General features: G+C 41.7%; 2 protein-coding genes and 1 long non-coding RNA gene across 3 annotated transcripts; 1 reads left to right on the top strand and 2 right to left on the bottom strand.

Annotated features, from left to right (window-relative positions):
• Positions 1–48,282: 48,282 nt before the first annotated feature.
• Positions 48,283–51,149, top strand: TMEM252 (transmembrane protein 252). Its single transcript, XM_082497755.1, has 2 exons — positions 48,283–49,273; positions 50,365–51,149. The coding sequence occupies exons 1-2, from the start codon at positions 48,918–48,920 to the stop codon at positions 50,717–50,719; spliced, it is 711 nt and encodes a 236-aa protein (XP_082353881.1). The 5' UTR covers positions 48,283–48,917; the 3' UTR covers positions 50,720–51,149.
• Positions 49,314–55,795, bottom strand: LOC309683467. Its single transcript, XR_014270207.1, has 3 exons — positions 55,677–55,795; positions 53,631–53,712; positions 49,314–49,334 (listed from the first exon to the last, which is right to left on the bottom strand). It is a non-coding gene; the product is annotated as an uncharacterized lncRNA (long non-coding RNA).
• Positions 55,796–58,751: 2,956 nt separating this feature from the next.
• On the bottom strand, positions 58,752–138,556 carry PGM5 (phosphoglucomutase 5). The gene is made up of 11 exons (XM_082497127.1): positions 138,203–138,556; positions 129,471–129,633; positions 126,815–126,961; positions 123,841–123,966; positions 120,758–120,948; positions 119,696–119,850; positions 89,941–90,056; positions 79,425–79,560; positions 78,246–78,429; positions 70,443–70,577; positions 58,752–60,338 (listed from the first exon to the last, which is right to left on the bottom strand). The coding sequence occupies exons 1-11, from the start codon at positions 138,461–138,463 to the stop codon at positions 60,249–60,251; spliced, it is 1,704 nt and encodes a 567-aa protein (XP_082353253.1). The 5' UTR covers positions 138,464–138,556; the 3' UTR covers positions 58,752–60,248.
• Between the last annotated feature and the right edge of the window lie 5,623 nt (positions 138,557–144,179).

Below are 144,179 nucleotides of genomic sequence, written 5' to 3'. Positions count from 1 at the left end.
CCAGCGTGGGCAATTCAAGATATCTCCTCTCCTGCTGCTCACGGCTGGAGCCCCACCACAGGTCTGTGCATGCAGTGACCAGCAGCAGCGCCTGCAGCCCACATCCCACAGCCTGGCACAGCCGAGCTCATCCAGCAGGTTCAAAGTGGGGCATACATTTAAGCACTTCACTGAACCAAGACGCACACACCTATTGTAAATGTGGTCCCTCTACAGCTTACGTCTCGTCACAGCAGTCCACCTGTTCCCATGTACTGCAAACCATTTCACTTACAGATTTACTTTAAAATGTAAGGTGAGAACTTATACTTTCCCTGAGGGCAAGCAGGATACTGAAAAACTAAATGTACAGCTCAGTAACACAGAAGAGTTAAGAAATATGAAGCCATGTTACAATGGAATATATAATTTTTTGACACCTGTCACCAAAGTTTTATCATACCAGGAAAACAGGAGGAAGAACAACATATCAGGGAACACCTTCAGGCTGGAAATACATAAATCATAGAGCTAAGTGGTTCACAAATACCATCTTTCTTCAATGCTGTCAACAAGAAGTCCAGGACTCACCTAAAATATGTGTTATTCAGAAATAACTCATGAAGTAATTTCTGCAAATGATCTTTGTTCTCACAAGGAGTTTGTGACAACTGTTTGGCATCCGAAATGGGTTTGCTCTGTTTCATAGGATCATAGAATCATAGAATTGCTGAGGTTGGAAGAGACCTTTAAAATCATCAAGTCCAACCATTAACCTACCCTGACAAAAACCACTTCTAAACCATGTCCCCAAGTACCACATCTACCCTTTTTTTAAACACCTCCAGGGATGGAGAATCCACCACCTCCCTGGGCAGCCTATTCCAACGTTTAACAACCCTTTCAGTGAAAAAGTGTTTCCTAAGATTCAATCTAAACCTCCCCTGACATAACTTAAACCTATCTGGCTAATGAGCCTAAACCATAGCTTTGGTCATGGCAAGGTTTAGACTCAGATTGCCAGACACATGCCAGAGCCACGGTTTGCAGCCATGGGGTGTCTCGGGGCCACGCTGAGAAGGAGCAAGACACTGTTTGGATCTACCTGGCTTCAGATTATCAGAGGGCCAAATACAGGGCAGGATCATCCACAGGAGAGACCTGAACATATCGGTAACACACGGAGTCTAATACTTCTGCAGGTGCCTTCGGCAGTAATTTCATTCTCTGTGTTTTATATAACATCATGATGAAAAGCTCAGGAAGAACAACGAAAACAAGTAGTGGGTCATAAGAACCAAAGGAAGGCTAAAAAGAAAGCAGGGTAAGCTTTTCTGCTTATTCCCCCATAGGCTTATATGAAGAATTGAGTGCTTTAAATTTTGAAACCATTTCTTAAGCACAGTTTAGCTCATGAAACTCATTATGCAGCTTAAGTTTAAAAAGGAGACTATTTTAATTATAGTGACCTTCTTTGGAACGGTTTTGAAAATCACTGGAAAAAGGCATTATCCGGGAGCTACATGATCCTCCACCATTAAAGGAAAAAGCTTTACAGGATCCAAAACAATAAGTGAATGACATTGTGAACAAAGACAAAAAGTGCAGTTACAGTAACACATTTAATTTAAGAAGCCGTGGGTTTTTGGCAATGTTATAAGCTTTCATTATTCAGGGTCCACGCCAACTTCCCATCAAATGGGATTATAAACAAACTTCTTTTCTGGACAAGTTAATTTGTGGTTGCCCATTTCAGGGCCTTTTCATCTGTGTCTCAAAAAATCTTCTATCATCACTGAATTCCGGGTTAGATGGACAACTCATCCACCGTGGCAATTCCCAAGTTCCTATTCCAAACATGTACATTAAAAGGGAATGCAAACCCAACTTAGATTCTGCTAAAGAATCTGATATATTCTTTTGACATATTTAACTGGTTCATATTAGTAACTATAACCTCAGCCAATAAATTCTCCTTCCTTTGTCCTGAAAGTTTGTCCATCCCAGCATGCGGTTCCCTAACAAGGAGGTTATTTTCAAGATATTAGTCAACACTGAAACATCCATTTCAATTGAAGCTACTTTAGTAGCTTAACTAGGTGATCATATGGTAACTCCTGTTATTATCAATGTAGCTGTTACAAGATGCTTGCCGTGGCCATGCGAATGACAGGGAATGTGTGAGAGCATTCATTGCGCTTCAATCTTCAGTTCTGCAGGAATTTGAAAAATGTGCAATAACAAAAATCACACTTTCTTTCATACTTGAGAATTTAACACTGAACCCACAAAATCCTACTGGCAAAAATAGATAATGATCAGATTAGTTCACCCAGAAGAGACTACCTTTATTAATGTATCTGATCACACAGCCCAAGCTGAATAGTCCTCTGTATAAAGCCTCCGTATATAGCCTCATGAACAATTCACTGTTCTTCATTGAATACTTCTACCATACAAAGCATTAATTAGTTTTCTTGCATATGTCAAATATTTAGAAGACCTCTGAACTTTTGCAGAATGCTATTTCTGTACAGGCATAATTATAATGGAAAATATTACTTACTTATTTTACTACCTGCTTAGCATAGCTGGTTTTAAATTTCATAAAGTGAAACACCCCAAGAGTCAATTTGAAGACATTAGTGCTACATTTAAAACATAAAACTTCTTTCAGTTCATATTCTTCTTGGCCTGAAGTATTTATAGATAATTTTTAAAAATATGAACCTTTATTTTCAGTTTCTGTTCTTGAACTGGTAGTACATGGATTTTACACATTGCAAGCCATTCAGCTCCTCTTTAGTCTTGAAGACTACTCCTCTGTGACTGAAATATTTTTCCCCATTAGTGCTGTGGTGCAGAAGTTGTACTGGCTTGAACTACAAGCCACGTACAGTTGTGATACCAAGCACTACCCAGCTGCAGTGCTGGTCCTCCCGGTGGTTACAACTTCGATCATGCTGCAATAGTGGGGAAAACACAATTTGCCACATGTCTCTTGTAACTGTCTTTACAACCTGGTCATCATGAGTTTACATTTTTAGTCTGCTTGCATGAGGCTGTGCCTTCTTTATAAGTTCATTTTGTCTGATGTCCACACAGGGGAGCCTGAAAGGCAGATCGCTTTCTACAGCAGCACTGACAACAGTTCAGTTTGGAAATGGGGATGTACAGGCACAAGTTAGTACACAGGAAGTTCCGTTCAAATACACAGAAACACTTCTTTACGGTGAGGGTGACAGAGCACTGGCACAGGCTGCCCAGGGAGGTTGTGGAGTCCCCTTCTCTGGAGATTTTCAAGACCCGCCTGGATGCAGTCCTGAGTAATGTGCTCTAGGCAGTCCTGCTTTAGCAGGGGAGTTGGACTAGATGATCTCTAGAGGTCCCTTCCAACTCTGAAAATTCTGTGATTTGCCATCAGCTGACAAAGGGTCAGTCTGAAGTATGGTAGTGGAAAGTCCTAAGCTTCAAGTGGCAAATGAGTTGTCCCTTATCTTAAGTGATTGTCTCCTATTTCTTTGATTTATTTCTGAAGATGCAAAATATTCACCAATAAGAAATTGACTCCCAGAGCAGAGCTAAATTGCATCTTAAATGAAAACTTCCTATTTGAGATTCTGGCTATTAAAACATCGTACCTCTGCTTTCACACCTGTGATGCTCATGATGAAAAGGTATGCAGAGAAGAAGACTTCTGGGATGGGTCACCGGTGGCATTGTGAGTATCAGGGGCTTGTGGATACGGGCACTCTGTTGAAATGACTCAGAGAGAAGGGTGCCAGGCAGGACTGTGAGCACCTCTGCAGCCAGCTCCTTCCAGCAGGCTCACAACCTTTTGGGGAGAGAGATCCTCCCAGAAGTCAGTGCAAATGTTTGCCCAGGTGCAGCAGCCAGAGAGCAGAGGAGAGCTGGAGTCACAGGGGTTCACTATATTGCACCACTGTCCTGTTACACCACTGTTGTACTGCTGGGATACAAAGACAAACTGGGGGCAGAAGGGGCAGTCTTCCACTTTCTGTGGAGGTCTCCAGTGAGGTTCAGCCAAGGACGGTGCTGGGTTCGCAAGTAACTGAGGCATACCTTGTACAGAAATTACTTCCATCTCCAAAAAAATCCCAACATCTGAAAAGTATTTTCCAAATAATTCCTCCCTGTCTAAACTAAATCCTTAAGGGCTAACCTATATAATTCCACCTTTTGGCATCTCAGGCTAGTTATATCCCATACATTTATCTCAAACTAAATACTGCTTTCATTAAGCCAGTATTAGTTCGGTATCCTGGCTGTAAAGAGCAGGCAGAGTTAGGATGACCTAAGGTTAGACGTAAGTTCCATTTACATATTTTCAAGTGATCCAAGTTAATCTACATGTACATCTTCAGTGTGACAGTCACTAATAGGCCATAGCAGTTCAAATCAACCCTTTTAAAGGAGATGTTACATTTCCTGGAAGGAGCAGAGAAGTGATTCTGCACAGATCTATGAAGATAACAATAACTGCCGTAAGGCTTCACTGTAACTTGTCAAACATAAGGCACCATGCAAATGGAGCAGAACATAAAAGACATTCCAGCCTAGCTTCCAGCAAAGCTTGTGAATGGGTTCTTGCTAAGAAATGTGAAAACGCAGAAGACGGCAAAGTGACTTAAACACAAAGAGTGGACTATTCATAGTCATTCCCTTGATGATAAACAAGTATTTTTTTTTCAAAGCTGTATAATACATTTTGATAATGTAAAAATGTCACATATTGCCTGTAATATAGTACTCCTTCTTTCAGCTGAGGATAAAACTGGAGACTTGGCTCGGTGCACTTGGCTCTATAGGCACAGTTGTCTGAAACTCTGGAAGTAATGGAGTTTTTTTCCTAGCTGTTTCTTATTAGAGAATTAAAAAATTAATAATCCAATGGTTCTTTTTTACAGACAGAACTGCATTGTGAATTTTTGTATCTACAAGAAGTGTGCTACAGCGAAACAATTTGAACCTTGACAACGTATAATATTTTGCAGATGATTTTGGAACACAGCGTGAAGAAACACTTTCCTTTTGCAGATGAATATCAAAGTGGTGTGAAATTTTCTTCTAGATAATTGTTCAGTTCAAATACTAAATTATGCAACAAAATACACCATAGATAGTCATAATTTGACCCTAAAGACTGTAACAAATTCTGAATCACTTTTCTTCATCTGCCAAAGAGTTTCAGAATTACAAAAAATTCATTTTGTCAACTGTGAACATGCACAAATATCAAAGCATCCTCTCACCAGACCATTTTGCCTACATCCTGCTGCTGAAAGGCTAAACATACTTATCAGCTATTATAATTTACTTCTGAATATCAGGTCAATTAAAAAAATCTAATCTTACATGCACTAACATATACAAACTATGCATTCCTTGAAGAAAAAGTTGGAGCCCAGAGTTTGCTTCAGCAAACTACATAATTTCTTCTATAGTCAAGAAAGTATTTGTCTGGAAACACTTTATAGTCAAGCAGGGAACTGGAAAGTGATTTCATTCCATCATATATTCAATCTTAGGCCTGATTGCAGATTATGAAACTGAATTAGCAATTGAAACAGGCTAATCTTGCTCTATTCTCTCCTACTTTTTATTTTGCAGAAAACGATGCTGGCAATTCAAGATCTCAAGCTTGCCGGCAGGCTAGACAGCATTTGTTTATATCAACAATATTGTAGGCTGAGAAACACAGTGGTGTTTGCGCATGCAACTTTTAAGATCTTTTGTAGTCCATCAAAGTACCATTTTAAATAACAATCTGAAAATTACAGTGACTGAACTTTTATTTTGGACAGCAGAAAATATACTTTGGTGTCCTGGTTTGAGGTAAAAAAGAACCGATTTTGTTCAGTAACTTCGCTTCAGTCTCTCTAACTACTGAAGTTAATTGCATATTGTGCAGATAGTCAGTGTTCACTCTCTCAGAGTGATAAGACCAATGTTTATAGCTGATGCCCAGGCATGGGATGCAGAGAGGCTCCTGCTTATACTTATTGCTATAACCCCCAAGGCCAACCAACTCTGTTATTTGCCACGTTGGAGGGTCGGAAGCAGAAAAGCACAGTGGGATCCCACCCGCGGGGGGGAGCAGACAGGACAGGTGACCCAGAACTGACCAACAGGGTATTCCATCCCATCTGCCTCATGCTCAGTATAAAAGCTGAGGGATCAAAGGGTCAGCCTCTTTCTGCAATGGCCGACATCCGAGGAGGACTCAGTCTGTTCATCTGCCTTTGATCCTGATCCTGAATCCAGATCCGGAATCCAGTTCCCGTCCATCCCTAAGTCCAGCCTGGGACTGCCCCAGTGCCAGTCGGTGTCGTGACTGTCATCTTGGGAGCTTGATATGGTTTTGTATATATTTCATTATTTCTTTTTATTTTATTATTAATATTTCATTAAAGTAGTTTAGTTCCTTCTAAACTCATAAGTCTCTTTTTCCTCCTCTGCCTCTCTCTTTGAAGAGGGGTAGAGGGGAGCATCTGTAGGTCCCATCTGGGGTCCCCCAGGTCCCTAGTAGCCGATTTGGCCTAAACCACGACATTTGGTAAGATGTATTTTGGAACAGACAGCAGGGGAGAATTAAAAATTCACCTTAGAATCAATGACATATAAAATATATACATTCATCCCACCACGCTCAATGTGTGTGGGGCATATCTGACAGACCATCCTCTTCTCTGGTCCTGTATCACCCGCCTTATTGAGCATCCAGGGCAGACGTAGTCTGAATTCAACCAGTCCACAGCAGGAACATGAAATCTTCTCTCCAAAGCAAAGAGGTCATGCCATGATGCTTTTCCTTCCCCCAGAAGCATCAGGTACCCCTTTTCTGTGGCTGGGGGACATGGTCTTTCCTCCGCAAGGCAGACTGCAACCCCACAGGCTCGACGAACTGCATGATCCCTCAGCCATAAATGTTTCTGATTTCTCTTCTCCCTTTAACACCCTGCTGGGAGGCCTAGGATACCAGGATACCTGCAAACTGTTGTTTTGGAGCATGTCCAGGTCCATACAGACCTTTATCACAGCAGTTATGCCCAAACATTTGTGTTTCCACAAATTTTGTTTTAATTATTATCTTTCAAAATGCAAAACTATGCACTCATGGTCAAAATCAAGCAGAAGCTTGCAGGAGGAGAACATTGCACTCCACATGTGCTGTGCAGGACGCAAAGTGCTCTGCTCTTTCTGATAACACTGCTTGTCACCAGTAGACATAGTTGATTCATTTATGCGTTTTATAGATACAGGGACATTTTTCCTATGCAAACCTTACTATGACAGGCTTTTTTCCCCAGTCTCCATGACATTGCTTCCAGTGGGTCAGTAGTGATGTGCACTGCTACAGCAATCACAGCCACAGTCACTCATCTTTTTTCCAGAATGGATTTTCAGAGTATGTCCCTGAAGGGGATGTCTTTGAATAGCTTAGTCAGAATTTAATTTGGCAACTCACTTTTGGACACAGAGCACTTGAGTCAGCAAGTCTGCAATGGCCACATTCCTACAGACTTCTGCACTTAAAGAAAAGTCATGGACAGTATGATGTTTGAGAGAGTTACTTAAGCATGACATTAGAACATCTCTCCTCATTTATCAGCAAACAGCTTGGCAAAGACCACAACTGATGTCACTGTTGCCTTATTTGCTTTCTCTGAAGTTAAAGGAGAAATTTAGGCCTTCCTTTTCTGCTTTACGTGTAATGGCATTTTAAAAAAAGATGTTCCTTCCCTGTCAGAAGCATGGTATACCAATAGATCAAATTGTTTTCCTCAGACATTCCTGTTACACCTAATTGAAAATTGAACTTTTACAGATAAAATATCTTCCTGGATCAAGGGGAGGAGGGCCTTCTATGTCAGGGGCTTTTCTCCTCTGTTGTTATTCCCTGCAACCCAGTAATGAGAAGCTCATCGTAGCCAAATCCAAACACTACAGCCAAGCACAAGCTGTTCTTTTGTTGCTGCTGTGCCACTTGTATTTTGACCTGCGCTACTGCCTGGCACTGCAGTGCATATGCCCACACAACTGCTGCCATCTCCTGAGTCACTGGGAAATTAAAAACAAAGCTGTGACTCAGCAAAACGCCAATCAAACCAGAAAAGAATATAATGTGCAACATAGAAGAGTAAACCTCAAGTAACTCAAAGCCCAAAGGACAATAAACATCGAAGAAAACCGCCACTTTTCTACGGAAGGATATTCCTCATTAAAATGGCATCATCCATCACCAGCTGTTACAGCAGTTAAAATAAAAACAGCTACAAACACACCAATATCTCAGATGCTAATGTTTCTTTTTCTCTCTTCTTACATGCACAACAAGCTTAAAATAGGTAATTGTATTATGCTTGAAGATCTCTCTCTCTAAAAGCTTCCTACAGTGCAGGCTTCAATTGAGCCTGGCTTTGCTCAGCCTGTCAGCTACCCCGTGAAATTTCCAACTTGGAGACATCATCTCTTTTCTGATTTCAGAGGGCTTCCGAGAGCAAGAGAGTTTTAACCTTCCCCTTCTCTGGCTGCCTTAGCAAAGCAGGAGACACCAAGGAGAGAGGGGACTCGCACAGAGCGTGTGGTTTATCCTTCCTCTCACTAGTTGGCTAAGAAACCTCCGAGCCCATAGCGAGCCTTGGAGTCAGAGAAGTGGAGACATTCATGATTGCATTACTTGGGGAGCTTCATTTCTGAGGACCCTGCAGAAACCAAAAGGGTTTCCACACACACCAGGAGGGTGCTTGGCCAGACCAGCCTGGTGTTACCAGCCATCAGCTTCTTCCCCAGCTTCCCCTTACCAAGAGCAGCACAGACCTCACCCCACACAGCAAAACATGCGAACTTACTCCCATGCGCTATCTAATTAGTCTCAGTGGAGAGCGAATCACAAAATGTCAGCTCCTGCAAGCCATGCTGACCTATACCAGCTGACGATCTGCCTTTTAAAGGCTCTCAAGGGCACATTAATTGGATCTGAGTGTGACATTCTCCATCACAGCTGCCTGTTCAAGGAGATCTGTTGTGTAAGGGGAGAACAGGGAAGTTAGTACAAGGCTGAAAACACTAAGTGCTTCAATGTCTAAACATTATGGTTTAGGATATTTCTATTTCAGCAGTACCCAAGTCAGGAACTGGGAGCCACTGTGAGACACAGTTGTTTCCCATCCAAGTACAGAGCAGCCTGTAACACTGGGCACACAACCTTTGCTCCTGCACACTGTCTTTTTAGCTATTATTTTTTGCTTACAGTTTTGAGTAATGAACTCTTAAGATGAGAGAAATGCCCTACTCTATCCAAAAAGGGCAAAAGAAAGCAAAAGCATGAGGAAAGCCTTTACAGGATTATTCCTTTATTTTTTGACGTACGTTTTCAGAATGAGAATCTCACCTCAGACCTCCCCCATGCCACATCTTGGTGACACATAGCTTCCACCGACCTCTGTTTTGCACTGCCAGTGGCTATAGCCAGACGCCCAAGCCAACAGCAATTGCTGAAAGCCACAGCTGGGCTCCAGTCCCTGCTACCCAGCTGAGTCTCTTTGGATAACAGCTCTTCAGAGTTTGCCAGTCTGTCGCACTTTGCCACTGCCCATACGCAGAACCACCACATCCTTTTGGATTGTGCTCAGAAGTAATAAAAAAGGACTCTGCTGCTGCAGTCCTCTTATAAAGCATACTCCTTTCCAGGAGCTGGTGCAGACAATGATACATTTACTCCAGCATCTCGCACATTTCCAGTTGTGAACCAGTGCCAAGAGTTTCTCTAGAGCTTCTCCAAAACACAGGCAGCAGGACTGAGCTGTCCCTGCATCTCTCTCTGTTCATCATCTACCTTGAACAATAGGATTGGGAGAGGGAAAACAAACCTGCCCCCTTCCCCACCTCTGCACTAGGTCCCCTCCTGCCTCAAGCTTAGTGACAGCCAGGTGGCACTCAGCTGCTTCTTGGTGTGCCCACAGCACAACTGTTGTTCTACAATAGGAGATGGACCTAAATCAAAGATCCCAAACCCAGAGCTGAATCCCCCAGAGACCATGGAGCATGCTGGTCTGGGGGGTTTCTGCTGTGATGCCAGCAAGGCTGAAGGTGCTCTGTTGCAAGCTGAAGCTACAAAGGTTGGCAAGAGCCATTCTGCTTCTGAAATCAGCTGGCTTCTCCTCCTAGACTGGAGAAATGAAAGAGATGATGAATTTTTTAAAGAGAGAGAGAGAAGGAACTCCAGTGCCCCAGGCAGCAGAGCTAAAGCAGATGGTGAGATCTGCTGGGGGGGAGATAACCACAAGGAAAATAACAGCAAAACATGAGCCCTGACTTTTATCAAATAACTACTGAAGCAGAAGAATCAGTCTAAAACCAAGTGACATACTGACTAAGGCTGAAGTTTATAAAAGCAATGCTTTGTCAATGCTTCCATGAGGAACACAGGCACAGCAACCATCAGGAAAGAAAAGAGGTAGCTGGGTAGTTTTGACGGGCTACATTTAAGAGGATTTTTGGTGTCAGCTTCCAACAACGAGTTTAAAAAAGCCCAGAGACCTCTTACCTCACCAGCTTCTGGGAAATTAGCCTGGATAATGGCCATTTATGCTAATACACCCACAAATCCCCATGTGAAATATAGAATGCGCACCCAAAAACCACCTGGACACCCAGGTGGGGGAGCAGCAGCAGCAGATGCTTTTCTCTTAAGAACTGAAGGCTCAGAGCACTAGCAGCTAAGAGTTGCCCGGGCCCTATTTAAAGAGTCAAAGTAATTTTTATGGGAATCGTGCCCTCTGTTGATGCAGGTGAAACACTTCACAAGGGTGATGCTGCTAGCTGAAGCATGGCTGCTTTAGTAAGACGTGTTCCTATTTAGGAAAGGGTTGGGTTTTTTTGGTTGGTTCAGTATTTAATAATACTTTTCAAGTAAGCCCATAACAAATATCTCCTGACAAGGACTGGGCAGGAATGCACTAACCTGAAAAAAGTTTTCATGGTCGCTACTTATAAATTTCCCCCCTGGGAAGAGCAGGGCCATGTGTCCACCTCCCTCTGTTGTCCGTGCGCCTGAGGTAAGACAAGCAGTGGATTGAGCAAACAGGAGCACACAAGGCCATGCACTGCCATGTCTGTGAGTTGCTCCATTTGTGGGGTTTGAGTGTCTGAATTAAAAAGCAGAGCGGGATTGATAAGAATAACAATAAACTAAATTAAATTTATACAATAAACTAAAACTTCACAAAGTATCTAGATTACTTCACTGTTCCTTCAGACATTTGTCTTTTCCAAATCGTGCATCTAACAAATATTTTCTCCCAAAAGAAAACAGAGGAGGCAATGAAACTGCATTTGTCTTACCAAATGAAATATGCCATATTTGGCATACAGACTATACCAATATGGCAATACAGAATACCCGTGACTTTTCCCTCAAGTAGCATTCTTTAAGCAAGAATCTCTAAGCAAGCATATTATCTCCCTAGTGTTTTTCACTCCTCTAACCACGAGTGCAAGACTCTGGCTTGCCTGATGTCAGATGTACCATTAAACCATTGGGGCAGCCCCTCTAAGCACTCTTTTTGGCTTTCTGCCCTGTAGCCTTTCTATTCAGACCTGGTTGTTCTGTTCATTAAGGACATTTCAATTAGCATTCACCCGAAGCCTTTCTAAAGTCTCAATGCTTAGTGCCAACCTCCTCTTTATTGATTTTTTTATCATCCCTTTTATTCCATTTACCTTCACGCTACCATTTTCTTTTTCTTGTTTGTCACACTTGCTGTAGCTGTAAGACACCCTTCCCAACAACCAACCGTAGATGTGTTATTTAATAACCTCTGATCAGGATTTTTTTTTTTTTAACTGAAAAAACCTAAAAATATTACCAGCACTGATTTCAAATCTTGGTGCAATTCTTGGATTTGAGTTTCAAGCAGATTGGCTGCAGCGCATGTGCACAGACACACACTTGCATCGATAAAGCATGGCCAGCAGGTTGGGCGAGGTGATTCTGCCCCTCTGCTCCACCCTGGTGAGACCCCACCTGGAGTACTGCATGAGCTCTGGAGCCCGCAAGGTAAGAAGGACATGGAGCTGTTGGAGTGAGACCAGAGAAGGAACACAAAGAAGATCATAGGACTGGAGCCCCTCTTCTATTAAGACAGCCTGAGGGAGTTGGGGTTGTTCAGCCTGGAGAAGAGAAGGCTCCAGGGAGACCTTATAGTGGCCTTCCAGTACCTAAAGGGGGCCTACAGGAGAGCTGGGGAGGGACTCTGGTTCAGGGAATGTAGTGGTAGGATGAGGGGTAACAGTTTTAAATGGAAAGATGGTAGATTTAGATTAGATATTAGAAAGAAATTCTTCACTGTGAGGGTGGTGAGGCACAGGAACAGGTTGCCCAGGGAAATTGTGGCTGTCCCACCCCTGGAAGTCTTCAAGGCCAGGTTGGATGGGGCTTTGAGCAACCTGGTGTAGTGGAAGGTGTCCCTGCCCGTGGCAGGGGGGTTGGAGCTAGATGACATTTAAGGTCCTTCGCAACCCAAACCATTCTATGTTTCTATGATTCTGTGTTAAAATCTGAAGAGTTCTGTAAAGACTTGCTATTTCCATCTCAGAAGTGAATAGGACATTTGCTATCAGAGATCAAGACGTAAAACTTGGGAAAAAGCTAATGCGGTTCACTTACAAACTTTAAAGCCAAGGACTCTGGCATCTGCCCAATAACAATACTGGCTGATGCTCAGCAGAATGGGAGAAGTCTCGTAAGACTCCAAGAAACTTTGGAAATGTTAATTAAATGTTGAAGTTGAGATTTTAAGTCGATGTACTTAGCCTGACCCCTTGTTTGCATTGCTGCCTGTGCCTAGCAAGTCACACAGCTGTCCGTCACACAGCAACACTTGCTTTCCCAAGCCTCACCGTTTCTCCATAGGGAGATAATATTAATCACCTAATACCCACACAAGGTGAGCCTGGCAGGAGGCTACCAGGGGAGGCTAACACCTTCACTTCCTTCACTTTCTACCTGCCTTGTCCTGCAGTGGCTGGGGCTGCTGTTACATAGCCAGGGGGCAACTCCTGATCATCCTGCTCAGACGCCAAACACCAGGCATGACTAACATGTAGGGAGTCGCTTTCTTGCAGATTTACCATAGCCTAAAGGGAAAATGAATACTGATTCCCAACCCTTAGAGGCTGCAGTACATACATATTTATGCTAGATCATCATGTGACAGGCAGAAGTGTACACTGTGATGACAGCTTCATTTGGCACATATAACGAAAACCAAAGGAAAAAAGGATCCTAATAGGTCACCATTGCAACAAGACACCGCAGTGCTGCCGGCAGCCCCACTGGGAAGGGACTGTCTCTCTGAAACTACCTCCCTTATCACAGGTGCTTTAAGAAGTGGCACAGAAGCACAGTAGCAAGGGGTTTGCTCATAGGTTTGTGCAATACTATATGCACAATTTCTTGGTTTCTTGCTCAGCTTATCAAGGATGTGTATCGTTATATAAAAATGCATAAAATCAAATAACATATCCACCATCAATTATTATTGCAGGGCTCACTTTGTTTAGGACAGATAGTTACAACATATGGTGCTATTTTGTGCACCATTGAACATACCAACAGTCATTGTAGTCACCTCACAAACACACGTACTGCTTTCTTTGCAAAAGTTTGACATGAGAAGAATATTTAGGGAGAGGGTGTGCTGGAGAGGAATCAGGTTTCCCTTAAGCCTTTGCCTGAGAGGCATCTGATCAAACATGCTTTCCCATATTCTGTAATAGCTGGCTGATTTCACCACTGAAAAAGTCAGATAATGTCTGGGAGTCTAGAGATCTCATAGAATAATTTATCATAACTTATCAATTTACCTGACAGATAAATTTATTTGTCTCATAGATTGGAAGAAAAACCCGGAGGTCTCTAATCTAACTCCCTGCTCAAAACAGAGTTGATACCAAAATTAGACGAGGTTGTTCGTGGCCTCACCAAGTCAGGACCTGTGTATCTCTGGGGACAGAAACCCCGCAGCATCCCTCCACAGACTATTTCAGTGCAAGAACTGTCACGATGAGGAAGTACCTGCTCAGAATTTCCCTTGGTGCAAACTGTGCCCTTTCACCTTTATATCTTGGAAAATACTCCGGCTCCATCTCCTCTGTAACCCTCCATTAGGCAACTGGAAACGGCCCCTTCAGGCTTTTTACCTCCCGGCTGAAGTTGGTTCTCTCAGTTTTGCCGCCCAGCAGAGGCAAATACGGATGTGTTATGCCACCCCTGGCCCCTTGCAGGGGGCTCACTCGAGGTGAAGTGCTGGCTGAGGCGAGAGGAAACACATTTTTATCCACCTAAACCTGCATTTTCAACCCCAACGTCTAAACACTGCTGAATTTCAGGAAGTTCGATTTCAACTGTTTTCCTTTATAGCCACAATTCCTATTCTGGCCCCACATCAGGAGCAGCAAAACAGGGAGAGCACAAAACCCCGCGTTTTGTGCTGCTTCCAGCTCAGCAAAACCCAGGAAAGAGATGAGCTTCTCTGGGGACAGGGCGACACCTTGAGGCTGCCAGGCCAAGGAGATGCGGTTGCAGATGGAAAAACAGGACTTTTCCATGCTCTGGGGTTTTTCAGCACAGCTTGTGCTTTTTCTACACCAGTACTGACTTAGCCCTGCTTTTGCATGCCTCAGTGGGAAAATACACTGAGAGAGGAAAAAAAAAAAAAAAAAAAAAAAAAAAAAAAAAAGGGAACTTAATTTAAAGGCTTTTTGGAGAAAGGACTGCCTTTCTTGGACTTTCCATATAGTATCACACAGGCTGTCAAATCTTAAACAAGGGGTTCATAAAGAGCTAGTTGTATTATTAAACTCATATGAAAAAAACACATATGAAAAAAAAAACCCTGATCTTTCCCTCAGAGTCGTCAATGGCTTAGCACCCCCTTCAAAAGAAATCCCACTAATTTTAACATTGGGTTATGAACATGGGCCTCTTCCGGTTTAACTTAGAACAGATGAGAGCTGCAGCTTCTCTGCATCAGCTGTGCGTGTTGCTGCCTGTGTTGCAAGTGCCACAGGGCTCAGCTTCCTCCTGCTTTTTCCGATGTCTCCACGGTGATTCCTTAAAAGAAAAAAAGTTTAAAAATTACCTATCAGTATTACTAGTAGTCATCATTTTCCAGAGAAGATAAAAAAGCTGACTAAGCTGCTTTTGGGACAGCTCTGATCCAAAGCCTTTCTGTTTGCGTTCTCTGTGCCCTTTGCTGATGTCACAATGGGCCAACGCATTGAAAACCCCCAGGTGCAGGGAGCCCTCGCCTCCCATCCGCTGTTTGCATAGGGCCAGGCTGGCTTTTTGGGCCAACACGTTCCTGGGAGGCATGAGGAACAGCCATGTTCCCCCATTGCACCTACATAAGGGGCTTCCCAACTTCACTCGCCTGACTAATTAATTATATTTTTCTTTATGAAGGAAATAGTCTCTTGGAATGACACCCATGCCCTCTTTGTCACATGATAGGCAAAATTAAGTACCAGCAGTCTTCTTAAAATCAGCATTGTTTCACACTTGTCCCCTTTGCAGTTCTTTCTTTTATTTAAACTTCATCAAAAGCACAGGTGAGTAGCAATGGTGCCCACTACACAACAGTGCAGCACAGACAATACAGCGGGTAACCTTTCAAAAATATTTGCTTTCCAGCATCACCATCTACTCGTGTTTTGCAGGGCAAGTGCCCAATTAAGTAATACACAGACACGCCAATGGGTCGGTATTTTTTATTAAGGCATGCAGAGATCTTGAGAAAGGTCAAAACAAGAATTAGGCCTAATTCAAAATACTGGTCTCGGAAACCCACAGTTAGGTCACTTTTGGATTTGGCTATGGTTTGTGCTTGAATTTGATCTCTAACCTAAGCTCTGCAGAGGCTGAAATTTCTGCTTCTCCTCTGGCTGGCCTTTATTACAGCAATTTGGTAGGACACTAGGATAGGTTGCCTCAAGGGGCTGTGAAATGTCCATCTGTGGAGAGGTCTGGAGCAACCCATGGAGGTGCCATGAGCAGGGATTTCATCACAGACCGCTGATGTTCTCCAGCCTGAAGTCTGCTATGGCTCCAGCATCTCCTTCTGGTTCCCCACATTGCCCCAGGGCATTTTGCTGACTTGATTCCTAAGCCATCTTTTGTAGTCTCTCCTGACATGCAATGAAATGAGCATCACTTGTGCTTTGGTGCGATCAGCACATGCTCAACCTCTTTGTGGCAACAGTATGTCAGCAGCATCTGGAGGTGGCAGGCTCATTCTCTCTGTTGTCCACTCTTCTGTCAACAGCCACAAGACAAACCGCAGGGCTGGTGGGCATGGGTAAGAAAACACGTAGATCTTTTTTTTTTTTTTTTTTTTTTTTTTTTTAAGTTTGGGAGGTATTATTTTGTGGGTTTTTTTTTAAGAAATAATGCTGTTTTGCTGATGGATTTGGCAGCTGCTAGATTCCAAAGGAGAAAATAACCATCTTCAAGCTGTAACAACCCAGCAGCTAAACTTGCTTCTTGTTCTTATCGCAGTCAGATCTCAGCCAGGGGCTGAGGACAGGAAGCTCCCCCACCTCCGACTCTCTGGCTGTGTTCCTCCTTCTTTCTCCTTTGTTCTGCTTTGCTGCTCCTCTGATTACGGATTACTCTTCTCACTCTGGAAGAGAACTGTCTGGCAAGAACTGTATGAAATGTGTACTAGGAAAACACCAGCCATGTATAAATATGTTATATATAAACCACATGTACTGGAGAAGATTAATTCTGTTCTCCACAGCATAGGCTTGTAAGCCCCCAGGTAAGAGCCCTTATGTAGGGAGAAAAATGTCACTTTTTTGCTGTAACTGCACCTTCTATTGCTGTTTCTAACATATCCAATTACTGTCATTATGGTAATAGGTTATTTCAATGTAACCACAAAAGTGTAAATACAGCATGTATTTGTAAAGTACTGGGGAGGTGTCCAAATTAGCTCAGAGCAGTGCAACATTTGAACAGCTTTATTTTGAACACAGTTTAATACCTGGCATTTTAAGTAGTTATGGCAGAATTATATGAGGAGACTACTGCTGCCCTTTGATGGGAGTTACTGATACAACACTGGAACAGCATGGAGGAAAGGGTGCCAACACCACCAAATAGGAAAAGTTCCTGCAAGAGAGGTCTGTATCTATTTTAGGGGTTTGAAGAAGGTTTAGGAAAAAAAAAATCAACAAAGTGCGTGGTCAGGGTCTATTACGACAATTACAGGCAAAGAGAGTCCTACCACCAAGGGGTTTGCCTTCTCCCAAGCTTTCCCTGCCAGAGGACTGCTCATAGACCCTCACCTATCAAAAGCCACGAGGGCGCACGTCTTTGTTCAGTCTTTGGTGGTCCCAAGAAGATCCCCAGCAATGCAACAAAAGAACTGTGGCATTCTTCGCCTCTTATCCCCAGTAGTGCTGTAGATCAGGCATCATTTACGTCCAAAAGACGACAAAGGCCACTCCAGCACACAGAAAATGGTTTAGAAAAATTAGTTTGTCCAGCTGTGCAGCAGAATCCCCACCGCATGCCTTAGGGATAGTAACCAGCTCATTCAAAACCCATTGCACTGCAAAACTTTGCAATGAAGAGTTCACAAATCAAGCCTTGAACAAAGCACACAAATCACTGCACGAAGGACAGGGAGAGGGTACTCCTGAGACAGAGAGGGGCACTCCTGCTGTTAATCATTCTGACCCCACAAGATTGCCAAATGATGGCCACCCTCTTCCTAGGTTCAGCTTCAGCTGGAGCTAATCTTAGTGCAAAGCTTTGCATCAGGGGCAAAACTGACCTTACAAGAGCTGTTGTTTTATCAAGACAACCAAGATGACTGCAGAGGACAGAGGCAAGGAAATAAGAAATGTTTCCTAATGAGCATATGCTATATACAGGTACAGCAAAACACAGTAAGCCGTAAGTGGTGATTCCTCACACTGGTGATTAACGCACCTGCTCACTTACTCATTTGAGAACATCCGCAGCCAGGGGTGGCCCTCATTGGTGGGAGAGACAGCATGGTGACAGCTGGTTCTTTTCTTTTCTTTTCTTTTCTTTTCTTTTCTTTTCTTTTCTTTTCTTTTCTTTTCTTTTCTTTTCTTTTCTTTTCTTTTCTTTTCTTTTCTTTTCTTTTCTTTTCTTTTCTTTTCTTTTCTTTTCTTTTCTTTTCTTTTCTTTTCTTTTCTTTTCTTTTCTTTTCTTTTCTTTTCTTTTCTTTTCTTTTCTTTTCTTTTCTTTTCTTTTCTTTTCTTTTCTTTTCTTTTCTTTTCTTTTCTTTTCTTTTCTTTTCTTTTCTTTTCTTTTCTTTTCTTTTCTTTTCTTTTCTTTTCTTTTCTCTCTTTTATAATGATCCTGTTATGCTACCTACACATTAACTCCTATTACCTTCTCCACGCACATGGCCGTGCATGTGAGGCCTTGTCAAAATACCTATATTTGGCACTGAAATCATCCTAGTGTGAGGTCAATTTTTCCTAGTTCCATGTCAAAGTTCTGGTACAAACACTCGCTTCCCTTCAACAAGCCGGTAACCTTCTTAGAAATCCTGTATGTCTGCAAAAGGCTTTCCACATCTGCAAGTACCTGCAAAACAAACATTTAAAAGTTTATGCTGCACACAGGGGTACAGGATGAAGTCTGTGCCCTCGGGCTGTGTGGAAGTGTGAGCCTGTGTTAGCCTGAGGAGGTCTAGGGCAGGCCATCAGCAGAGTGATAGCATTTTTGGCAGCACTTGTAACTAGAATACCAATGCAGAATGGAAACCAGGTGCTGTCCCTTCTTCCCATCCCTCTGTCCTGATGAGCAGGCAAAGCCACGGGTATGCCAAAGACAGCTTGTTCACGCACAGCAATGCCTCCTGTCTTTCTGCTCCACTACAGGGCACACCTCTTTGCCCTGTTTTTGGTCTTGTAAAACACGTGGCTAGGTGTGCAGCTGGAAAAAGCAAAAACCCTAAATCGCTTTACACAGAGAATCCTCCCCCGGGAAAGAACGGAAGACTGACAAATGTTAATCTCGCAGGTTAACACATGCCACTTTGCCTTTACCACTGCAGTATCATGAACCTTGCAGAGAACTGAGTCTTCCTCAGGCAGAAATCTTTGAGAGGCCGATACTCTCATGCAGCAAGTTTGAGAGCTGAAATTCCTGACTTCCAGAGTATGAGAGCCTGCGTGCAATTCTGTTTTATATCCACAGGTGTCAGTGAAAGACCGGCACTTCTGAGTTTTCTGGAGCAAAAAATCACAGGGTCGCATTGAGCCACAGAAGTTTAACATAGCAAAACTCCAGGGCTGTAGGCCCATCACCACGAAAGCATGCAATTTTAGAAAGACTTCGAAAGATATGGTTTCCTGGCAAGCTCAGAAAAGACCGTTCCTGAAGTGAGGAGGGCTGAACAAACCAGCAGAGCAGTTCCCTTCCACACTGATCTGTCTTTTCTTTGTGCCATGAAACCCTACCTGACTTCTATTTATTCCTCAGGCCAGACACCTCCAGTTTCTCCATCCCGTGGCTCCTTTCACACACTAAATTCCCAGTGTGATTCCTTTCCCTCCACTGGACCCTGCAGGTCTAATTTCACCTTCTCTGTCAGAGCTGGACAACTTCTGCCTTATTTGTGCTTCTCCTCAGCAACCCCATCAACTTTCTAGTTAACGAAACAGAATGCCTTCTGCAGCCCTTCTGATTAAGGCTTCCCAAACTGTTATTGCTACTCTGAGAGCTTCTGAAAGAGCTCATGTATGAGATGAGAAGCACCTTAGATGTGGGTGTTTCACAGGCCCCACTCCCAGTCAGGTCTTGCAGCTTACTTCTGGCCCTTGGGGGCACAAAGACGACAGATCTTGAGGACGGTTTCTGGCAAAGAGAGGGGGTGGCTGCTTGCAGCTGTCCTCGGGGACATGCGGTCATCTAAACTGCTGCACCCTCCATGGAGTTTGCCTGTGTGTGATGCTGTGGTACTTGCATCTTTGTGATCTCCATCCAGGCTTGGCACTTCTTTGGAAGCAGATGCAGGATAAAGCATCCCCATGCATGAACCACCTGGGACCAATTGGGGATACAGCTGCGTCCTGTTACATGCCTTCTACACAGGAGCTACAGATGTGAAGCAACTCCTCGCTGCAAGGGAGAAAAAGGAATATTGGCTTTCCTAAGCAGATCACTGCTCTGTATCAGCCTAGCTGTATGAGCAAAAGTCTACTGATTTTTCATTTGTAAAAAAAACCCAAAAACAACAAAAAAAAAACCAACCCTGTGTCATGCACCCCTTCCCAGGGCGGTGTGCATGCACTCCTCATCACAGCTTCCCTGCAGAAAATCCCCTCTGACAGGGAACACACTGTGGTGCTAAATCAGCCTCCCTTGTCAAAACAGAGCCACAGATCAATCTGGGAGGCAGCTACATGGCTGCTCCGGCCATTTCACACCGCAGCTGCCAGTGTCCGTGGCTTCAGCTGAGAGCAGTGCTGAGCACTGCTGCCGCCAGCCGCCGAGGCTGGCACAATCCCACCAAGCTGAGGCAGCGGGGACCTCCTCCCCTGATGCTTCTCCTTGGACAGGCACTCCTGGCTGCAGGATGAGGCTGGAGCAGGGATGCTTTGCCTGGGGACCCGCTGGCCGGAGTGCCTGTAAGGGATGGCCAGGTGCCGCTCTTTCGGATAGCCAGGAGTGAGGCTTGCTGTGTCTGCAGGTCTGTGTCTCTTCAGAGGTTTCATAATTGCAATTCTGGAAATAGCAGGTAAAAGGCGTGTGAGCTTCCCCACCCGTCCTATGGAGGCTCTCACTTCTGTGAGATTTTATTTTCCTTGATTTAACTTTTATTAGTAGTGATTTAAAAAGAATGTAATTCATTAAAATTTGAGAATTAAGGTGGAACTGAGATGGAGGTTACCAGTGAAACTCATGAAACAATGATTGTTGCAGTTGTGATGCTGCTGGCACATTAGTGAGGAAAAAAATTACCCACATGATGATTTCTGAGGTGTGACATTTCTTGGTTGCAGGAGATGGGGATAAGGGGCAATGCTTCAACCATGCAGGTCTCTCAGAGAAATGGGAAAAAGATAATCCTATGGAAGAACATGGGAAATGTTTCTCTGAGTGAAGGACGTAGTATATTAAGAAAATTTCCTGCTGTGCTATGAAAGTTAACATAAAGTCTTCCATTTGTTTTTAAAATACCACTATAATATATGAATATAAAAAAATAATTATATATTAATATATGGAAATAATTATATATGAATATATGTAAATATGTTCATATATATAAATATTGTGCCCCAGTGAAAATGTTTTTTTTTTCATTAAAAATTAATGTTTAAATGCAGAAGTATGTACAATTTCCCAAACAAAAATGAGTGTTCATTAAATACTTTTATTTTATGTCATGTGTAAGCAGATGTAGAACTATATTATGCTAACTGCTGTACCTTTTGAAAACTTCACTTTACTTCCAGCTACTCAAAAATACTTTGGATGTCACTGGAAGAGCAACCAAACCAACATTACAGTCTGCACCGGTTTACACTAGTCTGCACTATTTGCTGTCAATGAAGCAGTTTCATGCTTTGCAATTTACAAATTGTATTCCTGATTACAGCAAATCTCTCTGGTTGCCATTCTCCATTGTAATCTGTAGAGCATCTACACAGTATTCAAGGCAAAATTCTCGTCTGTTTTTGAAGCCACAATTATTCTATTGTGTTGTCCCAGTGAGCTAATTTGGCATTTGGTGGTTATTTTTTTTATTTGGAGGAAAAAATTTTCATTAAAACTAACTCCACTCCTGTTAGTCTTGCAGACTACACCTATCATGTGGAAAGTCATATTTGGTGCTCAGATTTGTGTAACAAGATCCCTGTAACATCACCCACGGTAGAAGGGGGAAGAATTCACAGCAAAGCCATTTTGCTTCAGAGGTCCATGAACAGGTATGCAGTGTATGATCTAAGTTGGTCTAGTGTAGGCAGTGGCAGGTCCCATCTGTCTCTCTAAGGTTGTTTCTGAGCTCTGCGGCTCTGGCCCTTCACAGTATTCCAGCTTGCACCTCCAAGCAGTGGCTACCTGCGTGCAGGGGTTAAGGTGAGCCACGGAGCAAGTATCTCTTCAGGGCAACTACAGGGCAGCTGGCTTTTCAGTAACTACCAGCCATCAGCTGGTTTTGGGAAATTGTTACACTCAGGTCAGGTCCTGGTCCCCCAACCAGCCCTGTTCTAGCTCAGTAACCCAGCCCGGGACATGGGGACAGGCTGTGGGGGTCGTAGGGTTGCTACAGGGCCATAGCAGGGAGGCTGGAAAAAAGGGTCAAGCCAAGTCCCAGTTTGTGGGACTGCAAGCACCTAATGGTGAGTTCTTACGTCGGAGGTGTTATTGCGAGAGATGTTATGGATCCTCTTTTCAGTTTGGTTTGTTCAGCCATCATTAGTCAGGTACAAGGAGACTCTCCAAGCAGCTACATACAACGTAGAAACACAAGACAAAGGTTTTAGGGAGAAAATGAGAAGGGCCGAAGCTCAATCAGAACTCAGCTTGGCCACTGCAGTTAAAGACAATAAGAAGAGACTCTTTCAGTATATCAATAGAAAAAGGAAGACTAGGGAAAATGTAGGCCCACTGGTGAATGAGACAGGTGCCCTAGTGGTGGAAGACACAGAGAAGGCAGAGTTACTGAATGCCTTCTTTTCTTTGGTCTTCACTGCTAAAGCTGTCCCTCACGAATCCCGTACCCTGGAGGCAAGGGGGAAGGTCTGGAGGGAGGAAGTTGCCTGAGTAATGCACTTTAGGCAATCCTGCTTTAGCAGGGGAGTTGGACTAGATGATCTCTAGAGGTCCCTTTCAACTCTGAAACTCCGTGATTCTGTGATTCCGTGATTTTATTGGCAAACACCTGCAAGAAGCAGGTAGGCTGTAACAAGCTATTAAGCTGAGCACCAGAGTGCTCACCACTCTAGGCAGGCAGGATGGGCAGGCAGGCACCTGCATCCCTGAGCTGTGAACAGTTCTGCCTCACCCCCTGGCTGGCTGAGCCAAGGTAGTCCAGCTGTGTCATTCCACAGCTGGGACTTGCATCCTTGGCAGACAGGCAGCAAAACCCTGGAGCGGAAGAGTGACAGCAAGGCACTGTTGCTGAGCCCCTACATGTGGGAGAAGTGAAAAAGTCTACTAGTGTTTGTATGGGGCATGGAGTGTTGGAAAGCACAGTCAGTACTGCCTCTGCTGCAGATAGCCCTTATAGCTGCTGGCGCTTGCTGGCATCTGAGCAACTTGTTTTGAGCTAAGTATTTTAGGAGTTATAACTAAAATCATATTTTTTTTCCCATGCTAGCAAGCTTCCTGCACAGCAAATCTTGAAGAGAAAGCAACCCTAAATTCTGCAGGAGCTGGTAAATACTGTGCAGCCTCACTTGCTGAAAGGATGACAGCATTGAATTTTTATGTTTTACTTCAAGAGGTTTGCTAAAGGATTTCTGGACTCTGCACTTAATCAGACAAGGTTTCTTTTGAGTAAGGACTGAGTTAGGATTTATGGATTGTCTGTACATAGGGGAAACAAATAGTAGAGAATCTGTCAGCTACTGCTTCCTTTTGCAACCCATGAGTATAAGCCAATCCCAGAGAAGGCAAATGTCACCTCTGTGTAGATAGGAGGCATGTAAGTAAAATAATTTATTTTGTGACAATATGATGTGATTTATTTTGCATTCATGTTTTGGAAAATTGCAAATAAATGTATATCAGTTGCATTCCGTGTATTATAAGTATACGCTTTTGGATAGAAAAGAGACCAATTTCAAGTAACTTTCTGCTGTGCTCAGCTTCTGGTGCTACTTTTTTTCCAAATATTGAATTATTTGAAGGCAATGGTTTTATTGATGTTTGTCTGTGGATGTCTGCTGGAAGAAATCATACACAATGAGTTTGCACTGAGTTGCGTACATCAGTACTGATACATATGCTCAGAGATCATAACGCAGAGGTAAATTTGCTACAGTACTACTGCCCAGAGGCTTTCTTTAGCAGCCTTCTAGAAAAGCAATAATGATTATTACTATCTCCTAGAAATGCCCAAATTATCTGGCACATATGTATCAGACAGAAGCTTTTTGTTATTTTTGAAAGCAATGGAAGTACATTTCAGAGCTCTGAAAGCATAATACCTCGTGCTACCAAAATAACAATGGGAACAATAAAAATAACTGTTGTCAGCTTATTAATGGAGATGTTTGTTCACCCTAGGAATACACCAATATGCGCATCTGTCTTTTGCTGAAAGGGTCCTGTGGCTATTCCTGGTGAGAAGGCCTTGTCCCTGACACTATGCCATAACCAAACCCAAGCTTGCTTGAAATCCTTCAGAAAAAGAAATTCTTCAGAAAAGGAGCTCCGTAGTGTCATCTCTTGGTGAAGTGCAGAAAAAGCCACTGAGCACTTCCAGGGTTCATTGTACTTTTGTTAAACATATAAGTAATAAAGTGGTGCTTTTTCATCTGAGGTCACATGTTACTGTGGGGTTATCTGGCAATTCGTATGCTTCATGCCTCTACAGCGATACAGGTGTTTCCCTTATTTCAGCTCATCAGAAATATCAAAATACAGCCCACACACCATAACCTGGGCTGGACTTCCCAGTTTGACAGCCAGCTTTGCCTGCCCAGGAGTGATGCTCTGCACCAGGATGGAGGTGCCCAGCAGAGCCACTGGGCTCTGGGGACAGGACAGTGCAGCCCCCAGGGCTCCATCCATCCTAGGAAACTGTTTGGGCAGGGAACCCCCTCCCACTAACTATGCCAGATCCACTACACAGCTTCAGCCACCATTTTATGGTGGACGACCACTTTTTTTCATGCCCTGTGTGATTTCATGCTGCCCTGTGACTGCCTGCCGGACCAGCACACCCAGAAGCAGGTGGGGAAGGGAAGCTCGCGCACTGGTCCAGGCAGCATCATAACCCACATGCTTTCCTAGGGCACCATCCTCCTGCCTGAGGGAGAGTTGAGGGATTTTTAAGCCAAATGACAGCATCAGATATCCCAAGACCTGTTTCTTCCTTTTGCACGATGAACATAATTATGGTGTTAAGAGTTCCAGGAAGCTTTTTGGGGAGAGAAATGTCTGTGAGCTTTGTCATACATTGTATAACTGCCAAGCCTGTAGATGCTATCACTGACTCTGCTTGCCTCATCACAGCGCAGGTGACAAGGGTAAGGTGTGCCAGCTGCAGGCTCCTGTGCAGGTCTGGGGAACACTTACAGGTTTTCTGAGAAAAGTGCAAGGCTTGTGCAGGAAAATAAACTCTGGAAGTGCAGGTTGCACTGCGAACGCATCTGTAACATAAATTACCAGCACCAGTGTTTCGTGTCCATGATCAAAACTCCGGAGGCAGGCAGGGCTGTACTATCGATGACCTGGGACATATGCAGGAAAGCAGGACACATACCCCAAACTACGTTTTTGCCATGGAGTTTGGACCGGGTACCCGCTGGGATGCAGAAGAAGGGGCAAAGAGGGAAAGATCTGAACAGGAATGGGAGGTTAAAGAGGACACACGTCTCATAGACTTAATTCAGCTGTTTATGGACACAAAGTTTCAGAGCTACACTTTCCTAGCAGATAATACCAAAGGCTATGGTTGCTACCTGATCGCTCATCAGCTTCTGAAGGAAAAAATGGATGTGCAATTTATCCTCCAAGGTGATGAACTCATATGCATAGAAGTCACCAACCTAATTATACATTTTACTGACCCTGTAAATTTTTTACCCCAGTGTTCCCCAAGCTTTGAGTATCAGGGTCTGCCCATTTTTTCAACACTGCTCAAAATCAAAGTTATGTGTGGCCTCTTCGACTACCAGAACATTATGGGGTGGATGACAGGATGCTTGAAGAGAAAAAGCTGTTCTAAACATGGCATGCAGCTAGTCAGGAGAAGGTTCCTGGCTTGCAAAAAGAACTGACTTACTATTGCCAACATGATGTAAAAATTTTAAGGGAGGCCTGCAGGTCGTACAGGAATGAGATTATGGTGATGACCCTTCTTATACTCTAAGAAAGAAGGCAATGGAAAGGTGGAGGTTTACCACTGTAGAGATCTCTTTCTGTACACCACACTGCCCTCTCCTTGCACATGCATGCACCAGTTCATGTGCCTCAAACCTAACATTGCAGCACTCCTCCCTCGAGCTGGCATTTTGTCTGCATTACAAAGCAGCCCCCAATGAAGAGATAAACTACTGTGATTTTACCAGCCTCGATCTCTTCATCAATAAAACAAAACCATATCCTCTTGTGCACCCCCAAAGCTGTTTTTGAGAATTTTGACACCCTGATGTCCCGTTTGAGGATGGGCAAAGCAAAGATCTACCCACCTCATGGGTTCTTTTTCCCCTGAGAGTCAATGGCAAGCTGTCCTTTCCCTTATGCTACACTTATGCTGAAACCTGCCAGGCCCCAGGTGCATCACTGCACCCAGTGATGACAAAAGATCCCATGCAGACACCTGGTGATCCTGGGAACTGAACAAGGCTCCGCAGGAGGGTTACAGGCAACCTTTTGTAAGGTTTGGCATCGAGAGGTAGCAGCCTGTTCTCAAATTGTGTAAAACTGAACCTTCTCCAGAAGCAGGAAGCATCAGGTTACCCACCCTGGTGCACAGATGATAACAAAAAAAGCTAAATATATTGAAGATTAGAGGCAGAAAGAAGATGTCTCTTTGAGGGCTGAACATATTAGGAAAAACCCTGCCAAATACCAAATTACAAAACTGTTTTTAAATTCTCTGTGGGGGAAATTTTTACAGAGATCCAGCTTCCCCAACACCACCATTGTAAAAGAAACAGATGAGTTGCATGTTTACCTCTTTTTGCTGGCTTATGATGTGTGCTCGAGTAATTTTTTTTGAGGAGGGATTGATTCTTCACATGGCTGTTGATCATACAAATGAGCCGCATGTGCTCTCTCACACAGCATCCTTTCTCAAAATCAGGCTGCAGTGGTTTCACTGGTATTTGCTCATCACCATGTGGCCCACATACAGGGCCACAAGATTTGTATCATGAAGTTGAAAGGGCTCTTACCATAATTGCAGCTAAAAGTGCCATTATTTACACACCCAATAACAACAAAGTCCGGCAGCTGTCCCAGAAACAAGTTCTCCTAGCTGCTGACACGATTGCTGGATGTTGTGGTGAGCACTTTTGTGTCCACCTGGTCCATAACCCACCTGCAACAGGCAAAGGGAGCTCCTCCACCACCATCTGGCCTCTCCATCTGGTACTTACTTTGAGATGTGGTTTGCAATTCATGGGTCCACTGGTTGGTTCTTCTGGTTCATATGGTCCTTTTTGGGAATACCTTAGGGTCTTTTTCTTACTCAAAGAAATAGTTCACTATTGGGTCCACACCCAACCAGTAGTGTTAAGTCTCATAACCCAACTCATAGCTTTCTCCAAAATCTCATTTCAGATTTAGTCTGTAAGAAGTGAGTGAGATATAAACTGATGAGATTCAACTGCAGCATTGGTCAGCTCCAGTCCCAAGGCTCTGCGGGCACACAAGGCCAGAAAATTAATTTTTCATCGTTACAAGGATTTTAGTGGAGACTAGATCCTATGTGGACCTTGAGTTTTTAATACAGCAAAATTTCTAAGAGGGTTATTACAAAACGCCTGAGCCAAAGCCTGCTTAGTTAACAAGAGTCTTTCCTTGCATTTCAGAGATTTAGAAAACAACATACTCACACACATCCTAAGCAACCCTGATACTATGAATCATATACTTTTAATGTACCATTAACATCTGTCTCTTTTCATACAGAGGAACTTGGCCAACAGAGCACAAAGAGGATCTTTACTAGCTAAAATATACAGGAAATCATCCACAGAGGAGAAAAAAAAAAATCTACCATGTAGCCCAAAAGCTTGGACACGGACACATTTTGTAGTAGTCATCTACTAAGATTTCTCAAACAGCTACATACAACTTACATATCCCAAACATCATCTACCTAATTATCATGAACTAAAGGGAAAGCACAATTCAGACCTTTTGTATTTAAATAGGATGTGGAGTTTATCTTTTTATCTTATTTTTCAGGCTTCTTTTTATCTTGCTTTATAAATCATTCTTAAGGCCAACCTCCACCTGGTCTCCCCTTGCTTCCTACCTACCTGCTTTCTCTGTGTGACTCAAGTATGCATTCTCCTTTGCAGCTAATGAACATGGATATATTTTTGGTGCAAAGTCTGCATTGTATTGCTACCAGTTTTCTAATATCGTGGATTCAAACTCAGGCAAAAAACCCCTCTTCTTGGGCAGTAGAATGTAACAGTGGCAGTTTTGCTTTCTGTACATGGCATGTGCTTTTCTGCAATCCCAAACAGTAAGAGAGTGGAAGAGAACTCCAACTCAGATAACCTGTATTTTATGACTACTGGTTGTAAATACAGCTCTCTCACCACGATCGTATCGCTCTCAGTTATGTACTACATACAGCTAAGGTATTTTATCCTGTATTTAGTCTGCTATCTCTTCTGCTTGAGGGTATTTTTTTCACCTCACATTTCTGCAGTGCCTCAAACGGTTCACATGAGGCCAGAGTTACCAGGTAGGAACCTGCACAGGGTGAAGAGGTGCCAGCACCTCTGGAAAAATGAGTTGAGAAAGGAGGACTTCAGGCTAGTGAGGAAGATAAAGAGAATGAGAAGTTTTCAGTGATTTTTATTTTTGTTAAGAATATTATAATCTTTTCAGGTTGCTATGTAAGAAGTAATGATTAGGAAAGTGACCTGAAACCTTTAAAATGGACATGCACTTCCATAAACATTATGAAACAATTTAATTCTCAATTTATTTCACTCACTGTGGAAGATAAAACAATCCCATGATCATGTTTTTCCAAAGTCATGGCTCAAGGCACACTAAAACTTTGTTTTTTTTTTTTTGCCTTGACCCGGAGCATTTAGTTTAATTTCCATGTTGTTAAGAACAAAATCTTAATTAAAACAAGAAATCTATTGGGAGGGGGGAGTTTGGTTTACAAAGCTATACCCTGCATGCAGATGAGTAATTAGACTGCACTAGATATGGTGGTTTGCCTTTACCACTGCAAGCTGACTTACTTTCATCAGATAAATATGCAAACAGAGCACAGCAGAGCCTTAACATTAAAGTTGTCACCAACAGCTCAAGATGTTTTAAGTTACATCAAAAGAAATATCTCCCACAGTGAGATCACGAGTTGCACAGTCCAAAGCCTTGTTTTGTTACTGCACCGTTGGGGGGGGGGGAATAATTAATGTTGCATTGCAAGAAAGTAACAATACAACATTTCATTATTTCACAGTATCACAGTATCACAGTATGCTAGGGATTGGAAGGGACCTCAAAAGATCATCTAGTCCAATCCCCCTGTCGGAGCAGGAACACCTAGACGAGGTTGCACAGGAAGGTGTCCAGGCGAGTTTTGAATGTCTCCAGAGAAGGAGACTCCACAACCTCCCTGGGCAGCCTGTTCCAGTGCTCTGTCACCCTCACTGAGAAGAAGTTTCTTCTCAAATTTAAGTGGAACCTCTTGTGTTCCAGCTTGAATCCATTACCCCTTGTCCTATCACTGGTCGCCACTGAGAAGAGCCTGGCTCCATCCTCATGACATTCCCCCTTTATATATTTATAAACGCTAATAAGATCACCCCTCAGTCTCCTCTTCTCCAAACTAAAGAGACCCAGCTCCCTCAGTCTTTCCTCCTAAGGGAGATGCTCCACTCCCTTAATCATCTTAGTTGCCCTATGCTGGACTCTCTCCAGCAGCTCTCTGTCCTTCTTGAACTGAGGGGCCCAGAACTGGACACAATATTCCAGATGCGGTCTCACCAGGGCAGAGTAGAGGGGAAGGAGGACCTCTCTCGATCTGCTAACCACCCCCCTTCTAATACAGCCCAGGATGCCATTGGCCTTCTTGGCCACAAGGGCACAGTGCTGGCTCATGGTCATCCTGCTGTCCACCAGGACCCCCAGGTCCCTTTCCTCTACACTGCTCTCTAACAGGTAGCTCCCCATCCTATACTGGAACCTGGGGTTGTTTCTCTTCTAGTCTGACCCTCCCCCAGGAAAAAGAACTACACGTTCTTTGAACAACAAATGTTCTTTGAAAAGAGTATGTTTCATTTGGCGATAAAGTGTGAACAATGGGATATAGCAGAATTAAAATTGAGGTGTGGAAAGGGAGGCTCAATGGACAGGGAGACCCACGCTGAGTCTGTGTGTACTGGAATGGTCCATCCCTATCACTTGTGTTACATAACCAACTCGGGGGAGTATAGAAATACAACCTCTCTCCTTTTGTCACTGCAGAGTTGAGACATGGGGAAGTAGTAGGTTTGTCAGAGATTGCTTGTGCCCTGCTCTGTTGCTCGTCCAGCAGATATCTGTGTGGTTCGTTTCCTCTGAGAGAATCAGGGCGTGCAAATGTGAGGCTTCTTGCATCTGTCTGAAGAATCACGGAATCACAGAGTTTCAGAGCTGGAAGGGACCTCTAGAGATCATCTAGTCCAACTCCCTGCCAAAGCAGGATTGCCCAGAGCACATTACTCAGGACTGCATCCAGGCGGGTCTTGAAAATCTCCAGAGAAGGGGACTCCACAACCTCCCTGGGCAGCCTGTGCCACTGCTCTGTCACCCGAACCGTAAAGAAGTCTTTCCGTGTATTTGAACGGAACTTCCTGTGTTCTAACTTGTGCCCATTGCCCCTCGTCCTGTCACTGGGAACCATTGAAAAGAGCCTGGCTCCATCCTCCTTCAGCCCACCCTTTAGATACTTGTACGCCATAATAAGGTCTCCCCTCAGCCTTCTCTTCTCCAGGCTAAAGAGTCCCAGCTCTCTCAGCCTTTCCTCATAAGGGAGATGCTCCAATCCTTTAATCATCAAAGAAGAACTCATCTTCTTTTTCTTGAACAAGAGGTCTATAGCAGACACCAACTACAACATCACCCAGGTTGGTCTGCCTGCTTGACCCGTACACTCTTCATTGGCTCCTGACCCACCCCAAGGCAGAGCTCTATGCATCCCTGCTCCTTGCTCACATAAAGGGCACCTCCCCCTCCTCGCCTTTCCAGCCTCTCTTTCCTCAAGAGCATCTATCCATCCACTGCAGTCCTTTATGTTTCCTGCACTGCAAGCATCAGTCTAGAGGCCTTTCAGAGAGGCACCCAAGTGTGCTGATTACCCAGAAAGGCCATGAGAGTGCTCCCTGTAAAGCTGTTCCCCTAAACACTTCCTTCTTTATATCCCTATGCTTGAGGTGATTCCAGTGTCCATTCAGTTTAAAGTCTTTGTACATTGAAATAGTGGACGTTAAATAAATTGGATTTAACAGATGTTTACTGGTTTGTTTGGACTACTTCATATCATCTGGATATGTATTTCTGTGGGACTTATGATGGTGTTCTCCACAGCCATGCATTCCTACTCCATTTTACAACAGGTCTTGAGCATGAAGCAAAAAATCGGTCTCATACACACTACATCTTCTCTGCCTTCAGTTCATTCCTCTGAAGAGATCTCTCAAAGCCTACAAACCACTCAGAATGTGCCCCGGCATCAGGCTGAGCAATGACTGACCGTCCTCTCTCTGTTCCAGCCACTAATTTCCACCTCTGCTGTCAGTGTCAGTGTGAGCCAGAGCTGGGAACTTATTCAGCTATAAACTCACTCAAGGAAAAAGGTTATTCTGAGTGGGATCCTTTCCCCAACCTGCCCTGGGGAGGAGCTATGTGAGTGCTGGTGCTGGCACCACTGCAGGTAGCACAGATCAGCGGTGGTGGCAGCTTGTGCTTGCGTTGCCACTGGAAAGTCATTTGTGAAACCAGACCATCACACTTGGCAGCAGAGCTGCTCCACTAGTTATTTTTCAGCTGGCTTAGCTCACTAATTAGTTTCTGTTTTGCATGAATAAGTGGGCTGGCGTGCTGGAGAGCGTGATGGGGGGCAGGGGCAGCAGTGGGCAGCCAGAGACATGGGAAGCTGCAACTACTTTACATGCCTCTGCAACCACAGATATACGTCGCCAAAAAAAAAATATGTTCCCAAATCTTGGCTGAAGAGCAGATTGTTTTCGTAGCCCACAATTCAATTCCCAAATGCTTAAGTGTTGTCAACCCCCAAAAGAGTATCCATATTTATCTTTTATATCATAGAGAACTCCGTGTTAAAAATTTTTTTTGCATCTTTTATTCTTCATGGAAGGGGATTTTTCCTCTGCTTGGAATGCAAATTCTATCTGTTACTCATTCAAATCTGAGCAGTATTTTATCACTTTTGCTGAGAAGTCTTAAATAGCTCAGAATATAAAGCTTTCATTTCTGACAGTTTTTTACAAGAGCTGGTGCATTTGTACTATGTGTGCACAAATTTGATTAACATGTAGTTCCCTAATTTCTTCACATCCTTTGTGTTTCCAGAACCAGGAGAAATAGAAGTCTGGTTTTTAATAACTCCCAAATTTGTCACTTGGTTGTGACTTCAAAATCTAGAGTACTAGGTGGAGTTTTAGCGATGAGACGGTACTGAGGGCTTTACCTCTTCAGTCTCATTTTGTCATTCACTCAATAAATTGAACAGTTTTATGCAATTGACTGTAACGATGGCAAGCTTCTCTGGTGGGAGTAGCTATTAAAAAATGCTAAATAACTTGCTGTTTTTAATGCATTTTATATTTTCATTAGTTTGATGTGATAGGGATGTAATTTTAAGCCATTGCGTATTTAAATGGCATGATTTGATCTCCTTCCAGTGTGGATGGGTGGCTGGCAAACAATTCTCCGTATCCTTGCTCTCAAAGCTGGCCTTACATCAAAACAGGATTTTAGAGAACACTGGCTCAAGGGAACTTAAACAGTTACTGGATGACAGCAATCTTCTGCAGATATCTTTTAACCGGTAAAGATATATACTGATCTGGTCTTCTGCAATCAACAAAAGTATTGACCAATTGCATGATTTGGGGGGTGAAATATTATTAAAAAGCTGAATTTTTAATACAGTCTTATGCCCCCTCTCCAGTCTAAGATCAATGTAAGAGTCTTTCAGTTTGTGTGCAGACATTCTGCATTTAGGGATAACAAGTGATTTCAAAGCAGCTCTCATTTTTTACTTAAAAACACTGTTGTTTATTTCCAGCTGAACAGTATCATTTACTGAACATCATGACTCTGAAAGATAGTAACAGAGTTAAAATTCTGTTTATTGGAAAAGAACTCTTTACATGTTAAGGTGTTCTGTACCTGAGAATTTAAAGAAAAGAGCAAAGTTTCCAACAGCCAAACCCTGTAAATATCGTAGGCGTACTTCTTGTGAGAACATGTTCTCTGTCATGTTTTTCATTACATTGATAATTTGCAGATTGTGTTTGCTGGCCTCAGCACTTCCTGAGGAAATGATCCAGAAGAAATTCAGAAAAGGAGATTAAATTAAGCTGAACACAAAGCAAATTGCAAAGGAAGGAGATACTGAAGACTAAGATGAGAACAGGAGACCATGCCAACTTTTGGCAGTATGCAGAGTCAAGGGTTAAGAATGATGGGAAGGAGCATTCCCTTTTTTCAGTAACTGTGAACAGTACCTGTACGATTCAGGAAAGTGGATTGCAAGCAGACAGGATGGAGTCAACTAGAAAGGTGAAAAATCTTGAAAAAATACAAGCATTGGATACACTCTGCCTCTAAAATATAACTCTCTTTATTGAGCAAATAACATACTGTAAAGGAATAATATTCTGCAATGCTTCCAAAGTGAGGTGTCTTATAATAAACTAGCCAACCAACTTAAAAATAATAAACCTGGTTACACATACTGCTTGATACTAATGGAAATGTTACATGACATATGATAACATGGCTAAGATTTGTTTAACTGATTCAGCTAAAAAAATGTGCACAGCAGTCTCCTACACTGCATGTTTTCAAACAAATAAAAGGTGACGTTCTACAAGCACCATGAACTTGGAAAAATATTGCTAGCGACCTTTCTGCACCAATAAGCGTCAGTCCTCATGACAAAATCCTTATGTTAAATGCTGTTAGAGAAGAGCTTGTCGGCAGAAAGGAGAGCAATATGAGTTCAATATTGTATCTCATGGTTGCCATGATGAATAACGGCAATTATTCTCAAAGTACTAAGTACTAGATGGCTGCCTTCTAGGCAATGTCAAAGAAAGGAAAGACTTTGATCAGAAGGCACCTGTGGAGGTCACCTAATGCAGCCTTCTGCTCCAGGTAGGGCTAACTCCAAAGGTAGCTCAAGTTGACAAATTTTGAAAATCTGAAAGGATGGAGATTGCACAGTCTGTCTGAGCCTCTGTCCCAGAGTTGCTCCACTCCCATGCTTACTTATTGCAACATTTACCTATTGGGTTTTTCTTCCTTTCAGTTTCATCTCTGAGAAAAGTTTGGGTCTTTCTTCTCCTTAAGCTCCTTCCAGGTGGTGGGAGGCTGCTTTGGTTTCCCCACCTTATCCTGCTCTCACTGGGCTGAACAAGCACCCCTCCTCCAGCTTTTTCTCATACACCACACACTCCAGCTACAGCTGTTTGAGGCATCCTTACCTAGACTCATTCACCTTTACTGACACTGACATCTGTTTTATTATGGGGATCTGAAATTGGACACTTTATTGCTGTTAAACTTGAAACTTTGCTGGTTTCAAATAAGAATGCAGCAGCAATAAAGAAAGAAATTGGCTTTGCAAAGAGGATTGGGCAAGAGGCAGGAAAAGCTGGGAGAAGATGGTAACAAAGAACAGGAGGAAAAAGGAAAGCGAGTGAGAATGACAGGTGGAGAGTTGCACTTCTGTCTGAGAAATAAAAAACCCTGTGCAGAATGTAAGTATGAACTATTTCTCCTGTGGGTGTACAATCACCAAGTACACAGACGCCAAAAGGTGAAGTTCTGCCCTTTCCCCGCCCCAGCAGCTGCCTATTTCTAGCTGCTCCTTCACTTGGGTCCAGGAGCTGAGTGGCTGCAAGGTGAACCAGATCAGGGGAAAAAGGAGAACAAAAATAGTTCCCTTCTCTGATTGACACTGTGGCCATTTGAGCATGAGTGACGGATCAAATGGGAAGGAAAGGAAAACGGGACTGGGAAGGTTACGGGGCAGTGCCTGAGAGCTGGGAGGTATGCACATAATCCCTTGGGTAGTGGCTTATGCTGACTGAAGAGCTATAGCATTATTCCAGAAACTAAATTCCTTCTGCACAATGTTTATTAGGAGCTGAGGAGTAAATACACCAGACTTCAATTCTGCTTCTCCTTCAAGGTCAGATTTTTGAAGGTGTTAAAGATATACATCTCTGAAAAATCAAGGAGCTGAGCCTGGACAGAAGAACTAGTTCTGGCTACACACAGTAGGGAGGATATAAAGACTGCTCAACAGCTGCCTTTTTAGAGGAGAAACCTCTGAAGTTGTCCTTTTAATAGCTTTTAGTGTGCTTCACACAGATGAATGGATTCAATGATTGGGATGTGATAGCAAAAGCAACACATGTCAGGAGCATGGGACATCCTACTTACGACACCTACCATGGATCAGGTGGATGGAAACAGTGATCAGTGATGTACATGGGTGCTAGCTGGGATTGCCATCTGAGAGGAGAGAGCTGGGGAGGCAGCTCCTAACAAGTTAGCTGAGAAAACAAAGCATTAGCCATCAAGCTGGTGCAAGGCCTCCTGCAGATGTATGGCTACAGGCTCACATTTTTTCTTTCTCCAGAGAACAAACGATCAACAACAGAAGTAAATTAAATTGCTGACACAATGAATTGGAGACCAGGTTCAACTTAAACTTTGCAGGTAAAATACCTCTGAAAAGCCTTTCATGCCTTTGTGCTTTGGAGGCAACATGCTGGTAAGGAAAGAGGAAGACAGACATTGTTTCTCTCAAAGATAATACTGTTGTTTAATTAGAGTATGTTGTAAGAGTTGACATGACAGTAAACTGTAGTTGAGGTTCATCTGTTAATATCAATAAGTGAATTTAATTCGTACAGGGTTTATATCCTCCTCTTATGAAAGCCTGTTTATGCAAAGTGTCTTGGAAATATAGGACAGGGAAGCTAATCACTGCGGATTTCCCTCTTCCAAGCCTACTCATTTCCAGGTTAAGTTTCTTCCTGGCTATCTTGAATACTTTTTCTCTTGTGCTTTCATTGCTAATAATTTTAATAGTTCTTCCCCTCACCCCACCCCTCCTTTGGTGATCACTTGTTGATGCATTTGTAGACAATAACCATATTGCCTCTGGGCGTTCATTCAGCCAAGTACAACGTGCCCAGCACTTTTAGCTGCTTCCTGTACAACGGGCTGTTGATTCACCTGTTTACTTAATAGTGCTTTTGTGCGTCTGCTACAGGCTCAAAGGATCCCTGACCAGGATCGGTTGTGTATGGCATCATTGCCTTTGAGTATGGATATTGACACTGCTCCATCCCTGCAGAAGAGATCTTTCCTGATGCCCCTGGATGTATCTGTCTGTATTACGGCTGCATCACAGAGCTGTAATCAGCAGTACTGCAGATTTAGCAGTACTGCAGATTTATTCCCTCCCATCTTGTGAAGCCATAAATGTTCTCTGTGAAGTGTTTATCTTTCTGTGTAGTCCTGTTGGTTCCTAGGAACTTGAGTCAGTCTGGTGCAACACACATTCCCTGCTTCTTCTGCTCCTTATTCAACATATTTAGCACTGTTTGCATTTACTCTTCACTCCTTTTAAGTCCCAGGTTCAAGGTGGAGTTGCTGTTTGACTCATCCAGACTTTCCAAAGAAAAAATTAATTTTCCTTTATTCCCCCTTTTTTCCCAATTTTCTGTTACCTTGCTACTTTTTTCATGTGCTTTTCCTTCCTTGTATTCACAATCAAAAGCAGTGGATTTCTTAGCTTCTTTTTGAGTGTCATCATATCATTGACTAGATCAGCATCAAATACCTTAACAATCTGTCCAAAACAAAAATCTGTGTTACACCCTGTGTTCTCATTAACACTTAATCTGCCTCCAGCATCACCATCAGCTCTGGTTCTACTCAGGGTTCCTAGTACCAGCCCCATCAGCTCTATTATTTAAAATCTCCCTAAATTTTATATCCCAAAGAATAAAGTTGACCTTTGCTACCCTTTTCCACTGTGGCTATAGATCCCAGCAAGGGGTAAGCAGTGGGCTGCCAGACCACGAGCGCAGTTTCTACCTCCTCTATGAAGCCATCAAAGGTAAACTGATAGCAACTGGAGCTGTTGATACATTTGGACCTCCATGCCATTGCAGACCAGGTTGTATCTTAGGTATGTACAGATTGGTCTGTATCATTTCCTAGACCAGAAATAGTGTTCACTCTGCCTCTCCACACCTGATGGAAGGGCTCAGCCAATGGCTTCAAGAGAGGCCCACTCCTTTCCTGCAGACCATTGGTGACCATCCTAACAAGTGTCTCTTCTGAGATGCAAAGTGCACGTTAATCTTCTCTAAGTGTAAGGATGGTGATCTACAAAGAAGGCAGAATTTGCACGTGCAAATTCTGTGGGGCTGAAGATGTTCCTGCATCATACATGGGAGGGCATCGTCAACTCATGACAAGCAATTCCAGTACAATGTTCTGTATCAGCCTGCAAGAACTGAGATCCTTACGGGAGGCATGAAGTTACCTTTTGCAATTGGGCTATTAACCTCTGCATGCACATGCTGGTGGTGTATTTCAGATCCTGCAGTCCTAACAGACATTTCTCCTTGAATCATTGGGGGATATGTGTCTCCTGCACTGCATTTTCCCACACAGCAGCCATCTAGATGTAGGCCTCCTTGCTTCGTGTGTTAATGGGCAGTGTTGTGTTGGTACTGCCTGCCAGTATCAGCAGTTCTGGTTTCTGAACTGAAAACTGAAGAGCACTAGGACTCTGCTGGTGCTCTGCTGATGTTCTTAGGTCCACTCACCAAAGTGCAGTCTGTCATCTCAAACCTCTCCCTGCTAGGACTCTCCATATCACTCTGGCCTTTCTTTCTTTTTTCTGAGTATGGCTGACTGATTCTCCCTCAGGCATGACTCTTCATTTGCAAAAAAGAGTGAAAACTTTACATAGTGGAAGCTTTATACATTTTACAGGCAGTTATCTTTTTCCATGTGTTTCCCCAGCCACTGCGTAATTGTGCTAAATGATGCTTAGGCTGCTGTACTTATCTCTTTTTTTTTATTTTTTTTAATTTCCTTCTCATTTTATATTTGCATGTGATTTCCACCTCCTATGCTGTAAGTGCTGATAACCTGCTTCTTTATAAACCTGACTGCATGAATGATGGACTGTTGAGGCTTCCTTGTGTTCTGAATAATTCATTTGGTTCAAATCAGAGATGGGTAAACCATTGCCAAAAAAAAAAGCACATTCGAAACCATGCACTGCAGTTACAGAAACAAATACAGATATTTGTCATTTCTGACACCAGGTTCACTCTTGAAAATAATTGCTAAAATTTATTTGAAGGCTTTTGCTAGCTGGGACCACTTGTTAGTTTTGTATAAAACTCTGTCACAAGGTATTTCCTCTGAAGTATAGCAGGGCTTTTGTATCTTTCCCACTTAAAATTCTGAAAAGTTACTCCTATAACAATTAAACTCTAACTACCTGTTAGTATCCAATATTTGGTTTTAGAGCTTAGCCAACCTACTGTAATGACGTCAAATAAGAAGAGTTTCAGGAGGTTCAATCTAATTACATTATAATACTTAACCGTATTTGAAAGCAAATAGGAACTCCTGTTTTAATATTAAACCTTCCAGCACATCCAAACAGCTAGGTGTAAGCTTTTTGTGCTTTGTTAGAACAAGAGCTATCAGCAGTTCCTCCAAAGTTCATTTTTAATCTGCTTTTAACAAAATTGATGAAGTCTTGCAGCCAAACCTGAAGACCTCATTTTGCTCCTGCTGCCAATGGCAAATAGGCATCAGTGCCAACAGGACTGCGCTTAAGTGCCTTCCTCACCGTAAAACTAAAGACAGATTAAACCAGTGCCCAGGGTAGTCCTTACCTTTCCTAGAGGAGGGCAGCATGGTTCGTACGGGCAATGTTTGCTTGCTTATCTGAGCCCTGTTTGGAAGTATCTATAGAAGTTAAATGTCTTGCTTTGATTCCTTGCACAAAAATATATTTTACCCTTCAATCTCAATTAAAAAAGAAAAGAAGGTTAATCTTAGGACAACCGTCTCCTGTATGAATGAAGTATGTAGAGGGAGTGAAAGGAAAAAAGAAAAGATTCTTGGAAAACTGACTTTGAATGAAAACATACTTTGAATGAAAAGTATTGCTTTTACACTTTCTTTCTAAGTAACTTTTTACAGAAGACATTTTACACTGTCATTAAACAATACAGTCAGCTAATTACATACAATAGGACTGCTTTCTAAGTAACTTGTGATTATATATTGATTTATGATTAGAAGTCTGCAAAATCCTTATGCCTGTAATGGTGGATTATGAAACTTTCTCTAAGACGAACACTTTGGTTTGCACAACACCTACTCTTTGTTCTTTCTAATGCACCCCAGGATACCATTGGCCTTCTTGGCCACAAGGGCACATTGCTGGCTCATGGTCATCTTGTTGTCCACCAGGACTCCCAGGTCACTCTCTGCAGAGCTGCTTGAACAAAGAGGAACTTGTCTCCTGTACAGAGGATCCTTATTCAGCAGGGTCAAACCTATCCATGTTTGCTAAGCAGTGCTGTAAAACTGTTTCCTACTCAGAAGACATGCAGGTACTACAACTGTCCTTGAGGTACCACTGTGTAGCAAACAGTTGGTAAGACCAAAATGGAAATGACCACCCTGCATATCCTGTAATTCAGACCACAGAGTCAGTTGCTCTGTTTTACCTACGGCTCTAATTCTTGTGCCTACATAAACAAATGGCAAAACCTTTTGTTTGGTGATTTTTTTTCTTTTTTTCTTTTTTTTTTTCATTTTAAAAGCTTCCTATTTCACTGTACATGTGACAATTTTTAATCCTTAATTCTACAGAAAGGAACATAATGTCTGGTACAATAGGAATGCATATGCTGTTCATAGCTTTCCTGGGATCTTGGATATCATCTTACAAGATGTGACATTTTTAAAGGCATGAATATGAGACAAATACCGCATGCTTGTATTTTCACTGGTAGAGCCTTTCTTTATAACTTGTTGCAGACAGAAGAAGAAAAGCATCTGCTGAAACTTTTTTTAACACAAGGAGCCAGCATCCTGGTTTTGACAGAAAGAAATTAAAAGGGAAGCCATTGCATGTGCTGAGAATCCTTCATGTTCATTTCAATTTTTTTAAAAAATATACAAGTTCTGATAAATTTATTAACAACCTGGTAGGCCAAAGGTAATTCCACATTCATTAGGGAACAGTTCCATTACGTGTATGATTTTTTTCTGACTAGCCAGTTCCAAACATCACTCAAAACTATTGAATTTTTATCTCAATTGCTGTATTTCGTTCTTTTAGTAAGTAAATAAAACAATAAAATTTGGAAAGAATACCTGGAAAACATGAATGTGTGAGTTAACAATAAGCAAATTTAAATATTTGTTAAAATATTATTTGTTAAAACACAAAATTTTCTCAGTGATTTTAAAACTTATTATCTAACTTCTTATTTTAAGTATTAGTATTTATTGTTTGTTTGTTCCACCCACTTTTGGGGTAGGCTATTCTCAACCATTCAAGGAAATTTCTCAATAAAAATCTTGTAGCTTACTATTTTCAATCAAATTATTTCATCCCTGTTCCTTTCAAGTATTTGTAGAATAAATGGAACTCAGTTTCCTTTACGCAGTTCAATCATTCATTCACAAATATCAGCTAGACCTCATAACACTAAAATGTCTTCAAAGACAAAGAGTATCCCTGGCTGTGCTCGCACATCTAGGTTTTCATGGGCATCGTCAAATTCACAGGTTGGAAACTGGTCTGTGAAATATGATTTTGATGTTTGGGTCAGTACTGGGTCCAGTCTTGTTCAACATATTCATCAACGATGTGGATGAGGGGAGAGTGTACCCTCAGTGAGTTTGTGGATGAAACAAAACTGGGAGAAGTGGCTGACACACCAGAAGGCTGTGCCCACCATCCAGTGAGATGTGGACAGGCTACAAGAGTTGGGTGGAGAGGAACATAATGAAATTAAACAAGGGCAAGTGTAGGGTCCTGCGCCTAGGGAGGAATATCCCCACACAGCAGTACAGGTTAGGGGTTGACCTGCTGGAAAGAAGCTCTGCAGAGAGGGACCTGAGAGTCCTGGTGGACAAGATGGCCATGACCCAGAAATGTGCCTTTGTGGCCAAGAAGACCAATAGTATCCCGGAGTGCATTAAAAAGAGTGTGGCCAGCAGGTCAAGGGAGGTTATCCTCCCCCTCTACTCTGCCCTGGTGAGGCCACATCTGGAGTATGTGTCCAGTTCTGGGATCCCCAGTTCAAGAAAGACAAGGAACTACTGGAGAGAGTCCATCGGAGGGCTACAAAGATGATGAAGGGACTGGAGCATCTCTTTTATGAGGAAAGGCTGAGACCTGGGTCTGTTTAGCCTGGAGAAGAGAAGACTGAGAGGGGATCTCATCAATGCTTATAAATATCTAAAGGGCGGGTGTCAAGAGGATGGGGCCAGACTCCTTTCAGTGGTGCCCAGCAACAGGACAAGGGGCAATGGGCACAAACTGGAACACAGGAAATTCCATCTCAACATGAGGAAAAACTTCTTTACTTTGAGGTTGAAAGAGCACTGGCACAGGCTGCCCAGAGAGGTTGTGGAGTCCCCTTCTCTGGAGATATTCAAAACTGACCTGGACATTCCTGTCCAACCTGCTCTAGGCAAACCTACTTTGGCAGGGTGGTTGGACTAGATGATCTCTGAAGGTCCCTTCCAACCTCTACCATTCTGTGATTCTGTGATTGCTTCTACTCTCATTCACTCTTAAGCTGTCCTATGTTCTCAAACCCATTGTAATTAATTCAGGAATTATACAGAGAAAAGGCTACATTGGCAGAGCTTAAAATCATTTCTTATGCTCTCAAGTGCAAGTTTTTAATGAATACTAGAATTGCTAAAGAGAGGCCCACTGGTAAACTGCACTGAATTAATGACAAAAATGTACAATACCCTTTGAGTAATTTATTACCAATTAATCATGTCAGCTAAGGGTGCTAGAACATGAGAGAAGAGAAAAAAAAGCTGGTTTAAATTCTTAATTTTCACTTAATTAAAAATAATACATTTCAGACTAGAGCAAAACAGATAATCTTGAAATTTCTGGTAAAATATCACTTCTTATTAGCAGCAGCACATGTGACCTGTAATATGATATTATCTTGTATTATGTATTATATGATATGCAGCTGGTCCTGCTACATCACACATATTTCCATTAAAATATCTATTTTTTTTATTTTTCGATTTTAAAGTTTTCCATTTTATTATTATTTTTAAAAATATGTTTGTGCTTTACAACTTCTATAAAAATGTGTATGATACCACAAATTTCTTTCTGAGTGGCATAATTCTAGCAACTGGCTTGTGAGAAAACTGCCTTACAGGTTCCAACAGGATACAGGGTAACAATGACCTTTCCAAGTGAAATGCAAATTGCAAAATAATTGAAATCATCAAATCGTCCAGTGGAACATCCATTAAGTCCATCTTCAGTCAGACTTCCTAACAAGTGCTTTTTGTGCGTCTGGACTGCTACCTTTTGACCTTGATCTGCAGCCAGTTCTATTCGGCAACCTTTACACCATGTTAGCTATTCCCTTTTCCCACCTGATCCTCATTAGAAGCAACTTTCTTCCTGTTTTGTAAGAGAAATAGGAAATCTGCTCATCCAGTCTAATGCAGTCCAAGACACTCACTGCCAATAAAGCAATCTAGCTTCAAAACAGGGGAGCTGAAAAAGGCGAAGAACAACATTAAAGAAAATCTTAAGTGACGAAAACAAGAAAAATCATGGACCTCTGAAAATTAAACTGCATTACGGGCCTATTTCAGTTTCTCATCTTCTCATCCTTTTTCTTTATATACTTACTACGTGAGTTGCAGTAATTTGAAATCAACTGCCATTTTCAAGGATAAGATACCCATAGCCTGTTTTCACAGACTTAACTGACCTCTTGCAGAAAGCACCAAACTTCTGCAGCTTGCAAAAATGGGAAGGTCTGCAAATGTGAAACAGCTGGCAGATGTATAAAATAAAAAATATAAAAAATAAATAAATAAAAAAATCTCCTTTATTTCTTCTTTTCTCACAGCACCACAAGGGACCCTCATTCCTTGGTGACCTCTCCATCCACAGCTTTCATTGAATGTTGAGCAATCCTCTGTTGACCGCACCTTGCAGTTGCACTTGGCAAGAAACCTCGCTCCTGCAAGCCCACTGCATCCTGAGGGGCACAGGTTCCTTCTTCACACTGACAGGTCTCGCTTGCTTCTCCTGTGTTTTTTAGAGCTGCTAGGGAACTGTCTGGGATAGAAAATTATTTTCTTTTTCCGAGGCTGAAGTTTACCATGCAAACATGTTCTTCCCCCTGTGTGAGGTGAAGCCTAGTCACTGGCTTTTGATTTTTCTGACAGTTATAAAGGTTATTTAATCTTTGTAAGTTCTTCATTAAAGATTTTTCAGAATACCTCTTTTTATCTCTTTTCCTAGTACAGAAAGGGAATGTATCTGAATTCTTAAATTATTTTGCATAGCCAGATTATCATTTCCTGTCCAGCTTTTCCTCTAGCAATTAACTGAGCCTGCGTCACCACAGATATGACGCTATCATGTTCCAGCTATAAAATTAAAACACGCCGATAAATAAGTACAGATCAATAAACAGGAAACAGGAAGTAAAAGATGTTTTCATCAACATAAATATTTCAGTAAATATTGCATGGTAGCAGAAGGACACGTACTACAGAAGATGTGAATTACAGTAATTACCTGAACTTTAGATAGTAGTCATGAATAACTCGGTATTCCTATTTATGTGTGTGTGTGGTCTGAAAGATCTGAAACATCAAAAAAACAGAACTAAGAAAAATTATTTTGTGAAGTAAAGTATGTTTAACAGACAGAGAAAAAGTGCAAGTTATACAGGGAAATTGTAAATTCAGCTGGATCTGTCAGCCTATGGGGAAAACAAATTGCAGGAAGAACATTCATGAATATTTGAAACAACAAAGCATGAAGAAAAGGTTCTCTGGGAGACAGCCTTGCACTAACAGGAAGATGAACTGGTGGACTTCACACTAGGCAAGACAGGTGTAAATTGCACACCTATATAAACAGTTTATTTTAATGTGTTTCTGTTACATGCTTATGCTTTTGTAGTTACTTTTCTGGAAGAGCAGATGTTGCTGGTGAGCAGGCACCGCATGACTCCCACTCTGCCATGGCTGTGTGGGTCCTGTGTGCCCCACCTGCTTCTCATGCCCCCAGCCTCCACTCATCTTCCCTGCACAAACACCCAGACCCAACACATGGATTTACCCCTCCTGGTCACTGCTTTCCTCTGTCACAACTGGGCTACTGCCTTCAAAGACATGAATTTTGTGAAATCAGTGGCTAAACTAACAGTTTTCCGTGATCCACTGGTCCCTGACAAACCTGCACCTACAGACATGCTAAGCAGAACATGGACAGGAATATGCTTCACTGGGTGAAAAACTGGCTGGATGGCCATGCCCAGAGAGTGGTGGTGAATGGAGTTAAATCCAGTTGGTGGCCAGTCACAAGCAGTGTTCTGCAGGGCTCGGTATTGGGGCCAGTTCTGTTTCATTTCTTTATCAATGACCTGGACGAGGGGATTGAATGCACTCTCAGTAAGTTTGCAGACAACACCTAGTTGGGCTGGTGTGTTGATCTGCTTGAGGGTAGGAAGGCTCTACAGAGGGATCTGAACAGGTTGGATTGATGGGCCAAGGCCAGTGGTATGAGGTTCAACAAGGCCAAGTGCCGGGTCTTGTTGTGTTGGGTCACAACAACCCGACGCAGTGCTACAGGCCCGGGGAGGAATGGCTGGAAAGCTGCCAATGAAAAAGGACCCAGGGGTGTTGGTTGACAGATGGCTGAATATGAGCCGGCAGTGTGCCCAGGTGGCCAAGAAGGCCAATGGCATCCTGGCCTGTATCAGGAACAGTGTGGTGAGTAGGACTAGGGCAGTGATTGTCCCCCTGTACTTGGCACTGGTGAGGCCTCACCTTTGAGTACTGTGTTCAGTTTTGGGCCCCTCACTACAAGAAATACTTTGAGGTGCTGGAGCATGTTCAGAGAAGGGCAGCGAAGGTGGTGAGGGGTCTAGAGTGCAAGTCTTACAAGGAGCAGCTGAGGGAACTGAGGTTGTTTAGCCTGGAGAAAAGGAGGTTGAGGGGACACTTTCTCACTCTCTACAACTTCCTGAAAGGAGCTTGTAGCAAGGTGGGGGTTGGTCTCTTCTCCCAAGTAACAAGCGATAGGACAAGAGGAAACGGCCTCAAGTTGCGCCACCAGAGGTTTAGGTTGGATATCAGGAAAAAATTCTTCACCAGAAGGGTTGCCAAGCATTGGAACAGGCTTCCCAGGGATGGGGCTGTGTCACCATCCCTGGAGATATTTAAAAGACATGTAGATGTGGTACTGAGGGACATGGTTTAGTGGTAACTTGGCAGTACTAGGTTAATGGTTGGACTTCATGATCTTAAAGGTCTCTTCCAAACATTTTCAGCCATTTTCAGAGCACTGAATGACATGAATTCATGCCTTTACTATGTAATGACAAGAGCAGAATTCATCTTCTCTATAGGGAGCCTTCATTATAAAAGAACTAAAATGCATTAAAAGTATAGCAATACACAACATTCACTCCCATTTCTCTAAGAAAGAAACACAGTACAGGAGAGCTCACTCCTGTGACAGTAAAAGATTGACTGTAAAATTCTGCTCCACAAAGATAAAAGTTTTAGCTCATTACAAAACGTGCATGTGCAAGATTCAGAGAAACAGAGAGAGGAGTTTTTTCTTATCATAAGGTTCAGAAAATTAACTTGGCGGTCAGTGAAGATGCATTCTTAGTTCAAATTTCAAGGTAAACTTTTCTATTATTATTCCGTAGGAAATAACGTAGAGCACATTAGCACACAATGCCGAACTCCTTAGAAAAATAAGCAGGTTCAGTTCCTCTGTATATCTACACTCTGCTAAAATGCTGAACGATGCTGCAGTCTTGCCTGCAGCCTTAGCTCAACACGGTGTTGCACTGGGTTGTCTCCCTTCAACCTCCTCTGTGAAGGGCGCAGTAACAGCGGTCACACTGAGAAATGACTCAGCTGCCTGCGCCCACGCTGGACTGGCGCGCAGCAGCGAGTCAGGTTTTTTGTGAGTACGTAGACCAAACCACAGAAATAAGCACAAAATTATTACCTGCTTCCCCAGCAACATCCTATGAAAACAGAAGGAGGAGAGATTCACCATTGTGCAGGCTGCAATCAAGGGTTGAAGACATCTAAGTAGAATGCGTATGACCTATTGTGCATCTAAGGCATCTGGACATTTAGTGCATTTAAATATGCCTGTGAATTGCTATTGTGTGTACTGATGCTGAGATCATCATAAAGAAACAAATAGGTAACTTCTGGTAGAGAAAAAGGTGGCTTGCGGGAAATATGACCTGAAAGAATTGTGAGAAGGCATTGCAGAATGGGAAGCACTCAACTTAGTCACCTGGTTTATCTTATCAGCCACTGATTAGCTGGCACTTGCTCATACTGTTACCAGCACATGAAGTGGTGCCACGCTTCCTCGGTGCTGTGTATGTGCCTATAGCTGAGGGCTGAGAGAACTGGACTTTTGCAACTTCGGCAGGGTTTTGCTCTGAAATGAAAACTACCCCAAATCACATCTTACCCAAATGCCTTCCTTAGGAAGAGGAGCAGCTAGTCTTGCTGTATTTTCACTTCTGCTATGACATAAAAGTGACACACCTTAGAAAAATTCTGTCTAATGATTATACTGGTTTACAAGATTTGTTCTTGATGCTGACAGTCTGATAGAGCCTAAAAACAAAAATGAGAATGGCTTCACAGATCCTTTGACAACAAAAGAACCAGGAATGGTGGTGGGAGCTTTAAATAGTTATACTTGATCAGAATCTGTGGCAGCTTTGTACCAGCTGCTGTTTCCTTATAAATACTCTGATTTGTTGTAAATGAACATCCACCACATCTGGATAAACACAGGGCAGAAAAGTACAGAGCTGATCGAGCAGACATGAAACATCACATGAGATACCGTAAAGCTTCTGTGAGATATAATACAAGATTGTATGTCATGGTGCAGCTCACACAGATACAGCCCGGGACAGGGTGAGACGGGAGACCCACTACTTTCAGGACTCCTGGCCAGTCAGAAATCAAAACTCTCTTCTCTAAGTGGGAGATACAAGGCTCAAGCACCCTATTGGAAGTGCCTGGGAAGAGCTCTCTCCTCCTGAGCTGCAGGGAAAGTCTATGGTAGGAAGAGCTGGAGACTTCCTCATCCCATCAAACAAGACTCTCAAGATTTACATAAATGACCTACAGCATCCAGACCCAAGCAGTATATTAGAAAGGTTTATTGCATTGACTACAGAAGTCCTACAGCTCTCCCAGACTGTGGTAGTGAAATAAAGAGTCCACAGTAGGTAGCAAGAAACTCTCTTATAGGCCATGGCAGAAAATTCTCACAATCATTTGTTGTTACCCATATGTAACCTACCTTACTGAATATCACCCAACAATACCTGCAATAAACTCATTATTGCAATAAAGATTTTAGTCTGAGCCTATTTTTGAATGGTCCCCTGTTCTGATTTGCTTACTGTGTGCAATGGAGATTTTACAACAAACCTAGGCAAGGTCTAGTTAATTAACCCATTATTGAAAATATTCAGAAATATAATTAGTAATGTTTCAGATAAGGTAACACTAATATGCAAGTCAAGGTCTGATTATGGAGTTTGCTGGGCCCTGTCAAAAACTAGTGGGCATACTCTCAAAGAGAAAACCCATAGGCTAATGGTAAAAATCATTTCTTCCATTGAAGACAGCAATATTTAGGTTTAAAATCTGTTGGTAGCAAGCATCTCTGGAATTTGGAAAACTGACTATAGATGTTCCTGCACAGCTTTGAGCAGTGACCCTTTTGAAAATCTGTCAATATGTATTGCTGGAAGAGAGGAGAGAATAACAGTAAAGGAAACAGAGTAAAATTGAACCTGCAGACAAAGAAGATTTCTTGTACGCCTATGTCCTTTTTTGACATTATGCAATTTTGATTTCTTTCATTTTATATACAAAATTCATTGATTTTTTCACATTCCAAGCTACAAATTTATCCTTTTTCAAAGGACTATTAAAAATATCAAGGCAATTGAATAATGCGTTAAAGACAGGAGACCAAAATCTAACAAAAGATGAACATGTGTGATTAAGAAAGTAAATTTCCCCTTCAAACTTTTCACAGGGAGTTATGAACACTGTTTTTTTTTTTTGTTTGTTTGTTGTGGGTTTTTTTTTAAGACATACGAATACAGGTCTCACTCATAAACTAACAAAGTGTGTAAACCATTGCAAATTGTAACATGCAATGAATGCAGCAGTTCAGTGTGCGCTCCAGAGATTACAGTGGCAAAGGAAGGGTGCAGGAAGTTGCTGTTTCCTTCCTTAACGTAGGTTTAAGATTACAAATTAATCTCAAAAGAGATTATGAGTATCTCAAAGAGTTAATGAGTATCTTAAAGCTGCCTGTTTCTCTTAATTGTCCAAAGGCCAGTTGATCCTGAAGCATATAAAATACCGATGCATGAGGAAGAGAAGCACAGCTGAGAGAGCCAGCAAACTAACAGCAAACAGGAACCAAGTCCTGTGTCTGCTGGGAAAGATGCCCAAATGCGGTTTTGTCTTCATTCGCCTTTTTGTGCTCTTGTTCGGTTTCTCCATCATTTGTGTGGGAGTCCTTTGCATTTCCACAAGTTACTCCGTATGCAGATGTGGAAATAATGAGCTGGTGTTTTACTGCCTGTTAGCTTTGGGGCTCTTTCTCCTTGTGGCTGGCATTTTCTGGAGCACTTTCTATGAAGTCTTGAAATGCGGGGACCTCAGCAGCGCTTTCATTCGAAATCCCATCCGTAGAGAGCTACGTCTCAGCACCATAGACAGGTATGTGTTGCAGTATTGCTGCCGATGAACCGGGAGGGAGGGATGCTGTCTTGTAAACATACTGTGAGAAGAAAGAAGCTATACAAGGTGTTTACAAAATTAAAAAAAAAATAAAAATTGCAGCCATTTTATTATATTTCTACGGAGATAACTGTAGTCGGAGATTTGATTTGCTAGAGCAAGCAGCAATGTGCAAACGTAATTTGTACACACAATACATAAGGTAAAGTATACTCCAGTGAACGCAGCAGGTTGCACAGAGTGGTCTAAAGCCATGCATGAAGGCAGCAGCTGTGCCAGCTTCATGGAGCTCTTGCTGGAGCATCATTAGTTTCATCTCAACAGACAATTCCAGATGTGCTGCTGTGGCATATCGGTTCGTACCACTTACCACCAATGAGGTACGCAGGGAGCTTCAGCTCCCTATATGGTCCCTGCTGAAGTTTTCTTGTATAGTTGACCCTGCTATTTCTGAGCAAAGTTTGATGCTTTGAGAGAGAGAGGTTTTTAAACTGACTGGCGCTAGGCCTGACAAAAGTCTTTAACAGGGTCACTGGATACAAATTACTTTTCCCGGACTGTTGTGGAAACCGCACCAGAAACACTGACAATGGGTGCTCCAAAAGCACTATGAAAACAACATTCAGCAAATTTTGGTTAGATAAGCAGAAACATGCAAAATGTATTTTAAAACTATGAAAACAATGATTATAGTAATAATAAATAATCCGCTAATTTAACCTACTTTGGAGAGGGACCTCTTTGTTCTTCCAAATCAAACTTTTCTCAGGCGCTTGTTGAAACACACACAAGCATGAGTGTTTGTATGCCATGTATGGGAACTGTCATGGGGAAGGCTTGTCTTTTTAGAATTCTGTGTTTTAATAAAACATTTTGCAGAAAGACACAGGTAAGGATGCGAGCTGTTTTATATTAATATATTCCATTGATCTAAACCTACTTAGGTTTCCATTTACAGTTCAAGACTTATCTAAATTTTGGAACCATAACAGGCAAAGCATCTGACCGAGCTCTCAGAGATAAATCACGTTTCACCATGATGTGTTTCTTTCGGGTTTGCTTTTTTTCAGGCCTGACTTCTATCCCCCCTCCTATGAAGACAGCACAGATCCTGAAAAATCCTTCCCACTGCCAGTTGCCTCCACACTAAAACAGCAAGACATCATCAATATCCCTCTGCCCCCATACAGCGAAAGCAGCCCAGAGTTCATCAGCGAAACTAACGAGCAGGAACAGCCACCACCTTACGAATTATCTGTGCGGCAGCTACAGCAGCAGCAAACAGCTGACCAAGACCCAAACCCTGGAAGGGAGTCAAATTCTCATCCATCTACACAAGAAAACAGTTACCAACAGGATACAGGTTGCCAAGGGACCTCAGAAAGAGCAACGCCTGGCAGAACATCGGAGACAGGCAGTGGGTAAAATTCTGCATCTGTGAAGTGGGGGAAATAGGAAGAAGATGTGTGTCAGTGCATTGCTTAGGGTGAAGCTGCCCAGGAGAAGTGTTGACTATTTCTGTGTTTGAGTGGAGTTGGGGAGGACATATATAAAGGTGCTCAGTATTTCAAAGCAGAATGAATCGCTACAGAGATAGAAACGATCAGACCATATCTTATAAAAGTCAACATCACTGGCAATAGGAGCTTCTTACGCTGCAAGGTAAATGAAGCATCATGCTGTCATCAATCTTAAATGTCTTCATAAGGAGTTTCAGCTGAAAGTCTTCATTTGTGGTTTTGTAACATTAGCTGACTTAGGAAACCTACGAACTCAGCTGTTGTTTGGAATTTGTAAATTATTTGTTGTAACTGATTATTTTTGTATCATATGCCTTTCAAGTTACTTGTTTTATTTTGGAGTACTAATACCTGGTATTTACTATTGAATTAATGAATAAATTTTGTATTTAAAACAAACACCATGTATTTGATTATGTGATACAAGGTGCCCATGATTCAGGATAAGCACACAATACAATACACGCAATACACTTCCTAGTTGCTAGAACAACACCCCTGGTTATGTCCACAGCTCATCAAAGGGAACTAGCAATTTCAGGAAAAACTTTCTCTGACTCACTCCTCTGAACTGTCTCTAAAAGCAGTTTCTTCCACTGCAGCTCACTCAAGACTGTGGGAACTAAAAAAGAGGTCCTGTATCCTGTTTCTGACACAAGTGGCCTTGTGGGTAGGGAGCAAGTACCAGAACGAGGACAGGCTTGGACTCATCCTTCCTCTGTTACATGTTTCCTTCCTTCCATAAAATCACTGAAGCAAATTTGCATCCAGGCCACTGTCATCTATAATTCCAGGTGGCAAAAAAAAAATTCATGGAGGTTCACTCAGATTTAGACCTGCAAAACTGACTGTAGGTGGAGTTTTGCTTTTTGTTGCAGAACCAGTGAGACGTAAAAGTTATCACACTTTCAGATGCCCACATACCCTAAGACAACAACTTTAGCATCATGGCTGCACATACATTAGAAATACAAGAAATGGTGGTGATGGTGACAATGGCTAAGGCCAGTGATGGGACAAGTGTGTCAGTTCTTCCTTCCAAAGAATTTCATCCTTTATGTGAATCATAAAATCATAGAATGGTTTAGGTTGGAAAGGACCTTGAAGATCATTGAGTTCCAACCCCCCTGCCATAGGCTGGGACACCTCTCTCTAGAACGGGTTGTCCAAGGCCATGTCCAGCCTGGCCTTGAACACCTCCAGGGATGGGGCCTCAACAACCTCTCTGGGCAACCTGTTCCAGTGCCTTACCACCCTCACAGTGAAAAAATTCTTCCTAATGTTTAATCTGAACCTGCCCTCTTCCAGTTTAAAGCCATTCCCCCTCGTCCTATCGCTACGTGCCCCAGTAAAAAGTCCTTCCCCAGCTCTCCTGTAGGCCCCCTGTAAGTACTGGAAGGCCACAATAAGATCTCCCCGGAGCCTTCTCTTCTCCAGGCTGAACAGCCCCAACTCTTTCAGCCTCTCCTCATAGGAGAGGTGCTCCAGCCCTCAGATCATCCTCGTGGCTCTCCTTTGGACACACTTCAGCAGGTCCATGTCCTTCTTATGCTGGGAACTCTAGAGCTGGATGCAGTACTCCAGATGGGGTCTCACGAGAGTGGAATAGAGGGATAGAATCACCTCCTTTGACCTGCTGGCCACACTTCTTCTGATGCAGCCCAGGTTATTGTTGGCCTTCTGGGCTGCGATTGCACACTGCTGGCTCATGTTGAGCTTCTTGTCAATCAGCACCCCCAGGTCCTTCTCCTCAGGGCTGCTCTCCAGGCATTCCCCACCAAGCCTGTATTTGTGCTTGGGATTGCCCCGACCCAGATGTAGGACCTTGCACTTGGCCTTGTTGAACTGCTTGAGGTTGGCTTGGGCCCACTTCTCCATCCTGTCCAGGCCCCTCTGGATGGCATCCCTCCCCTCCAGCGTGTCTACCTCACCAAACAGCTTGGTATCATCAGCAAACTTGCTGAGGGTACACTCAACCCCACTGTCCATGTCACCGACAAAGATGTTGAACAGTACAGGTCCCAGTACCGACCCTTGAGGAACGCCGCTCATCACTGCTTCCACTAGGACCTATAAACCTTCAGTTGATGTAAGGAAAAAGGAAGGCAGGATAAAATAGGGTAAAGAAACTACAGAGAAAGGAAAAACAGTTCAAGACAACTGAGGAAGAGAAAAGTATTAAAACAATCACAGGCTAAAAAAGAGCCCCTGTAAAATATAAAAGATGATATAAGGTGCCATCAGCATATAAAGATTTTCAAAGTGACTGAGAAGTGGCACAGCATAGAGGAGAATAGTAAAAGTCAGAGGAACACTGCACATTATTTCCAAAACAGCTGAAGTGAGGATTTCCTACACCAAGTGACCTTGTCATGATGTTACCTCCTAGCACTACCATATCCACAACTTGCAATCCCTTGCTTCTTCACCCAAGGGCCCCAGATCCTGAAGGCTATGCGCACCACGCAAGTATTGGTGCAGGGATCAATCACAGCAGATGAGGCTGATTAACCAGGAGATGTCCTGTGGGAAAATGTTTGTCCTGTCCCAGCTCAACATTTTTTTTTTTTTTTCCCCTGTAGAAATCTAACTTTTCCACCAGATAACTTTTAAAGCAAGGCCACACGAGTGGCCACACGATTGAAACCACAGGTAACTCTGAGAGCAAGTACTGCAGGAGTACTGCTAAAGGTTGCTCTTGAACCAGTTTGCTATAGGAAATGACATGCAGATTCTTTTCACATAGTTTATGGACAATCAGGAAAATCTAATCCTCTCTTCCTTTCCCCCAGTCCCAGGGCAGTCCTGAAGTGCACCTTTTTAGCTCCAGCCTTCTGCAGATGTTGTGAGGTCTCAATGGATCCGGAAGTGTGAAGCCGAGATAACTGCATCTTCAACCTGCAATACGGAAGAAAGTATTTGAGACATGAAGGTTATTGAGATAAGGAGAAAAATAAGGTTAATACCTAGTATTTTATGATACAACCTGTTTTTCAGCTTGTCTTTTCAGCTAATGAACTACTTACTGGAGTATGGTGTGGGAAATTAGCTTGAAATTTTTGACAATCTTAAAGAAGCAAAAGATTTTAAATGGTTTTCTTTTGATCAAACTTACTAGCATGAAGTCAGCTTTGCCAAGAATAACAGCTGGAAGTTTCAGATTAAAAGGAATTTTCTTGGGACTGGAGGATATGAACAGGTCAAACTAAGGTTTCAGAACAGAACAGGTTCTTTCAGTGCATTGACAACAACTTCCTGACAAGAGGTGACTGAGCAGCCAACAGGCTGTGTGGCTATCCTGATATTTACAATTCCAGAAGAAATGAGTGGCCATGTGAAGAATTTCCCTGCAGTGATCACAAGATGGTGGAGTTCAGGATCTTTAGAGGAGGGAGAAGGGCAAAAGTGGGACCAAAGCGAGCAGAGCGGAGTTTAATCTCTTCAGAGATCTTCTTGGAAGAACCCCATCAATTATGGCCCTGGAGCAAAGATGAGTCCAGGACAGCTGTTTGATTTTCAAGGATCACCTTTTTCAAGCTCAGGAATGGTCCATCCTGACACACAGAAATCAAATGAAGGCAGCAGGAGGTGTGCATAGATGACCAGGGAGCTCCTGACTAAACTCATGTATGAACAGGAAGTGCATGGTAAGTGGAAGCAGGGACAGGTGACCCCAGGAGAATAGAGAGTCCAGTCACGCAGGGATGAGATTAGGAAAGCCAAAGCCCATCTAGAGTTGAATCTGGTGACAAATGTGAAGGGCAACAAGAAAAATTTCTACAGGTGCCTTAGGTGAAAGAGGACATGGAAAAGGCTGAGGTGCTTCATGCTTTCTTTGCCTCCACCTTTACTGGTAAAACCAGCTTTCAGGAATCCCAGGGCCTCAAAACAGGAGGAAAAGTCTAGAGCAAGGAAGATTTACCCTGGGTGGAGCAGGATCAGGTTAGGGAGCACTTAAACAAACTGGACATACACAAGTCCAGGGATGACTTGGGATGCATGCACAGTGCTAAAGAAGCTAGGCCATTCCATTGCAAGGCCAGCCTCCATTACCTTTGAAAGATTGTTGTGACTGGGAGAGGTTCCTGAGGACTAGAAGAGAGCAAATGTCACTTCTGTCTTTAGGAGGAGGATCTGGGGAATTGCAGGCTGGTCAGCCTCATCTCAGTCCCTGTGGAGGTGATGGAGCAACTAATCCTGGAAACACTTATGCAATCCATTAAGGACAAGAAGGTGACTGGGAGCAGTCAGCATGGATTTATGAAGGGGAAATGATGCTCAACCAAGCTGATGACGTTCTACGATGAGATGACTCATTCAGTGGATGACATGAGAGCAGTGGATGTTATTTGCCTCGACTTTAGTAAGGCTTTTGACACCATGTCTCATAAAATCCTCATAGACAAGCTGACAAAATATGGTTTAGAGAAGCAGACAGTGAGGTGAAAAGTGGCTGAACAGCCAGGCCCAGAGGGCTGTGATCACTGCCACAAAGTCCAGCTGGAGGCCAGTCACGAGCAGTTTTCCCTAGAGGTCAATACTAGAGCCAACACGGTTTAACTTCTTTAATAATCTAGATGATGAGGCAGAGTGCACCCTCAGCAGTTTTCCAGATGATGCAACACTGGAAGGACCAGCTGACACACCAGAGGGTTTTCCTGCTATTCAGAGGGACCTGGATGGGCTGCAGAAACAGGCCAACAGGAACTTTATGAAGCTCAGCAAAAGGAAAAGCAAAGTCTTGGTCCTGGGGAGGAATAAACAAAGCCATACTGGAGCCAGTAGGCTGGGAAGCAGCTCCACAGAGAAGGAACTGGGGGTCACATGCTGGACAACAAGTTGACCACTTAGCAACAACTCACCTGCACAGCAAAGACGGCCAATGGCATTCTGGGATGCATTAATAAAAGCATCACCAGCAGGTGGAGGCAGATGATCCTTCTCCTCTGCTCAGCACAGCTGAGATGCATCTGGAGTGCCGGGGCCAGGTCTGGACTCCCCAGTACAAAAGAGACATGGATGTATTAGAGTAGCTCCAGCAAGGGCCCACAAAGATCAAGGGACTGCAGCATTTCATAGAATCATACAATCATAGAATTTTTATGGCTGGAAAAGACCTTTAAGATCATCAAGTCCAACCGTTATCTAACTCTACTGGGCCCACTTCTAAACCATGTCCCTGAGCACCATGTCTGGACAGCTTTTAAATACTTCCAGGGATGGTGATTCAACCAATTCTCTGGGCAGCCTGTTCCAGTCTTTGATAACCCTTTCAGCATAGAATTTTTTCCTAATGTCTAACCTCAACCTCCCCAGGCGCAACTTGACACCATTTCCTCTTGTCCTATCATTTGTCATATGACAAGAGGCTGAGAGAGATGGGAGTGTTTAGCCCAGAGGAGAAAAGGCTTGGGAGGGATCTTACTGATTTCTACAAATACCTGATGGGAGAGAAAGAAGAGGATGGAGCTGGGTTCTTCTCAGTGGTGCCCAGTGACAGGACAAGAAGCAATGGGCGCAAGCTGAAACATATGAAATTCTATCTGAACGCTCAAGAAAGTTGGTTGTTTTTTTTCTACTATGGGAGTGGTCAAACGCTTGAATAGTTTGCCCAGAGAGGTTTTGGAGTCTACACCCTTGGAGATAATCAAAACCCAACTCGACATGGTCCCGGGCACCCTCCTCTACCTGACCCGGCTCTGAGCTGAGGGGTGGATTAGGCGATTCTAGTCCTGATGAACTAGATGGTCCCTTCCAACCTCAGAGATTCTGTGATCCTGTGGTTCAGGTGAGTACTGCTGCCTTCCAAATTATCTCCGAACACAATGTGCTTCTCATCCTGCCACTAACTCTCTTACGGAAGGGGCCTTCTCCCTAAGGAAAATGTAATAACCATCTAGCTGTGCTGACAGGTGAATTTGCTGGCATTTGACTTAGCTCAAACCTCTTGATACTGAAGAGCAAAGGCTTGAAGGCTGTGTGGTAAAAAGACACAACCATGCTCCCCAGTGAGACTATGCCAAACATTTTATTGCTCCTGGTCACATTGGCACTACTCTTCTACCTTTTTCAGTAATTCGGTCTCAGCTACTGTGTATTTGTAAACTGTTAAAGTAATTAATGTCAGAGTCACCAATTCATAAGAGTCACCAATTCATACTGCTCCAAATTTGCCCTTACTTCCCCTTAGTGTAGACTATTACTCAGATCATGAGAGCAGTTACTACAGTACATTGACGTTAAACAGATGAGATTATATAGTTTTAATATTGAACATTATTAAATCTTTCCTAGTCTATGCTCCCTTACCACCTTCAATTCCTTTTTCTCTTTCCCTCTCTCAAATCCATTGTTGTGCTATTACTATTCTTTCATCACATCTCTGTCTTTCCAGCTTAATCCAGCAATCTGTCCTCTCCTGATCCTCTCTGCCACCTGCTGCCTCTTTCTCTGTTCCTGGGACTCACCCAAGCCCTGTCTTGATGACCCTTCTGCTAATGTGCCTTGAAATTGTTCTCTCTCTCACTGGTCTCTGAATTCCTCTTTCTCCTTTTCCTCCAGTGTGCTGGGAGTATGTCTTTGTATTGCCAAGTACAGAAAAATCTGAGGTTTTAGGAAACAGAATTACTGTCCAAGTAAACGTTAGTGCAATCACAGCTGAACAACACAGGAATCTTGCAATTTCCAGTCTTGATAAAACTGCTAATCCAACAATAGCCACAGAAGGGTCTGGATCTCTGCCATAGCACCAAGACACTGTGGTAAGACAAAGAGTATTAATAATAGTTTTCCCTCTGCTAGATGTATGGTCTGTTTTCAGAAGCCTTGCATCTTTGTATATGTTCATATATGTTGCTCTTTTCCAAGCATTCATCTCTCATCTTAATAAGTAAAAGACCTCAGGAAATGCAGCACGCTTTATGATACTATGGCTACAGTCCTTCCACACTTTATGAGAGTATGGCTACAGTCCTCCCCCAAACACATCAGGTATGAAGATATACACCATACTTCAGCCTCACAAAGTTTTGTTCATCTTGCAGAGAAAAGCAATTAACTGGTGAAAAATACCGGTTGTTACATTTTATCAAAATCACCAGTAATCATAAAAAAGGGATGGTGAGTGGATTTGGGGCTAGGCTAGTTCTGGAAGTCTGCTGTTTGACAGCTATTCAAAACCACACACAAACAGCCCTTTTCTCCATTTTAGTACAGAGGCACAACTATCATTTCTTAAGCCCAGGACAAAGTCAGTACTGAGATTTTAAAACATATTCTTTGTTCATGAAGGCTGCCTTCATGAAAGCAGACTGCTGTCTACTGCACCTAGTGCTCTAGTGACTTTCTGAAAAAGCACAAGTATGCTTCTTCACACTCCTGATTTGTTCCTCATGAGTCTTCCCACCACATCTTGAAAGACACCTGGCTTCAGTACACCTTACTTTTCAAAGGGCAAGTCCCAAAAGCTTGGCAAGTGGGATCCTTGATACTGTGACTATTTCACCATTTGATCAAAAAATGTTTCATTGTCAGAGAACGTGTAAGAGATTTTAGAAGTTCTTGGACTGCCTTTCAGAACGTTCTTTCATGCAGCCCAGTAATTTGAACTGTCATAATCCAGAGTATGTCTATTGACCATATGTGATCCACTCATTAGAAGCTTACTATCCGGCACCTAGAGGAGGTTGATCTATAAGAAAAATGAAAGATTAGATCAACAAGGTTTCTGTAAATATGAATATCCCTATATTCAAAAGTAGATGTCCAAACTGTGTGAGAATGCCATGGTCATCTCAAAAAAAAGTCTTTATAAAAAGAACTAAAGCCTTAAAGTCTCTTTTGGGTTACGGGAATACTTAATGCTAAGGTAGAATACTATGTGAGAGCATTAATACCTCATTTGTTTTGAGTCAATTAAGTAGATAATGTAATTGTATTAAAGGCAGTTTTATTAGGATGCTTGAAAGTGCAGTGTGTCTTGTCAACAATTACATATTAAGACAGAAATACACCATTATTCTTTATTGTGTACTAAGTGCCATAGCAATTTTTTGACAAAAGTGTTGAAAGAAATCAAAACAATTTCCTTTGCTGCAATATTATATAAATTGCACTAAAATTTGACAACCACAATGAACTGAAATACACTGCAAAGAGGCAAGTTGCACAAAGCCACCTTGACACATGATACAAGTGACCACACTGTTCCCAAGGAAGCAAAGCTTTCAAACAAGTCACATGCATAAAGTGTTTGTGTTCTTCAGAGCACAGTATTGTAGCTAGAACTGCAGTATCATTTCACAACCAGAATAATGCTGATGTCCATATCCCCAATATCCTTCTCAGATCTATGCCAGGACGTCTTTTCTCCCTTTGCACTCTCCAGATTTTTATTCCATGATCCACTGTTACAAAGAATCTAACGGAAACTGCCTCCAGCTGGTGAATCAGAGTAGTATTTCTATTTATTTAATTAGCATTTGTTTTCATTTCCTCTTCACTACACACTTCACTTACCACTTTGTGCTAAGTGGAGCATAAGTATTCCAAAGACTTAAAAAACTTCCATAGTAACACCTTCGTGAAAAATTGCTGAACTTGCGATGATTACCTTCAAACACAGTGAGCACCAATATCATCTGCTGACATGTGGAATATTGCAAAAGACAATCAGATTCCACATCCGACATATTGCTGGAAGGACACTATCAGCTTCTATAGCACAAATGCCTCCCTTTGGAGGAAAAAACCACAGAGTCAAAAAATCAGGAAAATTGAAAGGCACAAGTCACATTGATACACTTTAAAAGCAGGGATAAAAAAAATTATGGGGTAACCCCTTCTTTGGGAGCATGTGCAAGTGTGTATACAACATTGCTGTCAGCGTGCATCTGTGAGCAATGGGACAGACTGGAGAGGAGGAGTGGTGTCAGGTGAGCAAATACACCCTCTGCAAAGCTTAGTATACTGCCTTTATGCCTCAAACACGCTCTGTATATGTCTTCATAAACCAACAAGAAGGTGACAAGGATCCCAGACAATATTCACCAAGCACGTCTTTGCTTTGCAACTCCTCCCCCTCTCTCCCCAACTGAAATTTCCCCAACCTTTATCACAGCATTCAAAACCAAGCAGTTTTCCTTTTCTCTCATATTGCTGACATTTGAAGGTTAAGGCCTCTTTCTTTGGTTATTATGTTATCTGAAATTAAGATATTGCAGGTAAAACAAAGAATTCAATACAGTATTGTATCTGGAGATCAATGCAAATGAAATATGCTCAATATTATGTTGAATTATTCTTCCCACCCTACCTCTATCCCCAAGAAAACTTTTAAAATCATACAAGGCACAAATGGCTAACATGTTTCAGCAAGGTCCTGTCTCATCCTTGCTGTTCCTCTTTTGGCCCTGGTTTAACAATCTTCCGTGGGTTCAGGTGATGACAGTGGGTCCCTTTCGCCCTGTCCTCTCATGAATCTGAGATATTTTCAGTGCGATTGCTATAAGAGGACTCAGCACAGCCTAAAGAGGAAGAAATACATTGAATTACACAAAGCAGAAATATCAACAGACATCTTATATTTATAAATCCCCCTTTTAACTGTAGTATTATACAGTAGTAAATCATTTAATAATAATAAACACTGACACAGTTACAGTGTCTATATTGTCATACTTGATATAATGAAGTATCATGCTGAGCATATGTTTTGTGAAATCTTACACTGAGTATGCCTAAGCTATGCAGAAAAAAAATACCAGTAAATACACTGTACTGATAATGTCTCTACATAACAGGAATTGTGGAGCTCTTGTGAAATCTGCTATACAAAACAACCTAGAAATCACAAAAGTAGCATTATTTCTATTCTGATGACTGAAAGCCATGTAGATGAGATTTTCTTCCCATGCACACTTAATAAGTGAAGCTTAGGGTCAGAAGGTACTGTAACAATTACCTTAACAGAAATCACAAAAGTGTGTTTTGGGTAATACCACCTGCAATTGTATTAAATATGATAAATCCCAACAGAAGCAGTGTGAACTCTCAAGTTTCAGGCTACATACGTTATTAAATGGCCCTATGTATGAAACTGCCCAGGTGGGTGAGAGCAGATAACAACTATGATAGTACCATATAAAAACCAAGTAAATTATAATCTTTCAAATGGCAACTTAATCTTCTCTCAGTTAATTAAATGATATGCAAAGATAAACTGGCAGAGCTGAGTTTTGTGCAAAAACCTTCTTTTCAGAGAATCATATATTTGATTACCAAACTAGTAAGGTTTCCTGACCTCAGAGATTTCCCCCTGCTGCCTCCTTCAAATAAACTACATTCTGGCTTTAAACCAGTCAGGTTTAAAAATCAAATCAAATCAAACAAAACAGTAATTCTGGAGTGCTTAAATTTACAGACATCTATTTTATAAGCTCAACATAATTGATATTTTGAATCTGTTTCAGCCACCTAACAGTTTCTGACAGTGAGGTGTTTGTTTTATTTATGCAAATGGCCAGAGAAAAGAGTGAGGAGACAAATTGTGCAAGCAGAGTCATAGAGTAACACCATGAATGACACTGATGTCAAGTGAGTTTATGATCAAACTCAATTATGCACAAGTTTGAGCAGTCTGACATGTTATTGTTCAAAAAGCTCCATATTTGTAGATATCTATCTACTGAACAACCATTGAAGCAGAATACAAGTCCATTAAAGTCAAACATGCTTAGAGGAGATTAATATCCAGAGCACAAATTCACATCTGTGGGCAAATGCTGCAAAAGTAAATATTAAAATGTGGCAATTTATAAGGTCTGGACCATATCATTCCTTCCTTCCAGCAACATGGATTAAGGAGAACTGAAAGAAGACCAAAGCATCTGAAGTCCCTCTGGCACTCCCCTAGAGAAACCTCTTCCCTATTTAATCTAAAAAGCACAGGAAAATTTAACAAGCAACCCTAGTGACCAGCTTTACTTGACCCTGCTTTCTTAAGCAACAAATGCACTCTCAAGAAAAAAAAAAAAAAAAAAAAACCAAACAAAGCTCTACACAATGTTTTGAACAAAACACAAAACCAAACGGGTTTGTGACACTCATTTACATGAACAATTTAGCTGCTGCTCTTTTGCCAAGTCGTTCCAATTACCACTAAATATTCTGCTTGTTACAATCACACTCCTCAACAGAGAAAGTCCTACTTTAGCTCTGTCCTCTCACTCTTCAATTTAAGTACACTATCTTCATCCTGCAGATGTAAAAAACCAAAAGTGCATTCTCTTCGGAATGCCAAGAGCAAAGCAGAATAAAAAGGAACAAGAGCTGTATATGCCTTTTAAAAAATCCTGTATCTCTGCACTGAATGGTTTACATTTCAGTCACAAAAGATAAATCATAGCCAGCAATCATTTATAGTGAGCATGACTCCAGAAAGACTTCTACAAGAGGTCTTGATTTAAAAATATCTTTCAAATTTTTCTTTCTACTTAAGAAATTGTAAAACTTTACTATTGACATGTCAACTCAAAATGGTAACTGCAATCACTCTGCAGGTTAACAAGATATTTATCTCTTGAGAACTCTTTGGGAGACACAGCATGTTATCCTTTAGATAAAATTTAAAAACTGAAAACTAACAGAACTGACTTAAATCAGAATTTTGCTTCATAATAACAGATAGAAGTTGTACCTCTAAAAAAATAACTGGTAGGAATGATTATTCATACCAGGAAATACATCAAACAGATACCTAACATAAGGCAAATAAAGATCAAAAGCCCTTTGCTTGGGAATAATCTGTTCCAGAGCTGTCAGAGCTGTATTATTCCTGTTTGACTCATGCAGCATTTTTTCCCTCTGTGACCTTGCAAGAAATTTCCCTACAGTCCCTTTCTTCTAGTCAAGTTCTCAGGAAAGATGTGCCCCATGATGCATCCAGTTTATCAAAGGCTCAGGCAGGGCCAAAATGTACCTGCTTGCAGGTTAAAAGCTCAGCATGTTTCTGGAGTTTGGCTTTAGAAAATATTTTTTTCAGAACAGGTGGACAAACACCATCTATATGTCAAGAAACACCTTGTGAAAACGTACTATGTGTAGCACTTATGCTAAAACTTGCCAACTTTCATCAAAAATTCATGCAGTTCTGATGCAAAATCACCTGTCCAGACTGTGCCTGGAAAGCTCGTAAATCTTTCTCTTCAGTTTCTCCCCAAGCCTACACTGAATTTTAATCTGGTTAGAAAAAACAAATGTAAGTAAGTTTTACACTAGGCATGGACATTTTCCACAGGTCTCAAATTCACTTTTCCCAGTCTAAGCTAAGTTTCAAAACCAAGTTGCCCTATCAGTCTCACCAGTGAAAAGAATTCTCCAGAATTTATCTGGGAAAAATAAAGGAAAAAAAAAAGCTCAGAGAATGGTAATTCCCTCGGATAGGATCCAAACACTTTAGTGAACACCAGGTAACTACAACTCTCTTTTACAGTTCTCAAACTTTTGCTGTCTTTTCTTACTGTATTGATCTACATTTTGTATTCAGCATCATGTCCACCAGTGTTATTTTGGGCTCTCTCAGCTTTACATATACCCAAGTGAATGTACAGGGTGGAACGCTAGGAACACAGGGTCAATTATTTCTACATATATCAGTATTTGTGAAACATTAAACACTAAACCATTTGCTCCCTGATTCTGGGATCACAGGGAGAGGTAACGTAAGGCCACCCAAATAAGACAGCCATTACAATGTTCTACTGGGGACAAAGATCCAGCATCAATCAGCTAAATCTTGTGTGACTGTTACACAGGCATTTAGGCACCTGAATTACTAATAATCAAAATGACACTTAGGACAGTAATTATTTCAGAACAAATATTCAGACCTTGCTACAGATTTCTAAGCAGAGCTAGCATAGTACTACAAGTTCCAGAAGAATTCACTTCCCTAGAACAATTGTTAATGCTTCGAAATTACAGAGAGATAAACAAGTGGGTTAGTACAGCATGAAGTCGTCAAAGAAGGGCTATAGTTCAACTTTTGGAGCTCTGTAAACATAGAACATGTGCCAAGTGTTTTCCACCTCTGCATCCTCCTTCTCTAGAAACTGCTGTCAAAACCCAAATTCTACTTCTTCAGCTGCTTGTCCATCAGATTTAGTATCAATTAAAGTAATTTTCCAGTTTGTAGCGTTAGTCTTGAGAAAAATATGCTTGCAAAATGCTTTCAAGTCACCAAAAGCTGTTATTGCTAGGTGGTGTTATTATTATTATTGTATAAATTATAATAAGACTTGAAGTTTCAGGCACGGGATAGAAATCCTTTCCTCTCCTGACCCTTAAATTCATTCTCAGTCCTTCTCTTTTTATCATTTAAACTTTACATAGAAGGTTGCTTAGAGACGTCAGGGTAACTGAGACAGCTCTGAGTCCTGGAACAAGGACACAACTGAACTGAGGAAGAACTCCTTCCTTTCTTACCTCTTCCTGCTCCCACTTAATTTTGCCTTGCTTCATGAGACTGCGTAAAGCTGCTGTTAGCCCTTTGTAACCTGGACAACAGTATCACTATCACAGGAACTAAGGGAAATAAAAAGAAAGGCAGAAGAGAAGGGCAAATCCCCCCAAACATGTTTTGATGGCCTCACCTATTAGAAGAAGCTTTTCCTTTGCCTGTAAAGCACTTTAAAAGTCAAACCAATACACTTACATAGCAAAGCTAAAGTGATCGAAGAGACACAAAGAATGGATTGAAACAACTGCATAGTGAGGTCAGCACTAAAATCACATAGTCTGGCACCACAGCTATATCTCCTGTAGGGCTTCTGCCATATGGCCTCAACACACAGCTCAGCTCAGCCTGCCTGCTTGGGTCTTGCATTCCAAAAAACAGAAGCCTTTGAAAACATTTATGCTACAGCCACCCACCCTAGAAGATCTAAGCAATGTGCATAACCTGGTGCATCATGGAACAAACTGGACAGGCTCTGTAACTTCCACTGCACTGGTGGTGCTCCCTTTATTACCATGAAGCAGCACACTTGCTGCAGAAAAGTACAAACTGACGTCTCTACTGTTGTGCATGGTCTGCCATGCAGAGCAACTCAAATAAAATTACAGTAAAGGTCAGGAGGCCAGCTGTTCTGCCCCACGCAATAGAGGAGGGCAGGCATGAGGGGTGAAAAAGACGGGAGGAAAATGTAAACTGAGTGGTGCATGAAAACATCTATGTTAGAAACAGATTAATTCTTTTCCAGTACATCCAAAGAGCTCTGAGTGAAGATTAGGTTTAATGAACTAATTTTCTTGATTCCTGAAGTATTTTATAACTACTGTCACATTAAGTGTTTCTCCTATGTAATATGAGAACAGACTTTCCTTTCCAGTTCCAGCTGATTTAAAATTTGTTCACTGTATGGCTTTGGGCAGGGCACAACACCTATTTATTTAATTCAGGTAATGAATTATAACATACTATAAACAGAGACAGTCAGCCCATATTCAGAACAATCCAGGATATTCAGTACACTGTTCCCAGCAGCACAACCATGTTGTTGAAGAACGCACTGGATTTACAAATAAAATGATTCAAAACAACTCTGCATAATGAGTCATTTCTTTCTCGGTCTTCATATATGAAACTTTCTGTTTGAATCTTGTCCAAGTTTGATAATATATCCAGGTGGCTAGACGAAGGACAAGAAAGTATTAACCATGCATCAGGATCTGCAAATAACAAATAATGAGTGAATCTATAAAATGAGGTTACAAATGAGCCTAAAGGTCAATAAACTCTTATTTTAGTACTCTATGCCTATTGAACATATCTCTGTGTTTTCGACCTGTGTTAAATTTAGGACAGCTAATAACTCTATTAACTTTAGGAAAAGATACAGGCCAATGCATAAGGGTCCAAGACTTCAAATAGCAGTCTGTCATTTGTTGTAATGAACTGAATTTCCTGAAATTGCCAGTTGGATGACTATTGGACTAGTAAAAACCAAAGAAATTGTCTTTTTAAGGACATTTTCCAAGTTAGCTGGAAACCAAGTTTCTCAGGAATGCACAGTGATGAGGGGCATCACCAGTGACAAGGAGCATCAACAGAGTGGTCTTCCATTTTAAGGGGAACATTCCAGTTTTAAAAAAGTGTTAGGCATTGTTTCCAAGACTTTGTTTTAGCCTCCTTGGAACTAGATTTCATCACCACTATAAATTTTAAAATGCTTACAATGAATTTTAATATGCTTTGCACAGAGCATGATGGTAATTTTTCTTTATTGGTCCTGATTTTCACTCATGTTGATACTAGCTTATAGGAAGAACCAAACTACTCACAGAAAATAAGTAGCCGCTCCTTATGTCCCAGGTGATCGTGAAGCTGTTTCTGACAATTTCCTTCAAGGGATCATTCAACAGCCAGAAGTCGCTGTTATTCATCTATGACCTCGGATTTCTAATTATTGGCATATTTTACTACTTTCTTTTGGACTCTTATGTTGTTGATCATGCAGTTGTCTGTGCTTAATTTATTCTGGGTCAAAAGTATTACTAATTAATTGTACGAAAGATGCTGCTAAAATAAGATTTGTGTGAACCTTACATTCATTACTAGCTACTGTTTGTCCCACGTATACGTTGGAACAAAAGGTCCTTACGAGCCTTCCTTCTGTCTGGTTAAAGGAATGCTGTTACGGAAGCTCTAATGTATCAGAAGGAAAATATACACTTAAAGGTAATAAGGCCTGAAAATCAGCTCTTACTGTACTCATGAAGAGTTACACAGTATTGAAGCACAACAACGTATGAGGACGGCATCACTTGAGCACCACTCACGTGAATGGCTCCCTGGGGCCAAAATTAAAAGGCACAGCTTTGAGCAGCCCCAATAGTGCTTCAGAGTTTGTCAGGCTTTCTATTGGGTATCAAACCAAAGTAAGGCCTGCAGCTAGCACCTTCACAGTAGTTGAACCTGGATGATATTGAGCAGAATTACAGATCTTTGTCTAAATTTTATTCTGGACAAGGGTTCAGCATAGGACAACCCAGGTTGGAAGGGACCTTGAAAGATCATCTAGTCCAACCTTTTGTGGGAAAGGAGTTATTATGGTCATCCACAGAAGTACAACATCTCTAATGTGAATGATTAATTCTGTCCACCTCAAGTGAACAGTCGTTTTTAAAAGAAATGTACTTGTATATATTGTCTTTACAATATGTCTCAATTGACAATTAACTCAGAAAGTGCCATAATGTTATACTGGTGTTCCAGGACAATATGCATGTCTCAGCATGCACATTGGAAGGTGTGGTTTAGATTTTTGCTTATCTGTGGAATATTCACCATCAGCAGTTACACTGCCAAAGAGAACAGAAGTGAACTTAGAAAAGCTTGAAAACTGCTGAAGAGTTGGGTGATTAATTTTGGAAAAGGCTTTGTCTGAAAGGAAAGAATAAAAAAGGATGCTAATATGAGGCAAACTCAAGCTAGTTACCATAATGATTCCACAAAATGGCACCGTAACTTCCAATATAAATGAGCTGTCTATCAAGGCAGACTTATTTATTTTTTGTGAAAAAGAACCAAAAATATGTCTCCAGGTACCTTTGCCTTTTGTTTCAGGTATTGATTGGAATTGTCACCAGGCAAAAACATGGAGCAACACAAAGCATTTATCTTCCAGTTGACTATGTAAACAAGGAAAAGAAGGTACTGGAAGGAAGTAGTGTAATAACTCAGAAGCAACTGTATTCACTTAAGCAGCCAATCATCAACTAATTTTATGTCTTGGTTTACGACATAAAAAGTATGCAAGAGAGTTTTTCCTGATCAGCTGTTCTAGGCAGAGTGCAATGATACAGAAGCTACATGTAGTCATCTACCCAATTACAAAGATCAACTATACTTAAAGAAAAATGAGCATTTATCCCAAACATAACTATTTCTTTAAATACTATATGTAAGGTATATACTTTACATACTTCTTTACATCAGTGCTCTTTGAATAACTGGTCACTTATAAATAGGTTGACTATGCCCCTGTTACTGAAAGTAGATAGGAAACAAAGTACTTAAAACTTCAAATCTGTCACAATTCTTCTAGATGTAAACATGTCAGTATGAATCTCAAAGCAAACGAAACAATAAAGGACTTACAATACCAGGAAAACTATGCCACCCCTCCCTGGCAATGCTGTTTTCTGAAAAAGGGGTTTGCTATTCGCTCTCTTCCACATATTCCACTGAAGATTATCAAATGTTCTCCTGAGATTTTTTTTTGTTATTTTTGTACTAACATGAGGATCTCCTGAAATCAAATTTATGTACCCCCTTGAAATCCACAATCTGCCTGCAGGATACAGTCTATGACTTAGCAGTTCCTAATGCCCTCATGTTCTTGGCAGTGTATCCAGCCAGGGCAAGGAGACAGGAGCAGCAGCAACTATGCAATACCATACAATAAGAAACCAGAGAAAGAATTTATTGCATTAATCAAGATGAAGCTGCTATCTGCCCCATATTTTGTGCATATGGCAAGAGATGAGGAGGCTGTTTACAGTACTATGTAATTCCTGAGGCAGTCTGGATGTTAAAATGTCTGTCTGCATGTTAAAATGTCTGTCTGCATTGCATGAATGTAGGAAAGTCCCTGCTACACGCTTCAAGGCAATGACGTTTCTACCCCTGGGATTATCTGTTCACTAGTAAATATCCTGGATAAACAGCCAAAAGTGTAACACTCAGACAGGCTCTTGTACACATATAGAAAAAAAACTTTCTAGCCTTTCTTTTGTACATAGGAATAATAGACCCTTTTGGTGTCTAGAATAAAAGACCAGACCCTGAAAGCCCTGAGGACAGGGCCCTGAAGTCTACTGGCCTTTCCCAGCCCCCCCCGGAGTTCCCCCGGAGGACTCCTCCCTGCACCCTGCCCACCAGCTCAAGATGCCCATTTCTGCATGCCCCAGGGGTGTTAGTCCCTGCCTAAACTATGCCATAGGAGTGCTTGTCTCCAGACTCATCTCTGGCTCTGCTGCCTGGGTGGACCTCAGACCTGTGCTATATGTAACTTCTCTCCTTGAAGGACCCCTTGAATGTACATTGTGGCTCATCTCCAGTCCTGACTTTGACCCTGTCTCCTGGATGGACCCTCACTGTTGCCTTGTCTCCAGCCCTCTCTCTGATCCCACGTCCTGCTGCTCCAGATGAACCCTGAACCTGACTCAACACTTGCCTTGTCTGGGATGGTCAACGGAGCTTGTTACCAGAGCCTTGCTCTGCCCGCTCCACTTGCCTGCTGTAGGAATGTCCCCTGGACAATAAGGGCACTGCCTGTGCTGTAGCTGCTCTGGGTGCCTGGCTCCTATCACTTTGTGAAGCAGCCCCATTCTTGCTGCTCCCTGGACACGGTCTATGTTGCTGGTGAGGTCACTAGACCTTGCAGTGGACTTGATGCGCCTCTCAAGCAAATCCATACAGAACAGAGATGAAATGTAACATCAGGGCAGCAAATTCCTCCTTTTCTGAGGATAACCTCTGCTCCCTCAATCTAGTCTCTTCACAAATGGAAAATTCTCTGAGAACATTTGCTGTTTTCCACTCATTCGAAAAAACAAGTGTTAAACACTGGGCATTGATTGTAAGTTACTTTCTAGGAGACACAGGAGCCCAAATTCTGCCAGCATGTCACTTATCTCATACTGCATACTTTGTAACAAGCAAAGTAGAACAATCCATTGACACATAAAGGATTCCATTTTAAAAGGAATGTTCTTGTTTGTAATTAAGTAGTCAAAAGTTTAACTAGATGAATGTTGCAAGTATATGCTCTATTGTTTTCTAGCATTTTTATTCAGATTCATTAGACAGCAAACATGTTCAGATCATACTTTTTGTGTCACGTACCACAAGGTTACTATAAGTCCACTGCAAACCTCTAAAATGAACTCAGTCTATCTCTTACCGTGACTTACTTTTATCTCATCTATGCCTTGCCTACACAGCACAACAAACCATATTTAAAATGGTCAGCTTAATTGCTTAATTGTGATTTATACTATGAATAGGTTTAGCATGTGCTGAACTATACTGCAACTTGCTCTCAACCTTTACTCTTCTTAGGGAAGAGTCTGGTTATGATATGAGATAATTCTCAGACAGCTGCAAGTTTTTCCCTTACAAGGAATCCCTACATTATTTGGACTCTGGCATCCATATTTCCTAAGCGTACTCTCATCGTGAGGAATCCCTGGGATGCCATAACTAAGTGATCCTCAGACAACCTGCTTTCTTTTAATATTGTTCTATAACTCAGATTACAAAAATGAGTGAAAAATAAACTAGCATGGCTTCTCTTAACAGACTAAAAGTCATTGCCAAGCATTTATCACCGGGAATCTCAGCCCTTGACATTCCTGTTGTGCTGTACATCATACAAACATATATTAAACTGCTGGTCCTGCCTCAAAATGTGTACAGTCACATGACCAGTAAAATCATGCAGAAACACAGTAAAAAGGGGTCAAAGTACTGAGTGTTCCTTCTGATTAAAGATGAAAACCTGTAGCCATTGCTATTACAGAGGAAGTGCATTACTTATCAACTTACTACAATGCTACAGCATTACCTGTGGTTCCTTGTTGTGTTGGCTAGGATCCTTTTCATAACTCTCTGCATAGATCCGGAGAGTAGCTCTCACATGGCTAGAAGCACTCATTCTGAAGATGAGCCTGGACGCATCTGAAAAAATAATCCGCAGCCCCTATGGGAGAAGAAGGAGCAGCATATATGCAAGGTGGCAGTACATTTACAAACCATAGTTCACTACTTTAAAATAACAAGTGAAAGTAAGAGTCATTTGGATGCAGTTCCTATTTCCCTGTAACTTTGAACAATTCTTTTATTAGTCTGTTTCCCCCCCTCTAAAGACTAGAAATTATGTGTATTCCCTCCCACTCCTCATAACAAGGACTCTTACTGCTGTTATTATTTTCTTTAGCTGTTTGTTCTTGTTCTGTGGGGCAGAGCACAAAATCAATGGCTTGAGAAATAGTTATAAGATCAGTAAGGACCAGTGGCGTAAGAAATAGCTACAGGATCCCAGGAACAAAAAACAGCTGTTAGTAGTGACAACAAAAGACAGGATCAGTTGCTACTCCTCATAGACTGTGCATCAATATCTGATTACAAGGATTTCAACAAGAGTCTGTATTACAACTTAGAATCATAGAATCCTAGAATGGTTTAGGTTGGAAGGAACCTTGAAGATCATCTAGTTCCAACCCCCCTGCCAGGGGCAGGGACACCTCCCACTAGACCAGGGTGCTCAAAGCCCCATCCAACCTCACCTTGAACGCCTCCAGGGATGGGGCCTCCACAACTTCTCTGGGCAACCTATTCCGGTGTCTCACCACCCTCACAGTAAAGAATTTCTTCCTAATATCTAATCTAAATCTCCTCTCTTTCCATTTAAAACTGTTACCCCTTGTCCTACCACTACACTTCCTAACAGAGTCCCTCTCCATCTTTCCTGTAGGGCCCCCTTTAGGTATTGGAATGCTGCTGTAAGGTCTCCCTGGAGCCTTCTCTTCTCCAGGCTGAACAACCCCAACTCTCTCAGCCTGTCCTCACAGCAGAGGTGCTCCAACCCCCTGATCATCTTCGTGGCCCTCCTCTGGACTCGCTCCAACAGGTCAATGTCCTTCTTATGCTAGGGGCTCCAGAGCTGGATTCAGTACTCCAGGTGCAGTCTCAGCAGAGCAGAGGAGAGGGGCAGAATCATCTCCCTCGACCACGCTTCTTTTGATGCAGCCCAGGATGTGGCTGGCTTTCTGCACTGCAAGTGCACATCACTGGCTCTTTTTGAGCTTCTCATCAACCAACACCCTCAAGTCCTTCTTAGAGCTGCTCTCAATCCATTCTCTGTCCAGCCTGCATTTGTGCTTGGAATTGCCCCAACTCACGTGCAAGACCTTGCACTTGGTCTTGTTGAACTTCATGAAGTTTGCACGGACCCAGGACTCAAGCCTCTCCAGGTCCCTCTGGGTGACATCTCTTCCCTCCAACAGGTCGACCGCACCACACCATTTGGTGTCATCAGCAAACTTGCTGAGGGTGCACTCAATCCCGCTGTCCATGTCACCGACAAAGATGTTAAACAGCACCGGTCCCAGTACTGACCCCTGAGGAATGCCACTCATCATTGGTTGCCACTTGGACATCGAGCTGTTGACCACAACTCTTTGAGTGCGGCCATCCAGCCAACTCCTTATCCACCAAGTGGTCCATCCGTCAAATCCATGTCTCTGCAATTAGAGACAAGTATGTCATGTGGGACAGTGTCAAATGCTATGCACAAGTCCAGGTAGATGACTTGCTCTTCCCTTATCCACCAACACTGTAACATCGTCGTAGAAGGATATCAAATTTGTTGGGCACAATTTGCCCTTGGTGAAGCCATGTCAGCTCTCACTAATCATTTCCTTATTTTCCATGTGCATTAACTTTCCATTTACCATGAAACTGAACCTAACGTGTTAATTAATTTCAAATACACTAATTAATGTACCTTAACTGTGCAAAGCATAAAAAGTATTTATTATTAATTAACTGTGAGTTTGCTCTTTGCTCCCATGTTCCCCTCTTTTTTCTTTCCTCCTCCCCTCTTTGGACTGTATATATGAACATATGCTTTCACAGACCACAGACTTGGATCCACAATCAACATACTTCCTGTACAGGAAGGCCATTAAGACCACAGGACTAAATTGCACAGTTAAATAGTTGTAGTGGTTTCAATACTCTACCGATTCTGAACTAACATGCTGTCTACTTCCCTTTCTGTAAACGCTACCCTTAGGCTAAATGCCACTTCTGCTATACCACTGAACTTTATTTCCCCTTTTAGTCCTGCTGTTGGCAAACAGCATAGTGCACAAACTGAGATCCTTGCTACTTCTGTTTAAGGGGCAGTAAACCATTAAAAATGAAGGAAGAGAATTAAGAAAGAAGCATTTTATTCTTCCAGTTTTATCAGCAGCTTGAGAAGACACTGATGTAAGCAACACCATGCTGCAATATTCTAAAGTAGAAACCTTTTTTTCTTCAGGTATATGCCAAAACATCTTTGGCACCATGTAAATCATTGTTTGGTTGATAATCACAGAATCATAGAATGGTTTGGGTTGGACCTTTAAAGGTCTAGTCCAACCACCCCTGCAATGGGCAAGGACATATTCCACTAGATCGGGTTGCTCAGAGCCCTGACGAACCTGACCTTAAAAGTTTCCAGGGACGGGGCATCTACCACCTCTCTGGGCAACCCGTTCCAACGTTTCACCACCCTCATCATAAAAAAAAATCTTTCTTTTATCTAGCCTGACTTTACCCTCCTTTAGTTTAAAACCATTACCCCTTGTACTATTGCCATAGGCCCTACTAAGAAGTCTCTCTCCATCTTTCTTCTAAGCCCCCTTTAAGTATTGAAAGGCTGCAATAAGGTCTCCCTGGAGCTTTCTCTTCTCCAGGCTAAACAATCCCAACTCTCTCAGTCTTTCCTCATAGGAGAGGTCCTCCAGCTCTCTGATCATTTTTGTGGCCCTCCCCTGGACCCACACTAACAGGTCCATGTCTTTCCTGTGTAATGACCATTAACACTACAGGAACAACAGGAAAAAATCCCACATGGATAAAGGGTTGGATTAGATGGCCTAAGAAATATTTTCCATCTCTAACTTTAGTGATACCATGAAACCTTTTTTAGCTGCTGGTATGGTATTATACATTAATTTTAACATCTGTCAGCAACATAAATTTATCTAGTAATCTCAATATGTACAGCATAAGTGACAAACAGAAATAGTTTATATTCAGGAGATTGAGCTTTAGAGCCTGTTTTTCTAATATTTGCTATTAAGCCAACTTTGTAATGAGATGGTTCAACTGATGCTGATATGAGTTTTGTTGTTCATTTCAATGGGATCAAGATTTCATCTCTGATGTCTAGAATTAGACAGGCAGTTTGTTACAATCTGATTCTGTGAGCAACCAATCTCAGCAATCTCTTGCTGATTGCTCATTAGACTTAACTTTATGACAGTGAAAAGAAAGAAGATAAATTGAAGTTTTGCAATTCTGGGTATTGCTTGTTTCAAATGGTTGTCAAACCAAGGACCAGCAGCTCTAAATATGGAACATTAATGTCAATCAGCTTTAAGAGAAGAAGAAGGGAGACTAACATATCTGCACAAAATGAAGGTGTGAACATCAGAGGATGTGAGTGTCTTTCTCTCCAAAGACTGAACGGGCATTTTAAATGCTCCTGCCAGCGTATAAACACTCCCCGTAACTCTTCCCATAACTTTTTGATGCAAAAATGCTCCACCAAACTGCAGCATCTCTACCCAGTTTGATGTTACCGTTAATGGCACTTGGGATGTTTATACAGTGTATATAGACACACGACCAGCATTCAGACAGTTCACTGTACTATTTCTGAGCGTATTATTTTCTTCATTTTGCATTTCTCAGGGACACACGATTAACAGTATTGATTTTTACACAAGTGTGGTGATAGCTAATCATAGAATCACAGAATCGTCTAGGTTGGAAGGAACATTTAAGATCATCAAGTCCAACCATCAGCCTAAGGCTACCAAAACCACCAAACCATGTCCCTAAGCACCACGTCTACCCATCTTTTTAATACCTTCAGGGGTGGCAATTCCACCACTTCCCTGGGCAGCCTGTTCCAGCTGAAGATACTCTGTAAAAGGGAATTAGAGACATAGTGGCTGTACTCCTTAAAAACAATATCTTAACTGCCAGGGAGAAATCATATGCCAGGGAAAAAATGGTCCTTAGAGCTGGACTGCCAAAGTCAACCTTTAAAGTCACAATATTTGCACCTGGAAATTTAGTTTAACTCACTTTTCAGACAGCCCAGCAGCAAAAAATCTGACTTTTGATTCTTCTTTGGAAACAGTGATTTAAGCACTATCAAAGATTTTTAACTCAGGAAGGCCACAGAAATTAATGAGAGCTATTAGGTTTTTATATTCCTCATAGTTTTCTGGAAATTATACCTATAAGCTGCGAGTTACAAAGATTTGTTACAGCCAAAAACCCAGCCCAAACCACCGTTACCAAATAAATATGAAAAAGCATTGCCTGGAGAATAACCTGTGACTCTGCATCTTTTGTAAAGACAAAACCAAACAGGTTTTTCACACTTGTTACAGAATACCCAAACATAGAAAATTTTTCCTTTTTGATATTTTTGAGCTTTTGCGGTCAGCAAGGTGAAAGCAAGCTGGAGAAATTGCAAGCACTCTATTTACTGTTTGTCATGATGGTATTTTTTCACCTGATATAAGCTCCATTAATTTAAAGCCACATAGTTGCTATTTATTATATAGAGGGTGTCAGCTCCATGAAACATAAAACCTTATATGCAGTACTTATAGATTGACACAAGAGGAAAAGTAATAAGAGGAACACACTGAAAAGCCCACAGAACAGTTTTAATAAAAGTCCAGTTTTAATAAAGTAGGACATACTATTTGTCACAAGAATAATGTTTTCTTATGGGAATAGATTTATTTTTTTTCTTGGAGGAAGCAGATGAAAAGGTTCAGTACAGCTCCCACACTGAACATCTGCAGATATCTATTTTAGGCAAATTGGGTCTGCTAATGGATATTAATGAGCTGTGTGGAAACTCTGAAACAAAATTATGTTCCATGGTTAACCCGTTGACTTTGAAGCTGATGTGATGGAGACAGAGCTTCACAGGGATTTCCTTCTTTTACATTACAATCCAGTTAAACAGCCTACTGATGCATTAGTATCTATGAAGCACTCAGTAAACTAAATGTGTTACTTATTGTACTGTGTAGCTTAGTTTCCAGTGGTTTGGGGTTTTTTTCAGTTACCAATTTCACAGTTAAATAAATAATAATAAATTAGCATAATAAGTTAGCATGAACAAGACTAAGCCGCAAACTTAAAGCAAGATATGTTAGGATTTCAGAAAACATTATTAAAGTATAACCGCAGAGAGTAACACCAGCAGAAAATCTAGCCTAGCAGCAACATATTAGACACAGAGACATATACATAAATTAGGAGCATGTAAAATGCTCCTAAACTTTTACTTCAAAATACTGAGATTATCACAATTTTTATTTGCTCCTCTACAGACCTTCGAGTGTCCCCTAGGCATAGCAGGCCACACTCACTACTCTGACAGGAAATACCTTATTGCTGATACACAATTGAAATATCATTCTGAACAGAGAATTTTTGCCTTATCTCTGGAGAGTTATCTGAAATAACTTTTTTCCAGTTTTTCCAATGCCTTTTTTCTGACTCGTGCTCAAACTGAAATGCAAAAACCCAGGACTATATGGAGACCCCTTTGCATCGCAAATTTAACAAAGGAGTGAGAAAACTTTAATGAACTTTTAATAACAAAGCTCCAGAGTTTTCTTCCGTGAATCTCAAGATGTAAGAACTCTTTATTAAAGAGCTCAAAGTTAACCATTATAATGGGCAACTTGTACTTCTCATCCTTCTAATTCAAGTTTTCACTCAAAAATGCAACTGGTTCTTTTTCTGGCTTGTAAGATCCTTAGGAGCAGCACTGTTACATGCTCATGCACGCAAAGACTAGCACAATAGGACCTTAAAAATGAAAACAGTCTTCAAGAACAGCAGAACATTTCATTTAATTTTATGCCTTATTATTGCACTGTGATAAACAATATTCATGGGTTTCAATGGTCAGATTGAATTAGAACCTACAGTCCGGGCATATTGTTTGCTGCCTGTTTTGTTGTTGCTGTGTTTGTTTTCTGAACCCGCTGTTTATTAACACTGTTTAATTATAATGCAGCCAGCTTCTCATTCATGAGACATGGTGCAGTCATACTGAATATAAATCTCTTTCCTCTACCTACCAGGGAACAAAACTTTGAACACATTCCTGAAAACCACTGGAAAATCTGCATGAAGCTCATGACAGTCAGAAAAAAGACATCTGCATATACATGAAGAGCAAGCTATCTGAGGAAAATGGCAGCAGTGAACTGTTGTTTCATTTGCATGGATCAATGTCCTCTCTTATTTTATTGTGCTTGGAGAATCCCACTATGGCTGCAGACCCATGGAGCTAGGAACGTGTCCTTGCCAAAAGACAAACTGGTTGAACTGTAATCTCAATAAATAGATGCTTCTCCCTATGAAAAGACATACTTTCTAGTTTTATGGTCTCACTTCAGTGCCCATCTGAAAACAGGCCAAGTCATGTTTCTCTGTTTGTGTTACATGGTGATATGATTATCAGTTATATTCCAATTTAGGACAAGGACTTTGGATGAAAACTAAGGGAAAGAAAAGAGCACTGAAAATTCAAAAGCTGTTTTTTAAAAGTACAAGAACCACAAGCGTGCCATGCCTGTAATTTTCCAGTGGACTTTGATATGACAATATCCTCGTATCTTGTTTCAGCAGTAATACACACAAAGAGAGTAGCTCAGTGGCAGGTGGGCTGTTTATAGTATCTGGATGCAATGATGAATGGAAACTATAAAGACTTCGAGCAGAATGGCATGACAATAGTTTTAATGGCTTGTAATATCATTTGTTAGGGTCTGGTCAGGTCAAGTAATTTACAAACCAGATAAACTAGGACAATAAAAATAAACAGCGTAAAATCAGAACACATTTTAAACTGAGTCATAGTGCATATTCAAGATGTTTGAATATACATTTACACCTGGTGAAAGTACATAGTTAGTTTTGAACACATCACAAATTTCAAAACACTGAAGGCTCAGTTTGAACTGCAGTTCTTGGTAGCTCAGGAATCTCATTATGGACACAGCCCAGAAGGAACACAAAACCAGTCATTTGGGCTAGAGAAGTTAAAAGTGCCCACATATGGTACAATCACTAAAGTCTTCTGCATGCTATTGGCTACAACAGATAATGTGCCTTAATTATGCAAAACCTGTTGGTCACCAAGAGGGAAAAAGTTTTAACTTTTTTTTTTTTTTAATGTATAGCAAGTGGAGATTTTGGACAAAGAATAGAAAAAGGAAAGACTGTCTCTCTACATGACACTTTGCATTGTTTGGGAAAGGGAACCCTCCCTGTATGTGCATTGCTGTCAACAGGGAATCCATGCCCTTCTACATTCTCTGTGACACTACTGCGTCCAGTTATGCAGAGCAAGTGTAAGCTAAACCAGAGGTGGATTATCTTATCCAGGCCGAGCTAATCTTAAGTAGGAAATGCGGTATCTATCAGAGCAAAGAAAACACCATCCTATAAATAAATGGAGAAGCTTGCCAGCTGAACATTAGAAACAACACTGTTAGAGACAATATGACAGTTGCAAAACTTTGGTACTCCATCCCTACAGCCATACCTGTCTTTTGGTCACAGTGCCATCCACAGGATCTACGTACTCAAAGCTGTCTGTTCTTTCCACACTGTAGATATTGTTACCCACAGCAAACTGCTGATGGCTGAATGATTTGTCAGTGATCAAAGCTTCCAGGTCTCTCATTATGAAATATGCTGTTCTGGGTTCCAGTGCTTCATAATCAAACCTTGCACATATATGTAAAAAAAGTAGAACCAAGAAGTAAGTCCCCTACAGCTGAGAAAAGAGTTCTGCTTTCACAGAACTCAATGTACTCACAATTAGCAATTTACTGCTTACTTCAAAAATCAGAGGTGGACCACTGAAGTAAGGATTGCAAATTAAACTAGCATGCAAATGCAAGTCCTGTGCAATCTGACCATTATGTGTGTGCACCACAGTTCTATGCTGGCCACCTGACTCTGAGCCAACAGAAATAATTTAGAAAATGCATAGTTTCTGAAGTAGAATAGAAAACATCATCGATACACAGCTAGCTTTCTGAGATTAAAGACACAATCAGTGCAGTGCCCAACAGCCAAGTGAAACAGAAAATTTTACTACACGTTTTGAGGAACAGCTATGTGCAAAAGACCTTATACATATGTAAACTCCTCTGGGTTAAGTCTATTCTGAGAGGAAAAGAGGCAGAAGCTGAGACGTAAACGACAGTTAGAATGCACCCTTTTGAGACCTTAATAAAAATGAGTACATGTTCCAATCTTTGGAGTTCTCCTGAATTAGAAGTAGGCATAGTTCCAGTTCTTACTAAAACACTGTCACACGGAAACACATATGGAAACACATACTGAAACAGATGCAGGAGTAAATCTTGCTGAGATTTTGATTTTTTTTCAACACCATGTAATGAGCTATGCCTACAGATTCCACAAGTAAATAATTCAAATCTTTCTGCCATTTGACATCAGAAAATTCTATTATTCATATACTGTAAGTGACATATATGCACTGCTCCTTCAGTAAGGAAATAATTTCTGATGCCACTTACTCATCAGAAAAAAACCTGCCTACAGAACAGCGGCAATCTGTGACAAATTTTCATTCTATGGACACAGCAAATGCACACCTAAATGCGGCTGAGCACAGCTAAACAAGCCATGGCTGTAGCAGAATTGTCCCATCAACTGTGTAAGCTGTGTGCCTTTTCCTCATTTTTCTCACCTGCAGTAGTAGTGCCGGCCAAATTTTGTCCAGTGATCCCTGACAATCTCCTCCACGCTCTGCTTTCGAGCTGCTAGGATTGAAAGCCAAACTAGCACAGCCCATAGTCCATCTTTCTCTCGAAGATGATCAGACCCTAGAGAGATATATGTAAAGCACATTATTTGGTATCACCGCAACTCAGAAAACAAGGTAAAGAGGCTGGGTAAATGTCTCATTTAACTTTGTTTGTCACGTAACAGTAATCAACAATACTAACCTCAGCAACTGTGATATCTTCCAGATGGACAACCAGAATTAATGTTTAAAATTATTTGTTTATATATGATGAAGTCTGTACTCCTAAGGTTTAATAAAATGATGTACAAGTATTTGAACAGAAATGGTAGTAGCAGGAAAACATTTTTAGTCATGTTCCTGCTCACTGACATACAGGGTGTTTTCACACCTCTGGTACTGTTTCCCAGAACTGGGCTAGATACACAAACCGCTGGCCATGAACCAGAATGTTCTGAGTTATGTGAGTCAAGTTCAACAGCAGCTCCTTATCCCTGCAGATGTTCATCCATCAAGCTGCAGAGAAAGAAATTTCCCATTCCACAAAAAATGAAGATTTCCAGAATGTTCATGACCTCCCACCAGGATAAAAAACAAGAGCCTGAAAAAATGTTTCTGGAAAACAAACCCCAAACCAGAGAATAGCATTTTATCCCCTTGCTATATTTCTCCATACCTCTCCGTGGTAAAGATGTTTGGATGCTCAGATCTACCTCCCTTCCTAGGTTTATCTTTATGAAGAGAGAAATTGATCCAACAATGGAGACTAAGAATGATTTTGGAATACCCCACAGGATTCAGTCCGTATTCTCGGATATGGGAGGCACAAGTTCAAGTCTACTATCTGAATTCAAAAGAGCACAGACTTCATCTTGCACTTGCCATGGACAAAGCCAAAATCCAACTTGGAGTAACAGACTACTCTGCATTAGACTTGTAATATATCTTAACCAGAAATATTTCTATGAAGCTAAGCTCTGCCTGTTAAAACTGGCATGTATCAATCAGCAAAAAGTTTCAATAAAATCAGTATTTTCTAACAAAACACTGTTTCATGGGAATGCTCTTGGTCATCTCAGCAAGCACCCTCTCCTTTTGGATAATTTAGAAAAAGCTTTTGTGGAAATATTTATCTAACCTATATTACCAATAAATCACAAGGAATCATGTGTGAGAATTAACACAAAGTAAGATCCAAGACACCTGACATTCAGTAGATACTGATGATGACCAATAAACTCAAGAAACTTGAAGAGACATCAAATACGTGGCCATTGCTCTGGCTTAATAATACTAGGTTTGGTTGAAGTTTGTTAGCTGCAACCTTATCATTTTCTGTCTGGTTGGACATTATTGAAACCCTGAGTACAAAGCAATAATAGTAATTCATGAGATTTGTTTCCTCTGTGAATTACCTACTAATCAGGGAGGCAACCAGGAGAACCATCTGTGCACTTAGAAGATACTTAGAAAAATCCTCCAGAGAAGAATCTAAGTAAAAAGTCTCAGGTTGAAAATCTGTTTTATGAAATATCCTCCTTCCTCAAACACAAAAATCCTGTGGCAGCAGGACTGCTTTGCAGTGCTGTGGTTTTACATAACAGCCTGCAAGGTCTACACTGTCATCTGTCATAATGGCTGTAATTTGCTACTGGCAAAGGACATGGTTCCCATAACATAAACTGATGCACTGAAGCTGTTAATCCTGTGAAAAACTGTCAACAGAAAATTAAAGACATATAAGGAAAACAGCAAGATGTACAGAGAGCCACCATGATTCCCAGAGTTCAGTCCTGACACCCATCTTCCAGTGACTACTGCTGCCCTGGACTTGCAGTCCCTCTTCTTGGGAGAGTCACAGTACCAGTTGCTACTCACATGCGTTTGCTATCAGCCCATCACGCTGGGCCTGCCCCAGCTCTGCCTGCCACTTACGCTTCTTGGGGTATGTTCAACCCTGGGGGTGTAGACCTCCAACAACCTGAATCTAACATTAGGCAAGTTAGCCACCAGAGTTAACCAAACACAAATTACTATTTCGGCACAAAATCCAAGTTGTATAGGAATGACGACTAAGACTTGTGAAGAGGAAAAAGACTTACATGAAGATTAGGTTTGTGTCTATGAGGTAGTGCAGAAAACAAGGACATAAAACCCTGTGAATGGATTTAAGAGCTGAGACACACAGTAATGCTCCTTTGCATTTGCAAAGTAACTGTCATGGCAGTAAGAAAAGTGTCCTTTCTGATACTTTTTACCTGCCTTGGTCTGTAATCTGCAAGCTCTCTGCAACATGGGCAGTCTCCTACTGCAGTACCCAGAGCTATGGGCTGCTTCTCCAGGACCTGCTGCAGAAAGAGCAGCAGTTCACTCTGTTCCCCACTCCAGAGCCCCAGGTGCTGTCAAAGCACAGAGCGCTGACCAATCAGGGGAAAAAAAAAAAAAAGGGAAAAAAAAAAAAAAAGGCAGGGTTATTTATGAGTTCTCACAGCTTTGCAAATACCTTCAGATAAGAAAGGAAAACAAACACCCCTCCAGAGGAAGTCAGCCCTTTGGACAACCAGGTGCTCACCTGTTCTATCCCCTGCTGTGGTAAAGCGCTAAACTCAGCTGAAAGATGCCTCGCACAGAAACACTGGCAATTAGGCCTATGAATAATAAAGCCAGCTTTGCCCACAGGCAAAGCAGATGGCATGGCCACAATCACTGTTATTGCAGGCAAGAGTTTGCTCCCAGGTAACAGTGCCGGTGCAGGCTTCTGCCACCACCACCACATGGGAGACCCAGAATAGAGCTGTCACTTTCCACTAGTGTCCAACCTTCCTCTCATAGCAGCAGCAAAAGTTGACAGGTCACCACAGGGGTTGGGGGGCTCCATGGGGACCAGGAGCAGCAGGCACTCCCCGGTGTGCATCAGGGCAGGGCCTGGCAGCCAGGGCCTGTCCCAGGCCCAGCCCGGGGCAGGCAGATGGGAAGCACCAGGCCAGCCCTGGCCCCAGGCATGCAGCACCTCCCTGGGGACAGGGGTGGGCTGACACTGGGCCAGGGCATGGGCCTGTGGGGAGGCCCAGCTCGGGGGGTCCACAGCAGGGCAGGGCTGGAGGGAGCTGGGGATCAGGGGCTTACAGCCCCCCAGGGGGTGACATGGGGTCCTGGGCCACAGGCAGGGTGGGGGAGCCCCGAGGGGTGAGCAGGGCCTTGGTAACAGCGAGCTCATCCCATCACGGCTGTTCCTTATTGACCTGGCTGCCTCTCCTTTCAGCCTTATTTGCACCGAAAAATTCAATTTCACCTAGAAAGCCATTTCTGTTGCTGATATTGCCAGCAACTTAAACTGCTTAAGTGTCTTGACAGACACCAGCAAGAAGTGGAGACATGGTATTGAGCTAAACACCTCAGCAATTTGCTCCAATGTAAACGACCATTTACTCTCCTGTTGTGTAACACTCTGCAGACCGCAATCCATCAAATCCTACAGTGAAAGGCACAGCACTCATTCAGCAAAAGAGTCTATACATCATGACAACTGTGCAATGGCCTGAACTGAACACAAAAGCACAGATGCGTTTTGATTTAACACACACTTTGAGTGTGTTTCATTGAACAAAAATGGTCCAGTGAAACATGGGCAGAAGAATTTTTGGAAAGGTCTCTGTTGTGCTCTGAGCCTTGTTCTGGCACGACTTAACTCATAAATCTCTATGAAGAGGGATGAGTGTATACACTTATCATTCTTCTGATCCATTTAGCAGCTTTGGCATGTGCTGTGTCCTTGTGTGTCCTTCAGGAGGACATACAGATTGTTGCTCCTCTGGAATATATTGGAAGAAAGCAATCTCGAGCAAAAAGTCTGGATGGAAAAGGTGGAAACAACCCAACTGTTCCAGAATCGAAAATCACTGTTTAAAAATGCTAGCCTGATGTGAGTACAGGGACAATAATCCTGTGTGCCCAAGAAGTGTCTCGGTTTGATATTCTTGACAGGATGAAAATTGACAACTGGGATTTCTCAAAACCTGTTTATTCCACCTCTTTTATTTCACCAGCATATCCATTAACTGGGTAACTATACGCACATACGTTGTTCTATTTATTGCTTTTCTTTCTTTCAACAAATTAAAATCCCTTACCACAACTCTGTTAGTCAACACTGTTGACTGGTGGCTTTGCTGTCTCTCACTTAACTGCTACTGCCCAGCTCACATGGAGAAACTCTAGGAAGGGAGCTCATTCTGCTGCCTTCATTCAGCTAACAGCATTCTTTGTTTTACAGATGCAGTATGTGCTGCTGTGGATCTGCAGAGGCAGAGCTGCCCTACGCAAAGTGATCCCGTAAAAGGTGCCTCACACCACGTATTGTTGAGATTGCAATAGTAACAGTCCTGCTGGTTTGCTGGGGGCTCTCAGCAATCTCAGGATAATTCTCAGTAACGCTTTTAATTGAAACATCCAAGGCATTAATGAATTCCAGCCTCTGAAGCAGAAAGAGACAACAGAACAGTGGAGTCAACAAATATTTTGCTGATTATCCCATAACATTTAATTTGCCATCAGTAAGGAAAACTATAATAACAGTGACTACTTCGACAGCTTATTTTTAAGTTAATTTGTCACATATTTCTCCATATAACAGTAGCTAAAGTTATTTTTTACTACTGCAACAGTCAATTGCTATGACCCCACTCAGAGTAAACAATCAGGGAAAACTCTCAGGGCATGTTCCCATTCATAGAGATGTACTCATCTTAAACAGGCTTAAACTGAAGTAAAGTCCTGAGAACCAGGAGCCTGAGAAATAAAGTAAAATCATGCAAAAATGTTCATATTATGATTTTTCGATACTGTCTGTTGGGCATTCAGGCTGTCTTTTACATCTCTAATTTACTCTGTATCTGAGAAGATTTCCAATTCTAAGACAGTGAGCCCTGGGGGTCATATGCATAAAGAAAATGTAATTGCTTTTCCATAAATTAGTCAACTCTGTCTAGCACACTGCATTCTGTAAATGTGATTTTTAAAAAAAATCTGACTTCAGTGAGTACAGAAAATCACAGTAAATCATTTTAGTTGCACACACTTTTGAGTCTTACTCAGAAATCGGAAACTTGACAATATTTTAGGCAAATGGAGATTTAGGGGCAGTCTGATGTGTTCCTTTCTTCAAGTTAATGAGATTATTTTAGATTTGTGTTACTGTAACAGATACCACCAAACAGCTCTTTTAAAGCTTTCATTCATTTCAGCAGCAGCACATCTTTAAAGCCTCCACTAGTTCTTCTTCCACATAATCTTGCAGGAGAAGGTGGCTGGTGTTAATGGCATCCCGAAATCTTGAGATGAAGCATGCAAATTTGTGAAAGATGTAGCAACTACTGAAGTGGCTTAAATTGCAGAAAGATAAATCAGCCACACAGCTCTCCTAATCCTGATTAATAGTTAGCTGATGAAATTTAGAAACTAATTGCTGCTGCTGACGCCCTTCTCTGAACTGTGTCCTGGGCATTAGTCATAGAACCAGAAGGCTACTAACCTCATCTGACAAGCTCCTCACACTGCTACAAAAATGGAAGAAGTTTTTAAAGCATTGGTTGAGCTCCAAGATCAGCTGCCAGAAAACAAGTCTGGGAAACACAGCCCTGTGGGATGTTTTCAAAATCTTTTGTCCTTTTATAGCAGAAAATTTGCTTTTATTTACTTGCCAGAGCAAAATCCCTTATGTTATAAAACCAAGGCTCTGTATTATTTGGAAATTCCAGCTGGGCTGGATTACCTGGGTACACAAGCAATCAGTCTCCAGTGCTGTTTGGTTAGTCTGATGGCAGAATGGGGATCTGTAAAACCCCTTTCTCTTCCACGGAACAGCAAGTTTCCCACTCTGATCAGCTATACAGTACATTTCTTTAAATATGCCACGCTGAAAGCTAAAGAAGTGCCAAGTTTAAGTTCCCTAAATAGATATGATTGAGGGGAAAGCTGTAAAATTGATTCAAATGCCCAATACTGGCAGAAATTTGTCAGGGTCAGGCAGCTTAGGACATTACTAAAAGATTCGCAATAAGGTAAATATTAATTGCTAAAAACAGCTCGCATCACTAAAGTATTGGTCATCTACAGACCAGACTGTGCTTTACAAATAAACCTCCTGGCATATGAGATATTTTCAGACAGCTGCATTGAATTGAAAGACGATAAGGAAACTGAAGCAGGGAGAAAAACAAACTTTAGGTATCACAGTTGTTGCATAATTGTCCTGCAGGCACTGTCACTAAACATTTACACAGCAACTACACACACTGAGGAATTCAAACCCAGCGTTCAAGTTGTCTGGATGCCCGCGGGATCGAATCGTGAGGGTTAAGATTAGTCTTTAGATGGCACTGGCTTAAATGGGAGGGCAGCAGGCTTTCTGCACTGAAGTGCTGCAGGTACAACAAAGCCCATCTGACCCCTGTGTACCAGGATGCATAGTGTAAATACAGCTGTGGAGCGGCTCTCCATGCTGGCCAGCAATATGTTGTTCATGCACCCTTAGAATTCACAAGGAATCAGAAGAATTTCCAAGGGGAAGTCATGCTTGACCAACCTCATAGCCTTTTATGAGGAAATAACGAGGTGGATGGATGATGACAGAGCGGTAGATGTGGTCTACCTTGACTTCAGTAAAGTATTTGACACGGTCTCCCACAGCATCCTCATGACTAAACTGAGGAAGTGTGGACTGGATGATCGGATAATTAGGTGGACTGCAAACTGGCTGAAGGAGAGAAGCCAGAGAGTCGTAGTCAATGGGGCAGAGTCCAGTTGGAGGCCGGTAACCAGTGGAGTGCCTCAAGGGTCGGTACTGGGGCCCATATTATTCAATATATTCATCAATGATTTAGATGAGGGAATTGAGTGTACTATCAGCAAGTTTGCTGATGACACTAAGCTAGGAGGAGTGGCTGACACGCCAGAGGGCTGTGCTGCCATCCAGAGAGACTTGGACAGGCTGGAGATTTGGGCAGGGAATAACTTAATGAAATACAACAAGGGAAAGTGTAGGGTCCTACATCTGGGCAGAAACAACCCCAGGTTCCAGTATAGGATGGGGAGCTACCTGTTAGAGAGCAGTGTAGAGGAAAGGGACCTGGGGGTCCTGGTGGACAGCAGGATGACCATGAGCCAGCACTGTGCCCTTGTGGCCAAGAAGGCCAATGGCATCCTGGGCTGTATTAGAAGGGGGGTGGTTAGTAGATCGAGAGAGGTCCTCCTTCCCCTCTACTCTGCCCTGGTGAGACTGCATCTGGAATATTGTGTCCAGTTCTGGGCCCCTCAGTTCAAGAGGGACAGAGAGCTGCTGGAGAGAGTCCAGCGTAGGGCAACTAAGATGATTAAGGGAGTGGAGCATCTCCCTTATGAGGAAAGGCTGAGGGAGCTGGGTCTCTTCAGTTTGGAGAAGAGGAGACTGAGGGGTGATCTTATTAGCGTTTATAAATATATAAAGGGGGAATGTCATGAGGATGGAGCCAGGCTCTTCTCAGTAGCAACCAATGATAGGACAAGGGGTAATGGATTCAAGCTGGAACACAAGAGGTTCCACTTAAATTTGAGAAGAAACTTCTTCTCAGTGAGGGTGACAGAGCACTGGAACAGGCTGCCCAGGGAGGTTGTGGAGTCTCCTTCTCTGGAGACATTCAAAACTCGCCTGGACGCCTTCCTGTGCAACCTCATCTAGGTGTTCCTGCTCCGACAGGGGGATTGGACTAGATGATCTTTTGAGGTCCCTTCCAATCCCTAGCATACTGTGATACTGTGAATTAATGACAAGATAGGAGAACCAGATTAAGACAGGAACATAAAGAGTGCTAGGAATGCAGAGACTAGTCTGAAGTCAGGAGCTGCAAAATCGGGAGACAGGCTGAAGTAAAAAAATGCAATTGTTTTAGGGCCCTACAGAAGCACACGAGAGAAGGAAAAAAGTCAAATGCAAGAACAGAGAGAAGTCAGAGGAATTATCTCGAGTACCAAGAAGAACAGACAAACTCCAGAGGCCCTTCCTTGACCTCTAAGAGATATCTGTCCCTCTTTCCCAACTTCAGCAACCGTCTGATACTCAGGGTAACAAAGTTAGGCCAACACAGATCACAATGCCCACAGTTTCAGTGGATCAAGCCCTGAAATCACTTCTCTTGACTCCTATATAACTGGTCTGCAGGGCTAAAGTCCACCAATCCTTGGGACAGCCTGCTTAGCAAGACCCGAACATATCCTTTCAATGTGCCTTGGAAATTTGATGTTTGGCTTTTTCTATAACTGCAACACGATATTTTAATGACAAGTCTCCTCAAAGGAGCCAAGCTTCTACTATGCAACCAAGGATTCTTCCCTTCTCCCTGAGAAAGAAAGCATCTGCAAGAGTTGTACTCAACATCACCAAATGAAGATGGTCTAGAAGCCTTACTTCTCAAGCAGAAACAGGCCTGAGGCAGTGGTTTGTCATGGCATATGGCACATAGAGGCCACCCTGCTTGCTCTACCTACCTCTAAAGGTAAACCGCATGCAGTAGGAGATGCTGCACTCTGTGGGCTAAGGCACTCAGATGTACTTCAGTTACAGAAACTCACCATCAAACTCCTACAAGCTCTTTCCAGTCAAAACCAACAGTTCCTTTCTTCAGCATGATGATGAAGGCAGGATTTTTTTCCAAATGATTTGGGTACTAACGAGGTCATACTGATGTCTCAAGACCCACCCAAGTTTCATGGAAATATCTGGGTTTGGATGAGCAGGAGGAACTTCAATATTTACAGGGAAGGGGTACAGAACTGGCCTGGTGAAAAAGCACCAAAAAGCAGTGAGAGTCGAAAACTCCCCAGTCCACATCTCTCATGGACAAATGGAGACGCAGTCTAACAACACACCACAGCAAATGGCAGTACATTCTGAAAGGTACAAGGTCTTCCTGCCCCTCTCTCCAAGTCAGAACTCACTCAACGACTTGCAGAACACCCTTTGAAAATATCTATTCAAAAGACACATTCAAGGCAATACAAATCTGTGCCAGTCAGAACAATTAAGCCAAGACATCCAGGTTGCTAATCATGGAACATTGGTTTCCATTCACAAAAGACAGAAAATAAACGTTCATTATTAATTTAAATCCTCTTTCTTTTTACAGATAGACACGCAAAAAAATGTAATGTATTTTTGGTTCTTCCATCACAGTCCATTCAGATACTTACAGAAAGGTTAATGACAGGCTAACACATAAAGTGGCATGTCTATGGCTTAAAGAAAGTGTTCAAGGCCATGTTGGATGGGGCTTTGAGCATCCTGGTCTTGTAGAAGGTGTCCCTGCCCATGGCAGGGGGGTTGGAACTAGATGATATTTAAGGTCCCTTCCAACCTAAACCATTCTGTGATTCTGTGATTTTTTAACAAGCAGCATTCTCCTCTAATTGACCTCAACCACCAAACTTGGTACTAGACTTAACTCAATCAAAGCAAAATGAAATTTGCAACCAAGTTTCACTGCATGATAAATTATTTTCTATGAAAAGCGTAGCCAATTAATTATACACCAAAATAAAGAACTCCATGGAATTCAAATCAAAATATAAAATAAATTATTAGACAGGCAAATGGTTATTCAGACACATGCGCATTCAAAAACACTTATAACATAACCCTACTAATAAATAAAAGGAAGAAAGAATTTCTGTGCCAGAATCCAGGACAGAAAAAAAGAAACACTTTGAAATTTATTCAGCTTTTTTCATAAACAAAAAACACATTTGTGCAGATTTACAGACTACATATTTTCATTGTTTGCTCTAACGTTTCCTGTCAGTACTGAATTCATGAGGGCTCCAATTTGTCTTTCATTCTGAATTCTATTGTTTCACTGGTTCTTGGGACAGATAAGGGAGAAATACTTAGGGAAAACAGATGCTGACATGTAACTGAATTTCTTCTAATGATTTTTCTGACTTTTGAGTAATTGTGATGTTCCAAAAAGAGATGTGTGCAACAGGTCTGATTAGACATACCACTAGACACACCAATCCTCATACTTTGTAGATTCAATCCCTTTAGGAAAAACCACATGGTTTTTCCATACAGGCAAAACCTCTCCAAATGCTGTTGCAGTCTGTGAAAAGACTATTACAGTGTAACCAGTGAGATCATTCTGCATCATGTTAAAGTCAGAATAGAGTGCCAGGCACCTCCGAAAGCTGTCTGGGCAGTGATAGTATTACCTCTGGCTTCTGAATGTCCATCTTCCACAATTTTCATACCTCAAGGTACTGGACACCAGCGTTGCAAGAAGACCCTCAAGATGCGAACAACTGACAGTTCTCTTTTCCAGCGCAAGACAGAGTTAATCTGCTGATTCTTTTGGATTTGACTTGAGGCATCCAGGAAAATTAAAAGTTGTCACTAAAAGTCTGTGGAAATTTTTGATTATATATCACTTACCAGTGCCAAAGCTTTCCTCTCCACAAAGCGAGCAACGTCCAGAGTCCATGAGATTGGAAAAGTATCTCCATCCTGTTGGTGTCTCATACACAGGAACCTTCATTACTTTTGCCACTCTGGAAAAGACACAATAAAACATTACATGATTAAGACAGTGTTTTTTTCATACATGGCCTGAGATCAGTTGAGGAATGTTCTAGGTGTTGCTACATCTCCTGACAGCTGGGTTATAAGTTAAAAAAACCCACCAGAACTGATCAAAAACCAATTCTTGTCTCAGAACCTGATTTCAACCAGAACCCAGGTACGTTTATACAGTACATAAGTGTAGTATTTTGGAAAATGTAGGACCTCAACTCAATAGGTCTTACCAGTATCTTTGCTGAGCAAGAAACAGTTATATCTAGAGATACACAGTTTTGTTATACTAATATTTTAATGAAAGTTGAAGCATCATGTTGAAGTATGTTACTTTTCAAAACACAAGTGGCCAATACCGATATGTCTGAAAGACACTTTTACTTCTGTTCATGTCTTCAGAGCCAAGACAACACAGGAATGTTTCCATGATGCAGCATCTCCTCTAAAAAAGCTTTCCCAGTCTCAACCTGAGTCTGAACTTGCTTTCCCTGTGCCCTCTGATGCACCTAAATGAAACACTCCCACGAGCTGGCTGACCTGCCAGTATTTTCAAGAACCAAAATAAACCACCATATAAGCTGGATGCGCTTTCCCTTCCCCAGGTTGTTAACTGGTAATTATTCCTGTTTTAAACTATAATGAAAAAAATCCTGTCTGGGACTAAAAAACAAGGAAGAAGAAAAAAAAATCAAATCCTCAAAGGAACCCACTACGAAGCTGGGATTTATGCAGAATCATTCTTCTTGTTTCTAATTGTATTTTCTTGTTTTCATTGTGTGCCTAGTATTTTCAGAGCCAACTATTTTTTAGTACGAAAAGTAATATAGTCAAGCAAACTGACTGACTAAAAAGGATCTCACAATCTCCCTAGGATTGCTGCAACAATCACAACTAACAAACATTTCCTAAATTCCACCCCTATAGAGAAATACTTGATGTGAGATGATTTACATAATTTTAACTGCAGCCAAGCCCAGGTAAGGCAGATCAATCAAAGTGGGATTCAAGGCACTTAATACAATCCACCTAGAAGTGTCAAGGTGAAAACAGTCACCTTTCTGATCAACAGAGACACACCTGTTTTCAGACAGTCCCTCACTCTGTCTGAAAGTAGGCATGTAAGATAGACCGGAAGAACTGTCCAAATATGCAAATACTGACCCTTTCAAAACCTGGTACATAAAGGTACCTCAATTACAGTTCAGCCTTAAGTATTGTCTGTGAAATCTTAAATTGTTAATCACCACTGTTATTCAGTCTCCAAATCCACTTTTTTTTTTTTATGTGATAAATATCTATTGCTATCTAAGTCTTCCTATTCAGCCTAGTTGTTTGTTTTTGTACTTATACACTACATCTAAAAAGAGTGGTTTTCAAATGAGATAGAGCAAGAATTGCTGATAATTCTTTGAAAAGAGCTAAAGAGGTACCAGGAGAAAAAAATATTATCAAAATGTTTAATCCTAAACTCTGTTTTCAGGCCTCCAGTTTAAAGGTAGAGGCAAGTGTATACATCCTTGTGTTTATACAGCAATAGCTATATGATTGGCCCTTAGAAGTGCTGCTGCCTAAGGGAGGTTATACAGTGCAGAGCTGAACAGGTTTCTGGCTGGGTCTGCAAAAAATCAAGAACATAAAAGGATTTAATCTCTGTGTGACAGTAACTGCAGGCTGGGAACAGGATGGTACTGCCAAAAAGTAGAAAACAATCAACCAGAAAACAATGGCTAACATGCTGGAAGAACAAAACCAATTCTCTTGAGGTATCCTAACAATACAGCAGGAATATCTCTGCTTGCAGAAATGTTCCCATATCCTGGTACTGTTTTTGAGAAAGAAATCCTTTCCCTTTCACTTTTCTGTATTCCTCTAGTCTGTGGACAAACCGTCTCGGATGGACCTATCATGACCAGCACCAAAGGCTTCCAGGGTCTGTAACGGTTTTCAAAGATTTCTACGCAGTAGACTAGCACTGAAAATATAGATGTTGATTCTGTTGGCATTAGGCTCACTCTAAACTAAGCCTTTCAAACAAATATAATATACATATTAACATATACATGCAAACTTTATAGTGAAATATGGCAGACTGTTCCTTGCAATATTTTTTTGTTCTTGACTCTTAAGACTTTAACAGAGTAAATAAGTAGAAGCATACTAAAAATTAAGCATACTCTTTTTTTATTGCCATTTTACTGAAATAAAAGAATCAACGCTGGAAGTCTCAATAAATGCAGAATGTGCCTTTACACAACCTATAGACATTTAAGGTGAATGATCACCCCAGGAAACATGTGAGGGGTTCCCACAGGAAGTAGCAAACACTTCTCAATGCTGCAGACTCAGAGAAATAATCTGCTGCATCAGATCAAGGAAATAACAATGCAAACTACAGGAAAATACCCTCAGAGGAAGGAAACTAATATTCTGTAACTGGGAAATTGCTAGATCTTCAAAGTCAGGAAAAACAGAGATTAAATGCAGGAAGGGGGAGGGATTTTTTATGCTCCTACATCTACATCTTTCTAAACAAGAAATGACGGGTATGACTTCAGTGCAGAGAAAGTAAAAAAAGAAAAAGTATCTTCATTTGCCAAAACTTTTTTTTTCACTTTACATTCACCAATCTGCTTTCTTGTAGACAAAATGGCAAAATGAGAGCTTACAGTCACTGCTACACCATGTAGCCACATATTAAAAAAGAAAAAACAAAAAACAAAAAAAAAAAAACAGTCCCAAGGTAGCGTCCCTTGTGGACCAAAATTTGGAAATTAGTTTCTATGTATCACTGAAGTTTTCCAGCACCACTTAATGCAGCATATGACTTCATGACAAGCTTGAAATAAACGAAGGAAATACTTCATTCTGCTAGGCAAATAAATGCTTAGGATGAGGTTTCTGGAACTTGTAATTCTGCAAGAAAAAATGCTGCTAAGTCACAGTAAAGGTATGTTTTATCTATAACAAATCACAGATCCATTCATTACAGTCTATGAAGTTTTTAGCAATGTACTTTCACAGGACAGTTCAAACAAATCTATATATATACAGCTTTTTAAGTTTCTCTTCTTCCTGTGTATTTACACTGAGTCCCTAAATTTGGGAAGTTAGAAATGAAAGTCAAATGGTTTTGTTTTCCACATGAGATCTCTTGGTCAAACAGGATACTACTTCTCTCAGAAACCGAGTTTTGGAACAGGTGCTGCAAAAAGTTTATATCTTGCAGAGGTCTCACTCATCAGAGTAAATTTTCTATGTCCTTATGCATATGTATAATGCATCATCATCAAGACACTGATGCAGCAGCGCTCCTGTAAGGGCGATACCTCAGTCTCTGAGTTCTCTGGGTGAAGGTGTTAGCTGTCAAAAGGCCTGACTTGATGGATGAAATATACTTCCAGAGCAATTCAAAATAAAAACTGGAAAAAAAAGGCCATATTCATTTTCCTAGTCTATTTGAAGTAAAGGCATTCTATTTATGTCTAACCACACAGTTGATATACCTGTGTTTATATGTTCTATGAGTATGAACTATGTAGAAGGAATACAACAAACCATGGACATTCTGGTTCTTGTCATCTCAGACATTTAATGGGACTGACTTCAAACAGTATTCTTGCTTGCCTTCTTTTAGCGTAAGTGCTCACTACATCAATGAGATTACACAATAAAGTTTCTTCTGTCTGTGTGTAGCACTATTTAGCTCTTGCTAGACTGGGAAATAGGGTATTTACACTTGGACCTAAACTGAAGGGCAACCACCTTAGTTATTCTGCCCGTATCAGAGCTAAGGGTATTTATGTTCCCAGTATGCTGCATGCGTGAAAGATGCTCACAGACACTTGGGTGATTAGGCTTCAAAACACAGACTGGTGTTTCACACACACGTTTTTTTTCAATCTTACTCCTCTCTGTGGAGCCAGCACTGAGGTAGACAAGGTGCTGTAATTCCAAAACCAATGAGCCTAATTCTGCAGAAGGGTAAGCACTCGCAGGCCCTAACAAACAGGAATTGAAAGAATTTTGTGGGACATACATGGGATAGTATGTGGCAGCAGCATTTTGCAAGCGATCAAACCTCTGTAATGGATTCTTCCGGAGTTACTGGCTATAGAAGAAAAAGGTTTCACACTGGGTCTTCTAAATCTCTACTTAGCCACTGAAGTAGACTGTGTTATCTAATCTCCAGCTGATAAAAGTAATTTGATTTAGGGCCTGAAGCATATTTTATTTTAAAGACAACCTATGGTTTGACTGAAACTAAGAAAACCACTTTTTCTTCCCACTTCTGCAGTCTTTCTTCACACAAAGAATAACATCTCAAGTAAGGATCTGCATTGGATTTACCAAGAAAATAATTTCTCTAGCTGAAAATAACACTCTTCATACAACCTAACCTTGCCATACAAATGTGTTTTAGTTGATATTTTACTGCCTGAGATGCTTCAAAATTTTTGTAACACTCTGGACACTTCTGAGATAAAAACAGCTGACTTGGTTTTCCTATATCAATTTTTCTATCCCTTTATTAGAGACCCTGCTTTTGATATTCTCTAACCATATAGTACAGTCTTTGCCTTAATGGACTTACTTAAGTGTACTTGCAACCAGACCTAAAATTTTGTGGGTTCACTCTTTTGGAGCACTAAGATGACATCCAGGATTGAACTTCTATCATGCTGTCACAGTTTCTTTTCCCTCCAATCATTTGCATCAGTTATCTCATTCCCTCTCCAACATTCAAATTTCTTTTGCAAAAAAAAATTTTTAAACTTTATTGAAAATTTAGACACAATATTCATTGCCTTTTTAGGCACCAAGTCCCTATCCTGTTCTCACTGCATGATGTTTCCACTTGTTCTTCCTGTGGCCTCTCCTTGTTGATGCTGAAGAGCTCTTTGCTACTTGTTTCTCAGCTTTGGAAGTCTAATTCTGCTCACCTTTGGTCAGTTCCCTCTTCATTCTTATTATTTCACAAGATGCAGAAGACATGAACTAAATGGTTTTAAGTTTTTTCTTCAGTCTCATCTGTCTCTCCTCCTTTTTAACTATGCAACTCCAACAGACTGTGAGAAATTCACAGCAGTAGCAATGACAGCACCAGCACTGGCACCAACTATAATATGAAATGGATGTTCTGCTCCTGGATGTTTTCACTCTGTCTGCACCGCCTTCCCTTAAAAGGCTTCAACTGCATATTGTGCAAGGAGCAGAACTAAAACAACGGTCACCCCCTTATATAGTCAAGTATTACAGTGTTACTCCTTCCCAGTCTTTAATTTATTAAGCAAAAAGCAGTGGAATGCTAAGCCCTCGCACACAACACAGATAACCAGGACATTTCGCTAAGATAAGATGTAAACTGCCATGGCTGGCAGAGAGGCTGGCAGGAGCACAAGGCCGAAAGAAAAACAGTTAGCAGGCAAGTTCCTTTTCTTTCTGCTTTCTAGTATGCTACAACTCACAGGGAAAGATCATAGTAACAGAAATCAATTTAAAAAGATTTAAAGACATTTTAACTACAAAGGATCTAAAAACATTTGGCTTTCTTGCTTTTGTTTCCTCCCACCCCTGCAAAGTTTTAATTCTAAAATGCTTTTGTAGGCAGACTAGAGGTACACCGAATCAAGATCTGGTGTTCAGGGACAGCTTCTGTCTTGAAAACTGGTAACTTCAGGTTGATTTTTTTGGCTGACAATAGTTCTTAGGACAGTTATGGCTTGCTAATAACAGCAGAGATCATCTCCTTGCTAAATTCTATTCAGGACAATTTGAATTCCCTTTCTATCAATGGAGCCTCCTGGCACTCATGCAACATAACTGTGGTGCCAACTAACTGTTCCAATATTCTCTCCTGCCTCTCAGTCTCACACTGGCATTTCCCCATGTTTGAAATCTTTCAACAGCAAAAACTAAAAATTACCCCAGCAGAAAGGCAATGTCTTATAAACACAGCCTACCTTGCTCATGCCTGGTAACACACAGCAAGCACACATACTAGAAACTTATTTGAGCCTCATGGAACACACTCATGTTCAGCACAATCACCGCTATACTCCAAAGACATAATGTGTGGAAGGTCACCCCCTTGGCTTTAAATTCCTCAAACAAACAAATTAAAAACTTTGGACCCTTGAAGTTCATTGGAGTTTTTCTGTCTGCTGTAGGAGCAGACTTGAAAAGGCTTGCACCAGCACGAGGACAGTTAAAATACTCATCAGGGAATTCCTCGGGCTCCCAAACATACATCCAATGGGGTCCCGCAGTTATCTACACTCCTTGTTGCCACCTACAGGCTACAGTGTGAACACACAGCTCAGTCTTCCACACTAGTGAGTTTTCCTGCACACAGACTCTGTAGTTTCTCAGTAAAATGTTACAAGCACCTTGTGCAACATACCAAAAAGACAGCACTTTTTAAGGTACCTTAGACGCTTTACAATATAATGCTAAACTAATTTGTGTCCCAATCCCAACAGGCAACTTTCTGATTCAATCCCAGGGAGTAAAACTAAATTCATGTGCCTAACTCCGTATCCAGCTACAGACCCAGGGGAGCACTGCAGAACTGAAACGCGTTTGTAAATAGGCCAACAGCTGGAGCACAGCTCTGCTTCAAATCTCTGAGAAAAGGCTGCAGAACGCCTCTGCCTCTTCCCTGCTCTTCAGGGAGTGAGTGGTCAAAGTAAAAATAGCCAGCAGAGCTCCTTGCTGAGTCTGCCTTTGCCTTCAAAACTAATTGGATAATCCCATCCACTATGGGCAGGAGGTGCAAGTACTTTTTAAGGACACTGTACTTCACTTTAGTCTCACTAATTTGCTGTGGAGTGAACTGCCACTGATGCAGAATTCACTGGTGAACAGCGACAATAAATGTACCTCTAATAAAAATACAAAGCAGATGGCATGCAAAGCTGGAATTTTTCACCCTATATTTGCAGGTGCTGCCAAGTAGGTTATTGGCATAATGATCAAGATACGAAATTACTGCCAATGTTAAAACTATCAATAGCATGCAAGTTAGATATGTATTATTGCATAGTTGAGGTTGTTTACCATACCCAATTTATGGGCACTATGAGACATTAAAGAATCTTTTTCTGACAAGTTCAATCACTTTTAAGAAGTTGCACAGGAGGAGACTTCATACACAGGCTTAGGTTTTAAGGCCCTGAATACAGCTTTTGCTTATAAGTTTCTCTTTGAAGTCTAAAAGATAACATAGAGTCCTAGCAACCAGACTCCATGAGAGAAAAAAGTTCTCTGAAGACCTAAGTGCTTAATTCACTTTAACTGAAGTTTGAGTATGTGGAAACTCAGAACTTTCCTTCTTTTCAAGGAAATAATACAGCATTAGAGAAATCCCAACATGAAAATATGGACTTTATCAGAAACCTCTCCTTCAGATAGGAAACTGGCCTACAGCATCTATTTCTGCTCAACCAGACTATCATGGTATGAACAGTGCTGTCAGCATGAAAGCACTGGAGCTCAGACTATAAAATCCACAATTCCTTGCAGCCTCCAGAAAAAAAATTAAATCCTCCCAGTCATCTTTTAAAAAAATCTCAGCACTTTGTCAGATTTTACCGTAGAGCAGACATTCAGAAAAGAATCAGAAATGGACACAACTGCTAGATGCCAGACTTTTGCACAATAACAATAAAATTAAATTGAATAAATACTGACTCAGGAGTGTTTGCTATGAATAGAGCTACTAACAAGCACTTTCTTGACATTGCTTTTAACACTGGAATTCTCCTGTAATAAATACCTTAGTAGGTCAAGAGAAAAAAAATTATTCCTGCTTTTCTTTAAAAGAAAAAATAATTTAATCATGCAAAACCTTTAATTCCAGAAGCAGTATTTGCCCTCTTATTACAGGCAGTGGAACCAGGTCTTACATGAATTCACATCTAACTGCTAGAAATTATTCTCAATTACCTTTTACTAGGAATCAGTTGAGTGTAAAACTCTGTTTTCAAACTATTACCTGTTTGAACTTCTCACATGGCTAACACTTCTCTTTTCTTTCTATCCCATTGAATGACATGAGTCAGAATGAATCCAGCATGTTTAAAATTAACCCAGACTGTCAACGTGAACGCCTGTATCTGGACCGAGTTTGCTAGGAGCAGGAGTTTATTCTAAGTACAGTACTTATACTAATGTCCTTTTCTGCTGTGTGTGAGGGGAAATACAGACATGACAGAATGAGAAGAAACAAGAAAGGAGACCAGTAACCTGTCTGCAGCTTTTCTCAGATGCAGCTCCACAAAACTCAGTCCAAACTTTTGTGGGAGGAGAGAACTAGAGTGGTTTAAGTCTTGCTGGACATTCACAAACTTTAGGCAGCTGTGAAGGTGCAAATGGCAGTAAAACATATGCCATATTGTACAACTGAGATTAGAGGTCCAGGGATCTCTAACCGCATGGTGAAGAAGCTACCTGATCCCATCAGTGTGGCACTGTGCACCCGTTGGTCGGTCTGCTCCACAGGCTGGGTTTGATGCTTTGCTAGCACAAACACACAGGCAGTGGGACTCCAGACAGTATCTCTACTACTGCTCTGTATTGTGCCATGTAGACATTTGGGCTTATCCAGGCTTCCACAAAAAACACTTCACTGTGTGAAGTAGGCATGACCCAGGCTTTGCTGAATTACTGCACTGTATTTTCCTCAGCTGGAGCGGTGTCCAGAATGTTCACATGCTTTATATAAATTTCAAATTACAGTACTGTCTGTGGGCGTGCAACCCGGTCTTCTGAGTCATGTTCCTCCAATCCCTTCCACTTCCATGTCTTCTTATGTCTTTCAGCCCTGCTCCAGCATGCCACCCACACTGAGATTTATGAAGAGAAGCAGCCTAGGAGGTTTGTGCTAGGGGATGCTGACTCAGTGACAGCACAAATTCAATTTCTCCTTTACAGGACAACAAGTGTTTTATACAAGGGCTCAGTGCCAAAAAGTAATGAGGATAGTACATAATAAAATGAGGGGAAAGATAAAACATTGAAGTCATGGAAAACCTAGTACTTTTGAGCAAAATTTATTTTTTTCTATATTCTACATTCATTTTTTTGAGTAAACTATTACAAAAGGCTTTCATATCTCCATCCAAATCTCTGGGGGTTCTCATGAGTTCAGAAGTTAAGTGTACTCAAGTTATTTTGCTGAACTGGTGCCAAGAGGCAAAATTCAACTGTTTTGCTTTATTGAGTATTAAGCACCCATTACAAAGCAAGACAAGTTATGCATACTGTAAGACCTGTTTCCAAGAAATCTGCTAACAAATCAAGTACCTTGCAGACAGAAATACTGCTTCTTATGAAGAGAAAAAAAAATGATGCCAAGGTGGATAGGTCTGTGTAAATAAAGATAACTTGGAAGGTTTATTGTTTTACAGGGAGGGAAGAAGTAATTTCAATGTGCCAAAATGGACGCATTCATCCTCTTGCTTCTGATTTCTCCTCATTGTGTACACCTATATAGAAAAACAGGATGCTGCAGACACACCCTATAAAGAAGCCCAATGATTCTTCAGTGTAACTAAAGCTAGCTGAGATGTTTGTCATCAATTCATCACAAATTGTAGCTGAGATGGACTCCAAAGCTCACAGGAGGAAGGCCCATTTGTTGGATCCACATGGGTGAAGAAAACCACCTAGAATAAACAGTTATGTATGTATGTTATGAAGTTATTTTTCTTCTCTGAGTCTCTGCCCATATGGATTCAACTCACTTACAGTGACTTTCCTCCAGTCTCCCAAGTCACAGGGTAATATTTAAAAGATCCTCAAGATAGCTGGTTAAATAAGGAGCATGTTAAACAGCTCTTCTTAAACTGGGGCATGAGCAACAGGGATAGGAGGAACTCAGTAGAGTCCTCGCCCATTTTATCTCAGGTATGGGAATACTCTTGGACATGCTAAAGTGTTGCCAAGACTCACCCATTCATTAGTAACAAACTTTTAATGTGCTGAATAATCCATTTGAAGAATTTCCAAAACAGTATTGCCAGGCTTTCCACAACTCTTCCCAGTGAAACAAAGAATTGATATATCTCGTATAAGTAACAAAGTGCTCTGAAAATATATGACACGTGGAGCTTGATTCATCCTGCGTTTAATGGTGGCTGTAAGGATAGAAAAGGAAGGGTCTGATGTTTAAGTTTAAGCTGCAGGTAAACATTATGATGGTAAACTCAGCAGGACATTCTACCAACACTTCATTCCATGAGTTACAAGAACCTAAATTCACTCTCTAATTACACTGGCACCACAAAGAAAATTTTTGCAAAGGAGCAAAGTAAGATTTAAACTGGATGAGGAGCACGCAGCTCACAGACTGGTAACAATGTCATTAAGATCCTAGAATCAGTAAAGGCAAGCATGAATCAGGCTTCTTAAACATTTCTAAATGATGGGAGAAAGAACAAAATAAACCATATTTGTACAGAATTTTGACAAAAAGCTGAGAGAGCTTTAGGTGTACATGATGGGGCACTGATTCATTTGAACAAGAGGAAGTAATCCTACAGGTCTATCAGCTCACAGCAGGCGTCCTGAGAACATACAGACCCGTATGGTTTTAGACCACAATTTTTTGTGTTCCTGAAAAACTGTCTAAGGAAGATCCAGGTAACTAGGAGGGGTGTAGAATTAGCTCTTGATTCAGGAAGACTCAAGAACCAAGAGCTGGTGTGGACCAGTGCACAAGGGCTGACAACCAATGCTGTCTGTCCCACAAAAGAGCTATCCTTATGATCACATCATGCCCAGACTTCCCTAAGAAATCAATCTTCACGTGGGAAGGAAGATACTGAGAAAAATATAACACTGGATGATTGCAGAGGTAAAACAACCCAGCAGAATACCCCACTAGTGAGTGATCAGCCAGTCAGGAGCAGCTGCTAAAGAACTTAATTCTCCAATTTACAAATAGATCTATGACTAAGCTAATTTCCTAACACAACTCAGCAGTAAGTGTATGGAGACATTTGCTCTATCTATAATATTCCTCTCTGGAATCACAGAAAGATTCTGCAGGGCAGTCAAACCACCTGCCTGCACTTTGACAATAAGTAAGGAGGCTCTCTGGCATCCTACAGGAGACTCCTAGCATGCTGTCAGTCTACCCATCAGGGGAACAGTAAGAGTTACTGTGGAAAAAGTGACAGGGAGTGGCACCATTAGCATGCCACCTGGGAGTCTACCCACAAATAGGGTTCTGTCAATCCTGGGCAGGGGTAAAGTAAATTTTGCCACAGCATTGTGGTGTTTGGTGGTGGAAAACAGCCAAAGTGTGGGGCCCCTCTCTCACTCTTCCTAGATGCAAAGTACACAGAAAAAGTTAAAAAGAAATGTGAAAAACTTGAAGAAAATGAAAACAAGGAGCAAACAACAGTCAGGGCACTGAAAATCCCTTAAATAATATAAATTAAAGTGATTACGGGTGTCTCTTAAACTAGACTACCTATAATGATTAGTGATGTTTATGACACTTCAATAGAAGGACATAGTGGAGTACCAGGAAGATATTGCTGAACTTTGGTAGTTAGAGAGGGAAATAAATACCTTCTAGATCACACACAGAATGAGCACAGGCTGTTGTAGGTGCTGTACTCCTACACATACCACACCTGAGATCCACACTACCACACAAAATAAACAAAAAAGAGCAATTCTTAAAGGAAATTTACAGGCTGTGGCTTAGCCCACACTGTAGCATTTTGGCACAATGTTGCTTTAGTGGTAATAAATGCTACTTGGACAGCAAAACCCTAATGACTTTCATCAACAATAAAGCCCATACTCCTCAGAAACTCAAATGAGTGATATATCTGATATTAGTGACAAAAACATGAAAATTCTCACTGATGTCTGAGCCAAATCAACTAGTGTAAAAAACTATTTATGCATTACAGTCACAAGCTATATATATGGGAAATTACTCCTCTTTAATAAACACACACCACCACCACCCATGTATAATACACAAGTTCATGAAAATGCCATCACTGCCTTTGAACTGTAGATTTCCATGAACCCAAACTTATCAGTTTGAAAACTTCTTACAAAGAGTATTACAGTAACTAATGTTGTTTTCAACTGTTTCTCTTGGTTACAAATGTATTGGAAAGCTTTGCGCATGATGCAGTCTGTGTAACCCTTTCTTATTATGGGTTTGTTTTCTTCAGTGTGTGGGATGCTAACAGGTGTACTCATCATAATGTTCCACACCAAATGCTGTTCTCATGTTGCTCTAGTCATCGGTTCGAGATTCAAATCCAAAATGCATAACTTCGCACCCTCTTTTGCAAATGTTTCAAGAGTCAACTCCCAAAGGAAGTATAACATTCAGGACAGAGTGCCTGTGACTCCCTGCCTTGTGAAAACTTCATTGTCCCCTTCACACAAGCTCTAATAGAATGACTAGAAACAGCTGTTGACATATACAGTATCTAGATACGGCTGTGCTAAAAGTAAGGATAAAGCAAGAGACAAAAGCTGCTTTGCTAAAGACAACTAGCAAACACATGCGTTTCCAAGAGTATACAGTGAGGGAGAGATGTGCTTTGGCAGCAACATACCCCAACAGAATTTTGTCTTTCACATAATAAAACCAGCTGGCACAGTGCTCAGAGTCCCTGTGAGGTGAAATTAGAATCACAGAATATTGGAAGTTGGAAGGGACCCACAGGGATCATCGAGTCCAACTCCCTGCTCCTCACAGGACCACCTAAAACTAAACCATACGACTAAGAGCGTCATCCAGACGCCCCTTCAACTCTGACAGGCTTAGTGCCGTGATCACCTCCCTGGGGAACCTGTTCTAGTGACAAATTGCACACATATGTACTGTACATCCACACAGAATCTGAGGTTTGATTGCAGAGTTCATAGTACTAATGAAGAAAAGTCCAACCATCTGGCAAGCATGTGGCCATGCTCTCCAGATGTACTGCAGTAATCCCTAAGGTTATTCATGCCCTTCCTGGCTGAGACACAAGAATCACTTTTCATTATTATTTCAGATTCATCTAGAGTAAGTTAACTCCTCCTTGTCAGTAAAATAAAGGACGAAGGGAATGGAGAGCAATCAGGTATGACGACTTCTAGCATTTTCAGTGAACTTTTACATAACAAATGCAATTCCTTTAAAGATTCCAAGCCTGTTATAGCCTCCAAATTCTGCCATGGCTCAGAAGTGGAAAGATTATGCCTTATTCTAGGAAAGGTACTGTCCACTTTTTTTATGACTATGGCTGACTGTATTAGACAGTCTTTACCTGTCCCATTCCCAACAGCACGGCCTGTGACTAGTTAAGTTCCACAAACAAAGGCAGGTTTTTTGGTATATACATCCAGCAAAAACAGCTGCCACTGTTACACTGTACTATGCTGTACTGACAGCCTGCCTTGTTACTGGCTTCTTGAATAAGGCAGGTAAGAGGACAATCTTCTTAACATATGGAAAGGACAGAAACAAACAAAAAGATTCAGGGTGCTTAAAGCAAGCCTGTCCCTGGAAAAGGAAATTCACTTAGCAATAAAAGACACACCTGAGCAAAAAATGACATAAATGAATTTCAGTAGTGGTCTTTGTCCCATTAAGGATTTGGCAAAAGCTTCATATTTAGTGCAACAATTAAATGTCAGAAGAGCCTATAATGCATGCCTACTATGGGGAAAAAAAACAAAGCTTGAAAAAGGAACAACCAACACTCAAAGCTTCCACACCTCTCCACCCTCAAACAGGGACATTTTCTGTTGTAGCCTCGAGTCCTGCATGGTCACTGCTGCATACAAAACCTGTGAGTTTTCCAGCAATAAAAATGGTCTATGAAGGCAGGCAGGAAATGTTTTGCAAGTTCTCTTATTCTACAGAAACTGTCAGGGAAATTTTATTATTAGAAGAGATGTAATAAACAGAGAAAATTGAGAGGTATTATCTTTACATCCTTCTGCAGATACTGATGTGAGCCTCAGTAATGTCATCACCAATGACTGGCAAGACCTGTGGTCTTTTATAGGAAAGGTAATAATACTATGAATGAAGCACAAGGAGGGTGCCAACTGTATCCTGGGCTGCACCAAAAGAAGTGTGGCCAGCAGGTCAAAGGAGGTGATTCTGCCCCTCTACTCCACTCTCGTCAGACCCCACCTGGAGTACTGCATCCAGCTCTGGAGTCCCCAATATAAGAAGGACATGGACCTGCTGGAGTGTGTCCAGAGAAGAGCCACGAGGATGATCCAAGGGCTGGAGCACCTCTCCTATGAGGAGAGGCTGAAAGAGTTGGGGCTGTTCAGCCTGGAGAAGAGAAGGCTCCAAGGAGATCTTATTGCGGCCTTCCAGTACCTACAGGGGGGCCTACAGGAGAGCTGGGGAAGGACTTTTTACTAGGGCATGTAGCGATAGGACGAGGGGGAATGGCTTTAAACTGGAAGAGGGCAGGTTCAGATTAAACATTAGGAAGAAGTTTTTCACTGTGAGGGTGGTAAGGCACTGGAACAGGTTGCCCAGAGAGGTTGTTGAGGCCCCATCCCTGGAGGTGTTCAAGGCCAGGCTGGACGTGGCCTTGGACAACCTGGTCTAGTGGGAGGTGTCCCAGCCTATGGCAGGGGGTTTGGAACTCGATGATCTTCAAGGTCCTTTCCAACCTAAACCATTCTATGATTCTATGATTCTATGAAGACTGTCCATTAACTCAGGAGTACCCGCGGCCCATAATCATTAGCCTTTTCAGGCCTATTACAGTGAGGTCAGCTGGTTCAAAAGGCACTGTGCCTATGCCCATTGACCAAGATGCAAAACAGATGTGAACACAGCCACAACAAGTGGTACAAAACTCTGTATTGACAGAGATTCAAATTGGGGTTTCCGTACTCTGCATTGTCTGAATAATAGAGAAACAACAGCTTTAGGTACATTTCAGATGCTACTGGTAGCTTCCACAGCCACCGCTTCACCTCCCAAGTACTGCAATACTACATCGATCCTCTCACGCAGAATCAGCACGATAGCTCAGAAAATGATCAGGAAAAAAATAGTGCACTCTCTCCAGTTGGATAATTCCTTGCTTTAGAAGAAAATAAAAAAGTAAATAATTTAAGGCAACACCAAGGTTTTCTATACATCACCTTGCTGTTAATCATGGTAACTACAAGACTGCAGGAGTGCAGGCAAGCTCAACAGTCTTGGTAGCATAAGGACCTTCCAGCAAAGGTCTCTTCATATGGCCACAGCATTATAAAATAATTCAGATCGGAAGTGACCATGGGTGGTCTCTAGTCCAACATCCTGACCAAAGCTGGGTCAGCCACAAGATAAGACAAGGTTGCTCATAGCTTTATCCAGCTGGACACTGAACAACTTCCTCATTTCAAATTATTACTATTGCCTCTTGTCTTCCCACCATGCATAGCTGTCAAGTGCCTGGCTCCATCTTCTTGACAGCGTCTCTGTAGGTACAGGCGGCTGCTGTTAGGTCCCACCGAAGCCATCCTTCTCCAGGCTGAACAAACCCAGTTCCCCAGTCTCCCTTCATGCGGCCTGTGCACCAGCCCCAATTTGTCTTGGTGATCTTATGCTGAACTCAGTCTAGTTTATTGATGTCTTTCCCGTACTGGGGATCCCCAAACCAGACACAGTATCTGGAAATGGTTTCACAAGCGCTGCACAGAGCAGAATAATCACTTCCCTCACCCTCTGGGCCATGCTCTTATTTATGCAGCCCAGGATGCTGTTGGCTTTCTCTGATTCCAGGGCACACAGCTGTCCCTTGCCCAGCTCACTGCCCACCAGGGCCTCAGGCTGCCTCTGCAACGCTGGTCTTCAGCCCCTCTGTCCCCAGCCTGCAGCACTGTAGGGTTCTGCCTTTTTAGGGGCAGGACTCACGATTTGTCCTTGCTGAATTTCATCAGGTCCCTGTCCACCCATTCCTCCCAGCTGTCCAGACTCCCCTGACTGGCAGCTCTGCCCTCCAGCATGCCAACAGGTATCCCACCAATTTGGTGTCATCTGCAACCTTGGTTACAGTGCCCTCCATTCCCTCCTCCAGACCACTGATAAAGATGTTAAGCAGGACAGGTCACAGAACAGACCCCTGCAGTACCCCACTTTTTACCAGCTCATTAACCAATGCTCCTTCAGCCCAACCACCAAACCAGACTTTCACCTATCTAGTTGTCCACCCATCCAAAACATAGAGTCCTGAGTTGGACACAAGAATATGGTGGGGCACAGTGTCAAAAGCCTTACTAAAATCGAAGTAAATGACATCTGCTGCCTGCCCTCATCAACAGATTCAATCATTTTATCACTCGGGCAATAGGCTTGGTTAGACATAATTTATTCAAGTAGCTCCCTAATGATACCATTTAGATTCGGATTTCTGTCCTTACACTAGTTCTGCTTTTTCTCTCTTGCAAAGTGTTTTGTGGATTTTAGTGAGTGCAAATTAGTAAGCACTCTGTGAGGTTGTGATAACTGGCTGAGAAAGAAGAAAGCCGTTTCACAACTTTATGATAGTGTTCATAGAAATACAGAAAATTAAGAAGGAAGAAGAAACTATAATATGCCATAGAAATAGACTGTTACTACAAAATCACAGAATAGTTGAGGTTGGAAAGATCTTAGGTCTCTTCCATTTCCCCACAAAAGGAAACAGAAGACAATGTTTCTGCTCCTCCAAAATTAATTTGACAATTCAAGTCACTATGACTTAAAGTAAAATCTGTTCTACTAGGACTCTCAAATAATGTTAAGTACCCCGTCTCTACCACAGTCTTACAGAGATCTTCATCAAAACACCTAGAATGTAAAGAACAATTTCCTGTCTTATTAATTTGTAAACAATCTAAGTAACTTAGCAGACAATTACACTTTGGTACACATAAGAAGCAGAATTTTAAACACACTGTTTTGAAATTCTGTGCTGGAAAAGTTTTCTTTGAAATCAGCAGGAAGACTTTTCATGAGGGTCACCTGTGTACAAAAAAATCCTTTGCTGGGAGAGGTTGCTCCTGGGCTGATACCAGCTGTGCTGTCCAACACAGACAAAACATGTTCAGACACGCTAATCCACGTGGGAGCCGTTCTAGGTCGAAGCCCAAAATAAGACGGCATAAGCCGTTGAAAGAAAAGGAGCCTTTATTTTAAACTTTCTTTTAGTAGTCACAAAGTCTTCTGTAACTGGTTTGCTGTAAAATTTCTCAGATTGTTTTAATTACAATGCTTTTGGACTTTTTTATCCGGACGTTTGTAGGAATTCCTGTTGTTTATTCACAGCTGTATACTTTTCAAGATATGACAGATGCAGCACTAAGAAAAATGTGGACCTTCTGTTACCCAACATCTGTCTACTGCACAGTGCAAGGCCTGCTCAGAACATTTTGCAAAAAGTATAGTTTTGTCAGGTCATTTTTCACACGTGGAGTATTAAGACCAGAAAATAGTCTGTGCATGAGAACTGCAAATAAACATATTTCTTAATAAGAGTCAATCAAGTTTACAGAATATATTTATGTTCCACTAAGGACCAAATCTTGCTCTCTCTAATTTTGGTGGACAAACTGACCTCACGTAGAGCTAAAGATTAAGCTGGAAACAGAGCACTGCATAGTTTTCAACTCATCTTTTCCTTTTAAATGAAGAGACCTTTCAATACGTCTTTCTGCACTCAGTCCTGAAAGCTGCACAAGGCACAAACAATGAACCTGCTCATTTTAGGCTAAGCAGCTATTGCTGTCCACTCCAGGCACCGGCCAGAGTGCAACTAACTATGAATGAGAGTAAGAGCTGGATGCTGTGTAAGGCTGCTCTGCAGCCTGGCATTATTAACAGGGATCAGTTGCATTCAGGGTCAGAATAGGCAAGTGAATCCCTCGGATTCAAAAACTAAGTTGTGTGCAAAGTAAAAGGAGGTAAACCACAAGACTGCCTAGCTGCTCTTGCCATTCAGCCATAAAGGACAAGACAGAGCTTCCTACTGATATTTCACCGGTCACCAACATGTTTTCTGTCCTTTTTTTCCCCAACAATGCAATGCAGCCACTTAAGAACACAAGATGCAGTACCAATTTGTTGTCACCTAGAAAGTTCAAAATTATGCAATACGTTGAGAGAGGTTTGATCTCATCTCTGGCTGAGAAAGTATGTGAGAGTCTGACTGCTGCTGTCCTGAAAAGTGTTAAGAATAAACACTTACCCCACTTACATCCAAAATGTGGCCTGCCATGACTACAGTGGGTAGCATGTTTTCACCACTGCAGGCTAGGATAATGAAACACTGGATAGCCAAGAATATGGTGGGCTTGCAACAGTGAAATACATCACACTATACTAAAGCATACCAAATCCAGCATCAAAGAAAATACAAAGCAGGTGAAGACATCTCCTTAAAGATACCCTTCAAAATATTTGCAATGATAAAGCGCAACAGCTAGATTGCAAGCACACAGCAGAAATAAGACTAAGAGGCACAGCTAATGAAAGGACATCAATGTCTTGTAATGACAGTTGTGTTTTTTTCTCCACATAGCTTTTTAAACACGTCATGTCTGTGTAAATAAAATATTTAGCTACATAACATATTTGAAAGCTGGTACAGAAAAAATACCATTCTTTACTAGATACACAAGTATACAGATGACATGTATGTCTACTTTTAATATTGCAATGTTACTTAAAAAATTACAAATCCTGAACAAATTTCACATCACTGTGCTCAACAACTTTGTATTATGCTTCAAACATGCTGCATTATATTCATGAAGGCTTTATGCAGTTGTCCTTCTGCAGCATTCCAGAACAGAACTTGTCCTTCTGCTCCATCTAATTTAAAAACTGCTTGTACGTGACATGGACTCAGTTTGACAGAGGTGTCTTAAAAAATTCACAGCAAGCCTATTCCAGATAAGAGGAAGTGAGACTGACTTACCCTACTGAAGGAAGATAAAAAGAGCGAGGTCACGACTGGCATAACTTGAACAAATCACAGTCAGTATGAATGCAGTATCAACCATGTAGAAAGATATATTTATATCTTGGAGAAGCCTTTATGTTGGAAGAATCTCTCACAACTCAACAGTAAAGGATGTTCATGTAGAGAAAGAAATACACAGAGCCTACCCTGCTTCTGGCACAAATTTCTTTGTGAAAACAGATAATCAACAATGGTGATGGAAAAGCGGGTGGATGAAAAGAAACAATAAGCTACAGATTCTCAAGAAAAGACAGAAAGAAAAAATCCATGTGGTATTTGTAAATGAAGAATTCCAGGAAATAATCACAAAGGCACAAGTGGAATGTGGGGTGCTGTTCTCCATGGCTAGTTTCTTTAATTGCTACTGCTTGTTAAACAGCGATAAAAGGGCCCATCTATTAATTCACCCAAAAATATTTTTTCAGTGTTTACAGAGGAAAGACTAGGCTTTACAGGAAGAAGCAGCAGAAGCACTTACATTGGACAATACACCACTCAACAAAAACACACAGGAAAGGTCCAGTGCTTCAAGAGGAAAGCAGGTCTTCTTGGGTTTGTATTCCCTTGTTGCAACCTGGGTTTAGACCATTGACTCCCAACACCACTGTCCTTGCTGGTACCAGGCCCTGGGTACCACCTGCAGAGGCACAGTCAGCCCTTCTCTCTTCACCTTCCCATCCACATGTATCAATTTTTGTGCGTTGCTTGACTTTGACATAGCACAGTATGCACTAGCCCATTATTCAAGCTTCATTATGCCTTAGTGTTTTCCTTCTGTTACAACTGCATTTTTAATGGCAAACAGAAATGTTCATTATTTGTTAGTGGAGATAATTTGCTTCTCTAGTCCTTCCAGGTAGGAGTGAGACACAAAAGTATAGGTTAGGGGCGGACCTGCTGGGAAGTAGCTCTGAGGAGAAGGATCTGCAGGTCGTGGTAGACAGTAAATTATCCATGGCACAGCAATGTGCCCTTGCTGCCAAAAAGGCCAATGGAATCCTGGGCTGCATAGGGAAGAGTGTGGCCAGTAGGTCGAGGGAGGTCATTCTCCCCCTCTACTCTGCACTGGTGAGGCCACAACTGGAATACTGTGTCCAGTTTTGGGCTCCCCAGTTCAAGAGGGACAGGGAACTGCTGGAGCGAGTCCAGCGAAGGGCAACAAGATGATTAAGGGATTGGAGATCTCCCTTATGAGGAAAGGCTGAGAGAGCTGGGACTCTTTAGCCTGGAGAAGAGAAGGCTGAGGGGAGACCTTATTATGGCGTACAAGTATCTAAAGGGTGGGTTGAAGGAGGATGGAGCCAGGCTCTTTTCAATGGTTCCCAGTGACAGGACGAGGGGCAATGGGCACAAGTTAGAACACAGGAAGTTCCGTTCAAATACACGGAAACACTTCTTTACGGTGAGGGTGACGGAGCACTGGAACAGGCTGCCCAGGGAGGTTGTGGAGTCCCCTTCTCTGGAGATTTTCAAGACCCGCCTGGATGCAGTCCTGAGTAATGTGCTCTAGGCAATCCTGCTTTAGCAGGGGAGTGGGACTAGATGGTCTCTAGAGGTCCCTTCCAACTCTGAAAACTCCGTGATTCCGTGATTCTGTGAAAAGCAAACTGACTTAAGCTGAGAATGAAGAGAGGACCTCTTCTTGGGTAATTCCTACCAGCCAGCTGATTCCTTCTTTGTTACCAATTTCTCACAATGAGGTAGAAACACCTGGAGCAGTGTTGCTCCTCTCTAAGCAGTAAGAGAGATGAACTCAACTGATAATAATGAGTAAGCAGAAATTCAGCCTTTGCCATAACTAACTGGGCAAACTTTGCCAGGTAGCTGAGCAAAATAATTCTAAGAAGACAGTTAGCTGGATTAATATTTTTCATCCTGTCTCCGTGTCGTTCATTGCTGCTCATAATGTTTGGGGCTCCTGCCCTAAAGAAATAAGCAGAGCTTCCTCTTGTGCTTCAGATAAAACGAACCCCACTCTAAACCAGCACTGTAAATTTAAGTTTCTTGCTGCCAAGGTCAGCCTCCCTCCTGCACCCAAGACAACTTGTTTAGAGCTCATCACATCTCTGCCCCTCACTGCATGAAGACATTTCTTTAAACAAGTCAAAACAGCCACTGTGACTGCAGGTCCCCTTAAAACCTGCCTCTAGCTGGCAAAATAGTGAATGGACAGAACGCCGATGTGTCAAAACTGCATTAAAAGATGGGGTACCAGCTGTAAAGTGACAGGGTGCTGCATGGTGAGGTGCTTAGCTTTGCTCAGGGTAAGTATAATCAGAGCACCTACACGCTGCTGCAATGACCTGGCTGTAGAAACAAGGTATTAGATAACGCTAGTCACAATAGAATTCTCTAAACAACCCTCTTTTCCCGTTCCAACTTGACTGCTATTTTCCACACCCATTCATCTTTGTAATTCCTACAGAAACAGTTTTTACTCACCCTTGTGATTCTCATTTCGTAGACCATTAGCTAACATCTCAGTATTTAGTTTCCTCTCCTGTTACACAGGCATCATATAAATCAGAATACAAGGATATGAAAAAGAATAGTTTGTTGAACAGGGTACACATTCCTTCGCATTCCCCACAAGAAAGCAAACACCAACCTAAGGGTACATATTGCCAGAGAATTGAAGTCTGGGGACATACGGCCACAATCCTGTTGATGTTGGAGCATATTAAAGCAGATGTTTCCTGTCAAGTGTTACACTCTCCCTACAGCGCATACTAGTATATTCCAGGAGTAACTTCAAGCAAACACATGTAAATGTTAAACATCTTGAGTGAATTCTCTTGTAATCTACCATTCCATTTGTTAATGCTGTATTCCTACGCAAAATTTAAGTCCTCTGGATTATTGCTTGCTTCTGTTTAAGCTTAACACCACACTGTGAAAAACTATTAACACATCATCATCATGCACACAAGTGAACAAAGCATCAGATTTTCTAAGTCCTTTCTTTCAAGTACTAAGTATGATGTTTTTTATATAGCTAAGGAAAAGCTCTAGTACAATGACTTAAGCTAAATTGCGGCCACGCAATATGGATGCACCGTAAAAAGAGGTGGCTTTCCTTTGTTCTCCAGCACAGACTTCAGGAGAGAGGCCCATGACCTCAGAAGACAGTAGCCAAGTGGACAGGAATTGATCCAATTCCCATACGTGATAGCTGCTCTTATTTACCCTGCTCTGGCAGGGGTTTGGACTAGATGATCTCCAGAGGTCCCTTCCAACCCTGACCATTCTGTGATTCTGTCACTACCAAGGTCCAGAGGCCGGCCAAAAAAGACAGTTGGGTACACTACAATAAGAAGATTCATTTTGTATACACAAGCCAAATTACACCTTTCAGACAACAATGGGGGTCTGAGGACCAAAGAAGTGCTGTTCCAGAGACACTGCGATGACACCATCAAACAATGAAGCATGCCCAGCAGAATCTATCTTTCACAAAAAAAAAAAAAAAAAAATTAAGGAATGCTCATGTACAAGATCCTTTTGACCATCATATCCATTACAAGATCCTTTTCACCACACTGGACAGAGAATAGATTGAAAGCAGCTCTGAGGAGAAGGACTTGGGGGTGTTGGTTGATGACAGCTCAACGGGAGCCATCTATGTGCGCTCGCAGCCCAGAATGTCAACCACATCCTGGATGCATTGAAGAAGCGTGGCCAGCACGTCAAGGGAGGTGATTTTACCCCTCTACTCCACTCTTGTGAGACTCCACCTGGAGTCCAGCTCTGGAGCCCCCAGCATAAGAAGGACATTGACCCATTGGAGCGAGTCTGGAGGAGGGCCACGAAGATGATCAGGGGGTTGGAGCACCTCTGCTGTGAGGACAGGCTGAGAGAGTTGGGGTTTTTCAGCCTGGAGAAGAGAAGGCTCCAGGGAGACCTTACAGCAGCTTTGCAGTACCTAAAGGGGGCCTACAGGAAAGTTGGAGAGGGACTCTTTGTCAGGATGTGTAGTGGTAGGACAAGGGGTAACAGTTTTAAATGGAAAGAGAGGAGATTTAGATATTTAGATATTAGGAAGAAATTCTTTACTGTGAGGGTGGTGAGACACCGGAATAGGTTGCCCAGAGAAGTTGTGGAGGCCCCATCCCTGGAAGTGTTCATGGCCAGGCTGGATGGGGCTTTTAGCAACCTGGTCTAGTGGGAGGTGTCCCTGCCCATGGCAGAGGGGTTGGAACTTGATGATCTTTAAGTTCCTTTTCAACCTAAACCATTCTATGATTCTATGATCATTATCTCTGTCTCCCTACTCTGGTAACCACCACTGGGAAAAGATTACCAAGTGTTTTTATTTTTTATGGAGTAGTGACAGTATTATTAAATCCCAGTTAGACGTGCCTGAAGCTAGCGTTTCCTAACTTCTAAGGAAGATTAAGACCTATCAAGTAGAATACAAGTTTCTTTTCTTTTCCTAGGCACTACTTCTGCTATTCTGCTGTACCTACTACTACAAATGTTGTCATTTCCTTTTCAATCATCTTTATTTTAGCACAATTTCTCCATTTCTAGTGTTAGAACTGCAAAATACAGTAAGTAGGAAATATCAGCACCCAACAGCACAGTATAAATATTTTTAAGTACTCTATTTATTAAGCATGCTCTGCCTTCCTTGTTAATCACGTCTTGTTCTTATTCTTGCCCATACTATGACATGACGTAGACAACAGTTGGCCCTGAATGTCCCTTTCCTTTATTTATTTCTTCTAATTTACTAACAAAAAAGACTTTTCAAAGTATTTTAAACAACTATTTCCATGGAATTGAATGGTACTGTACATGCATTAGAGGCCAAACCATGACTAACTCAAACTATCATATTTCAAGATTAAATCTAGCAAGGGAAGTGGGACATGTCTAAGAAACCCATGGATGTAGACTGGTATGAATAAGAACAAAACTTACCACTTAATCTTTGTAAATAAGGTCGCTAGGCATCTACTATCTCAAATGCAATAAATGCTGATTTGAATGAATGACAGTCTAGATGAGAGAAATATTTAAATATTTAAGGGACTTGTTTAGATGTTGTACTGGGTATACATGGCAGGGTTGACAAAAGAGGAGTGCAGGGATGGCCTCTGTGAGGAGAGGCCTGGGCTGCCCCATGCTGGCCACCGTCAGTTCCAGTCAGCTCCAACAGACCCACCACAGAGCACAGCTGAGCACAGCAGCCAAGCTGGCGGCCCCTCTGGGAAAACATACTTAAAAAGGGCAAAAAGCCGCCCTACTGTGAGGACTGAGAAAGAAACAGTCTTGTGAACACCAAGGTCAAAGAAGAAGGAAAGGGAGGAAGAGCTGCTTCAGGTGTTGGAGCAAAGATTACCCTGCAGCCCACGGAGAGGACCCACAGTGGAGCAGATGGATATTTCCCAACAGGAACCACAGCTGATGGAAAGCTCACGCTAAACCAATTTTTTTTCCTGAAGGACTGCAGCCCATGACAACAGCCCACAGTGAAGCAAGGGAACAGTGTGAGGAAGAGGGAGCAGCAAAGAGGAGCTGTTATGGACTGACCCCAACTCCACTCCCCATTCCCCTGCAGCGCTTAGGGTGGAGGAGGTAGAAGAATAATAAAGTAGTGAAGTTGAGCCTTGGAAAAAAGAGCTGGGGGGAAGGTGTTGGTTTAATTTGTGGGTTTTCTGTTTCTCACTATCCATATCTATTTTAACTGGATATACATTAAATTAATATTTCTCAAGTCGAGTCTTTTGCCTGTGTCTGTAATGAGGAAGTGATCTCCCTGTCTTTATCTCAGCCCATTAGCTCTTTCGTCCTATTTCCTCCCCATGTCCTGTTGAGGATAGAGAGTGAGAGAGTGGCTGGGTGGGCATCTGGCAGCCAGCCAGCCAAGGTCAACCCACCATAATACCCAAATACTTGGATGCATATTTTCATGTCCACTTTAGAAGCTTCAAACAAAATCTTTAGCATTGGTATAATCAGAAATAGTTAATAGTAGCAAAGAAGACACGCAGCTTTGGAAGGTTATGCAAACAGGATAGATTACAGCTAACATCAGGTGACAACCTGTAACATTTCACTCAAAACTTTTTATTCATTTCATTAAAATCACTATTCAGAAGTTCTTCAGGATTTGTTTCTTAATTCCATTTTAACTAATACCCACAGGCTTTCACTGACAGATGTTTCACTCACCTTAACAATTCATACCTCCTACTGGAACTAGCACTATGTAACACAAGAGCCTTCTTCTAAAGACCAGAGTGAGGTGAGGGATGAGTGGGAGTCTCAAGCAAAGACTTACCCTAAATAGAGGAGGATTATATTGGGGAGCGCTTGAACTAGACATACATGGTATTTCAGGTGCCGAGGGAGCTGGCCAAAGTCATTGCAAGGCTACTCTTGGTTATCTTCAAAATGTTGTGGAAATCAAGGGAGCCTTCTGAAGACTGAAAGCAAGTAAATATCACTCCTATCTTCAAGAATAGCAATAAAGAACATCTAAAGAACTACAAACCAGTCAGCCTCACCTTAATCCCTCAGAAGGTGATAGAGCAACTGATCTGGAAATCGTTTCCAAACTCATGGAGGACAAGAATGTCCTCCAGGAGCAGTCAGCATGGAGTTATGAAGAGGAAATCATGCCTGACCAACCTGATTGCCTTCTACAATGAAGTGACTGGCTCACTGAATGAGGGGAGAGCACTGAATATTGTCTACCTTGATTTTAACAAGGTTTTCAACCTTCTCTCCCATAACATCCTCATAGAAACATAGAATAGATAAGTTGACAGTGAGGTGGTTTGAAAAATGGCTGAATTCCAAGGCTCGAATGGTTGTGATCAACAGCACAAAATCTGGCTGAAGGCCAGTCACCAGGGGTGCTCCCCATAGGTTGATGCTATGGCCAATATTATTTAACATCTGCATTAATGACCTGGATGATAGGGCAGAGTGCACTCTCAGCAAGTTTACAGATGATACAACATGGTAAGGATTGATATACCAGATGGTTGCACTGCCATTTAGCCTCAGCTAAACGCCATTAAACCTCAGCAGGCTGGAGAAATTGGCAACCAGTCATGAAAGTCAACACAAGGCCATGTCAAGCCCTACACATGGGGAGGAATAATCCCTACTACCAATATATACTGGGGGCCAAACAGCTGGATAGCAGCTCTTCAGAAAAGGACCTGGGGTCCTGGTAGACCATGAGTTGACTGTAAGCCAGCAATAAGCCCTTATGTCAAAGAAGGCCAACAACATCCTGGATAGCATTAGAAAAGCATTGCTAGCAGGTAGAGGGAATTGAGCCTTCCTCACTACTCATCACTGGTGAGAAAATCTGGGGTCCTGAGTCCAGTTCTGGGCTCCCCAGAAAGATATGGGCCTACTGGAGCAGTTCTAGCAAAGGGCGACAAAGATGACTAAGGGATTGGAGTATCTGTCATACTAGGGGAGGCTGAGAGAGATGCAATACTAATTCTCAGAGAGAGAAGGCTCAGGGGAGAAATCTTTATCAATGTGCATAAGTCCCCACTGGGGGGTAGGGGGAGGAATTAAAACAGAGACAGACTCTTCCAACGGTGCCCAATGACAGGACAAGACACAATGGGCACAAACTGAAATTCAGGAAATTTTGTTTCTACGTATGAAAAAACTTGTCTAAGAGTGAAATACTGGAACAGGTTGCCCAGGAAGACTGTGGAGTCTCCATCCTTGGACATACTCAAAACCCAAGTGGACATGGCTCTTAGCAACCCACTGTAGTTGACCCTGCTTTGAACAAGACTGTTGGACTAGATGATGTCCAGGCATCCTTTTGAGCCTCCGCTGCTCTGCGATTACTTTCTTCTTTTCTACAAGAATTAATATTGCTAGTACAGTTTGTAAATTTTTAACATTCTCTTTCCAGTGCATGAGCTTTGAGCATGAGCTTTATAGGGAGATATGCAAAGGGGTTCTGGGACAGCTGTCCCTGGAGCATATAAGACCAGTCCATCAGAAAGGAACAAAAGGGATCAAGAAACAAAAAGGACAATAGATTTAAAGCATACACCAGTAAGCAGTAACCTGAGAACTACTTCAGGAATTAAGCAAGCAGTGTTATCCATTCTTTTCTGAATTTTCTCCTCAAAGCACAACATACTTTCCTTACTCATTTCATTACACTGCAGGTGAGGCATGCAGCAGCAAACACATGGAGGATACTGTTCCTCACACTAAACAACATGCTGGCTGGTATCAGACGTAACATTCTGGAAGAGAATGGATCTCCCTTCCTATTGCAGAAGAACAGATCACGGTTTTAGAATTTTAATACTAAGCCTTATGCTGCTGTGCTCATTCGACATAGAATTGCTTGATCTTGCTTTTTTCTTTTTGTCTCATACCAGGAAAATTCTTGTTCTTCCAAAAGGCTTTTTTTTTTTTCTTGCAGGTTGGCTAGTTAGTCCACAGGAACAGAATCATGAATGTCTTACACATAATCTTTTACACCCACTGTTCCACTGTAAGATTTCACTGACACTAGTGCAACTGTCCCTTATGTTTATAGATTCATGAAATTGGAATTCAGTTCAATGTGAAACCTATGCTGAGAATCAACATCTCTGTTATCCACCCCTTCAAGCAATATATTGGATTTCAAACAATGACATTCTACTATTTTACTGGAAAACTCCTCTTATAGACAACCACATTTCCTGGAAGTTCAGCAGTTCCTTACGGTGGGCTTCACTGGGAATCCTGGAAGACATGATGGCTCAATAATTCATACAGTGAGACTCTAAGGAAGTGGTTTATTATACTCTTTACTGTGATCCAATCCACGTAGCTAGCCAATATACAGAAAAAACATCGTGCTTAAGATGAACTAATAAATGTGATTTCAGGCCTGAGCTGGGCTCTCCAGTGGGTGAGTTCAGCACTGGTACTCCTAAGTTAAGCAGGTTATAGAGTTTTGGCCATCAAAGCATGAGAATCTGTGGGCAAGATTATGGCATTTTTACAGAAAATTAAAATTCGTGTATTTGGGATTGCCATGCGTGTAAATGAGTCTCAAATCAAAATGGAGTAATTTTGAAAGCATGTAAAATCTAAAAACATGTAAAATTTAAATCTTCCAGAGAATAAGATAACCATAAAATGAAACAGAAAAAAAAAAAAAATCAAGTGCCCTAGATACAGACAGCAAACTTCATAATAATAAATATTTGTATGAATGGCTGGGAAAATATTTACATCCTTCCATCATTATCAATTGCTCAGTTTTATTTAATAACCAGACTTAGCTCCACAGAACTAAATAAGGCAGTAATCACCATGAGACGATCTGTGCTCCAGAAGGTCAAGTAAACATAATTCAAATAGCCCCAGTGTTATTGAAGCGGACTTCAGTACATTCATACTTTCTGACATATTTACCGAACTTTAAGAAAGAAGACAGACAAACATATTTAAACATCACTGCTTCTTCAAGCCTTGCAGGAATGCAGATATCGCAGCTGGTATATCCAAAATGAACCTCTATTTTTGTATTTCAATGTAATAGTAACTTTTACTTAAACAATGAGCTTTTTGGATATCTGAACAGAATAAACAAAATACAGAAAAACCTGACCTAACAGTATTTCCTTAAACTAAACCATCCACCTACAAGAAAGGAGTATTTCCCTGAAGACTCTGTCAATCATTAGAGGAGGCTGCTACCTCTGAATTTAGTAACTTTTAGAAACTTCCTGAATAGGGAAGAACCCTAATATCTTTGCTTTTCAAAGAGCAATCAATCTTTTCATACAGTCAACATTTCACTTTAAAAGTACTGTTTCCTGATTAGACATATTTATAGGGGCAGCAGATTACTCTTGTTTTAGTAAAGCTACTCAATCAGATTGACACCGAAACACAGTTGTCTTCAGTGAATGCTCTTTCCACACAGAATATATAAGGCAATAACATTTAGCTTAACCCTCTTATGCTGGTATTTACAGAACATGTAGGCCTAGCTGAGACTTATTCAGAATTCAGCTGCTGACACAGGATGCACATTCAGCAAATCTTTTAAGAGCAGATTGGATTTGTCAGAAATAGCTTAGGTATACTTTTAATCTGCCTTGGAACTGGGAATGTTTTTCACAATTTCTTGCAGTCCCTTCTGGGACGTTTTGTATCATAACAGAAGATATATTTCAACTGCTCAGAATAAGAGGGGGTTTTGTTCGGATTTTTTTATAAACGCTTGTTTAGTACTGAATTACTACTTTATCTGTTTGAAACTTCTACAACTTTCATAAGAAGGGCTGCTAGATTAGGCTGTAAAACATTATTTACTAAGATAAAGAATGAAGTTATTTTGAAAAGGAATTACCAGACAAGTGTTTGTACTCTTAAAAAGATTTAATCTATTTACTTCTTTTCCAGGCTAACTTAAAACTATTTTCATCCAAGTAAAGGCTGGTAAAATTAGTCTAGATAAGATCAAAATATTGTTGAAACTAGTTAAAACAACGAAGCACATAAAGATTGCGAAAATCAGAAGCTCCTATCAAAAGGCTTCAGAATTTTGGAATAGCTAAGGAGTACAAAACAGGAAAATAACTAATGTAATGACCAAGTTGATACAAACAAATGTTTCATCTTACTTGTCAAGGGCTGTGCTGGTAGGCATGCTCCTACCAAATCCTCGGACACCCATCTGACAGAAGTACGGAATGCAAGACAGATTGGCAGCAATTATAGCCAATGAATCCGACGCATTAACAAAGAAACCATTTTGGCCAAGGATCATGTAGCGGTCCTGCAGAAGACAAGAAATTCAAAAAAGCATCTTAAATCCTATGTTTTGAGGAGTGGTAATTTCTTTTATTAGATCCACTGTAGACAGGGGAAAAAAAGAACCGGCTTTGGGTTTACTCGCATCCCTCTTCAGGCAGAATGATTTATTGGCATCATCCTGGCAGGTTTATCATCTCACTGTCACACCATCACTCCCTCCAGCCTCGCAAATCAAAGTTCCGGATCAGTATGTAGTAGCTTCAGCCTCCTACATGCTACTTCAGTAGGTCTGTTCCTGCCAGGGAATACTTGTGTAGGAGAATCTTTTCTATGCAGAGAGTAGGAGGGTGTTTTGTGTTTACTGACATCAGAAAACTGTTCTGTTCTGTTCTTCAGAACCTTTTCATCTTTCTCCCACCCTGTCAGGACAGAAAGTTGTTTCTGTAACACTTTGCTGCTTATAAAGCTGATAATATGACATAAAAAAAAAAAAAAAACAATTAAAGCAAACAGATATTATGATCCAGTGCTTTATTTAGCTAAAAAATCCCTCAACTTATAATGTTAACCAAAAAGGACTTAATTTAGTTACTACTTACTGTGACAAGTCCATTTCATCTACATATACTGTCTCTTGCTAACCAGGGAATAAAAGCGTTACACCAGTACAAGCTAAAACCAGCCTAATATTTAAAGAATTCTCATTCTGGATCCAAATCCTGCTCGATTTGCAGTCATCTGCAGAGATAAATTACAACATATGTGTCTGATTTATGGGTTGCAAATGCTGTCATCTGTACCTGAAAGTAATATCCTTTCTGCTTTGAGGGCTTACTGAAAAGCAAATAAATTATACTCACATGTCCCTTATCTGACCCCAGATGAAACAACAACTATGGTGAAACCTCCAGACAGATCAAAATACTTACTCCGTCAGCATCAAAAGCAGCTCCAAATCCATACTCTCCACCTCTCATAGCCTCCAGCAAGGCAGTTGCGTATGTTAAATTGGGATCAGGAGGCTGTCCACCAAAATCCTCCAGAGGAATACAGTTTATGGCAGAATTTGCAGGAGCTCCCAATTCATCACAGAGGATTCTTCTCACATAAGGTCCCATAACTGCAAAAACAGAAATCTGCCATGCAATCACAAAAGCGTACGCTTGACATTCAAAATGTTCACAGCACTGCAGAGAATTGATATAAAACATACTTTTGGCAATTCTATACATCTGTCCTAGCAAAAAAAAAAACAAACAACAAACTATTATTTTACAGAGGAGTATGTGATTGTCCCCCCAGTAAATAATCAATTGGCAATTCAGCATTAAAAAACCTGTGGAAACGAAAAAGTAATCGCTGAATGGTGAAAGATGCAAGTTTTGTTTACCCATTATTAAGTAAAGAAATTATCATACACATAGAGCATTTCTTCTCACTAGAATAAAAACAAGATGCTATGATGCTATTCTCTCTGTCCTGGAATGCAAACAACAGTTTAACACATAATAGCACAGAAAGTAAATAGTAGGGGAACACAAATGGAAAATAAACTTACTTCAACATTCCAATTCATATTAAAATTATAACAGGTTTGTCCACCAAAGAATTTCACATTTTAGTTACTACCATGTAGATAATAAATAAAAACTCTCTCAAAACTAATTACAAAAATAACTTCTTTTTTTGTGAAAGATATGGCCAACTAATACCCCAGCTCAAGCTATTACATATCATAATTATTATATGCAATGACATGGGGTATCCCAAACCATCAACCAGGTTCATTTTGGAGCAGCATTTTATTTCACCTGCATTCCAGATTAACATCTTGGCCTTTTCTTTCTGTCGATAGGGATTTCCCACCTTAATTTTAACCCCTGAATGGAAGTATATAAAGTTCTATCCTTTAACCAATGAATTTTCATTTTAAACAACTATAAGGAATATTTTCTAAGTATTAGTAGCAAACTTCTATCATTTCAGCCTGGAAATAAATGGATCCCGAATCCTTATGCACCTTGACCTGCAGTCATTATCAAGCCGTCCAGAACACTGTTCAACACCACAATCAAATCTTTTGCTTCTATGGAGAAACCGTAATGGTCGTTGTGTATGAAATCTGCACTTGGGCATTGGGCGGCTGAACAGACACTAACAACTGACTGAGCTCTCTGCATCCCTGAGGCAGGTGTGAACAGGTCACTCAGAGATAAAAAATTCATGAGTGATTGCTTGCTCTTGCATGGTCTCTCTTTCTCCTACCTTACTCCCACATCTTGCTAACTGGAACAACTGCAACCCAAGCTAGAACTATGTGAGAACTTGTGTTCAAGAAAATTTAGATGCTAAATCTGTAAAATATACAGTAAACAATGAATCAGGTTTGTATCAAGAGTAGACTCCTGACAGATTACTCTTTTCTATGCCAACGTTACACTATCAATGTCTACAAGAATAAAGTCATATTCCAGAGTTGCAGAGCTAAAACAAACTTCGTAAGACAGTTTGTCCATGTACACTTGTGGTCCTCTCTAATGTTCACTATATTGTAACTGGTGACTCACTTTTGGCTAATGCATATCATTCACAAAGTCTTTTGATCTGATGTCACCAAGAAAAGGACAAACCCCAATTGTCTTTGGTAGATTGCTCCAGCAGTTATTCACTGTTGCCCATAAACATGTGAGCTACATTTCAATTTGAATTTGTCTGCCCTCAATTTCTATTGATTCCCAATCAACAACTATTGATTCTTTTTGGTATTTTGGGGAATAGAAGACTGAGAAACAATTTCTTGGCAGGAAAAAAAAAAAAACAACCCACCTTTCTCTGTTGTATAAACAAATATTCTTGTATACGCTTACTGTATGTGTACTATGTATTACTGTATGGCTATTTTTCCTCCAAGATACAAAGTCATAAAGGCAATTCTCTATCACCTTGTAAATAAAGTAAACAAACTCAGTCCTTTAAACTTTTTGTGATGCATCGGTTTTTCTAACCCTGAGGCAGACTATGCATCTTTCGACCACGTGAAAAATTTTTCAACGCTCAGTTGTAGATGTGGACATCAGAGCTCCACAAACTATTTGAGTAACATTCTCTACAGCACTGTACGTGACAGGAGGCAGTGCCTTCCTCATCGTTCCCTCTGCTTTGTTCAAGGACATTATCTCCCCTTTTGCCACAGCCTGGCAAAACTGGGTGTTCACACTGACTGTATGCCCATTATGATCTTTTGAACAGTGACTATTAAACTGTGTTAGATAAAATGCTTTACAAAAGATTTGTAAGTCTGTCCAGCTCCCTTTATTTGTCTGATTTTGTAATCCCATTGAAGAATGAAACCTGATTTGTTTGATGGAATTTGTTTTCCACAAGATAATGTTGAATGTCATTATCTGTAGAAATCTTTATTTTTTCATGATGAAGCCTCAGATAGATCTCATATTGATCTATGTTTCCCCAAGTGATACAGCTTATCAGTTTTAATATTGGCACAAAACTGGTCCCCTTGCTGTCTTCTGTGACACCTTCTTTCATCTTGCCTCCAATACACTGAAATTTTTTAACACTTAACATTAGTGAGACAGAGGCCTCAGCCAACTCTTTATGGACTCTTGGGTGCAATTGATTCAGACTTAACTGATTTTATACCATTTATAGTTTACTCTTGGTAGAGGCCACCTTGTAACCTCCTTGGTTACTGCAACACACTTCATCACCATCTCATGGCAAGATTACCTCATTCTGCATGCTTACAAATGCAGAAAGAGAACATTTGCTGGACACATATGCCTTCACTTCTTTATCAAGAAAGATAAACCTCTTTGCCTAACAAGGGACCTAACCTGTTGTTAAGATTGCCTTTGTTACTAGTATAATATTCAAATCCTTTCTTATTACCCTTAACCTTACTAAAAAGTCTGACTTTTATACGCTCTACCTTTATTGGGGAACCATTGCAGTGTACCTGAAACTTTTTCCTGACAGCAACTTAAGTTCATACCTCCATTCATGGCATCAATCCTTATTTTAATCTGGTTGGGTCCAGTCAGCAAATTTCTGATCGCATTGAAGTCAAAGATACTTCGAAGGAGATTGAGGTAGATATCCACAGAATCCACAATTTCCACTAGAAAAATTAGGTAGAAAAAGAAATCACTACAGTTCACACATGGGAAAATAACTCTTCCAGGACACTTCCACCAGCCATGCACCTCAACTGTGCAACTTCTACATAATATGGATTTGCCCTGAAGCCCCTAGAGGCAAAGTCAAAGACTTGCACTGATTTCGGTGCAGCTACCATCGAGCTTTAAGCCCTGCAATGATCAACTGTTTTGCCTGCTAAAGGACTGTAGAGATAATGTAAGTTGACAATTCCTATTTCACTGAAAACATTCAACAGAATACACTGTACCACAGTAAACTCTTTATCATTCACCGAATCACTCAACAACTCTTCAAGCTAAACAGGTTTATTCTTAGAGGACAGAAGATGTCTATGCCGAGTTGAAGAGAAATGTTCTATTCTTCTATCTGACAGCAGCATCTATCTGCATCATTGCATCAGGAGAAACATCCAGCCTATTCTTCTTGGTTTGGGCACCTGGAACTTCTGTCTCCAGTTTGTCGTCAATCTACAGCTACACTTTTGCATCTTATATCTCACTGATTTAGGAAAGTTAGTCTCGGATACAACATCTGGTTTTTGCTAAGGTCTTGCTAATTTGAATTCTAAATTAATCAACGCAGAGCTCTACAATTTTTCTTTTGGATGTAAAACATCCAAAACTAAAATGAATTAATGAAAGTAAGTCTGTCATAATGAAAGCAGTTACCAAACAACTGTCAAATGCCGTGCTTCTCAGTCATCTTGGAATGTATTGTTTTTCCAGATTAAATTAAAAAGCATATGTTATACAAATGTCTTTTTATCTGGTTAAATGAGTATCTTGAAATACTTTAGCTACAAGTTAAACTGTTACCTAGAATATCAGCCAGTTTTCCTCAGAAACACTGACCTCACTCTAATGCTCTTCTTTAGGTTAACATGAAAATGACACAGACATTTTTTGAGCCTAAGAATAACCCTTAGAAAAGATTGTGAAAATACACTTGAATGGAGAAACAAAAAAAAAGTTCTCAAGGCTGAAAAACAACCATAAAACCTATTTGAAAATATGTTAATTCTATGATATGTTGAAAGTCTCAATGATTCACTAAAATTACATTACTGAATAACTTCTACGCCTGCTCCTAACAATGTTTAAGTAGGCTTTACACACACGAACAAATGCCTCAACTTCAGTGGAGTTGCTCACACATGTTAAGATAAAGTGCATGTAGGATTAAATTATTTTAGCTCCTGCCAAACCCAACTGGGTTAACTCTCAGTTGTTTCAACGCTTCTGTAGCCCAGATTCACAGCAGTTAATCCATACAACTGAAAAGGAGAAGTTTAAAATACATCAGGTAGTATCTTAAAATACTTTTGAAGTTATTTTCATTCTTTCTGCATTCAGGCCTGCATAAACTACACTTATTTGTGCACTTGCAAGCCAATTACATTGCTTCAGTAGGGATCCCTGGGAGCTCTACTCTCCTTTGGTGATGTATCCTGGAAAGACATGACTGGGAAATGATTTTTCCTTAGAAAAACATTCAGGCAAAGTGCAATTATTTTTAACCTATATTCATACTACCTGTTGGGCAGCAGGGGTGTCTCATTTTCATTTAGAAAAATACAATTTGGAGAGATTAAAAAGTTGAAAAAGGAAAATTTAAATCTGCTGCAATCATAGGATTCCGGAGTGGTGCTGGAGATGAATTTTCTTTCCTTTTTGTTTGCATAAAAAGCCAAACATGTTCTTTGCAACCTCAAAAAATAATGCTTTGGTGGAAAATAAACTGGCTTTAATTCTACAACATCAGGAATGAGGAGGAGTTCTTGAGGCCACATCGAGTTTTACAGTATTTGTAATATTGTCTGGACCCCTTCCCTTGCTTTTGACTCCTTCAGGAAAAAACGGTTGTGCTAGCTCACTTTAAATCAAGTGTAGGCATAAAAGCATTCGTGTCCTTAAAATTAAACATGTGCTTAGGCACTGCCTTTACATACAGCACCTTACACATCCCACAACTTTTCAGAAAATGCGAGCAAAGAATGATTAAACTGAGACTCTTACGAACCCTTTTGTCAATTAGACTTACGTGAGCAAACCATTCCTAGTCCAAAAATGTTTGTGTTTGGCGTTTAACTACATAAGCATATATATTTGGCAAAGATATTTGGCTAAATGATGAGGCCTGAAGCACCTGAAGTCCATAACTCAGCTTTCTTATGTGCAAAACAAATGCAACACTTACCTATACTGCCTAATATATTGAATCATAGAATCATTTAGGTTGGAAGGGACCTTTAAGATCATCAAGTCCAACCATTAACCTAACACTGCCAAGACCACCACTAAACCACGTCCCTAAGCACCACATCTACAGTCTTTTAAACACCTCCAGGGATGGTGACTCAACTACTTCCCTGGGCAGCTTGACAACCCTTTCAGTGAAGTTTTTCCTGATACCTAATCTAAACCTCCCCGGCACAACTTGAAGCCGTTTCCTCTTGTCCTATCGCAACTTGAGGCCATTTCCTCTTGTCCTATCACTTGTTACTTGGGAGAAGAGACCTAACCCCACATCGCTACAACCTCCTTTCAGGTAGTTGTAGAGAGTGAGAAGGTCTCCCCTCAGCCTCCTTTTCTCCAGGCTAAACAACCCCAGTTCCCTCAGCTGCTCCTCGTAAGACTTGTGCTCTAGACCTCTCACCAGCTTCATTGCCCATCTTTGGACACGCAAACTCGCAGCAAGGCATTTTGAAGAACTAAAGTTCTGTTTAAATAATTACCCATTATCATTCTGCAGCAATTCTAATATATAGAATCAATGGCTGTAGCATGCATAAAAGCAGATATTGATACCTCGGAAAGGTTTGAATTTGTTCTCCAGGTCAAATTCTTGTCTTCCTAGGCGTGATAAATCAACTCTGAGATCAGGACAAATGGCATATTCCTCCAAGGTTTTGCTGATTTGATAGATTTTATCTGAAACTATATCTGGAGCAGGTCCTGTAAGAAAAAAGAACTGGTGGGCCATTTTTTTTAAATGAAGGTTCCCCACTAAATGAGTGAGTGCTATAGCAAAGACCTTTCTGAATATATTGGAGTTATTAAGGAATAAACCCAAACAAAGAACTATAGCAAAGAAGTGGGTTTTTTTTAAATATAACACGGAGATACAGTGTATTACTCACAACATTTTGATTCCCATAGAGTATTTAAATCAATCATTATCCAGGGCAGGGCAGATGAGAGAACCAAAAAACACACAGCCATCTTTCTCTGGGTTTATTGCTCAAAGATTGCCATTTTTAACTCTGCACAGAATCTCAATATATATGTTAAAGGAAAGCCTGTCCTTCAGCAGCAGTTTCTGGGGTTTCATGGGGCTTTCTGCAAATGCACACTTGTGAAGGTGAGATAGCTTTGTGTTTCACATTATTTCATTAGACATCATTATAATTTTAAAAAGTCTTACCAGTTTGACAGTGGTATTCTCTTGCAGTTTTCTTCCAATGGCTTAATCAAATGTATCTTTGTTAGAATTCAAAAGACCTTAAGTAATTATGACCTGGAACAGTTATGGCATTGAGGAACACAAATCATATCACACTTGTGCATTACTTTTACTGCCAAATCCTGAAGATTTGCTCTATTTTTAAACATTTACTGTCAATCAATTAAAAGTTGCAGGCTTGGTGCAAAAACTACCAGATGAGCTATGCCATATGTAGTGCGAGAGTTGAGTCTGAGCTACAACAAAAATCCTTTCTGGCTTATCTGACTCTTCATTGCTTATATTGAAGCCACACTTCCACTGTGAAACATGATTTCCTTTATTCTCTTTTACGTGCTCCCTCTCCTAATCCAAAGCTTCTGTCTTTTCAGTGCTAACTTCCCACTCCCATAGCAATGCTGCTATATGCAGCTGAGCTTTGCCATGGAAATTAGTGTGTTCCATCTCAGATGCAGTGTACCAGATGGTCCAAGGCAATACAATAAGTAACAGTCACTTAACTCTTCATTTGGCTTAGAAAATTACTTCCTACTCATCTAATCCAAACCCATCCAAGGGGTGAGGACAAGTTTCATTAGTTCCAGATCATCCTTGATGGATGGATGCATTGTCTACTGGTATTTCCAGCTAAGGAGATCCCACAGTGTCACTCTGCATTCTCTCCCACAGCAATAGAAACAAACCGCTTCTGCCTGACCTGGATCTGCAAAATACACTGAGCGAGAACGCAGAGCAACAATAGCCTTCCCTGGGAGCCAGCTGTGGTGCCTAACCATTCTCTTAGTTCAAAAGCCTTGCCTAATACTTAACCCACATATTCTCAGCTGCAACTTAACCCAACGACTTTTCATGACATCCCTGCTGATTATCATAAATAATTGAACCTTGTGAACTGTGCTTGAGGATTGTTTCTTATTCAAAGCTTTTTAGCCTGTTTGAATTTTCTTAAAAAGGCAAAGCACACTAAAAAGAGTGCCCCAGCAAGCGTTACCCATTGATCAAACAGATTTAAGGTGCACGTGGTGTTTTAAAGTTTATAGCGTGCTAATGCATCTAATGGTTTGGCTCTGGTATGTTTGCGCTGTGACCCTGGATTTCTCCCTGTCTGACCTTACACAGTCCCTTTAATCTCTCTGGGATTCGAGCCTATTCTGTTTATAAAATCAAACTGGTTTAACCATGCACATTTTTCAAATAAACAAGGGACATGGGAGAAGCAGCCCCTTCTCAAGTCCTCCCACCTTCAAAATGGGGAAGGAAACATTTTAAAAGCACTTTCTTTTTTTTTTTTTTCAGATGGAAAGCACTCTACCTGTGTGAGGTATGCAAGGTGTCAGCAATTGTCACCGTGATGTTTCATGGGTGTACACAGATCCATAACACAAAACATACATAACGTATAACAAACCCACATGTGTTACCTTGCCCATTCTGGAAAACAAGACATTAGCTATACACACAAATTCCACTGTTCAACAGTGAAATTGCAATAGTTAAAATGGTACAACCCTCTCCCTGGATGAGAGCAGTTATTTCCTGGGCAAACATGAGAAGTGCTTTCTTCCATACAAGACAATGAGTTATACGGCTTACAGCAGTTCTGAAATTGCATGCTTTAAAGTAAATGCCAAGACAAGCAACACGGAAATATGAGCAACACAGAGCTCCCTCCTAGGCATCTCTATAAAAGAATCAGAACTGTTACAATGATCTGGCAGACTACATAAAATGCTATAAAAATGGGATGGCAAACTTCCTGTTTAAAGAAATCTTACAGCTGCCACAAGGACTTCAGTGAACATTTAATGCTTTTTCTACAGGTACATGTAAACAAATACACTCCTATTATTGGGGGAAAAAAAGATGCATATGCTCTTCATATTTTTAACAGAATAAACAAAAAACATGCCGTTAAAGTCAGACAGTTATCCTTGTCAGCATATTTTCATCATACCAAGATGCAATGTTGTAACATGTTACTCAAAAAAAAAAAAAACCCACCTCCATTGGCAACCTCAAACTTGACTCCAAACTCTCCTCCAGGTCCCCCAGGACTGTGGCTAGCTGTTAGAATAATTCCACCAGCCGCTTTGATCTTTCGGATAATACATGAAACAGCAGGTGTGGATAAGATACCATTCTGTCCAATAACCAATCTGCCGATCTAAGTGGAAAAGGAAGTCAAAGTACTCTGAATGTCACTAAACTTTCGAAAATTAATAAATAACCCCCCACACACATATAGGTATACAGGTATAGGACAGAAATTGTGAAGTCCTAGTATGGAACCTATTTTTTTGCAGAGAAATATACGTACGTGAGTTGGCTGCATGCAAATCTGGAGCGCTAACGCAAGATGTTGTACCCTGGCACGTTTAACCCCAGTGGCCTGTGCACGGACGGTAAAGCAAGAGCACAGCCATGGCAGTGATTCGCAAAGCTCCCAAGCACAGCACTGGGCTACCATCCTGCCATCAAACCTTTCCCGGTACCCCCACGAACAAGCGAATCCCCTCAAATATCAGTATAGTTCAGGGTTTTGAGTGTGTGGATGCGGTTTGCAGGGTTGGGGCTTTAACCAGCCTAAAAGAGAACAGCAAGCAAATTGCCTTTGATGGAGCGGCCTTTCAGCGCAATCACAAATACCACTACATCATAGGACCTGTAGTCTCTGCGAGTCACATCTCTATCGCCAAGACACCCTTGGACATCCTGCCCTATAGAAAGTACTGCTCCTCCTCCAGCTATCAGTGGTGACTCTTTGGCTATTCCAGATGAAGAGGGTGTGTTTCCCAGGGCACAGCCGAGCGGGGGAAGTTCCCACCATTCTTAAAGTAAAAAAAGCTTTCAGGTGGTGTTATTAAACACTGACTCAATGTGTTTGGCATTATGTGCAGCTCCAGTGCAAGGTTCCAATTTCAAAACCTTGCCTTCATCCCCTACACATATACTACAGTTTCAGCTCAACATAAATAATCTAGAAGCCAACCAGAAATGTATTTACAAAGAAACACGAAAGAGTTCCAGTTCCTGGGAAACAGGCAGACACAAAAAAAGGAGGGGAGAAGGTCAAGTTAGTGTCACAGATGAGAACTGAGGCAGCTGCAGATAGAGCTTAAAAGGATATTGTCAAAGTTGGTTTTTTTTTTTTTTAATATCCTCACTTAAAAAAACCCCAACCAAATAAAGCAAAACAAACAAAAAAAAAAAAAAAACCACCACTATTGAGTAGTAGTTTGGGAAGGAGAGATAGGGAGAGAGGGGGCAGGGTGCAGGAGAGGCATAATGCTGAATCCTTCCCACTCCCCACCTAAAAGCAGATTGGGAGTTCAACCTCAGATGTCATTCTCTAGTTTGAGGGAGATTCAATAACTCTACTGTCTGTGTGGCAAAGCAACAGCAGAGGAGGTGTCACTACCTGCCCTCTTTCTATAAAGAGCTGTTCCTTCACATACAGATGACATACTTCTGGGTCCAGTGCTTATGTCAGGCCCTTAACAGTTATTTAGAAGTGAGGTTCCAAATAACTTCAGAAAAGTAAAGGTTTAATAGATGATTTATTTAGCCTGTTTGCTATATCCAACATCTGGATTTTTCCTGTTGCTGAACTATTTTAATAAAAAAAAAATAAAGACTTCTACAGTGAAATGATCCGCTTCTAAAGTAAGCACAAGTTACTTTTTTGCTAACCTTCACAAAGCATGAACGATGGTTAGCAATTTCTCTTTCACTGAGAATTACAAGATCTGCTTTCAAATTTAAAAAAATGTGTAGAACAATGCAATCTGTTAACTGAGATTTCTACCTCAAGATCTGATGATAGGATGATTGTTTGTCTACCTGGTTCGCTTTTCACAGTTTTTGCAGATAATTTTGAAGCCTATGGATTGTTGGTAGAAAACAGGAAAGCTATGAAAATTAGTAAGTACAGTTCGTGGAAAACCTTCAATGTTCATTTGACACGCTCCTGCTACTATTGGGAAAACGTTTTGTTTCACTGTATTTTTTTTCTCCCAGGTTGGAATAATTCTGAAGGAAATTTAAAAAGAAAAAGTTAAGAAACAGAAAATTTTGGTTCCTCATGTTTCTACTATAATGAAAATATTTTCCAGGGAAAACAAGTATCCTTTCCAGGAGAAAAATGCAAATCAGCAGAATCCACATTTTCTGTTTCAAGAGATTAAAGCAGTGCTTCCACTGACATGGTCAGCTGGTGAGGGTGGAGTGTATATACAGTCAACGCACACAGCACACAGCTGAACCTCATTTCTGCTCACTTCAGCAGTATTGAACCTTGAATTTTATTTCCTATTTAAGCTTAACAATAGTTTCATTAATATACAATTGAATGATTAAAAGCAATACCATCTTCCTTATCATAGAACCTGAGGCCGACTGTAACATAAATACCTTTGATTATTTGTGGAACAAAACGTACCAGTGAATACATTTTTTCTTTAAGAATAGATTAAATGTTACGCTTGTGCACTGTGACAGCATTTACTTGCGAGACTCTGTATCACTTTCCGATTCTATGTCTCTCCTACCTTCCCACTCTTGCTTCTCCCTGAAAGTAAAACTAAGTAGTAAATTACAGCATGTGTATTTGTAAATCTCTCAATTCATAATAATTTATATACCTTAGGAGCAACAATAAAGGTATATTTCCTCCACTCCTAGCGCCAAGCTAAGTGAAGCAGATGATTAAATTGGTATCTCTCTTACTGATCAGACTTCTTCACTTTTATGTAAAGTTCTTCCCATCTATTAAAACTCTTTTAAAGATCCAAATGCTACATTTATATTTCATTTATTCACGTGTTTTGAATACTAAACTACTTCAAAAATACTTTCTACACAACCCTACGTGTTATCACAGAAATGCAATTCCTACATTGCGGAATAAGGGATTTTTTTTTTCAAAGCAGAAGCATTTTCAGTTGTAGTGCGTTGACAACCGAAAGACACACTTTTACTGCAGAAAATGCATAAGGTAAAACTCCGTCTATGAGGAGATGAAATCCCTAGGAGCTCTAGCACATGCCTTGACACTCTTTTAGAATCAAGCTCAAGAAAGAAAACCTTACATTAGCCACAAAATTTACTGTTTTATTTAAGCCAGTGTCATGTAAATAATTTAAAAGAGAAATAGAGTTTTTTTTCAAATTGTTCTGAATTTGAGTGTGTCCTTTTATGGCTTCTTTTCAGTCCATGAAGCAGCTTTTGGACAACATGGCATGTCTTGCCAAGACTGTTGTATTAATACTGTCATTTAATCCTTATTGCCAATTGTACTGAAGCACTAGAAAAAAACACACAACATTGGGGAAACAGACTTTAACAAAGTTTCTTCCAGTCTATATAAGAGTCTACCCATGTACCTTTACTATGGAAAGAAAAGCATGACGAAAATAAATACTGAAAATGTTTGTTTTGAATACTCTCTCTCCCATTTTTAAACTATGAAGCATGTAGAACGCTAGGGCAATGACTCAATCTTCCAAATACAGCTGTCAGAAATGGGTGCCAGCTCTTAAAACAGTATTGTGTATGGGTAAACACAAGGAAAATGACAGGAATTACATTTTGCAAAATGCTTGAAAACAACAATACTGAATCTATCTTGATATCTACTCAAGTATAAATGCATTTACATTTGCATACAGGCATATCGTGAGCATATGTTCTCTGTACTTCCAAATCTAAACTAGTGAGGTTTAGGTTTTTGCCTTCATGCACATTGGAACTGTTTTTCTAAGTAGAATACTTAGATTATTCAGAATGCACTAATTACCTGGCACTAACTCTTCACCTTATCTTCATTTTTTTTCCTATTCAATAGATGTTGCACAAACCAGTTTTCCCATTTATCTGGATGCCCAATATTAATATGAACAGGAGTAATTTGCTTTGCCTTCAGCATTTGTCAAAAGGCTATTATTTCTATACTACTTAGAAATATTATATATTATACTAATTTCTATACTATAGAAATATGCAATATTTAGCGCTCTAAATTAAGGATGTTGAAAGTCAAATTACATGAATGATACACAGATATTTTATTTGCAGTGACTACTGCAAAGAGCTTCACCGTATGTGAAGGTCTTCAGTGCTTGTACAGAACTCCCTGAGGACAGTGTGGATCTTTTAAGTGTACGCATGCTACCCATCTTCCTCTGCCCTCTTCATTTCGGTGGCAAGAATGCACAACCTCATCCTCTCTTGGCCCAGAAGATGTTAATTTTGTCTGTGAACCAAATACTAAACTGACATTTAATTAATTTTCAGTAATGAACTCTCAGCTTTACAGACTTCTCGCAATCTGGGCTAAACCAGTAACCAAATAATGTCCATGTACTGACTCACAATTAAAGTTCCAGTAATATCCTTCTGAAAATCTTGGACTGTTTCATAGCGTGGAAAGATTATCTTTGGAATTCAAAAACTTGCATGGCTACGAGATCACAGGCATGTAATGTCTCTTCTAATACTGTGCCCCTACGCCACGTTCTATTTTGTCATTCTGCTCTTAGTAGCAACAGCAGAAACAAAGACCATGACCCTCAGCAAACTGTTACAGCTGAAAGAATAGTCACCCTAACAACTACTTTACAAGAACATTTTTATGCAATATTACCACTTGCAGCTGTGCATTTTCAGACTACTCTGTTGATTACCATGGAGTCAGTTAATGCCTTTTTTTTATTATTTTTCCCAGTAATCTCTCACATGCCTCAGTCAATTAAACTTGAAAGAATATGAAGCGAGCAGACTATATCCCAGGCAGCGCAGGACTGTGCCTTCCTATCTTTTACTACAGTATGTTTAAGATGACTGAGCGCCACGTTCCACGTTGAATCAATTATCTCAATCACACAGGTCCAAGGAGGGAGGGAGGGCAAGATCTGCCTGGAAGACCATGGAAAATAAAAACAACATGGCATTACAAAGAAGACAACTGGAAAACTCTTTGCCATCTCAAACGTCCACAGCATTACTAGCTATACTCTGTGATCTCCCTAGGATGTTGCTATGACTTTCCATATTCAGATTATGATCACCAGCTTCTGACCTGCTGCTGAGACCCACGTATAGCAGCTTCTCATTCAAATGTAACCAAAACGAGACACTACATCCAGTTGATGGGAGGAACGGAATACTTGCATTTAATTTGTAGTGGAACTGTACGATAAACAATGGAGGCTTTCATCTCAGTTCTTTCAGACATTAAAGTACAAGGACACTGCTACTGACAGGACACAGGTGAAAAGGGGAATAGAGCCTCAGACACTCTCCTGCCACCCCACTTGGCAAAACTGCTTGTTGCAACCCGGAATGGTACAGGACTTTTGCCTGGCTTTCCTCACGCTCCCCTACCCTCCCATGACGTGCAACCCGTTGCCCCAACGTGTTTGCTACAGCCCCAGCTGGGTGACCCACCAAAGGGAGACCCTGGCTGGCCTCCTCCGACTCTGAACAGAAAGATCTGCTGGAGCATGTGCTGATGAGACTTGCACAGCATGGAGCAGCCTGTGGCTGTTGCCACCACTTGAAGCCTACGCTGGCTATAGCTATGGAGTGTGCACCTGCAACCCCAAGCTGGAGGGCATGAGCCCGAGGGACTGAAGATGAGAAGAAGGCAGGGCAAGCACTGGCAGCTGACCAGGCAGGGGGCCTCTTCTCATTCCTTCTACTGGGGCCTGTGCCAACTGTGCTAGGCTGTTAACACAGGGGGAATGCAGGGTGAGTCACCAAATTAGAACAAGGGGAACCTAGCGACTCTAAAGGGCAATACATTTACAGTTGATAATAGAAAATCCCTTTTATTTTTGTACTCAGCAGGCACAATTAACCATAAGACTCCCTATGCGTCTTCCAGGAAGGAGGTTCAAGTTCAGTTTATTAGCACTATGTGGCTATCCCCCTCCTGGCACTCTGGGGTGGCTAAAGGTTTTGAATGCAACTTCATCCGACCCTGCCTCCACCAGCTCACTTCTTTCCTTGTGATACTGACTACATGCCTTCTAATGACATTAACCTCACCCAAACGGAGAAATAAACCTTTTCCCTCAGGACTATTCCCTTCCTCTCCCCTTACTTACATGGCACAGCACTAGACAATGCCTTCGGGGAGGTTTAGGTATTTTCCCAGCCCATGTATTTTAACAGCCAAAGAACAAAACACAGAAACAGTATTCACTAAGTAAATGTGAGGCTTATGGATTTACAGTGTGCCTGAGAGAAACACAAGTGAGGGTGAGCAGGGTGAGCATGGTAGAGAGGGGATGGAGCGTTAGCACAGGGAAACGGGAAGCCTTTTCAGTATAGAATCACAGAATCATAGAACAATTTGGGTTGGAAGGGACCTTTAAAGGTCATCTAGCCCAAACTCCCTGCAATGAGCAGGGACATCTTCAACTAGATCAGGTTGCTCAGAGCCCCATCCAACTTGACCTTCAATGTTTCCAAGGAAGAAGCATCTACCACCTCTCTGGGCAACCTGGTCCAGTGTTTCACCACCCTCATTGTAAAAAAAATCTTCCTTCTATCTAGTCTAAATCTTCCCTCTTTTACTTGAAAGCCATTACCCCTTGTCCTATCGCAACAGGCCTAGTAAAAAGTTTTTCCCCATCTTTCCTGTAGGCCCCCTTTAAGTACTTAAAGTCTGCAATAAGGTATCAGTAGCACCCCACCAGCTGGCCTGCTCAATTTGTGAGGACTGTATCATTAGTAAGAGTATCACGCTTGAATTCAGATATTTGTGAGAACTGTCAGCAGAAAAACTTAGGTTTTGGCTTCAGAAAACATTAGGGAGAAATTGTGTTTCCAAGAAACTTGCAGTAACTTAAGAAAGGGGAAGCACTACTACAGCAAGGTGCCAGAAACATGTCAAACTGGAAATCTCCTGAGGTCAGAAAGACCTGATCTTCAGGGGAAACAGAGCAAAATGGGTAACGTGACAGAAGGAGCAGGAAGGAGGCAAGCTGACAGGAAAAACTAGTCAGGAAGGAGTTCTGAATACAGCATAACCCGGCTCACATGCCCTGGGTCTTTCTTCTAAGCCCTAAACTTCTTCTCTTCCTCAGCACCTCAGTCCTCGTGGTCACCTTGTGGCTGTAACCTGCTCTGTAGCTCCTACCAGGGTGCAAGGGCAAGCAAGGACCTCAGGCAGGGCAGCTTACTGCAGGGCTCTTGCTGTAGCTGGTTGATGCACTTTATCCCACCCGGAAAACAGGTACGATTCCAGTGGGGAGGCTTTCTCCACTGAGCTACGTGGAAGAAGCAGCGCTCCTCCGGGCCCCATCCTACCTTCCTCGCAATGCCTCACACACCAGCCCGCTCCTGCTGCTCTGCGCTCGTGCCCCACACGCTCGCTCCCCGCCGCTGCAGATGAAATACCACCGTGCTACCCTCACCAGTGTCCCCCCACCTCCACAGTGTCCCCTGCAACAGCCCTCCTCGCACCCTGCACCACATAAGCCCTGGCTTCCACCAAACCCCTGCAGGAAAAGTGAATTTGCAAAAGCACATAACACAGCCAGTCTCTCTGAAATCTCAGGTATCACTCAGCCTCTGCTTGATAGGATCAGCGTGGTGAGAATGTGCATTAGAAATAAATTTAAAATTATTTGTACCAGGCTGGCTAAGCCATATAGCTCGTATGTGACAAAAAATCAGCAGGGAAAATTCAGACACATGTGGAGATCTGTTTCAAAGTAGAAAGATCTCCCGGTTATAAAACAGGACTGCATTTAAAGAATGGAGCTTTGGAAAAAAAATAAAAAGTAAAGTCACTAAAAAAAAAAAAAAAGTATAAAATTATATCACTTTTTTTGCCAGATCTGGAGAATCAATTTAGCCATCATAACAAGAGACAGCAGCTTCAATTCACTTTGAAGTAGAAACTTCAAGCCTACATTTGCTGGTATTTCCAGTTTTCTGTACGTACACACTGACACAGGAATGCGTAGGTATCTACCAGAAGACCACAGTTTTCTTCCCGAGTTCTCTCCTATTTTCAAAACCGCACAAGAAAAGCTGTAAGCCATCTGATCACAGAGGCATTTGCCACTGTTGCCTTCTTGCATTTTGTAATTGTTCACAAGCAAACAACAGAGAACAATTATTTTCTTAAGAGACAGCCAAAATGCTGAGTTCCTCTTGCTTCAGTAATACCATCTTCCTTGAATATTTTTAAAAGATCCCGAGCAGCTGACGCACGTCTGACACCTTTGTTTCCCACGTACTTATGTTTAATTCTGCCGCATTTTCTCCTGCGGAACCAACCATGTTTTTCAGCTCCCGCGCCTGCCTCTGCCCAAAATAAGGTGTGAAGCAGCGTGGCGCAGCCAGCCGCCTCCGGAGGTTATGGGGCTCAGCCCCGTCGCGCACGGACAGAGCCAGCCGTGCCACAGCCGAGCGGTACAGCCTATAAAGGAGGTACGAACCGGCACCGGGCTGACCCGGGCAGCGGGCGCGCAGGCCCCCGAAAGGCAGCCGGACGCCACGTTCCTCCTATTTTTAATTGTACGGGCAGCGCTGCCCGCGTTATGCCGCGCAAACCTTCTCCCCTCCGTCCCCACGGGGCGGCTCCGCGCTCCCTCAGCGGGGGCCGCCCGCCCGAGGCGGGCCGGGGGCGGCTGAGGGGACCCGGCCCGCGGCCGTCGGGGGGGAATGCCGCCCCGAGGAAAGGGCGTGAGGGCGTCCCGGGAGGGTGAGGCCCCGCTTACCCCGTTAGCCGCGGCCATCTGGACGACAATCTCGATGGCCGTCTTGCTGAAGTACCTGCCGTCGCTGCCCACCACCATGGTGCAGCCCTGGCGGTCGCGGAGGTCGACGGAGGAGAGGAGGCTCTGCACGAAGTTGGGCAGGTAGTTGCGCTGGCTCTCGAAGAGCCCCGTGGGCCGCCGCAGCCCCCCGCCGCCCGTCGGCCGCTGGTCCTCGTAGGGCGCCGTCTGCACCGTCAACACCGGGATGGGGGTCCGCTCCATGGCGGCGGCCGGCGCTGGGCCCGCTGCCGCCTGTGGCTCCGCTGGGCAGCGGCAGCTCCTCTCACGCAGAGGCTGCCCGGGCCGGCGGCGGGGAGCAGAGAGGCGTTTCCCTACCGCGGGCAGGCGGCGGGGTCGGGCTCCCCGACGGCCGGCCCCCGCGGGGCCGGAGGCGGGCGGACCCAGCCCTCGGCGGCCCCCGCCGGCGGCAGCCCGGGCGCCGCGGGGGAGCCGGGGCGGGAGCGGGGTGCGCGCCGCCCCTTCCCCCTCCCGCCCGACGGGGGGGGCCCGCCGGCGCCTGCCCGCCCGCCCGCAAGGGCGCCCGGGGCTCGCCGGTCCGCTGCCATCAGCATGCAGCGGCCGCCGCCAAAAATAACCCTGGAAAGGGAAGCCGAGAATGGCGGTCTCCTGCCAGGGATGTAACCGGAGGCAGCGGGGAGAGGGCGAGCCAGCGCGGCACACTTGCTCGGGGGGATCACGCTCTGTCAGCGCCGGAGCCGTCCCCGCCGACCCCCGCCGGCTGCCTCCCGCCCGGCCGGCAGGAGAGCAGCCGCCGCCGTGCCCCGGGAGGCGGCAGGGGACACGGACGGCGGCCTCTCCCCGTCGGCGGCACCTCCCGGCCGAAGGTGGGGGCAACACCGGCAGGTGGGCAGGGAGTCGGGTCCCGGGCTGCAGCCGGGCCCGGAGGTGGGACTGTCCCAGTCTGCGGGCGAGAAAACTGAAGGACGGCCAATTAAAGAATGAACGAGGTCTTTCACTGCTATACCTTAAACGAAGGGAATCTTTTTTTTTTTTTTTTTACTGTATTGCTCAAAAGCAAGTTTTTTGTATAGTAAGCAAGCTTACGGAGTGGTTTTGGGTTTGTTTTTTTCACAGCAGGAGCTGAGTACTACATGAAGGGTCTGGTCTGGTTGTAGGATAAGTAATTGTGCTGGTTTCCCTCCAGACTTACTCCCTGTGAGGCCGAGCAACCCTCTGAAGGTGTCTTTCCCTTTGAAATACTGTAAGGTATTTCGTAAGGATGTGGTGAGGCTGAGTTCATTGACATATGTGTCCATTCTGCTTGTGTTCATTCTGCAGAGGTGGTGGTACTGGCAACTGCGAAGATGCCTGACATTTCCCATTATAAAGGCTGTGTTTACAGATGCCTGTGACTGTCAAACATCAGCTGAAATTTTCCATCCAAATGCTTGTTTCGTGCTGGGCCCACACAACACTATTTTGCCAGGACAACTCTGTTGGCTGGAGAGTTGGAAAAAATAGTTGTGTAACCTAGATGTCATTCTTGCGCTTAAGAAATCCCTGGTGCATACCTGCACCTGAGCAGACAAAAATAATTTTGTGAGGCGTTCTTCCGGTTTCTATGAAGGACTCTGCTCATAAACTGCTCAGAAGCAGGATAGAGTGTCACGACTCAACAAGAAAACGCATAAGCTGCGTGACAGGAGGTGGCCAGGCAAATGCGGGGTAAAATGCTTTTGTCACACAGACTACGAGCTCATTAAGAGTCAATGAGAGTCACTAAATGAATAGTAACCAGAGGAACTCAGTCATGGTTTTGAGCCGTATCTCTGTGGACTCTTTAGTTGTTCGTAGCAGATAGAGTATGACAGTTTAAGATATGATTGTGTGCTACTCATCCATCCCTTTGGCAGTGACTGCTACCTTCACAGTGGAACACTAAACATGCTACAGTAGGCAAGGCCCAACAGTTTAGTTTAAATAAACTAATCCACTGAAGCCGATACAGGAATTCTAGCTCTATTGAAGGAACACCTATATACTGGGCCATATACTCTGGCAGAGGGCCAGGACAGATACAGGGAAGCAATAACCTCTTCTTTCTCTTCTGTTAGACCTCCTAGTCTGTAGTCACATTTGTGGCTTCGTGTACTGATTCAGAATTTTGAATAGCAAAAGGAAAAATTCTGCAGTATGGAAAATCCAGTTCTCACATCCGTAATGTAAGCAAGGCAGAGCTATGGATGAGATTGTTACACCTTAAATAATGTTGGGCAGTGCCAATGATGAAGCCACGACGTGTAGTCTGTGTTAGTGAAAGCTGAACTGGAATCGGATAACCGCTATCTACCACAGCAAGTATCCAACAAGGAAACTGAAAGCACTAGAAACAATGGATTATAAATTCCACATGCCAGATAAAGGAAAACACATGACCAAAGTAAGAAGCAAAGTAATAGTCTTCGAAACAGAGAACTGACTGCATTTTTCATGTGGATAGGGGAAATGTGTTTTGCATTTGGAAGAAAATGTATCAGCTTGAATCAGTTTTAAAAACTCATCAAACACTGACATTCCCAGAACATATATTTAAGAGGGACAATCAGTGACAGTTTTCCAGAAGTTTTTGTCTTCACCCATATCATTAGTGTAAACAGCAATGAAGAATAAAGAAAAAGTGTGGTTTGCAGTCTTTTCAAGCATCACCTTGACAATGGCTCTACCAGGAGTGTAATGGGTTGTAAAGAGCACTGTAAATTTTTTATTTCAAACCCAGGCTCTGCTTGAGATAAGTCCAAGCAAAAATTTATGTGACCCCTCTTTTACTGTGATTCCTGTAATACTTTGCAAAACTCAGATTCCCAAAGTCATGCTATTTCATGAGAAGCTCCATTTTTTTTTAAAAAAGAAAAAATTACCAGCCTTCACTATGGCAGTGCAAAGCATGAAAAAGGTAATGTAGAGAGCCTGAACATTCTAGTACAAAAGCTGAAGAAAAAGAACAATTTTTTGCTTTTTAAAGTAATTCCATTCTCAAGTACCTGGATTAGAATTATGTTGGTAAATTTATACATGAAAATACCCTTCAAATTCTTTTCCATAGCAACGCAAACCCCACAAGCAGTTCCACTCTCAGCAGATTTGATTGAAAAGTGGAGGTCTCTGTAAATGGACAATATTGCAGTCCATTAAGTGGTTACTGCTATGTATCTCTAACAAAGGAATAATTATCAATATGGGATGATATTAAAAGTCTGGAATGCCTTCCTGGGAAACAACAGCTAAATATATTCTTAGTATTATCATGGTGTGTCGTGAGTTAGTTTTTAAAAGGCTGTTGAGATAAAAAGCAACTTAATGGAGTGATAGGATACATGTTAAATTTGTTCCATTTCCAAGTAAAACAATTAGCTTTCTGACTGCCAATTTTGCAAGCTTGGTTTGACATATGCTACCTAGTTCAGGAACGTTTTCAACCCTTACTTTGATTCTTAAAGCTTTTTAATACCCAAACCTTAAGATGTTTACCAGTACTCATTTGTCTTGTGCAATTGACCGAGTCAATGTTAATTACTTTAATTTTTGTGTTTCCTCAGCTTTTTTTGCCAGCATCGTACTTGTGCCTTTCTTTGTCCCTTTAGGTCCAATTTTTTCATGCACTGAGCTGGGCATTGGGTTGTTGTCTGTGTTGACTCAAAGAAAAGAAACTTGTCCCACAGCAACAGAAGCCCTTTGTAGCCACACAATTACTTCTAATCCAGTTGACCTGGTGACGAGGAGTGTCCCCTCTGCAAGACAGCAGAAATTACTAATGGATCTTCTTAAAGGTGGATTAAGGAAGCCCAGCCCAGCTGTGATTTGGTGCTAATGTATAAGAAATTGCTCTGGACCTGATGCTAACTTTCAGTTAAGGAAAAATCTTTTGTGTCGGCTTGCAAATGTTGTGGCAGAACTGTACCAGCACCATTAACTAAGCAAGTTGTGCTTCTTCAGTGGCACTACTAAGTCCACAATTCAGCGCTAATGTAATACCCAGATTTTATATGGAAACATGTTTTTACATACAATATGTGTTTGTGATAGAAATGTGTATACTCAAAATTAATTCAGCCGTTCCCCATGGTGCCATATTTGCAGTTCGAATTCTTGTTCTGCCACTGAACTGGATTTTCCAATTACTCTTATAGTGCAGTTATCATTTGAAGAATGTCCTGCAGTAGTGTTATTAAAGGATGAAGGTTGTTAACCTGAGATATTGAAAAAAAAACATTTTGCATTCCAAAAAAGTTGTAAAAATAAAATGTTGGCATATCAAAACCACTCAAAGAAAATGGGTCATTTCAATCAATATATTGTTTTGCTAATAAAAGCAAAAATAGTTTTAAAACCCAATGCTTCCTATTGAGGCCTTTCCTACTTGTGAATACTTTGTTTTCTTTCACTTGCGGTGACTTTCTTTCAAAATGTAAATTACTTAGGAGTTTAAGAAATTAAAAGAGAAAACAAAATTGAAAATTTTTTAGATATTTTGACTGACTTTATCTGTCCTGACTTTCAGTTCACAAATGAAAGATCTTCTATGTAAGCCTTGCTATAATGTTTAAAAAAGGCAGGAAAATCAGTTCCCTTGTAGCAGAGCTTTATTGAGAAGTAGTATTTATGATATTGTGGATAGCACAACTCAGTAGGGCTGTTTTCTGGAAATTATACTTAATCACCAGAAAAGGCTGTATTTCACTACAGCTGGAACTCTCTAATTACTGTGAAACAAGGCAATTGTTCTAAGGAACATTTTCACACAAACTTACATGAAAATTGATTTATAAAGCCCAAACAGGAAAAATCCCCTGAAAACATCATTCTCATAATTGACAACTGATTTACTGCTATATCAGCAACTCGTGATGTTGTATAAGTCAGGCCTGACTTACAAAATTGCCTTTTAATATCCATAAAAGCAGGAGAAACAGGGAAGGAAGGAAGGGACTGAGGAAGGGAGGGAGGAAGATCACCAACCATTAACCTGACAGAGAAAGCAACTTTTGTAAAAAGAGCATCCCCCTAAAATGCCCAAAGACTCAGTAGCAGAAAGTTTAATAGTTTTGTGCACAGCAGAGTAAATCAAGATAAATATCCATTTCAAAATTGCAGCAACATGGCTACTCAGATTAGTGCTTTGGATATCTTAGAGTCACTAGCAATTTTTCATTTTCCAGTGTTACTGACAGACCGGTCCCATCACTCTTGTTTTCAACAAGGAATTCCATAGAAACACCCAGGCAAACGCATCGGCTGCGAGGCCGCGAGGTGTGAGCAACAGATCCATCGGGTGATGGTTCCTGCCGATGTGGGGGAGAAGCAGAATCTGAACACGGACCCGAGCAACCGCCTTTGACCCCACTGTAGTCCTGCCACAGTTGGTTCAGCAGCTCCATTGCTGGTCTAGCCTCCGCTGCCAGGACTGGAACGAGCAGGGCAAGCAGCTGACACTTTAATTCTCCTATCGCCTTAACAGCAGCTTGGAATGTGACTCACCAGCACGGGAGAGGAAGCAAAACGTAATTCCTGGGAGTCGAAGTAAGCCCTCTCTCCGGTCCTGCGAGGGGATATGCAATGCTTCTCCTCTGAGTATGTCACCTCAGCAGCGAGAGCACCGTTCTACTTATTTACACAGCTTGCTCTGGTCCGTCACCTGTCACTCGCTCCTTGCAGGTTAAGGGAAATAACGACAGATGTGTTAAAGTCTTACTCCACATGCTAGGTTTGCTAAATGGCTGCGTAGACCAAAACAAGCACTGCTGTGCGACAGCTTTTGCTGGATGTCTGAAATCCAGGATATAGTTGACATGCTTCTGCACAAATTACGGCTTCTCATTAGGCAGCCCATCTGGATTGGCACGGGGGGGGGGGGGGGGGGAGCAATGGGTGGAATAAATGCTGCATTGATAAAAAGGCTGTAAGTCATATATGATTCAAA

Source organism: Vanellus vanellus (assembly GCF_965231255.1).
Source record: "Vanellus vanellus genome assembly, chromosome: Z".
Lineage (NCBI taxonomy): Eukaryota > Metazoa > Chordata > Aves > Charadriiformes > Charadriidae > Vanellus > Vanellus vanellus.
The sequence above is the reverse complement of the archived record's forward strand: the minus strand, read 5'-3'. Positions and strand labels throughout refer to the sequence as shown.

Excerpts from the sequence above, each read along its gene's own strand:
- TMEM252 (XM_082497755.1), top strand. The coding sequence starts at position 48,918 with ATGAGGAAGAGAAGCACAGCTGAGAGAGCCAGCAAACTAACAGCAAAC. Across the intron at positions 49,274-50,364 it reads CGTCTCAGCACCATAGACAG|GCCTGACTTCTATCCCCCCT; the intron begins GTATGTGTTGCA and ends GCTTTTTTTCAG.
- PGM5 (XM_082497127.1), bottom strand. The coding sequence starts at position 138,463 with ATGGAGCGGACCCCCATCCCGGTGTTGACGGTGCAGACGGCGCCCTAC. Across the intron at positions 129,634-138,202 it reads AGATGGCCGCGGCTAACGGG|ATCGGCAGATTGGTTATTGG; the intron begins GTAAGCGGGGCC and ends TTTTCCACTTAG. Across the intron at positions 123,967-126,814 it reads CAAATTCAAACCTTTCCGAG|TGGAAATTGTGGATTCTGTG; the intron begins GTATCAATATCT and ends TAATTTTTCTAG.